Genomic DNA, 144,179 nt, shown 5'->3' with positions numbered 1-144,179 from the left:
TTATTCACTATTGTGTCAGGGAATGTTTTCCTAAATACCTGACAACTATTCTGCAAATTTTGATGCTAGTACTTAGTGAAGGCACTTAGGGTGTGCATGGAGGAGGTGGGTCATTTTGGGTGTGCATTTTGAATCTGGTGAATGGAGTCTTTCTCTGCTTTCTGATCATATGAGCTGCTTTCCACTGCCATACTCTTCCACCAAGATCTTCTGCTTCACCTCAAACCATGAGAAATGGAGCCGTCTGCCTATGGACTGAGACCTTTGAAACCATGAGCCCCAGATAAACCTTTGCTGTCTTCTCAGTAGTTCTGGTCAGGTCTTTTAGTTGCAGCTGCAAAAGAAGCTAAGACATATACTACAAGATTCAGGCATGGACAATGGACAATTTATACTAACACCAAAAATGTTCCTATGGAGATAGATATCATAGACTGTTAACATGAACTTGGATTCCAGAAGTGGTTTTTAAAAATCTGCATACCGTGAAACTTATTAAAAGTAATGTTTATATGCTGATACAAATTTGATAACAAGATTAATGGAGCTAGTCCTATATTGGAAGATGGGAGGCATGTTATTATCTTACATTAAATTCAACTCCAAATCTTCTCTATTTACTACCTGATAGTCTTTAGTTTTGTGATGGGATAAGGCATTCATAGGTTGTATTCCTCAACACTTAACAATGAATGAAAGTACTTTCCTCAACAAGGCTAGAGATGAATACAGTAATTCATTAACTTAAGTAGTTGGAGAAACTTCTCCTTTCCTCCTGAGTGTTAGATGTGGCTTCTCTTATGCTTGGTCTCTTCCTATGTTCATTCAAAACCTAAAGTGTATTCCCTTTACTTACTTCAGAATTCAAGCTAAACCTCATGGTAAACTGTTATATTGAAGTATAAATAGTTAAAGATTAGAAGGTAAAAAAAAATAAGCAAAATAATTTATTCTTATTTTTTATCTTATTATAAAGAAATTTCTAGTTCAGAATAGATTTGAAACATTAAAATGAAACTTAATTTTAAGACAAGTTTTATTCCACTTGATAAGGTGAGTTTCAAGCCTATGAGTTTGTTTCTTCAATGAAAATGCTTTAGAGTAATTATGTATTATTAATGTTACAAATGAGAGCATTTAAATATGCCAGATATCCTGCTGTTCATACATTAATTTGCTTATAAAATAAACAATTGATGCATTTGGGTGTTTTGAATAAACTTGTTGTATATAAGTATTAGATCATGCTTCCTCGAAGTGGGGCTAAACCCATTAGTTTTCATTTTCTATTGGTTTACTACACAACATGTAGTAACCGTTTATTTAAATGCAAAGGTATATTATACCTAATTAGAAGTGTAATTTTCTTTTCAAAATCCTCAGACTTGAGATTACTATAATTTCATTGAGCACCAGAAAGCACAGACTGTTATTAGATCTAGGGTAAATTTATGCTTTATATATGTATTGTATCAAATAAACTCACCACATGGAGAATATTTGCTTCATATTATTCAGTAAGACCCTAGTGAAGCTGCAGCTTTTTATCAATAACCATGTTTGTTCTTATTTAGCTATCACAAAAAGTAGAACTTACTTTTGTTCATAACAAGATATATTCTCTTCAGAGAATTTTGTGGCAGGTTCGAGAAATGTGTTGTAAAAGGAAGCGGAATATGTTCCTAATGTACAGAATAGAAGAAAAATAATTTCAAATCATGAAGAAAAGGGGTTAATTTCTAAAATACATAAGGAAATCTTTCAATTCAATAATGAAACAACTAATAACCTAATTTTAAAACATAGTGTAAATATTTGGAGAGACTTTTTTTCAAAGAAGATATAAAAATGGGAAACAGGTATATTAAAGGGTGCTCAACAGTAACAATCACCAGGTAAATACATATCAAAATTATAAGGGATAACAAACACCTAACAGCTGTGCAATGGCAATTATTAAAAAAAAAAGAAACCTAAAGATAGCAGGTGTTGGCAAAGACATGCAGAAACTGGAACCCTAAAGATAGCAGGTGTTGGCAAAGATATGCAGAAACTTGGTGGGAATGCAAAATGGTATAGATGCTAGGGAAAACAATGTTTCCCAAAAAAATTAAGAATAAAACTCCATCTATATGATTCAGCAATCCCGTTTCTAGGTATTTGCCCAAAATAATTGAAATCAAGGTCTTGAAGGGATTTATCAACCCCATATACCTTGCAGCATTATTCACAATAGCCAAGATGTAAATATAACCTAAATATACATGATGAGTGGATAAAAAGGTGGCGTGTACACACACCACACACACTACATAATATTATTTAGTCCTTATGAAAAAATAAATCCTTTAATATGTAACAATATTGATGAATCCAGAGGATATTATCCTCTGAAAAATAAGCAAGTAGTAGAGAAAAAGTACTGCATAATGCCTCTTACATGAGGCATCTAAAACAGTCAAGTCATAGAAAAGAATGAAATAGGGGTTTCTGGGAGTTAGGAGTAGAGAGAGTGGGGAATGGCTAATTGATGGATATGAAACATCAGTTATACAATGAGTAATTTCTGGAGATCTGTTTAACAATGTACCTATTAATGATAAGGCTGTACTGTACACTTAAAAATCTGTTAAGAGGGTAGGTCTCATTAATATTCGTGTAAAATAAATCTTGTTGAAAGGAAGCAAGTGAACATAGTGGGAAAAAGGAGACTATTTGCTATTGAAGAGACACGTTCTACTACTTACTAGAATTTTTGATAATTGCTTCCCCTCAAACAATAACTTTCCCTTTTGCAAAATGAAAACAATGCTTCTAACTTCACTCCAGAATAAAAGTTTGAGAGTAGGATCATTGTCCTGGTTTTAGCAGTGAAAGCCACATATCCCAGGAAACTTCTCAGTCTTAAACATATAGGGGTGGTTGTGCACTCTTATTAGCTCGAGGGAGACTGAGTGCTGCAAAAAATGCATATGAATAATGTATCATCTAAGAGGCTCTGTACTTTTCAATATGTGGATGACTAGAGGAAGGAGTAATTCCTATGGTCCACAGTTTTTGAGGAAGATTTCACAGAGACAATAATGCTGGGGCTGCATCCAGTGCTAAGTAGGAGCTGATAACTCTGATCATTAGCTGGTACTTAGTTTTATATCAACTGAACACAGGTATGTTGGAGATTCATTGACTCTTACATGTCTAGCTTTTACAGATGGATCAAATTATCTATAATAGTCATCTCTTAGTTGGTGAAAAATGATTAAAAAAGAAAAATGGAAAAATAATCTGCTATAATAGTCATATTCAACAAAATATACATTTACAGAAAATCAGCCTACAGTTATTTCCTCTGAACATCAAGTTGAATGATAGTAATAGTGGAATTCAAACTCTGCTATTACCACTAAATTTAAAAAGGTTATTTTCCACTACAGGATTTTTCATCTTAGTTAAGTTCAACATCACTATTAAACTCTTAATACATTGCCAATTTTCATGTGTAACTGAGAGACTGAGGTTCAGGTTTTAAATTCTGCATAAAGATGGAAAGAGAAGAAATGGGGAAGATGATGGCTATGTTCAGTCAATAGAACTGAAAATGTGGAGAGCTCACTGGGATGTTGAAATGTGTATTTCTCACATGTGTATTGGTACAAATCTCTTCAATAACTTTGTTTCAGTGTCCGATTTGGATTATTTCTCAGTTGACGAGGTTTTAATGAGTGACCTACTTTGGGATAGTTTTTGTTGAAAAAAAAAGTGTTTGCTGATGTCTTTTCCTTATATCCCAGATGGTTAATATCAGACTGCAGGAGGAGCCTGAGGGAGCATATGTGACCCAGAAAACTTTTAGATCAAGTCTGTTCAGAAATGATAGGCTGCCATGCCAAGTCTCCCTGCTTCAATGAACTTTGCAAATAAAATGAAAAAAAAATGAGAATCAGAAAAGAAATGCCTACCATTCCTAGGGGTGAGAGATGTATTGATAAGACTTCATTGAAGTTGTTTCCAGAAAACTTAGTATCAGGATTTTCCCTGTATTTTGAGTGAGCCTGTGTGTTTGTGCTTGTGTGCAAACACTCATGCCTATGTGCACAAGAGGGGAGAGAAAAGGTGTTGAGGTGAGGGCTGTGGGTCTAATTTGAATGTAGTTGACTTTGAGTTTTTTATTACCTGAAATATATATATATATATAGACAGAGGTATCACTGAACTTGTCAATTATTTTTAGGTTTTTGAAATTTCATGGATGTTTGATTAAAAGGAGCAACGCAAAGATCCAAACTTAGGGATTTTATCCATTTTCCTCTTTTCTATGAAGCTCCTGTCTGCCTCATAATGCACCTAAAGAAGGTAATATAAAGTCCATCAAAATAAGAAGAACATATAACATGCAAATGACTTAATTTGAAGGAATAGAAATATAAAGCTCAGGTCTCCCCCTGTGCTTTCTTTTGTGTTTTTGGTATAACTGTTGTAATAGGGTTTGCTGTGCATCATTGCCTTATTTAACCAAGGGAATAGCTTGTGTAAAGGGAGTAACTGTGGTAAAAATGATAAAAATAAAACCCCAAGATTTGTTCTTCCCCCCTGATAAAATGTAAGAAGAATACAGAGGAGAAGCTACCTGAGGAATAAGTTTGGAAGGCAGTTTAGCAATAAAACTTTAGTATTTATTGGTTTGAAGATGTGATTCAGAGAAATCATTTTGTGGGCTATAAGAGGGAAAAAAAGATAATGAGCTCTGGGTCTATTTCTCCTTCTCTTGCCATGTCTAAAATTAAATTTGCTTTAAAAACAATAAGGTCACAGTTAGTTTAAAAAAATGAGGTAGAAAATGTTAGTAAGTCTTGGTTTCCAAAGCTGTGGAGAATGTTGAAAAGCATCCCAGTTTCTCTCCACCGGGCCTCAGGAGTAAGGGTTGGAAATCTGAATGAGGTGGGACACACCATAGGTAAAATGACCTAACTGGACAAATTAGGCATTATTCCAAATCCTCCATGAAGCAGATACCAAGATGGAGTTATGAAAATGCAACAAACTAATTAGTAAACATTCATATGAGAACAAAATGAAATGGGATCAAGCAGAAACTTGGAAAGCAATTAGACGGAAGTGTAGTTTTGATTTGGAGAGGAGTAAGAAAAGGAAAAGTGTGAGGTAAGTCTGAGACAATCTATAGAAGAGAAGGTAGGATAGTTCTGTGTATCCTACTTCTAAGGAGCATATCGCACGGTCTTCAGTGGGAGTATGAGGGTGGTCCTTGAGTCAAATCAGAATCACAAGAGTCCTGCATCTGCCACCCATGGGTCTGCCTTAGTATCTCAGTGATGCTTAGTTATTGGTTAACAGGGGTCAGTAGGAAATGTGGTATCAGAGTGAAAATGATGGACTTCAGAGTGCAATTGCTAGAACCACGGCCAATTAAGCTCCCTGCAGTCAAAGAACTGAAAGATATTCTCATACCCAAAATACCATCCTGTGTATCCTAAAATGCACCTCAAACATTGAGAAGTAAAGCTAATTCAAGTTCCAAGGGAATTAAGAACTAGGGCTTGGTCTAGACTTAACTTCCTTTATTCCTTCATCTTTCTTTAAAAACATTGCTCAGGGGAATTAAAGATTGTGGGCTAGAGGAAAGCTGAGAGGTAAGCTGCATTCTTCATTGCTCCATGGCTCAGGATTCAAGTGGTAGGAGTATTGCTTCTCTACAAAGTGGATGAAAGTGGGATTTACTTATATTCAGTATTAGACAGTGAGAATGTCTTAGAAGTCATAAATTTGGGTACATTGAACAAATAAAGACTATATTAGAGCCAAGTTATTTAATGTACAAGCAGTGCTATTTTCACACAAAGGGAAGGGGAACATGGAAAGAAACCCAATAGACAGTTTTAGTATAGAAAATATTGAGATCGGAAAGCCGCCTGCCCTTAGCTGACCTATGGGCTGCACTCTGCATTGGTGCTTGAAAAGTATCCCATGTTTCCTAGCTGTTTGCAAAGAGATGAGGTGGCGCCATCTTGAGGTGGCCACACTGCAGCAGCCAAAACATGGTTACACTCTTCTGGCAAGTGCCTTCCATGTAGCCTAGGATGTTCCTAGAAGAATGGGAATGAAACAGGCATAGAAGATTTTACTCATGGTGATTCAAGTCAGAAAAGTGAAGGGGAACCAAAGTAACCAAAAGAAAATGGGAGAAAAACTAAATTTGCAGATGAAAAAGTAGAAATCATCATAGACATATCAGAAATCTAGCAGATAATTGGGGACTGTTTCGAAAACTTATGCTCCAATTAATTGAAAAACCTAGAAACAATACATTTCTAGACAAATACAATCTGCCAAAACTGAATCAAGAAGACATAGGAAACTTAAACAGATACATATCTTATACTGAGAGACAAGCAATAATAAAGACTTCCAACAAGGAAAAGACCAGAACCAGATGGATTCTCAGCTGAATTCTATCCAAACTTTAAATAAGAATGCATGAATTAGAAGGAGATGGAACACTTACAGCTTCATTCTATAAGGCCAGTATCACACTCATATCTAAAGCAGACAAGCTCACTATCCTTGATGAACTCAGATGCAAAAATACTTAATAAAACATTAGCAATTCATGTACAACAAAATAAGATTACATACCACGACCAAGTTGGTTTTATCCTAGATGCAAGAATGTTTTAATATATGCAAATGAATAAATGTAACTCATCACATTAACAGAATCAAGGACAAAAGTTACTTAGTAACTTCAATAGATGCAGAAAAGCCTTTGACAAAATTAAGCACCCATTCATAATAAAAACACAGAAGAGACTAGGGATGGGAAGAACCTACCTCAACTTCATAAAGGCTATATATGAAAAACCAAAGACAGCCTTATAGTAAATGGGGAAAAACTTGAAAGCCTTTACTTTAAAATCTGGGACAAGACAAGAAAGGGTATCTACTCTCACCACTTCTATGCTAGAAATTCTAGCAGAGCATTTATGGAAAAGAAAATAAAAGGCGTAAATAAAGGAAAGGAAGAAATCATCATTGATATGATCCTATACACAGAAGAGCCAAAAAACTCCACCAAAAGACTGCTGGACTTGACAGACCCATTTTTCAAGGTAGGAAGTCACAAATTTGACGTAAGAAATCAGTAGCTTTCCTATGTACCAACAATGAATATGCTGAGAAAGAAATAGGACAATAATTTCATTTGCAATAGGAATAATTGTGAATAATTCTATTTACAGCAATTAGGATTGTGAATGGAATTATTTTAGGAATAAATCTAACCAAGGAGGTTAGATTTCACAAGGAGGTGAAAGAGCTCTACAATGAAAGGTATAGAATAATGAAAAATGAAATTGAAGACAATGGAAAGATCACCCATATTCATGGGTAGGCAGAATGAATATTGTTAAATGGCCATACTACCAAAAGCAACTTACAGATTCAATGAAATTTCCATCAAAAAGAAGCAATGGCATTCTTCATATAACTAGGAAAAGCAGTACTAAAATTCATTTGGAAGAATAAAAGACCCAGAATAGCCAAAACAGTTCTAAGTCTCTACCCAGCCCCTGGCAAAAACAAAAAAAAAACAACAAAAAAAAATGGTAGAGTCATCACAATACCTGCATTCAAATTATGTTACAGATCTAGAGTAACAAAAAGTGCATGGTAGCATAAAAATAGACACACAGATTGATGGTACAGACAGAAGACACAGACAATCCCACACATCCACAGTCATCTAATCCTTGACAATGGTGCCAAAAATGCACATTGGTGAAAAGACGGCATCTTTATCCATTGGTAGAATGGTTATCCATTGGTAGAAGAATGAAACTGTCAACCTGCAAAAACATCAACTCAAACGGATCAAAGACCTCAGAATTACACTAGAAGCTATGCAACTCTGAGAAGAAAATGTAGTGTCAACACTCCAGGTTTAGGCACTGCAATGATTTTCTCAATAAGACCTCCAAAGCTTAGGAAATAAAGTCAAGGGTTAATAAATCAAATGATATCAAATTAAAAAGTTTCTGTTCAGCAAAGGAAATAATCAGAAATATGAAAAAATTAACCCACAGAATGAAAGAATCTTTGCTAGCTACCCTGAAAGGATTAATATCTAGAACATATAAAGAGCTCAAAAACTTTATACCAAAAATTAACCTTTCATAACTGAGCAAATAAATTGAAGACACTTCTATAAAGAAAAAATACAATTAGCAAACAAATACATGAAATAAATGTTCAAGATCATTACCAATTGGGGAAAAGTAAACCAAAATTACACTGAGATTTCATCTCAATCCAGTCAGAATGGCAATCATCAAGAATATAAATAATAATAAATGATTCAGAGATGTGGGAAAAAAGGAACACTTTTACACTATTGATGTGACAGTAAATTACTACAACTTCTATGGAAATAACTATAGAGACTTCTTAAAATGGTAGGAATGGGACTACCATATGACCTAACTATACCATTTCTCAGTATTTATTTGAAGTATTAAAAGAATCTACCTTACTATAGTGATACATGCATACCCATGTTTAAAACAGCATAATTTTCAATAGTCAAATACAGAATCAGCCGGGGTGTGCATTGATGGATGAATGAATAAATAAAATATAATACGTATATACACAATGGAGTTTTATTCAACCATAAAGAAAAATAAAATTATGGCATTGCAGAAAAATGGATGGAATTAGAAACCATCATGTTAAGTGAAATAAGTCAGAATGTTACAGTTCATATGTTTTCTCTCATATGTGGAAGCTAGAGAGAAAAAGGGAAAACAAAGTTGGGGATTGATCTTCTAAAAATCAAAGGGAGATCAGAGAAAATGGACCAAGAGATGGGAGGTAGGGACGGAGGGAGGTAGAGTGATATTGGTCAATATAAATGCTAGAGAGTGATATTGATCAATTTATATTGTTATTGTGTGCCTTTATCAATATATAACAAATAAATCCCATTAACATGCATACTTACAATACACCAATAAAAATGTGGGAAAAATTACTGACATTACAATTATACTAAAATCACTCTATCATTATGTATACTTTAAAGCACAGCATTTAGAATTAAAATTGTTTGTGACCAATGCATGTCTTTAATATTTGATTTTAGTAATCTATGTTGAATATAGTCTATTTGCTTTTAATACTAGGTTTCATTCATATAAATTTTCTTTCAAAGAAATATACCTTTAAATTCTAAAAATTTTTTCTGGATTCTTAATTATGAAGAAAATCTATCCATATGAATAAATTCTAAAGATAGCACTCAAATACAAATAGAATTCTCTGAAAACAAAAGCAAATACAAAAACCATTGATTGGGGACCACATCTGTGACAGGTTTCGTGGTAAATAATGGTAAGGCACATTTAACCTGGGGATACCATAGGAGGGGTTTTCTAGGCAATGATAGTAGATGATTGATAAAGCTGAGTCTCAACTTTGTTTATTATTCAAAACATTTTTTTTGCTGCTTTTATGTATATAAGAATATAAGAAAAGAATGGCCAGGCATGGCTAGCTGGGAAATCATGAGCCTGGCCAGGTGAATTGTTGACATTATCTAAGTAGAAGCTCAATGGGAAAATGAAGACAGCAGTCCATTTTAACAATTCTTCAACTTTGGGGGTTTATATCTTGTTCTAATTCAGACCCCAGTACCTGTCCATCCCCTCCTTAATCTACTCCCCTAATTTGCTTCCCTCTATTGAGCTGCCAGTTACACATAGTTATTTTTTAAATTAATTTCTTATGGTATGTTAATATATGTACACAGTCAGACTTGCCTAATTCTAAATCTTAGTATCAGACAATCCAGAAATAGTATAATTCTATTTATATAGAACTTCCAAGATAGATAAATGTAGAGATACAAAGAAAATAAGTGGTTAAAAGAGACTGAATGTGGGAAAGAATGAGGGAGACTGTTAAATGGGTTCACAGTTTCCTTTTCAGGGGAAAGAAAATATCTTGACATTAGATGGTATGGTGATGGTTGCACAATATCATAAATGTGCTAAAATGCCACTAGATTATGCACTTTAAAATAGCTAATGGCTAATTTTATGTGAATACCTCAATTAGAGTAGAACTGTAGAGCCCACAGTTGAGAGTGCTTTATGTGAGACCAGGCAGGGGTTCAAGTATCTGTAATTTAAAGAACACTCTTGAATTAGCTGTCTCATTTATTCTTTTCCTCAACAAATACAGGTGGATACCCTGATGTGGGTACTTGGTTATGTTCTCAGAAGTGTGGCATGAACCAAATTGATAGAATCTTTACTGTCATGCAACTTAGAGTTTTTTTCAGAGATCTATGCACTTGATTTAATGCATTCTTATCATTACCTTTTATAGAATTGTATTACATACTACATGAAAAATAGATGTAAAAGTATCACTTTAGGAGAAGGTAATCTGAGAGCAAATTTTCAATTAGAATTAAATCTTAGCCCTAGTCTTATAAAAAAAAAGTGAAATGTATTTTTCCTTTGTGAGCAAAGAATTCTCTTAATCTTTGCTTAATCTAGGAAGCCTAAAGCCAAATATCTCAAATATAATGTACTGCTTCAATTTTTTCAGTAATGAACTCATTTTCATGCATGCATTGTGAAAAATTAGCCACAGATAATTTCTCTCCTTCTTGAGCCTGCAGAATCAATGGATTATCTAAGTACCACAGTCTGAAATCTTTTGCCATAAATGTAATTATAGAAGTTCTTTCTCATATTCAAAGTTCTCAGTAATAGTGGCTGAAATTTTAACAGAATGAAATTCAATATGGATCCATTAAGCATATTTTAAGTGAAAGGTACAGCCATACATCCTACTGTAGAGATTCAAAGAAGAATAGGATTCAAGTTGTCATAGATAACTTTATAACCTCATCAAGTAGGGGAAATCTGATAACCACATCATATTTAGTAATAGGAAATGCAGGAAGCAAACATCTGAAGAATTACACAGGCCCAAAATATGAGCTGAAAAGAGGGAGGTACACTTTCAGTACATAATAATAGATTTCTCAAGAAGTGCTGTTTGGTGGCCAGTAATAGAATTTTGAGAGGAAATTTGGCACAGAGGAGAGAGACTATTACAGCAGTAGCGAACACAATGTGCAGATGCAATAATAAGAAATGTCAAGATGTGCACGGGAAACAGGGAGCAATTCAGAAGTATGGAACAGTATTTTCCAAATCTCAGCCATACCAGGTCCTAACCTTCATGATTTTGTCATATTTTACTCTGTTTTGAATATTTGCACATAAATATTTGAAATAGTGACTCCTAATTATATACAAACCTTTAACTGATGAGTAATTTCATAATTGACATTTAAAAATGAAATTCAATAATCTTTACCTGGAAAGAGAAGGAGTAAATTAAGGCAGCAGTACTACTGTATTATGTATTGTTTGCCTAAGGTGGAATCAAGAGGTAGAGTGAATCTCATTTTCTTACTGCACATTTCTTATCTCAGTCTCTATCTCAAGGTAACTATATAATGAAAACAACATATGTCTGTTAGAAAGTCACTGATTGATATGAAGATTAGTCTTCCAAAAAAGGATTAGGAAAATTTTCCAGGCAGGAAGCAAAAAAAGAAAGCAAATAAGGGGGAAAGGATGTCAACAGGTACCTGGTATCCCAAGGAACAATTTTATAAATAAGGGAGAAGTAGATCACACTAAGCATATATTTTTATGTGCATTTTTTTGCCTCAGTAAAACTCTGAATTGAAGAATAGACCGGGGACAATTGTACTCTCTTCTAGTGCCTTGAAATTATTATGTATCAAGCTTTGAACTTGAAAATGTTCGTGCTTAATCAAAACAATAACATTTTAGTTTGTTATTGTTTGCTTTAGCATCACAATTGTATTCCCTTCAGGTTCAGGAAAGTAGTTTCATGCACCTGATAAAATAGTGGATGGATATATAGTATGGAGTGAAAGAATGGTAGTAGATCTATTAAGATGCAGAGTTGAAATTTTTCAGCTCAAAGATGATATAGATTATCATGTTGAGATAGCTAACTCAGATTTTTCTACTTTAATTGTGTGCATCAACGTTTCCTTTCTCTGTGGCACATGGGAGTTTCTCTCTTTATTTACAGTTTTAATAACAGACGAAAAATTGGATTAGTAAATACTCCCTCTCATGTCCTATCCTTTTCCCTCTACTACATTTCAGTCTCCTCCCCTCTAAATACAAAAGCAATTAGGGGTTAGGAAATGTAATCAAAATGTCCTGATTCACAGGTTCACATTCCTCTTTTGAATTGCAATGTGGTTGAGATTGAGTGAATGATAGTGATGACACATGATTGATGCTCTTCCCAGAAACTCCTGTGAAGTAGCTATTGTTCAATTCTCTGTCTCCATTCTATGATTTGCTGAATTCCAGCTTGGAAACTAAGAATATGACCAGATGTTCCATTGAACAATATAATGTTCCATATGAAATATTTTCTAAATCCAGTATATTCTAAGGGTTATAGGATTGTGATGAAAATTATTTCTTTAAAAAATATGGCCCTCATAATAAACATATTCATTGCTGTTGAAAACATGATTTTTGTATGTCTGAAACTAACTCTTGTTTTAGAGTAAAATAAGAAAAATGTGTAAATGTATACATACATGTCAGTGTAAAGGGTAAGCTTCCATTCTGGCCTTTCTAAATGCCAGTAAATAATCATTGAGATCTTTAAGTATATGACAATACCCTGGCCCTTTGGTAATAGTTTCCTAATAAGTTTCCTGGTAAGGTGGATACCATTTGCTCTCCTCTATCTCTTCCATTTGGTTGGTAGAGGTATAGGTGATGTAGTCATGTGTATTGTTTGAATTCTTGTTCTAGGATTGTGATGTAGTATTTTTATCTGTTAAATTGGCAGAATAATTGAGTCTCTTTAAATATTAAGTGAAATTATGTGTGTAAGTTTGGTGTCTGATATATAGTAATGGCTTTATAAATATTAGATATAATTATTTTAAGTATTTCTCAGCAGAGGTGAATACTTTTAGAATGTTAAATATTAGGATAGATGTTCAGTAAATTTGAGGGGATTGTCCTGAAATTATTAAAGATCAGAACTGCCCTCTAAAGGACATTTTTTGGGGGGGGAAAACAAGAAAGCAGTCCTTCTGGCTTACACAGACCATTAAGTATTGAAATTTAGCACACAGCAGGTGAGAACTGGGAATTCCTTGTATTTCTGTAATGGTGACCAGTGTTGTAGACCACTGTATATTTGTCATTAGCATGGATATTTTGGGTACTGTGGAATGGAAATATTTTTGTGTAACCTCACCAGAGTTTTTTCAATCATATTCTTTTTAATGTTATTGGACTATGATTTTTCAAGGACTGAAAAACATAAAATGGGGTCTATATGTTGAGATATTCTTGGATGCTTTTAGAGAAAAGTCTTCACCCCATTTTTCATTAATAATAACATTATGATTTATCTGATTTACATTTGAAAAAACATGGACACAATCTTCTAAAGATGAGTATGGTCAAGATGGTAACATGTAAACCAGTAGTAAAATAAAATAGATATAATTCTGCTGGCTATGATTTTAATAAATATAAGTTATTCTATAAACATTTCCTTAAGGAATCTCAAGAACAATAAACTCTTATGCCTGAGTTTAGAAAGAGTTTCAAAGTATTCACAGTTTTCATTTTGTATCACTGAGGATTTTTATCAATTTTCACTCACATTATTGTATATTATAGTTACGATTGCTACCTATATTTGTCAGGGACCTATCAAGAATAAATGGAACACTCAAACTGGGTAATTTGAGCAGAGTTGCATTATTTTCATTGGATAGGGAAATAGAGAAACCAACAAGGGAAGGTAAACTAAGGGTAGGAGCAGCAGAAAACTATTACCAACCTCTCTCTGAAGAAGAAATGAGAGGTCCCAAGAACTGGAAGAGAGTTAGTGTAGGCTGAGGCTTATCTAATACGGGTCATGGCTTTCTGCTTAACCATATGAATACAGAAAACCTGTAATGACAGGCAGAGACACCTCTAGAGAATAAACTCCTCTAAACTACCCTTCTTCTGCCACTAAATCTTATACTTGAAATTCTCTTCAGTTTTTGCCTTTGGAAAATTAGAGGGAGTGGGAGTATTCCAGTGTCATTCACATGTATTTGCCTCCTAGCACAGAGCCCCGTAGCATTGAAAAGTATGTTTGATATGCTCACCAACACTTGATAGCTTCAGATGTTTTAATTTGTACTAACCTGGTGAATATAAGATGATCTCTGATAATTAAAGACACATTGAATGTATGGTTTATGTGTTTATGAAGCATTCATATTTCCTCCATAAGACTCCTACTTGTGACTTTTGTGCATTTTAATGAGTTTTTTGTATTTTATTAATTTATAGAAGTTCTTTGTATGGTTTATAATGAGCCTTAGTTGATGTTATGGTTTGGAAATACATTCTCTTAGTGTCTTGAGTTTTTTTTTTTTTTTTTTTTTGTGTGTGTGTGTATTTGGAAATGTTTTAAAGAAGAAAAATAAATTTTTATGTTTCAAGAGAGAGAATTATCATTTTATCCCCTCATGGCTATTGCACATAAGGTCTTTCTAAATCTTTACTACTTAAAGATCACAAATTTTTCATTTATTTGGAATGTTAAAGTGCCAAATAATGATTTTCATATTCAACTCTTTAATCATGGAATTGATTTTTTTTTGGTAGAATGAGATATATGATCTAATTTTTTTTCTCACATAAAAAATGGTCTCACTACTATTTGTGAAGTAGTGTCACTCATCTGCACTGCTAGTTTTCTGTAGAGTAGACTCATATCTGTGTATCACTGAGGTGTGAGTTTTCAATGCTCTTATGCTAATCTATTTGTTCTTTTCTGAATTAGTAGCATACTATATTGTCTTAATCACTACAACTTTAGCATATTGTATTAATATATGGGGAAAAATTACCCCATTTAATTTTATTTTTAGAAACATTATAGTTCTATTGGTAGATTTGTTTTCTGACTTTAAAAGTCTTTAGTGATTTTTTGATCACTATAATAATGTTATCTTTCAAATTATTCAGATTTTTCTTCCATTTCTCAATAAAGTTTTATAAATTTGTACTTAAGTAGTTTATATATTTTTGGTAGGCTTATTATGTACCTTATTTTTTGGTTATTGTATATATGAAGATTAGATTACAGAATTTAATTAACTTGTGTTAATTGATGTTATGTTCAGTAACCTTGAAACAGTCCTTTGAATTCTAAAACTTTGATTGATGATTCTCTTGGATTTTCAGTGCATGCAATTCATTATTTGCAAATAATGATTGCTGAATTTATTTCTTTTCAATTCTATCTTCCATATGTTTTTCTAAAATTATTGTACTTGTCAAATAGTAATAGTAATAATAATGGGTATCATATTTTCCTATTAGTTTTAGTGTGAATCATGATAACATTTTACTTTAACAGCAATGTTTGGTATAGGTATATACAAGTTAAAGAAGTTTGATTTTTATATTAGTCTACTAAGATTTATCTGAGTAATGCTACGCTCTACTGGCTGAATTTCTCCAAATACCCAGACCTGTATTCCTAGAAAAATATTAAGATTAAGGAATTAATAATTAATATTGTTATTAGTATTATTGAAAAATCACAAGTAAAAATTGAAGTTTACAGTTTCATTCTGAATTAGAACACTGATAAATTGTAATTTTTCCCCTTAAGGTTTCTATAATACTTTCCCATGTTAGGAAATAAGTTAAATCATATTATTTCACAAACAAAAATTCTTTGACTCCACCTCCCAATATCAAACTATTATGTAGAAGGGATGTTTTTTGCCAAATTGTTAGTCTGACTTCTTTATTTTATGCATGGAAAGGCATGTGTAAAACAATATATGACTACTTGTGTTGCATTTAATTTTTCCTAAGATCTTGAATATATTTGAAGGATCTAGTTATAGTCTCAGCAAAATCCTCTGGTTATTGACTTTTTTTGATAGTCCTGTTGCATTTTAAAATGGCTATGAGTACCAAATTATATCAAATACCTTAATACAATGTGAATATTGATTAGATGATTATGAGCATAAACTTCAAATTACAGGAAAAATCATACTGCAAGATAAGGGTCATGTCCAAGATGCAACAAGAGTCAGAGAGATGAAAGTATCTTGGAATTGGGTCATGGAGAAGAAATGGGGAGAAGGCTACGCACTTCACACCTTAGTAAAAGGCTCACTATAAAATGTAGTACCTAATAAAGAAGCCAGGGATGAAACTTGGTCTCTCGTTTGGACTGAGAGAATGATTAGCACTGTTCAAGGTGCAGATTTAATGTATAGAAGCATGGTGATTTTAAATATGATGCTAAAAGGAAACAAACATCAAATAAATAACATATTTCACTGACTTTAAGATTCATTTTTGTAATTTTTTGCATTTTTGTCAGTTTAATGCATCTCAAAGACATCTTAGATTCACAGTAACTCAAGCAGTATTTTGGTGTGGTTGTCTCTTCTGGCTTATTGAACATAGCTGTTATTTCCATTGCCATGATTATACATCTGCGATACATTAATGCTTCACATAACAAACATGTTGGGGCATTTGTAAAAGAAATAGGATTTCTGACCATTGCTTTAGGAACTGTTTCGTAATATCTTTTAAGTTCAAGAATGTGCCAGCATGAAACTTTGCAGAATTGATATCAGCATTGAGGGAACATATTTCTGAAATAACAATGGAGTACTGGTAAAAATTCTGTATTGCCAGTGCTGTAACAGCACAGAAGATAACAGTATGAAGGAAAACTCAGGCATAGGTAACTGAGTTATAAAATGCTTGAAGTATTTGGTATAAAGAATTAAGAACCCTTAGCCAATTAATTGCATTTGGGAGTTTTGATATGTGCTCAACATTGATATATAATAAAACATTTGTATAAAAAGTCTATTGTAGGTTATGTTAGTTGACTTTATTTATACTCTCCATTCCTTGGATATTCAATATTCAAATACTTGTCTGTTGCCTAAAATATATTTTAAAAGTATAACATTAAGTTGGAAATAATTGATATAGTTACTTGACAGTTTTTGTAAAGTGATAGACTAGTGAACTAATGATAAATAGATTATTTAATTAGTATCTTAAACAGGATAGAATTTTTTATTTAAAGAAGCATAGTTTATGAGTTCAAAGCTCAATGGAGAAGTTTGGCTCGGAGTCAGACAGCATATTGGTGGTAATTTTTAGTAATGATATATTTTGGAGGAAAACAAGACCTTGCGTAGAGCATGGGTAACAGACATTTAAGATGTGGGTAAAAAAATTCAATGTGAAAAAGATTGTAAAGAGTGATAATAAAAATCTTAAAAAATCAGGAAAGTTGTGGAGCCAAGGAAAAAGAGAAAACCATCAACAATATTTCTGAAAAAGATGCAGATAAAAGAAATTTAGTTGAGGTTATATCAAATACAAATAATTAGACATGAGATTAAGAAACAAAAAAAGTTTCATATTGGCTTGATCATTAACTTGGACATAAATGTCATTGAGAATGATGGTAGAGTTTGAAGTGGAAATTATGATTGTGAGTTAGGTGTGAGTACCTAGACCTGTTCTCTGGAAATTGTCACAAGTCAGCCACACACTCTACCAGAGCCACAGATCCCAACCTCAGACGGTGGAGTATATGTGATCTTTAAAAATTCATTCTACTGCTTAATCAATAATGTAATCATTGTGTGTATTGTCTGTAGAAATTAGTGTTGTTATATTCCATGTGTCTCAGGTTTTGTGATAATCACTTTATTTTTTTAATGTAGCTGTTTAGATTTTTTTTTCTTCTTTCTTGAAAGATATGTCTTGATGACAAGAAATAAAGTAACCACAATTAGAAGCATTTTCTTCATGAGTTTGAAATGTAGACAACTTAGAGTATATTCATTTTACTTCTTTTAAGTCTATACTAAAGCTTTTAAAAGTAATACTTTTAAAAGTATTACTTTAAGCTGGGTGCGGTGGTGCATGCCTGTAATCACAGCACAGGCTGAAGCAGGAGGATTGGGAGTTCAAAGCCAGCCTCAGCAAGTTAGCTAGGTCTTAAAGCAACTCAGTGAGACCCTGTCTCTAAATAACATATAAAAAAGGGCTGAGGATGTGGCTCAGTGGTTAAGCACCATTGCGTTCAATCTTTGGTACCAAAATCAATCAATCAATCAATCTTTCAATAAGGTATTACTTAAGGGTTCTTTTAATTGAATTCCTGGTTTTATAGGAACTTATCTTGGGTAAAGAGGAACAAAATTCTTTTACTCCTTTTTGTATCTATTATTTAGAGTGAATTTATTTTCAGAATTGATTTCCACTGGCACACCAGTTTCTTGGCACAGAACATACATGTATATATGAACATTAGTAAATGCATATGTAATTTCTTATTTCAATATTGACACTCTATTGAAAAAAATCTGAATGTGCAGTTATTTATTGTTTTGGTTACCTATACATATTTTTTTCTCAATTATTGTAGGTTATGTGAGTTGACTTTATTTATACTCTCCATTCCTTGCATATTCGATATTCAAATACTTGTCTGTTGCCTAAGCAATTGATTTATTCTAATTTAATATATTATAGCATGAATATCAAGATTTTTTGCCCATTTTCTGTGTACTTGTGTTATTTCAATAACTTTGTAAAAGATCTGCCAGTTTGACATTTAAATGAGAGGCAGGATAGAGGTACTTTGACTTTGGCCAATAAAGTGATGTTGATCTTTTTAGCTATATTTTAAAATTACCTAGAGAAAAGAGGGAGTCATCTCACTTGAAAATACTTGATAAGGCATACTATTTAACAATGGAATAAATGCCACTCTGTCCAAAATATCAACACATTTTACTGTGACATTTGTGAATGTTTTAGGCAAGACGCTGTCTCGGTAAATTTTTTTTAATTGTCTAAGTTCCCTTGGCAACATGTCAATCTTCCTGCTTTTTTTAAACTTAAGCAGTTTAATTTAGTAATGAATTCTCTGAGGAAAAATATGCCTCTAAACACTAAATAAATTTGTGTGTTGTAAATAACTGCGAGGTTTTCTAGTATTAATTTTTCCAGTTTTATTGATACATTATAGCTGTACATGTTGATGGGATATGTTATGTATTTGCACATGCACACAATATAACAATAGAATTTGACCAATATGACTCCACAGCACTCCCTTCCCTCAGCCACATCCTAAACCTTGAGTTTAATAGGAAAGAAATCACCTGGCAAATGACTGCATTGCCCATAATTTATCTCCCCTCCCCTTGAGTCTTTCAGGAAGATAGTATGACATACATTTTGAACCCTTCTAAAGATGATGTCTTATATTTGGGGCTTATTTGTAACAGCAGACAGGTGAGAATAAGAGATCATTTAGTCTCTCTGTCTAACCCATTATAGTAGAAAGCTGCCAGAATTGAATTCCTGTTCTCTCTTCTCAGGTTGCATTACAAGGCCTGGAATCCAGACAAAAGAGATGAGTATGGAAACATGGACTGGGCCTGGGTTTGTGGCTCAGCGGTAGACCGCTTGCCTCACATGTGGGAGACCCTGGGTTTGATCTTGAGCACCACATAAAAATAAATAAGTGAAATAAAAGTATTGTGTCCAACTACAACTAAATATACATATACATATACATATATATGTATATGTATACATATATTTAAAGAAAACATGAATTGGAGATGGTGGGACGTAACTGATAACTCTTACTCATGCAACTGGCTCATATTGCTCCAGTATTTATAGAAGTGTACAAATACTATGATGCATGTGTACAGATATGTGACATTTCTTCAATGATGCTGTCTACATAATTCTTATCTGGCTCAGTCTAAACATTTAGTCAGGTACCTTGCACATACAGCTCCGGTGATTAGAGTGCTCCTAAGGAAATACTGAATATTGGGTACTCTCTTTAGAAATGCATATTTTCATTCACATTTTAGATATTTTTATTTAAAATATTTTTTTCTGAAATAATCAACACCTTAAATTTCCAAACTTAGGCAGCATGGAGGAGACACAAAGTCCATAACAATAGATGGTTCATGTGATTATTTTGACCTTTTCCTTTCTCCTTCTCCTATAGGCAACCAGGTTAAATAGAGTGGTATGTGCCCTTCCACTCCTTCTCCATGCTCAGATAATCATGTATAAATACATAGTTTTTAATTTGCATTGCTTTACATAAATTCATCCATGTTATATACAATTCTCAGCATCCTGCTTTGTCAACTTGATATATTTATAGGTATTTTTTGTTGTTGTTCTTTATTTGTTTAGCTCCTACTGAAAGTCTCTTTGTGATAAACTTCCTTGTTATATGGAGTAGCATTTCAATTTTATGTCAGATTTCTAAGAATAGGACTCCTAAGTGGAAAGTTCTATATGTATTTTTAAATTTTAGCATGTATCATGGGACTTTTTTTTCCTCAACATATGTGACTACTCTTATTTTCATTAGAAAGATGAAACACATTTTTTACTATATTCTATCAGGAGTATTAGCACTTATCAATCTCTGGTAAAATTATATGTTATAGTTAATTTGCATTTTATTAAAAATTACTATGGCTTTGGCCTTTCCTAATCTATGCATTACCTTTCAGCATTGTTGCCTAAATTTTACTGCCTTTTATTCCTACCATTTAAAGACTTCTTTGTATTTTATAGATAAGAATCCATCTGTTACATAGATTTAAATATTTTTACCTATGATCAGTCTACTAATGTCTTTTGTTAATGGTGTCTTTTGCTATATAAATTTTCCATTTTCATGCAATCAAATGGGCCACCTCCTTTCCTTTCAGTGTCTGGGTTTCCTATTTTACTTCAGAAGGTTTCTTTGATTCTTAACACTTATGTATAATTTTAAAAGAGAGCTTATCTCTCTTTCTTATTGAGAAGCTCCACAGTAAATAAAACAGGTCAATAACACAATGATTTCTATTATTGTTTGAATATTTGTAGAGGTATTCAAAATGCCAAGAAGCATGGAAGATAAAAAGAAAAATTAAAGTCAAATCTGCAGAGAACATATAGTTACAGAAGTGGAATATATAAAATAAAACTGGAAGTGACAAGTACCCCAGGGAGAAATTGAAACATTACTGCTCTCTCGGAAGGAACTTCTGTCTCATTCCTAATTCAGTGAAGTGGTTGGTAGTGGCAGGAGCCATCAGTTGTAATTTGTTGTGAAACATTCCCTCCATTGTGAAAAAGTTAAGTTATCCTGTAAAACTGATATTGCAAATCCTTTGCATAGTTTTGATTCCATTAAAGATCATTAAGTCCATTTATTTATAACAATCTAATTGACTTCTTTTTCTCTCATACATGCACACAAGTACACAGTTGGTTCTCTTTTATCAGATTTGGCATTTACAGATTTGACCTACTGGAGATGGAAGATATTTGAAAAGATTTTGCATCTGTACTGAACATGTGTAGACTTTTCTTTGCATTGTTCCCTTTTAACAAATACATATATAGCATTTTCATTTTATTATATATAAAATAAGATGATATATATGGGAGGATATGAATAGAGTATATGCAAATATGACACCTTTTTATATAAAAGTTTGGTAGTCTGTAGATTTTACTGTGGGAAAGGAACCTTCTGAAAACATGCATCAGTGGATACAGAGGGATGACATGATGACTGTGTGTGTGTGTGTTTGACCCCTCCTAATATTATATATTTCCTTACTAATTTTCCCATTAATTACTTAAGGAGTCAAAATATAAATTTTACATTGAAAATTTCTATATAAAAAGCTCATATTAGCATTAAGAAACTATAAAATAGCATAAACATACATTTGCCATTATTCTAACCTTTGTTTCACATTTACCGTATACCAAATATACACACACATACACACATACATGCACGCACAAATACACATTGCTTTATTCATTCCTCAAGGAAGTTCTATAGTAGGTTTTGTCATCCACATTTAATACTATTCAATAAGCTTTCAAGAGTTATTTGTCCATGGACACAAAGTACACCAATGGGCAGCTAGACCTGAGATTCTGGCTCAAGTCTTTGAATTCTGTGTCCTGTGTTTTTCACCACACCAGTATATATGTGGTCATGAGTTGGCCCAACCATGGGGTATACAGTAAAGTATAGCAGATTTGGTTATTTGTTCCTTTATTACATTCTGTATTTTCCCTTTAGGAAACATTGTACTTCTGCCTTTTGTCAGTAGTGGTAGCAATGTCACAATAGGAATATTCCAAAATCAGTCCAAGAAACAAAGATGAACAAATGTATTTGGAGTAACAGATGGGTTCTATTCTTTAATAAACTGAACAGTTAGAATTTATAAGTTAAACTTCCCCCAAGTAGAAGGGTAAAAAGCATCAAGTACATGCTGTCTCTTATACTTTTTAGAAAATGATAATGACATAGATTAGGACACAGAAAGAGAAATATTTCAAGGGAGTTTTTCCTTGAAAACTTCTAGCTACCAGTGAAGGAACTCCTGTTGTGGTCTAAAGTCATGTAAAAATATTACTTTCCAAATTTTGTATAATTGAAAAAATCTTCAACTTTAATTCAGCTGAAAGCTGTGCTTATTCTGACACTGCCAAGATCCCTATTGGCAAGGAGTTGAGAAATTGAAGAAAACAGGTTATAAATGACATTTGCTAAAATGTTTCTAAAGGGATTTTACTCCCCAGTGATATTTTTGCCAGGTGTTATGCATATTTATTTTGAACAGATGTTCTGTGGCCTGCTCTTCTCAAATGTCACAGCTACTCTGGGCATCCTTCCCTAAAATCACTTTTTTTTTCTGGCTTGGGCCCCCCAACTGGGAAGTGGTAGAGATAGGGTTCAAACTCATGTTTGGAAAAATTTTGAAGTCTTTCCATTTGAGTTTAGTGAATTTTCCAGATGATCTAAATTGCCTCTCTCCTAGCTCTTGATAAAAGTCATTCTAGGTTCTCTCTCTGCTCTGTACTGAAGGGTACTGCATTATTTCCATTCATTGTAAGAATTAGGCGAGGGGAAAATATACATACATGTGTACCTACACACATACACACATATGCACTAATTTAGAAACTAGCATATAATAGCACACAATATATACTGAAATATCTACTGTCTTCAGGGAAAATATCTTGAGTGATCCATCAGTGCGTTTATAAGTTTTGAACCCCTTTAGTGTAGGGAGACTGAGTAACTAGAGGATAAGTTGATTTGGTCATTACCATCCCTCACTGTGGAGAGACAGCATCTCCAGAAGACACACTAAAAGATCCAATAGTTCTATATAAGAACTCAGGGTATCTCTGAGATTTGTTTCTAGGGATGTGAACAGTATTAGAAGAGATTGTGAAGCTGTAACTGGGTGGTGAAGTCATTTCTATAATCGTACTGGTTATTGTTAGAAGAGAGGGCTATTAGAAGTTAATTGCATCATCCCTATCACATCCTTTCACCCAGCCAGAATTTGAGAAAATTTTGTGACTTGCCTCTACGGCTCTGAAAAATATCTTAATTGCTTTTTATTGAGTCATACTCAAATAGTTTATAATAATTGAGGCTCAATAATTCAGGACCATTTGAAAAGAATGGTCCAGTGAATATTGTACTAGTCATTAAACAATTTCCTGGTGAATAAGCTTCTATAGCTTTACAAAAACTGATACTGGGAAATGATACTGCTGATATTTCAGTTAAGGAAGAGACGTTTTCATTGAAGATGCTCAACATATATAAAACATCATTAGTAGATCCTCAATAACATGATTGTATTTATACAGAATGAAAATTATTATATATATGGTAAATTATTTTGAAACTTAACCCTAAGCTATATAGCTATACAATTCAAAGGAAGTCAATTTCAGTTTTATCTATCCAGAGTCAAAAGATGCAACAAATTTGTCAGTATTATTAAATCTTACCTTGTATTCCTTTAAAACCACTCAATTCTGTATTTTGAATTTAATCAGTAAGGGATGAAGATGGCTCTGAAGTCAGGAAGTTTACTTTTTGATACACATGTCTAAGTTGGAATTGAGGCAAGGGTACCAGTTCATTCCAGTCTTGTGTAGTAGAAATTTGATCTCTTAGAAAATCCAACTTGATTTGCTAAACCAGTCCATCCTCAAAGCAGAAATATGAAATCTGAGAACCACAGGCCTCTGTTTACATGTGGATTGTGAAATCCCAAGACATGATCAAAACAGTCTGTGTATTCAGTGTCCTCACATGTCAACAAAAAAGCCTTATACTGGCTGACTACAGAAAAATCCCAAATGGTGCAGATTTCTCTATAGATGTTTCTTGGTCTGAGCAAACATTAACTCTGTCCCCTAACAACTGTCTGGCAAAAAGACAGCTGAAAAATGTCTCATTTGTAAAAAGCCTTACTAAATAGAATTGTTGTGAAGGGATAGATAAGATCAGCCATGTAAGGAACTTAGAAAGATTCTTGGGATAGAAAAAATGTTCAACACATGTCTGAGAGATTATCATGTAAGAATTTTTTATTAAGGCTTGTTCAAGCAGCTTGTGTGTTTCCAGTTCCTATGTATGCAGAATGCTAATAATTGTTACCTGAAAATGAAAAGGTATATGTATGTAGTGGTGATGGAGGAGGGTGGAGAAAGGCTAACCTGAGAGCCCAGTGAACACAATGGTGTTCTAGTATATTCCAAGTTTTGAAAATCTTTAATTTTACTTCCTCTGCTTTTTTTCCCTCTTCTTCCTCTTTTTCGATCATTCTTTGAAAATCTGTTGCAAAGTATTTTCTAAACTAGCAGAGTTAGCACCAGAAGGGCACAAGGTCATCCAAATCCTTAGTCTTGGGTAGTAATGAAATCTCTAGCAGTTACTTGATTTTAATCCTTCATAAGCAAAAGTATCTGTGTCACCATGGGAGGGGTCTGTTTGCTTCTCTTATTATTATGAAGTGCTGAGTTCAGAATGGAGCTCTAACCTCTTTCCTCATATTTCTCCATCCACCATTGGCTGTCAAATTGTTCTGAAAGTTTCTTGAATAATAAAGGTTAAGCTGAAACAATATTGAAAGCAGAGGAAATGAAACTAAAGAGAAACAGGGAGAGTGCTTAAAATTTATCTTATCACGGCAGATAAATTCTGCAAGAGGTCAGGTGGTTAAACTAACGTTTTCTTCTTTCTTCTTTGCCTGTGCAATAAAATAGAATTACATATTACATCTTTGTATAGGTTTTAGCACTTAATATATTAAAGAGCCTCTCCAGCCTGTCTCTTTGGGCAAACAGAATGTATCTACTATGTGTTTGGATAGCTCTCAGTACTGCAGAGCATAGGCCATCGGTTCTTGGCATCAGACACATAGCTCACGGATATGAATCATCTTTAAAGGAAACTATCCCTTCAAATGGATGTTTCCCATTATTTTTTTTACCCCAAAGTTCTTTCCTTTAAAAAAAATTTAGTTCTCATTCTTTTATGTAGGAAAAAAAACTAGATCTTTTAATAAAACTGAATAATAAAGGTGTTGGATATAAGTAAGGAATAGGCTTCTATGGATCTCTTAAATTCCTATTTTCATTGAAAGTGTCTAGGATTTTGCCAATGAAGACTCAGAAGGGAACCTCTTTGCTACTACAACTGGGAATCTTTATTTCACTGAAAGGTAAATGAAGTTCAAATGATACTTTGTGTTGAAATAGATCCCTTTCTTCAACCAGTTTGGAGGCCAAAACCCATACACTCCATAGATGTTTTTTGGCACTTATGGAAAATGAGGAAGTAGACATTTTCCTCCTTTATGTGAGAGGAACAGCAGCCCTCCTGTCTCCTTATTGCCACCCTTGCAGTATCAGAGCATCAATTAGATGTTCTACAAGTCAAGTAAATTGTCATTATTTTTCTTGAATAGACATGTTGTTTTTTCATTCTTGAATTATTTTTTTCCATTCCTGACAGTCATATATCCAGTTTTGTCCTTGGAAGTGGTGTTGTACCCTGAAGTAGAGGAGGCGGAGTTCCTTTGAGCACTACTAAAATATTAAAATTTTACATTGTTCTATTTTCATCACTAAAATGGCAAGTGCTTTGCAGTTTTCAATTTGAGATCAGAATATTTCCACTTCTGCATATGGATAAAAATGGCTTCTGCATTAGTATTTTTTCAATTTGAGATCAGAATTTTCCCACTTCCGCACATACATAAAAATGGCTTCTACATTAGTGTTTAAATACCCAGGAGAAAACCAGAACCACAAATGTGCAGGGTAGGAAAGGGAACTCAATTATATTTCTCCTCCCAGAGATGAAGAATGACGGGTTAAGGGGTTTGCTAGTGAGTGCCAGTGGGAATGTTATTTTTTTTGTTAGTCCTATTGTCATAAAATGCTTCATTTTCAAGCTTCTATTTACTTAATTAAAAAAATGTTTTTCCACTAAAAGATGAGTTCTGTCCTCAAACAATTTATCAGTAGGCAATCTAAGCTAAAAATGTGTCTGGAATCCTGGGACTCCCTTTGATTATATAGGCAGAAAGATTGATTAGAACTCAAGACAAGTAGAACTCAAGACAAGTATGAAAATATTGTATTACTGGAGCTCATCATTAGATAGTTATCACATTTTTCATGAGTATCAAGATGGTTCATTTTAATTCTAAGTTGACCTAGGTATTTCTCAAATTATAGTTCTTTTAGAAATGAGAAATATTCAGGGTTCTCTAAAGGGTATAAAAACTTACAATTTTACAAATAAAAAAGCTTTGTTTTTTTTCTTTTAGGTATCAGGGATTGAACCTTGGGGTGTGTAGCCCTATTTATTTTTTTATTTTGAGACAGGATCTCACTAAGTTGTTTAGGGCCTTACTAAGTTGCTGAGGCTGGTCTTGAACTTGTGATCTTCCCCCTTCAGCCTTCCTAATCATTGGGATTATACATGTACTTCTATTCCCATCCTAAAACTTTTCTTATAAAAGTTAATTTTTTTTGATGTGACTTAAGTAATTCAAGTAATCTAGCCCATCCATGATGCTAAAATTTAAGTGAATATGTGTTACTATTTAAAATCCACTTCCTAGTAATTTGTTAAAATGAAATTTTATGTTGAGAACTTTATATTCAGATTTTTTTCCTGTACTATTATCTTTATCCATGTTTTTTTCCCCTAAGCCTGGAACACATGAGGGTAAATTATATTATGAGAGATACTATTGATGTCAAAAGAGCACATGGGGGGACTAGAGATCATTTCTTGTTTGTATAAAGAAGTTCAGGGCACAAGGAAGAGCTGTTGGTGGCAATGCATGGGGTGGGGCTGGGAAAAAGTAACCCACACTGTTTTTTATGCCAAATGGGATTCTAGGCAGAGTATCCCTATAAGTGGATGAGATTTCAATGTCTCAGCTTGAGCCAGAGTGGGAATCCCTGGCTTCTTTTTGTTTTTACTCTTATTATTAAAAAATTGTTGTTTTAGATGTACATGATAATAGACTGTATTGTGACATATTATAAATACATGGAGCATAACTTATTCTAATCAGGATCCTATTCTTCAGGAGAGAACTCTTGTTGTTGATGTTGAACTCTTTTTTAGAAGTTTTTTGAAGTAACCCTTGAAGTGACTAGAAACCTGGGTTCTGAGTAGTAACCTTTATTAACCTCCACCCTAAGCTTTATGGTTCTAGCTAGTTCTATGAGAGCAACTTCAGGTACAGATGAGGTAGGGTGAGGAAGGCCCTGGAGAGTAACTAATGCACTTTAGCAGAGTGTAAAGGGAAGTGATGATTTTCTGTTTTAGTGATATTTGTTTTATGACTTTTCAGTTTTTCAGGATTTGGCTCTGGGTTTGTGCTCCTGCAAGAAGCAAGTAGCTATTGAATATCTAGTGTAGAGATGTAAAGGTAAAATTTCTAAGCTGATTCTAAGCCTCAGAGCCAGAGTTAAAGTGTAAAAGACCAGACATTGTGAAGTCTGTAACTGCAAGGCTTGGGTTGTAAAGTAAGAGACCATTGATATGTTAAATACCTCGGCTACCCCGGAGCCTTTGATCTCTGTAGCTGTTAGGACAATACCAGAGCTGCCCCAGTAATCATTCTCACTGACTCCTCTGGTGGTCTGATAACTTGGGACTTTGAGTCGCCTGGCACTAGGCACCATGGGCCCAGAATCAATTTAAATATCCCCCCCCCCTTCCCCAAAAAGTGTACTTAAGCTCTGCCTGACCTCTGCTCTGGGCTCTGGGCTGCTGTATCTTCCTGAGTGAGCCTGGAGCCTCAGCATGCTGAATCAATAAAAACCCCTTCTGCCAATTGCATGGAGCCGGTCTCTTGTGGTCTCTCCCTCCGACGTTTCGCTGGACCCTTACATTTGGTGCATTGGCCGGGAACTGCGCATCGCCGGACAGGGAGACCCCAACGGACTGCTTTAGGGGGTAAGTAAGTAAGGCGCCTCTTTTCCTTCTTCTTCTCCTTGCTTTTCTTTCGCGATCGCTCGGGGTTTGGTTTCTGGTGGCTCAATGGCGGGCGTAAGCTCCCAGAGGGCGTGAGTTCTCAGAGCCTTGGTTTGGGTTTGGGTTTGGCAGCGTGTGGCTGCCAGTGGAAAGCGTGAGTTTTCCCTGGCTGTGGTGACGACTCGGGGGGACGGAAGTGCTCCCCATCAGGTAGAGGGAGGAGCCCTCGTCAGGTGTACAGCGTGTCTTTGGAGCCACAGGCCACCCTCCAAGGGACGCCTTGGACGACTCGGGGGGGACGGAAGTGCTCCCCATCAGGTAGAGGGAGGAGCCCTCGTCAGGTGTATTCTGCTGCCAATCCGTCTGGTTTTGCCGGCAATTCTTTTTGTTGTTCTCAGGTTGAATTCACTGCCTGTCTTTAATTTTTGCTTCTGAACTTATGTTAAACGTTTTACTGTGTGTCTGTGATTGCGTCTCAGTGTGTCTTGTTTGTATTGTCTTGTCTCTGTCTCAGTTCAAGTAACTCCCAGTATGGGACAAAGCCATTCCACGCCTCTGTCCCTGACCCTTGATCATTGGACGGATGTCCGCACAAGGGCCCAGAATCTTTCCTTTACAGTGAAATGCTGGACCTGGCAGACACTCTGCGCTTCAGAATGAATCTGCCAAGTCAGAGATATTGTCTTTCAGCCGGGGCTGCATGGCCATCCAGATCAACAGCCATATATCTTATCCTGGCAGGATCTCTGCGAATTTCCTCCCACATGGGTGAAGCCCTTCCTTGTTCCAGCTCCAACCCCTTCCCCCCACCCGACTTACAGGTTTAATCCAGCCGCTGATGTTCTCACACCAGCCCACTTGGGATGACTGTCAACAGCTTCTGGGGACTGTCTTCACAACAGAGGAACGGGAGAAAATCCTCTTGGAAGCCAGAAAGAATATTCTTGGACCAGATGGGAGGCCAACTCAACTTCCCAATATCATTGAAGCTGGCTCCCTCTTGAACCGACCCAACTGAGACCCTAACACCTTTGAAGGTAGGGAGCATCTGTCCACTTATCGCCAGGCTCTTGGTGCGGGTCTCCAAACGGCCACTAGGCGGCCAACTAATTTGGCCAAGGTAAGAGAGATTATCCAGGGTATGACCTTAAGAGATTTGGCTAGAGAAACTGAGGAAGAGAGGGAACAAAAGAAAGATAAAAGGAACAAAAGGCAGACTAAAGCATTGGCTAAGGTCCTGGTCACAGCCATAGATAGGCCAGAAGTTAGAAAGCAGGGAGACAGGAAGGGATATCTGGGCCCATGCCAAAAGCTGTCCCTGGCCTCAGACCAATGTGCCTACTGTAAAGAAAAAGGACACTGGGCCAAAGAGTGCCCCAAAAAGAAGCAGCTACACCAGCCCGTCATGCTGACTCCAAAAGATGACTAAGAAAGTCGGGGCTCAGGGTAACATTTGAAATTTCTAAATCCTTCAATAAAAACTCCCATAGTCACAGCTCTGACTATGTCAGTAAAAGATAAATATCAACTCTTTACGCCCCCAGGGACTGATCAAACAAGCAAACTAAAAGATTATCTTGATGCCTGGGCAGAAACTGCTGGGTTAGGTCTGGCCATAAAACAACCTCCAGTAGTAATAAAATTAAAAGCCTCTGCCTCTCCAATGAGTGTTAAACAATATCCTCTGAGCAAAAAAGCTAGGGATAAGATAAGACCCCATATTCAGAAATACCTGGCTCTTGGGGTCCTAAGGCCCTGTCAATCAGCCTGAAATACCCGCCCTGTTACCAGTAAGAAAGCCAGGAACTGGGGACTATCGTCCTATTCAAGACCTGAGAGAGATCAACAACAGAGTACAGGACATTCACCCCACGGTGCCTAATCCATATAATTTGCTTAGCACTCTGAATCTAGAGCGAATATGGTACACTGTGCTGGACTTAAAAGATGCTTTCTTCTGCTTGCCCCTACATAAGGACAGTCAGTTATTGTTTGCTTTCGAATGGATAGACCCAGAAATCGGAACATCTGGCCAACTAACCTGGACTAGACTCCCACAGGGGTTCAAAAACTCCCCCACTCTTTTTGATGAAGCTCTCCACAAGGACCTCAACGACTTCAGAACTGCACACCCCGAAGTCACCCTACTCCAATATGTGGATGATCTGCTGCTGGCAGCCAACACCAAGGAAAACTGTGAGTCTGGGACCCAAGCACTATTGTCCGAGCTTGCTCAGCTCAGATACAGGGCTTCTGCCAAAAAGGCCCAAGTTTGTCAACAAAAAGTAATCTACCTAGGTTAATCTCTTGGGGGTGGCAAACAATGGCTTACAGAGCCCAGAAAAAGAACTATTGTGCAGATACCGCCCCCATCTGATAAGAGACAGCTCAGAGAGTTTCTTGAGACTGCCGGCTTTTGCAGGTTATGGATTCCTGGGTTGGCGTCTCTGGCTGCCCCTTTATACCGGCTAATAAAGGGGGATGTCCAATTCCAATGGACCCCTGAACACCAACAGGCTTTTGATAATATCAAAAAGGCGCTGCTATCCGCCCCAGCCTTAGCACTCCCAGATGTAAAAAAACCCTTCACTCTACGTCGAGGAAAGAGAAAGGAATAGCATGGAGAGTGCTCACTCAGACTTTGGGACCTTGGAAAAGGCCAGTAGCATACTTATCAAAGAAACTGAATCCAGTGGTCAGCGGGTGGCCCCATTGCCTAAGGGCAATAGCAAAGGCAGCCCTTCTGATAAAGGATGCTGGGGACAGAAGCTAACTATCATAGCCCCCCATGCCCTAGAGAGCATCATCCGTCAGCCTCCAGACAGGTGGCTATCAAACTCCAAAATGACCCATTAGCAGAGCCTTTTGCTCCACTTAACCCGGCTACACTGTTGCCGGAAGAATCATCAGGACCTGTCGCTGAAAGAATCATCAGGACCTGTCGCTCATGATTGTCAACACATACTGGTAAAAAAGGTTAGTGTACACCGAGACTTAAAGGATCAGCCACTGCCCTACCCTGAGGTCGTATGGTTTACGGATGAGAGCAGCTTCCTCCAAGACGGAGACTTGGCTGCACAGGAACATTCAGGCAGCTTATCATCTGGGGACACAGATACAGAACTCTGGGAAGCCTTCTCCACAAAGAAAGAAATAACCCAGATAGTGGTCAAAAAGATTCTGGAGGACATCTTTCCAAGATTTGGACTGCCTAAGGTAATGAAGTCCGATAACGGACCGGCGTTTGTGGCCCAGGTAAGTCAGGGACTGGCCAGGACCCAGGGGATTAATTGGAAGTTACATTGTGCCTATAGACCCCAGAGTTCAGGACAGGTAGAAAAGATAAATAGAACCATCAAAGAGACCTTAACGAAATTAAGCTTGGAGACCGGCATAAAAGATTGGACTATGCTCCTACCTTATACACTGTTTTGTCCTGATCAGTTCTTTTCCTTTTTCCTGATATTAAAGTTGCCTCATTTTTTCACTTCTTGGTGCATGTACCAATTTTCTCTTCATTCTAACCATGACATTAATTTGTCTCTGAACATGGTCACAAATATTATTCTTTCATCAGTTGTATATTATTCTTAGCGCCATTGTTCTTAGAAGGCTCTGTCCTGCTCTAATTTAATTGTTTCCAGTGTCTGGTATTTCTGTTCTTGGTATTTCTGTTCTCCATCATTCTGAATACTTTTTACTTTTTCTCTGTATTGTACCCATTTTTTCCTGGATTCCATATCTCCTTTTCTGGTTTCGTTGGGCACATGTTCTAGTAGCTTTCTGAAAAGGGGAGCATGGGAGGTAAACTTTTAAGACCTTGCATTTCTGAAAATTTCTTTTTTTTTTTTTAATACTTGGCTGATTCTTGGCTGCTGCTTGGTTGAGTATAGAATTTTAAATTAAAAATAATCATTTCCTTCAAATTTTGAAGGCATCTTTCTATTTGCTTTCCATTTTCAGGTAAGATGTTAGGAAGTTTTTGTCTCTTTTATGTGGTATTGTTTGTTTGCTTATCTTTTTTTCTTTAAATATTTTTTAAAGTTGTTAACAGACCTTTATTTTATTTATTTATATGCAATGCTAAGAATTGAACCCAGGGCCTCACATGTGCTAGGCAAGCACTCTACCACTGAGCCACAACCCCAGCTCTGTTTGCTAATCCTTTTAAGCTTCAAATTACACCTGGTGGTTTTTTGTTTTGTTTGTTTGTCTTGATAATGTGACTTGAATCTCTATTCATTGATCAGGCCATGGGTCTTTTCCACCTGGAACCTCATGCCCATTCATTCTAGGAAACTTCCTGATTATTGCTGTGACAATATCTTTTCTCCATGTTTTCATTTTGTTTCAGATGTTGCACCTTTTGGCTTGATAGTTTCATTTTTTTGTCTGTTCTCTTTCTCTTTGTCTTTTGACTTATTGATGCCAGTTAGGGATATTTTTCTCATACCCTTTTTATTGTGCTGATTACTTTTACTTTTTTTCCCTATTATTTGTTTCCAAGAGCTCTTTCTTATTTTCTGAATTTTTAAAAGTATCTTTTTGTATTTTTATTTCAGAGATTTGATAACTTGATAATATATCATAAGTAATTGGAGATTTTTCCCTTTGTATTCTTATTTCTTCTTTTCCTCTGTTTTTGACTTCTGTTAGAGAAGTTTTCAGATATTTGGGTGATCCTTTGTTTGTTGTTGTTAAGAGTGAGATATTAGGGCTGGGGTTGTAGCTCAGTGGTGGAGAACTTACCTAGCATGTGTGAGGCCCTGGGTTCATCCCCTGCACTACATAAAACTAAATCTAAAAAAAGGCATGTGTGTGTGTGTGTGTGTGTGTGTGTGTGTGTGTATATATATATATATATATATATATATATATATATATATATATATATATATGAGTCATTAACATTAACAATCTGATCAGTACACTCAGATGGAGTTTGTCCTCCTGAGTTTGAGCACTTTATCATCAGGCCATTCTGAGGGACTCGTAAGAGTAGTTCTTTTCCTTGGGCTTGCCATGTTTTCCTGGAGAAGAATCTTTATTTATTTATTTATTTCTACTTAGAGATTAGATACCCTGGCTGCTAATGTTTTAGGGAAAGTGATCCAGAGGTTGCAGCATTCAGATTGTCAACTTTTATTCTCCTTTTCAGTATAGGGTGTCTCTCCTTATCCACTCTCCTTCCTACCCTATCAGTTATGTCTGATGTACCTGAGCCCCGATGGTTTGACTGCTCCAGAAAGTCAATTTATCTTCAGCAACAAGTCGTGTTTGTCTTCTTTCATGGAGTGGGGAAGGTAAGAGTTAAAATCTCAATTACTTTAAAAGATTTTTCTTTTCTTTTTAGTTTCACCCATAACACTCTCTTCAGAATATACAGTGCCTGTAATTCTTTACAATTTCCACAAATAAGTGGCGGAAATTGGTTTGCATTTTGGATGGAGATATAAATGCCTTAAATTCAACTTTCTTTGGACTACTCAGTCATTTCCTTTTTCTGTTTCCAAGATGTCTTCTTTTGGATGCTGGCATAAATTTTCTTAATCCTGTTGTGTATCCATTTTTCCTTTTGCAATCATTTTAGCAGGGGTTGGGGAGGGAGTGGAGATATGAGTTTTTTTTGGTAATATTTAAATGACAGTCTTCATTTCTTCCATTGTAAATGACAATTTGAAGAAAAATATGAGTTGGTATCTCATTCTTTCAGCTACATGCAACAAGGACTTAATAAAGACTACATTTCATTTAAAAACTACAAACATTGAGAGTTAGTGACCAACCTGGTGATGTCGTATGATTCAGTTCTAGTGAAGACCCAAAGGTGAGTAAATATAGGACAGATTGGAGAAGTGTATGATATTTGATATTCTCCCAAAGAATATCAAATTAAATATATGGGGAATAAAGATACAAAAATAAGAAGGGCATGTCTTGGACGTCACCTTATCTGTGGGCATGAAGAAACAGGACATGGAAAAGCATGGCAACAGAAGACTTTCTCTCTTTTCATTGTTTTTCCTCAAAGCCTACCTTTATGCTGGCTGAAACAGAATGAAGTTAAATAAGCAAATGTCATCTTGCTTCTATTTTTTAGTACATTTTTGTTTTGAATTTATGACTTATAAACCTGCTTACTTCAAACAATATGAGGTAGTTAGATATATTAAATTATACTAAGTGGACAACGGGTTGAATATCTTCCTTTCAACCCTACAGATCACTTCTCCACCCTGTTTCATTCTGCTGTCTGGAATCAGACCTAGACAGGCTTTTGTACCATCTGTTGCTGTTTTCCAGGATCTAGCCCAAGGACGTCTGCAACAACAGGTCTGAGGAAAGGGAATGAATGCAAGGTTTTTTCTTTGATTCCCTCCTTGCATTTCTCTTCCAGTTTCCTCCCTCACCAAAGGTGACTGTCCACTGGCTCTCTTCTGCCTGCTCCCTTAATCCCTTCAGATCTGCTACTATGATCCCCTCTTGCTCTGTAATTTTGATGAGAAAAGTAGCCATGACCATATTTGAATTTTCAAGCAGGACATGTGCTGAAACTCTGAGGAGTCTGTAAACAACCCAACAGTCTTTGGGATAGATGTGCTACAGGTTGGTGAGGGGACTGACTGGTTATGTTTCTTGAGCTTTCTGTTGCCTCTGGGCACTTGACTGAGGGATCCAAGTTGCCAACATACGACTTTAATGAGTATGTTTTAATAATTCTTATGTCATACCCCATATCTATCAACTAAACTGAATAGATATGCTTCTAATTTGCTGGTTTTGGCAAGTACTAATTATTTTGCACTGTCTTATACTGATTAATGTGACAGTACACAAAGAAGAATGAGAACACTTTTTTCTTGAGAATGTGTAGGATTATGATGAAGAAGTTCATCAAATTATTTCTATATACATCACCTTGTAGGGGTTTAGAAGAGGAGTCGAATCTTCATTGCTTCATATACATTACATTGTGTACTATGAGACTCTATCATGATGAAAATGAAATAAATGTATCTGTGAATTAGTCTCTAGGCAAAGGCTTGGTAGGGATGTAAGACTATAATACAGATTAACAGAATGCTAAGATCCAAGGCAGCTTAAGTGAAATCAATGGTTCAAATGCCTCAATTTTTATGAACTCACAAATTACTTAAATCCATTTCCAAATTTAGCTTGGACATCTACAATAATTTCATATTTCTTTTCTAAATTATTCAGTACCATAGCTAAATTTCCAAAGAATTAAATTGACAAAAAATTCCATGAAAACATTTGGTAATTATTAAACACTAATAATAAATCATTTAGGAGAAAAAAGTTAGCATTAAAATTGCTGACTTTCAATCTGAAAATGGTGAGTTTAGACACTGAATTGTTTTTTATGGATAGTATTTTAAAGAAACACTTCTAGGAATATACCAAATATCTCATACATTTGTTTTTTTGCACAGTTAGCTTTCACACTGATGAAGTAGGAGACTGTCAATTTGTGTATATGAAACTCCAAGGACTAGTTAAATTAAGGCTGTTCAGTAGAAGAATACATTCAACAAGGGTTTCAAATGTAGATACCAAGTACTGCAGGTAACAGGTGTGCTTGAAATGTATGAATTGATGGGCCTGCTAGTGCAAATGCATGGTGAAAGATCATGATTACTGGACCCTTTGTTTTGTGCTGCAGGGGGAATGTAGGCTTAAATACAACTGAAACGGGAAGGAAAGATCCAGCACCGTGAAATACTGCAGAAAAAGTAACTAAGAAATACATTATTAGTAAGAGAATGGTAGGCTTTTCGTGCCTAAGGAACAAAGCACGAACTATGTCAAGACAAAAACCAATTGATGCTGGTCATGTTGGTCCAAGTTCTGCAGTGGAATGTGTCTGTTCACTAAAATCTTAAACATCAGAGCCTAGCTGGTCTATCCATCAACTCACAATCATGCATGAGAACCATGAGGGAGGAGCTGCTGCAAAGTTCAGAAGACCATGTGACAGGATTAACAACACCCTGAGAGGAGCTAGTCAGCCAAAGGGAACAGCAGGGGGAATCCCCACCACTTAACACAGAAAATGCTCAGAGCAGCTCCACCTCTGCATTTGCCACATCTGCTGCAAAATAATTAATCAGGCTGCAAAACCATAGGTGTGACTGAGGGGTGGCACCAAGATGAGCTATAATTGTAAGAGGCATATAGCTCTACGGAAATATAGAAAACTTATTTTCCAAAATATATCAGCAAATAACACACTTGTGCAATATAGTCAGCATGATCCTTAATACCTGGAGACTAGGGAAAAACAAGATTTAAAAATATTGGTTGAATAAATGAATGAATGAAATGGTAAATAAATTTGGTAAGATTTTGGTAAGAAGAGCCTGGAAGATATGAATTCCTCTAGATAAGTTTTTAATCTGATTATTTCAGGGAAAATTTCTACACTTTATTGATTAGTCCATATTACTTATTGAGAGGAGCTCTTATTCCCTTTTTCAAATTATTAAAATATATTAAGACTCAAATTCCAAGCCTTTTTGATTTTATGGATTTCAACCTTTTTTTACAGAAAAATTCTTATCAGTTATTATCATGTTACTTATATTTTCCATTTCATCTCAGTTTTTCCATCCCTTTAAGCATAGCTTATGTATTGAGTTGGATGTCTTTTCAAAGTCTTACATTAACTAAGTTTTACAGATGAACCCATCCTGAAAATACTAAAATCCAGAATCTTAAGAGTTGCAGAATAACAATAACAGTTGATCTTCTTTCTTTGCCTGGTAGTCATCGTATTATTATATTAATTATTATATTAATCAAGCAGTATATACTGAATGCCAAATGGTTGCCAATTTACATTAGGTATTACAAAAAGGACACACACACACACACACACACACACACAGTAGAAATCATAGTTCTTGCCCTTTAAGTGTTTATATTAGAAGTACTTAAAATATCATATGTTTCACATAAAGCAAAGAACAGTAAAATAACAAACAGCTAGAAATTGACTAAAAAATTATGGGAACACAAAGGAGAGATAGATTACTATGTACCAAATCCAGTTGCCAGGAGTGTTTTGTAGAATCAGCAAGGCGTGGCTGGAACTTGAAAGACAAGTAGGAGGAAGAAGACAAGCCACTCAAATGGGGAGGATCAGCAGGAACACAGGCATGGAAACTGGAAGAAAAATGATGCTTACACTTTTTTACATCCCATTTAGAAGCCAAAGAAAGGCATGACTTTCAGAGCAAGTAATAGACTGTAAGAACGGGTTATTATTACCTGAGGAGAAATGTTGCCTTGGGACATTAACAGGTGGCATTATTGTTTGGGAATTAATTTGAGTCTTGGTGTTTTATACCTGCAACAGGTGTCCTGAAGATACTTTAATTGAGTGATTAAATAAGCTGATGGAGAACAACCGAGCTGCTGATGCTCTGTTTAGAAAATGCTAAGAAAAGCTGAATGCTGATTACGTTTCCGCAGTTTGCGGAATTTGTTTTCTTTTTCTTTACCATGTTAATTTTTGCTACAAATTAACTTGCATATTTAGTCCATGCTACTCATAGTAAAATAGTAATTCAGAAAGATTTGGGTTTGCTCCTCATTTGTGTAAGTTTGAAAAATCATCTAAGCCCAATATGTAAGAAGGAAAGGAAAGCATGGTCTCCTTCAATGATTGTGAGAATGAAATGAAGCTATTTAGTTTATTTATTTACTTTTGCTTTGCTGAGGATCAAAAAGGGTCTTACCATGCTAGACAAGTACTCTACCACTAAGGAGCTGCATCATTAATCCATGAAATAAAAACATAAGCAGAACATCTAGTTAATTTTTTGGCACGTGGTTGTCTTAAATACTTTTCCTCTTTCCTGCTTTCCCTTTCTCTGTTCGAGTAATGGACAATGATACTCCCAAAGACTACATAATATATTAAACCAACTTGTGACACTTTTTGGAGTAAAAGGGACTAGTACTAAAAATTACAGTGGGGCACAGAAGAAAATTGAGACTGACCCTTACTATGTTTCTTATGAAAAGAGAAAGAAAAAGAAACCAAAAAGGATTTTTTTTCATAAATCTATATACCATTGAATAAAAAGTTGCCATCACAAAAGGTATTCTGTGAATTTCATCACACATATTTTGACATAAAAAATCTCATTGCAACATGATGTATAGCTACCACTTAAAATAGCAATGAATACAATAGTAAATGCAAACTGCCACTCCTATATATCTTTCTCAATAAGCTTCTTTCATTTTTTTCTCCTTTTAAATATTGATAAGAATTGTATGTATTTAGGTTGCGCAATGTGATATACTGATAAACATAAGATGATTACCACAATCAAGCTAAATAACATATCTAGCACCTCATACATAGATACCTTTTGATCAGCATGACCCTGTTCTCCTAGAAACCCTGACAACCACTTAATCTCTGCTTCCACAAATGCATGAAATTATGTAGTATTTGTCTTTTTGTGCCTGACTTTTTTCACTTAGCATAATGTCCTAAAATTTTGTCCCAAATGGTGAGATATACTTCTTTTTAAGACAGAAATTTTTTTTTCCTCTCTCTCTCTGATATTTTCTGTATTAGCATTTATTCACCGATGGACTTTATGATTCATTCTTGGTAGGGATGGTCCTTTGAAATTCTGTGATGTCACTTGTAATATCTCTTCTTTCACTTACATATCTTTTCCCTCTTTTTAAAGATAGTCTAGTTAAAGTTTGTTAATTTTTTTTTTGTTTCAGAAATCCAACTCTTGTTTCATAAATGTTTTCTGTTCTCTATTTATTTATGCTCTGGTTTTTATTATTTTCTTCCTTCTGCTAACTTTGGGCTTAGTTTTTTTCTGTTTCTTGTTCCCTGAAGTATAATGTTAGGTTGTTTATTTTAGATCTTTCTTTTTTTATAATGTAGGCCCATATAACTATAAAATTTCCCCAAACAATTGTTTTTGCTGAATTTCTTAAGCTCTATTAAAATTTCTTTCTATTTTGTATTGCAAGATACCTTTTTATTTCTTTTTGATATCTGATGTTTCAGGAGTGTGCTGTTTAACTTTTACACATTTGTAAATTTTCCAATTTTCCTACAGTTACTGATTTCTAGTTTTATACCATTATGGCTGGAAAAGATACTTGATATGATTTTAACCAAATCTTAAATTTGCTAAGACTTAATTTATAATATAACATATAATCTATCCTAGAGAATATGTGGGGAAGAACATCTTCCGCTGCTGTTGGAGACAATGTTCTCCATTTATCTAGTAGGTCCACTTAGTCTATAGTGTTTTTCAAGTCTGCTGAATGTCTTTTAAAAAAATATTTATTTATTTATTCTAATTAGGTATATATGACAACAGAATGCATTTTGATTCATTGTACACAATTGCAGTCCAACTTTTCTTTTCTCTGGTTGTACATGATGTAGCATTGCTACCATATGTGCAGTCATACATGTACCTAGGGTAATGACATCCATCTCATTCCACCATATTTCTTGCCCCCATGATCCTTCCCCTCCCTTTCTCCCTTTTCCCAATCACAGTTTTCCCCATCCCCACCACTCCCGCAAACATGGATTAGCATCCACTTATCAGAGAAAACATTTGCCCTTTGGTTTTTTGGGATTGGCCTACTTTGCTTAACATGATCTCCACCTCCATCCATTTACCTGCAAATGCCATAATTTTATCTTTTAATGGTGTTTATATACCTTGAAGTTTATATACCACAGTTTCTTTTTCCATTCATCTATTGAAGGACATCTAGGTTGGTTCCATAGTTTACATATTGTAAATTGAGCTGCTATAAACATTGATGTAGCTGCATTACTATAGTACGCTGATTTTAGGTCTTTTGGGTAAAGACCAAGGAGTGGGATAGCTAGGTCAAATGGTGATTCCATCCCAAGTTTTCTAAGAAATCTCCACACTGCTTTCCAGATTGTTTGCACCAATGTGCAGTGCCTTTTCCTCCACATCCTTGCTTCAAGTCTGCTGAATTTCTGTCTAAAAGATCTACAGTTGAAAGTGGGGCTTTGAAGTCCCCAAGTACCATTGTATTGAACTCTATTTCTCCTTTCACTTATGCTAATATTTACTTTGTATACATAGGTGCTTTGAAGTTGTGCATATATATTTATAATTATTCTATCTTCTTGATAGAATAATTATAAATATATTATTATATAACAATCTTATTTTCCCCATTATAGTTTGTTTTTACTTGAAGTCAATATTACTTTGTTAGTATAGTCACTGATGTACTCTTTTGATTGATGTTATTATGGAATATCTCTTTTATCCCATAACTTTCAGTCTACATCCTTAAAGGTAATGTAAGTCTTCTATAAGTAGAACATGGTTAGATCCAGTTATTTTTTATTCATTCAGTCATTCTATGTCTTTTGATTGGAGAATTTAATCCATGTATAATTAAAGTAAATGTTTTGAGCTGCTCATTGTTTCCTGATTCCTTTTGCTGCTTTCCTTTGTAATTTGGTATTTTTCTAAGTGGTATGCTTTTCTTTTTCTCTTTTGAATGTCAATTGCAGTATTTTCTTTGTGGTTACCATGAAGCTTACATAAAAATTCTTTTTTTTAGAGAGAGAGAGAATTTTTTAATATTTATTTTTCAGTTTTTGGTGGACACAACATCTTTATTTTATTTTATGTGGTGCTGAGGATCCAACCCAGCGCCCCGTGTGTGCAAGGCGAGTGCATTGCCCCTTAAGCCACATCCCCAGGCCCATAAAAATTCTTATAGTCATGAAAATATGTTTGAAGCTGATAGTAACAACTTCTATTGCACACACAAAAACTACACTTCTAAAAATAGCCAATAAATACCTGAAAAAAGACTCAACATCAGTAATCACTGTGGAAATACAATTTAAACCACAATGGAATATCCCCTCACACCTGTTGTCAAAAAGAAGGCAAAAAAGTTGGTGAGGATACAGAGAAAAGGGAGAAATGGGAATCCTTGTGCACTGTTGATAGGAATTTACAGTGGCGGGCATTTTGGAAAACAGCATAACTTCCTCAAAACTTAAAAAAAAAAAAAAAAAAAAAAAAAAAAACTTATGTCATCCAATAATCCAACCACAAGGTATATCCAAAGGAAATTAAATCAATATTTTGAAGAGGTATCTATATTCCCATGTTCAGGGCAGCATTATTAACATATTCTATGATATGGAGTCAATACGAACTTAACACCACAAAAATACATAATCCAATTAAGTATGCAAAAGAACTAAATAGACATTTCTCAAAAGAAGAAACACAAATGATCAACAAATATGTGAAAAAAATGTTAAACATCTCTAGTAATCTGGAATATGGAGTCAACCTGATGCTGGAGCAGTCATGGTACATGGGTCTGTAGGGGCTGGTCTGGAGTTTGGAGTCATGTATACTAGCCTTATATCATATAGCAACAGCTCTGGTCGAAAGCCTGGGGCCATGGGAGCAGACCAGGTAGGCCTAAAGCCTGTGTTTGTGGTTGTTGGCCTGGTACTTGAGGCCAGGGCTGCTGACCTGCACTAGAGTAGAACTGATGCCCAGGGCTATATGTCCTAGCTCTGGGCTGGTCTGGAATCTGGGGCAGAGACCTGGAGCTTGTATCCACATAGGCTGGACATAGTATGGGGATGGTACAGAACCTATGGCAATGAGAGCTGGCCAGATGGAGATTCAGTGCATGGGAGCTGGCTTGGCACAGGTGTTAGCCTGGAGCTGGATCTTAGGGCATGGGGGCTGGCCTGTTTTTGCGGCTATCCTGGAATCTAAGATAGGAGGGGCTTGCTTGGTGCTGGGGTAGGTATGGAGCCTGGGTTCACAGGTGCCAGACTAGTGACTGGGTCCTCTGTGCTGGTCTGGCACCAGGTTCACTGGGACAGTTCTGGTCCTGGAGTATGCAGAAAAGGTGGGTGCTCAGTTCACTCTCCTATCCCCACACTAAAGGTATTTCTCTCCACAATGTTCTCTGCAGATTCAGGGGAGGAGGTAACATGAGTAATGTTGAAATTGTCCTTTCTTCTCTCTTGAATGGGTCTTTTCTTATTTCTGTGTTTCACCCACATGCCATCATCTCCCACTTTAGTCCTGTGAAGGTATTGTGTGTGCATGTGTGTGCATGCACGCACCCTTGAATATGCACTCATGGATTGTTGTTCAAGTTAATATTACTCTGAAGGGATGAGACTTCATCCCTTCAGAGTGGAAATTCCTATTCTGCCATTTTGCTGACACTGTGCTATTACATTCTTCACAAATTTTCTGACTGATGCAGTCCAGCTGCTCTGGGAGATTTAGAGAGATCAGTAACGGGGACCAAGTTTCTGTATATGGATGGTCCCTGCCTTATGATAGTTTAACTTATGATTTTTTTGACTTTATGATTGTGTGAAGACAATATACATTCAGTAGAAACTATTTGCCAGGTTTTGAATTTTGATATTTTCCTGGGTTAACAATATGTGATTCTCTCCCAGTGCTGGGTAGTGGCAGTGAGTCACAGCTCCCATTCAACCATAGGGTCATCAGGCTAAGCAACGAATACCCTAGAGTGTACCATGTATCCAAGCTAGGATGTAAGTAAATAACTAAGTAAGATATATTAAATGCATTTCCAATTTATAATATTTTCTGTTTACAATGAGTTGATCAGAACGTAACCCTATTGTAAATCAAGAAGCATCTGTATTTAGATTCCAGAGTTATTAAGTCTGAGGGCTATAACTGAAGTTAACTCATGAGAAGCCTTGGCTGAGAGGGGTTTCAAGGGGTACTCTAGCATAGTGAGGTGGGGAAATGGCTGGGAAGAGTTTAACTTGTCATCAGAGATTTTTTGACATACTTTTAAGTACTTGATTTTTTTGTGTGTGTGTTTTGAGTTTCTTCACTAAAAGGAAGAAACAGAGATACAGTGAAGTTGCCATTGAAATATTGCCCTTGTTTGGAAGTTCAGATTCATCTATGTGTGCTTTAGTATTTGGTAACATTAATATTGTGTTTATAAACTTAACAACTTGAACTTGATTCTGTAATCATCAAACTGAACAGAAGCTCTCAGCCCAGGAAGCTTCTGTCCCACTGCGTTAATTAGCACATGCCTGAGTCTGACTGGACAGTCTAGGGCCTAAGGCATAGTGAGTCAGCAAAGGCTGTGCTCTAACTTTTATGGGCTTTTTTAGCCATTTTTATTCTTTGTTTTGAGTTGCTGAGTCTGGCCTCAAATTTACAGTCCTCCGGCCTTAGCTTTCTGAATCACTGGGATCACAGGTCTGTGCCCAGGCAGTTATTCCCAACCTCCATTATGAGTAAAAAGACCTCGACTGTGGAGACAGCTTATTTTCATTGGCCTTTGCCCCAACTCTAGGTCCCACTCTCTATAACCAAAGAAAGCCCTCTAATGCATATGTAATGTTAGTGTGCTAAAAACTATACATGGAATCATACCACAACTATATAATAAAATGAATATAACTAACAAAGATTCATAAGGCTTATTTTCAGTTTTCAAGAATGTTCATAGAGAATTATACCTTAGTTTTGCCTTTTCATCTTTAAGAACCAGTAAATCCAGTTTATAGACAAAACTTTTCCCTAAAAGGCAGTTTTTTTTTATTGACTAATTACGGTAAGACAGTTTCCTTCAGCTTTAGCTTTCATTACCTGTAATATGATGAAGTAATAACAAGTACTAACCAACTAATATTTCTTTTTGTTTCTTTTATAAGAGCTTGTTTTACTACAATTTGCAGAGAACACTTAAAGGAGGCATGACTACACGAGTATTCAGTGCTGCTTGTTATCTGTACTTAAAATATCAGTGAGGGAGATGTCATATGATAATAAATGCTACTGATTTGGAATATACTCACTTGAACTTTGCTTACTTTTGTTGTGAAAGAGAAAGCGAGAGACAGAGAGAAGGCAGATATACATGTGCTTTATAAAGAAAACGGCTTTTAAAAATGGCTCAGCAGTATTATGTGGGCTGACTTCTATTTCCTGGTGCCTCTGGCAAACATGGGAAAGTAGTTCTTCCATACAGACATTCTTGGAAATAAAATGTCTCTAGAGAGTGAGCTTCCTGCTTTATCATTTTAACCCACTAATCTGTACCTCATAGGACTATTGAGAGACTCGGCTAATAAAAAATGATCATAAAGCACTTGGCAAAATCACAACTATAAAAAAGGATAAATGCAAATGTGGTAAGGCTTGTCTTTCTGGTATGTACATAAAGCCTTTGTGCATGAAATGATACAGTGACTCAAATGTCAAGGAAAATATTTTTTTTTTCTTTTTTCTCTTTCACAAACTGGGAGTAGTTTTACCAGCTGGTTTGCTAGACTGAATTGTTTCTAACTCAATAATAGGGTACTAGGTTTAAAACCTTCCTTCTAATGCTGATATTAGGCCTCTCCATAAACTCATGAATATATTGCTTAAGAATTTATACCTGCTTATTTAAAGAAGTGCAACACATTTGTATTAAAAATCATAGGGGTAAATAAATGGGTCATGTAGCAATTGAAGGCTTTATTTACATCACAAAATAGGAATTAGCAGCACCTATTTGGTAGTTTTCTTGAGTTACCACAGTGAGAACAGGATAATTACCGGGCACAGTATACATATTATGCTGTATGTTCCTGATTTACAACTCCATCCAAGAGGAAAAGGAAGGGAAGACGTAAGATGCAGCTGTGTAGCAGGCAGAAAAGGCAGTCCGTCCACATTGATGCAGGAATTCTGCTCAGTCACATGCATACTATTGGGCGGATTCATGGGTCTAAAAGCTTCTCATTCCAGCCAAGCCCAGCTTCCCTGGTGTCTCAAGAAGATGACAAGACATTGTTGTAATTGTGCACAGAGAATGAAGAAAGGTGGGTGAGACAGTCCCCCCCACAGTGGAAGCAAGTAAGTTCCCACCAAACTAAGAAAACAATCAGTTTCTCCTTTCTTCCCAGAGAAGATGATAGTAGAAATTGTCTTACCAGGTAAGTCCTATGTCTTGGATTTATAATATCAGCAGAGAGATAAGTTGATGTCCATACTTACGAATCCCAGGAATACTATATATATGTATTTTTTTACTTTGATCTTGTCTTATAACTGTAAATATTTTAGAGATGTGATCTCTATTTATTATTCAAAGGAAGTTCTGCTGTGGAATTATACCTTTCCTCTGGCATTTTAGTAAGTTCTATATTTGCCAGCATGTTATATTCCTCTACCCCAGAATTAATCACATTTAAGCATACCTAATGTTTTCCTAGTTTTATTTATATGTTAGAAAAGTAGAGTTTGGCACAAAGGGATTTGTTTTGATTATGTCTCTATTCACATTAAGTTTAGGGTTGCTTATACGGGTTGCTGATTTTGTTGGACTATCTATATCACATTAGATGCTCTTCTATGTTTCCTTCCAGTAAATTCTAATGACACTGCTCTTTGGATGTGATTACTCATTCTTTTGAGAGTATTAAAAGGGTGTGAGCAAAGCCGTCACACAATGATGATGTTTTTATTTATGTAAAATATCTGGTGGCTGGAGTAGGAAACTCCTACACAGTGCCACCAGGTCACACAAACACTGCTCTGTTTCTTGAAGCCCAAGTAAGATTTCTTGGAGTCCCTGAAGAAAATTTGACTCCTCTTATTACAATCTATTGGACATACTCTGCTTCATATATTCTTTGCTGTTAACTCCAAGAACTTTTAAGTTTTCCAATGTCTGACAGACTAAGGAAAGAAGATAAGGGTGAACTAGCAGAAGCTGGTCAGAGGTAGGAGAATTTACTCTACAACTCTGGGAAAATTACCTGAACAAGGGGGAAGGGGAATATGTTTTGCTGTATTATTTTTGAGAATTTTACTATCTTTCTACTTACGTTTATAAATAAATACATATCAAAATTTCCACTTGAATTTTAAAATTATTTGGGTATATTCAGATTTGGTAATAAAGATATCAAAATTTATATAAGCCCTTTGGCTCCAAAATGTAATACAATATTTTAATGAAGATGACTTTTAAATCAACACAGGATGCTAACTTTATAAGCTGTGAGGTATGAAAGCAAGTCAGAAAGGTGTACTTTCAGGCCTAAGTCCTTTCTTTTTTTTTTTTTTTTTTTTTTAAAGAGAGGGAGAGAGGAATTTAAATCTGAATTTAAAAAGCTTCCTGGAGGATGCATAGCTACAAGCCAGATCTCATATGGGTGGTCTAAAAATTTTCAAGCTGAGAATTTAGTATGAAATGGTCCTGAACTGCTGGTGCCTCCAGGCATCTATCAGCAGTTTTCTCCAGAGAACTTATCATTTCAAAACTCACTAAATTTCCATGCATAAAGCTCTAAGGATCAGAGAAAGAGAGAGAGAGAGAGAGAGAGAATTTTCAATATTTATTTTTTTAGTTTTCGGTGGACACAACATCTTTGTTTGTATGTGGTGTTGAGGGTTGAACCCGGGCCGCATGCATGCCGGGCGAGCGCGCTACCACTTGAGCCACATCCCCAGCCCTAAATCCTTTCTTTTACCTTCTCTCTTATGTGCTGCTGAAGGAGATTTTAACTTCAGATTTAAATTCACAGTATTGCTGCTGAGGGTAAGAAACAAAACAATAGAAGAGTGTTTTCCTTAACAACATTGTCTCAGTTGATATTAAAAAAGTCAGGTGTTGATAAAATGTTTTAAAGATAATTTTCTTCAAGAAATTTGGCTTGTTAAAACCCTATATAATAAAGATTTTTCTTTATTAATTAATAAAGATGATGATAGTATTAATAAGTTAAACCAAAGAACAATAATAAGAAGCTGTGCAGAGTTAGATTCTACAAATGCCTGACTTGCGTACATACTGACTACAGTTAATGGGAGGAATATATCTAAAATCTTATTTTTAAATTAATTATTTGAAACTCAAAAGTTTAATATAAATTGGTGAGGTTCACAGCCCACTTGAGTCCAGTTAAGTTATATTGAATCTAAAGCATTATTAATGAAATTATTTTTAAAATGGTAATTCTAGAGTTTACAACTGTGTTTTTCTTTTCACACTCCAATGGGAAAGAATGTCCTCTCCTGGTACTTCTGGGTATCAGTAACTCATCATTTTAATTTAAGGCACATTTATATATGGATAAGTAACAGGAGGTTGGGGGGCCAGGGCTTACCCATGTGGTTATCACAGCACATCAGGAAACAGGGCAGTTGGCTCACTGAAGTCCCTGAACTGGATTTTTCCACACCATTAATATATAAGGATGTAAAAGTAAAGGACCATTTGGGTATGGCTTAAGGAAGGTGGAAATATTAGGTCACTAAAAAGTTGGTATTAATTTATTTTATATGACACTATAGACAAAACTATGCAATTACAATAATTTAGTCAAGACTTCCATTAATATCAACTAAAAATCAAGAATTTAATTTTTTTAAAAAAATAATTTAAAAGTTTTTTATTTACCTTTCTTTCTTTCTCTCTTTCTCTCTTTCTCTCTTTCTCTCTTTCTCGCTTTCTCGCTTTCTCGCTTTCTCGCTTTCTCGCATGCTTGCTCGCTTGCTTGCTCGCTTGCTTGCTCGCTTGCTTGCTCGCTTGCTTGCTCTCTTGCTTGCTTTCTTGCTTTCTTGCTTTCTTGCTTTCTTGCTTTCTTGCTTTCTTGCTTTCTTGCTTTCTTTCTTGCTTTCTTTCTTTCTTGCTTGCTTTCTTGCTTGCTTTCTTGCTTGCTTTCTTGCTTGCTTTCTTGCTTGCTTTCTTGCTTTCTTGCTTTCTTGCTTTCTTGCTTTCTTGCTTTCTTTCTTTCTTTCTTTCTTTCTTGCTTTCTTGCTTTCTTGCTTTCTTGCTTTCTTGCTTTCTTGCTTTCTTGCTTTCTTTCTTTCTTTCTTTCTTGCTTTCTTGCTTTCTTTCTTGCTTTCTTGCTTTCTTGCTTTCTTGCTTTCTTGCTTTCTTGCTTGCTTTCTTGCTTTCTTGCTTTCTTTCTTGCTTTCTTTCTTGCTTTCTTTCTTGCTTTCTTGCTTTCTTTCTTGCTTTCTTGCTTTCTTTCTTGCTTTCTTGCTTTCTTTCTTGCTTGCTTTCTTGCTTGCTTTCTTGCTTTCTTGCTTTCTTGCTTGCTTTCTTTCTTGCTTGCTTTCTTGCTTTCTTGCTTTCTTTCTTGCTTTCTTTCTTGCTTTCTTTCTTTCTTTCTTTCTTTCTTGCTTTCTTTCTTGCTTTCTTTCTTGCTTTCTTTCTTGCTTTCTTTCTTGCTTTCTTTCTTGCCTTCTTTCTTGCTTTCTTTCTTGCTTTCTTTCTTTCTTGCTTTCTTTCTTGCTTTCTTTCTTTCTTGCTTTCTTTCTTTCTTGCTTTCTTTCTTTCTTTCTTGCTTTCTTTCTTTCTTGCTTTCTTGCTTGCTTTCTTGCTTTCTTGCTTTCTTTCTTTCTTTCTTTCTTTCTTTCTTTCTTTCTTTCTTTCTTTCTTGCTTTCTTTCTTGCTTTCTTTCTTGCTTTCTTTCTTGCTTTCTTGCTTTCTTGCTTTCTTTCTTGCTTTCTTGCTTTCTTGCTTTCTTGCTTGCTTTCTTGCTTGCTTTCTTGCTTGCTTTCTTTCTTGCTTTCTTGCTTTCTTGCTTTCTTGCTTTCTTGCTTTCTTTCTTGCTTTCTTTCTTTCTTGCTTGCTTTCTTGCTTGCTTTCTTGCTTGCTTTCTTGCTTGCTTTCTTGCTTGCTTTCTTGCTTTCTTGCTTTCTTGCTTTCTTTCTTGCTTTCTTGCTTTCTTGCTTTCTTGCTTTCTTTCTTGCTTTCTTGCTTTCTTTCTTTCTTTCTTTCTTTCTTTCTTTCTTGCTTTCTTTCTTGCTTTCTTTCTTGCTTTCTTTCTTGCTTTCTTGCTTTCTTTCTTGCTTTCTTGCTTTCTTTCTTGCTTTCTTGCTTTCTTTCTTGCTTTCTTGCTTTCTTTCTTGCTTGCTTTCTTGCTTGCTTTCTTGCTTTCTTGCTTTCTTGCTTGCTTTCTTTCTTGCTTGCTTTCTTGCTTTCTTGCTTTCTTGCTTTCTTTCTTGCTTTCTTGCTTTCTTTCTTTCTTTCTTGCTTTCTTTCTTTCTTGCTTTCTTTCTTGCTTTCTTTCTTGCTTTCTTTCTTGCTTTCTTTCTTTCTTGCTTTCTTTCTTTCTTGCTTTCTTTCTTTCTTGCTTTCTTTCTTTCTTGCTTTCTTTCTTTCTTGCTTTCTTTCTTGCTTTCTTTCTTGCTTGCTTTCTTTCTTTCTTGCTTTCTTTCTTGCTTTCTTTCTTTCTTGCTTTCTTTCTTGCTTTCTTGCTTTCTTGCTTGCTTGCTTGCTTTCTTGCTTTCTTGCTTTCTTGCTTTCTTGCTTGCTTGCTTTCTTGCTTGCTTGCTTGCTTTCTTGCTTTCTTGCTTTCTTGCTTTCTTTCTTTCTTGCTTTCTTTCTTGCTTTCTTTCTTTCTTTCTTTCTTTCTTGCTTGCTTTCTTTCTTGCTTTCTTTCTTGCTTGCTTTCTTTCTTTCTTGCTTTCTTTCTTGCTTTCTTTCTTGCTTTCTTTCTTGCTTTCTTTCTTGCTTTCTTTCTTGCTTTCTTTCTTGCTTTCTTGCTTTCTTTCTTGCTTTCTTTCTTGCTTTCTTTCTTTCTTGCTTTCTTTCTTGCTTTCTTTCTTGCTTTCTTTCTTTCTTGCTTTCTTTCTTGCTTTCTTGCTTTCTTTCTTTCTTGCTTTCTTTCTTGCTTTCTTGCTTTCTTTCTTGCTTTCTTGCTTTCTTTCTTGCTTTCTTTCTTGCTTTCTTTCTTTCTTTCTTTCTTGCTTTCTTTCTTGCTTTCTTTCTTTCTTTCTTTCTTTCTTTCTTGCTTTCTTGCTTTCTTTCTTTCTTTCTTGCTTTCTTTCTTTCTTTCTTGCTTCCTTGCTTTCTTTCTGGAATTGAACACAGGGCTTTATACATGTTAAGCACATGCTCTTCCAGTGAGCTAGACTACCAGCCCTAAAAAATATTTTAGATGTATTCAAGAGCAGGCAGTCAGGTAAGGAAAGAGTTGGGGGTGGGGGAGTGAAAGTCAGAACTGGATGAATTTTAGCATCTGTTGTCATGGCCACATGAGGCTTGAGGCTTTTCCTAATATGGGAATCCAATAGGATACTCCTCATAAAGCAGACACCCCAGAGGGATTTAAGGAAAATCAATTATTTCAAACACCAAAACAGAGTAAAGGAGAAAAAAGCTTCCTGGAGGATGCATAGCTACAAGCCAGATCTCATATGGGAGGATGCTTAGCTACAAGCCAGATCTCATATGAGCCAGATCTCATATAGGCATCTATCAGCAGTTTTCTCCGAGAACTTATCATTTCAAAACTCACTAAATTTCCATGCATAAAGCTCTAAGGATCAGATAACTTAAAAAATCATCACATACATAAGAAAATAATGGACCATAAGTAAGAACCAGCATGAACAAAAACCGAAGAATCAGATCCATGATTCAGATATTAGAGTATTCGGAAACAGAATTTAAGTGTATATATGAAATGTAATTTAAGAAATTTAGAAGAGGCTTTAAGATATGTGTTCAGAGAAAGAAAATTTAAAAAATAAACTAACATAACTTTAGAAATAAAAGTAATATACATTAGAAACTAAAAAGATGATGTTAGCAGAACATGAGACAAAACTGAAGAATCAATGAATAGGAAGACATTTGTGAAATTATCCAGAATGCAGCCCAGAGAGATAAAGAGAAAGATACTATGAAAGAGATATGGAGTGTAGAATGAGAACATATGTGCTATCAGCAGCCTAGAAAGAAAGAAGAGAAAAAGTGGGGTTCAGAATGTTTGAGAACTGATGAAGTCACCAACTCTAGAGTCAAAAAATCCAAGGATAGCAAGAAAGATGGATTCAAAAAAATCTGTACCTAGATTTACTCTTATTGAGTAAAACTATTGTAAACTAACGACAAGGAGAAAATTCTAAATGTAGCTAGAGAGAAAAGATGGATTACATTTCAAGATTATTTTTCAAAATTCAAATTGTAACTAAAGAAGCTAGAAGATAGTGTGATTTTTTTTTTTTTAAAGAATAAGGATAAAATACGTTCCCAAACAAAAAATGAGGAGATATACCAGCACTTACATCATATAATTTAGGTAAATGTAAAGTGATTCTAGATGGGAGATCTAAGGGAAAATAGGAAAAAAGAACAAAATGAGTGGTAAAATTCTGGATTAATCTGAACAAACATTGACTGTATAAAACAACATTCACTGGGCCTAGTGGCACATGTCTGTGATCCCAGTTATTTGGGAGGCTGAGGCAGGAAGATTGCAAGTTCAAGGTCCTGTCTCAAAATTAAAGATATTATAAATACTTAATTACATACTGTAGTTTTGGATGGGCTTTTAAAGATTCTTGTGTTGTTTTGGAGAAATTGGGTCTATCAGTGAACTCTGAATTTAATCAGTTAGAATCTGCCTGTTAGATGTTATAAACTGTCAGCTAAATGCATAGAAAGTACAAAGCTTTCAAACTTGAAGGTTGATGTGTGAGTGTTGAAGCATAAAAAACCACAATCAATCCTAAAGAAGATGAAGGAGGAAAACAAATCAGGAGACACTGACAGGAAGCACAACATTAAAAGGCAGAAATAAGCTCATATTTATCAGAAATTATAATAGGTGCAAATGATTTAAAAGCTGGATCTAATTAGACTAGTTAGAAAGTAAAATTTATTAGGCAAATTTAAAACACAATGATTAAAAAGTTCAAATGTAAAAGAAAGAAAAGAGATATACTTATACCAGACAAATACTACTCAGAAGAAAACTGCTTAGCATTTAAGGCTCAAGAAATTTACCACATAATGATGAAAGGTTTCATTTACCTGGTAGATATAATAATTATAAACTGGCATGTATAACTGCAAACTATATGAAACAAAAAAATAGAAATATTTGCCAGGTCTATAAGGTGAAATAGATGAATCCACCAATGTATTAGGATATCTTAACTCACCCTTCCCATTAATTGAACCAGTCAAGCACATGGAAATTCAGTAATAGAAAATGTCAAAACACACTCACTATCCTTGATACATATTGTTAGAATACTGTACCCAAGGGCTGCAGAATATATATTCTTTATATTTTTTAATTTTTCTTGAGGGGCCAAGGATGGCACTTAGGACCTTTCATATGCTAAGCAAGCATTCTACCATTGAGCTACAATTCCAATCCCAGAATATACTTTATAAACCTACACAAAACATTTAAAATAACTCTAAAAACATTTAAAAACATTAATATTTCCTAGTTACATACTCACTTTTCCACTTCAACTTAAAAAAATATATACAGAACAATAGCTAGATAAAATCTTAATCTCAAAGCAAAATATTTGCAATAGGTCAGTACTGCCTTCTCAACTTCAACCATCTTAGCCCAACATTAAACTTAGTGAGTAAAATCTTTATCAAATGTGTTGGTGCAACTAATTCTACAGAAATAATTGGTACTATAAAATTTTCATTTATATTTAGTTTTTTTTTGTCTTTCCCATTTTGTTAGAAAAAAAAAGAATTTATAGTTTAGCAATATAGGTGACATTTTGAAAGCTCTTCTTATAAATACATCTTTTGGAAGGACTTCAATTGATTACTACTATAAATCACTTAATCATACCACCTGTCTGTGTTTCTCTCTCTATGTTTTTTTTGTATTGGTTGTTCAAAACATTACAAAGCTCTTGACATATCATATTTCATACAGTAGATTCAAGTGGGTTATGAACTCCCTTTTTTTAGTTAAGTGAATATCATCCCTTATTTTCACAGGGCTCATTTCATAGATATACAAGGTTTACTTAGCAGAAAGTAAATAGATGTGATTAAATAGACATAAACTTTCTAAGTCTGTAAATACACCAGAAAATTCAACAAATATTTTAGTACCATTATGCAAATAATACTCTGCCAAAGACACCACTGTCAGATTCAAATAATGGGAAAAGGCATAGATGTAGGGGAGGTTCTACATAGTAAATTACACACACATTTTACAACAAAGGGCTAGCACAGGGACAGGCAAAACAAGGGTGGTTAGGATTCAGCTGGTAGGAAAAAATAATTGCAGACTACATTTTACCTAGAATTTTATTTTCAACACTGTCACAAAATTTGTTTAGGCTGTAAGAAAAAGTTGGTTGAGCTACAAAGAGGTCAGGTGCTTTTACCATCCAGGAAACAGGAAATTAGACATTTCCAAGTACCAGCAGTCAAGCATTTTGGTTTTTTTTCTGCATCTTTAAATTATTTTTTTTCTGCATTTAACATTTTTTAAATGTCTCTGCCAGGTTTGTCATATTTTCATTCTAAGACATAGATGTAGCATTCAAATATTGAAGTTTTCTTTTAGCTTTAGAACAGTTTTTGGGTTTCTCTTTTTGCTAAAAACATGCCACTGAAACCTTTTGTTGTTCTATACTTAGTACTAATATAGAGAAGTGCTTACCAATCTTAGATTCTGGAGCAACAGTGCTATGCCCAGTACTTTGTGATCATCTAAGGTAACACAAATTCTCAAAAGCACACCATTCCTTTCCAATAGATTGTTGAAATCAGTTTTGAAGTATATTCTGCAATGAACCCTTTTGGAGTAGTTGTAAACTGTGATCTTAATTTTAGCCTCACCCAGTTAAAGGTCAGGTACCAATGAATTTCCAAAAATTGAACCCTAATCACAGTACCAGAGTGGTTGAAACAAAGTTATGATGCAAACTCTTATTAGGGAGGTGGTGGTGACAGCAGAAGCCCTCCAAGTGAATCCTCAGGAAGACGGTAACCCCTAAAAAAAAAAACAAAAACAAAAACAAAAAAAAACATTAATATTGTGCAGACTGTGGTCTTTGAAAATGTTAACATCAAATGTCAATAAGGAAATTCTGCTGAAATATGATTTTTGGAAGGTCTAATACCAATTTGAAAGTCTGCCCTTTGTACACTTCTCTATCAGTCATAGGGGAAGTTCTACATGAAGTGTCACTAAGATTATACCACCAGTTTCAATAATCATATTACCAAGATAAGTGAGTATTAAATTCTTCTCCAGTAGTTTTTAGTAAATTATGTATGTAAATCATGTCCATCTGATTCTCTTTTACCTTGGTAATCTCAGAATAAATAGAACTCTTCATTACAGATACCTAAAAGGTGGTTTAAAAACATTCACTTTGGTGGTTTAAAAATATTCAAAACATATACATACAAGGTAAATAGAATAAACAACACTGCATATTATGCAGGGCCATAACTGTCACTTAAAATACCAAAAATGGTTGGAGAAAACAATTGTACTTTCTCATGATGTAGGCATCTCAGGTAGGGTTTTTTTTTCTTTTTTTGCTTTGGAGAAGAATTAATTATAGTGAAAGGAGAAGTTCAAAAAATTCATAACACATGGAGCAGAAGTGGTTTTAAGTTTACAGAATTTATTTCAAGTCTTGGAGTATGCTAATGTCTTAGGTAGAAAAAACTTAATTTGGGAAAAACAAATTTATGTGGTGTAGTTGGCTTAATTATACAACTGAAATTCACAGAATAATATTTTAAAAGATCACACAAATTTATAGAACTTTAAAACTTGAACATTACTCTGTTCATGTGGTATTACTATAATTCCCACTTTATAAATGTAGGAACTGAGAAACTGAAGTTAAATGTCTTACCCCAAGTCAAGTTATGACAACACATTATGCCAAAATGAAACTTCAAAAAAAATTCAGTTATGTTTTAGCTTCATTTTTGATTAAGAGGCCATAGCTGTGTGATGTCTTGTTTTGTTGACCAAGTAATAATAACCTTGGCAAGAAAGTTTCAGATCTTTGAATTTAACCTTAGCTTTTTTGATTCTAAGTTCCCTAATTTCCAAGACCTTGTTTGACTTTTATATCTCATGATACACTATATTCATACCACATTGGATTACCTCCTGCGTGAAAATAGACTGAAGTAACACACATTTGGATGACAATCAGTGTAGCCACGTGTCCTATGTTTGCTGGGAGGCTGGGGCTCCCGGATCCCGGCTCAGGCATCCTCTGCAGGTTCCCGCCCTGGGCCCTGCGGCCCAGGTGAAGCTGCCTGACGTGTCCCCGTGCGCCCCTTCCCCCACTCCCGGCGACTTCCTGGTTTGTAGAAGGTGCAGGAGTTGCTGTGGGCGGCCTCCATCGCAGGAACTAAGAGGCCCCTGCTTTAGTGGCGGTGGGGGCGGCGGCCTGCGGAGACGGGGGCAGCGGCCACGCCACTGCTGCTGTCACAGAAAGGCTCTAGGGGTGGGGTGGGAGGCGGGGTAGCTCCGGTGGCCCCGCGACATGGGCCCACCGCGACCGCCGCTGTGAGTAGCCTCCTTGGCGGTGGGGCTGCCGGTGGAGGCGGGAGCGGCGCCACCCTCGAGTGGAGGGCAGCTGGCTTCCAGGCCGGCCGCCGGTCGGGATGGACAGCCCCGCAGCGACATGTAACCATGGAGTGCAGGACCAAGTGAGTGGGGACCCCGGGCGCGCGGGGTGGGCGTCCCTCGGAGGCCCCTCCCGCTGGAATCCTGGCCCACGCAGCTGCCTCAGCCCCGCCCGGCCGGCTCCCCCGGGATCCGAGGGGGCAGCGCACGCGGGGGCGCATCAGGCCCCAAGACCCCGCTGCCGGCGGGAAGGCGCTAGGCCACAAATCCTGCCGGCCCGAGTCGCGTCAGGTGGGGTCCATGGCCTGAGCTCCGAGCACGGGAAGGAGGGCCCCCGGAGGCCCGGCGGCGCGACCAGCTTGGAAGCGGACATGAGGCCAACTCCGCAGCTCCGCGCAGCGCCCTGCTCCTCCCGCGAGCCCGGAGCTCGTGCCCCGCCCACTCCCCGGCCGGCTTGCGCCGGGCCCTCCCGCGCCCTCCTGTGGCCGGGGCGGCGCGCGGCCGGCTTCCCGAGCTCCGAGGGCGCACCCGGGAGTGCGTGCGCGGGGATCTCGGCCCCCTCCTCCGCAGGCGGCTGGGGGCGGCATGGTGGGGCCCCCGGCTCCGAGGGGCGGTGCCAGGCGGGCTGCACTTGGCGCCAGGCTAGGGCCATCCCCACCCCCACCGCGGTGCCCGCGGGGCGGGCGGCTGGTGCACCTGCCAGGCAACGCGGAGTTCGAGGCGCCTGCGCTCTGTGACGTGTCTTGACTCCCGCCTCACTCTGTTTACATGGAGACGAAGATGGCGGTGGCGACCGCTGTACTCGTGTGGACGAGGACAATTCGCCAGTGATTGCAGCATCTGACTGGTTTTGTTCGAGTGGGGAGGCAGCTCCCGGCTGGGCCCTGCGGCCTGGGTCGTGGAGCTAGCCGTCCCACCTCGGTCTGAACCGATTTTTCCTTTATACCCCCGACCGCCTCCGTGTTCTTTCCCTGCCTACCCTGCAGAAGCCATGGAGGACGAAGAAAGAAGGAGAAAGATAGAAGCTGGTAAAGCGAAGGTAGGAGAGCCGGGGACCGCCGGGCCAGAGGTGGGAGGCGGTGGCCGGGAAAGGGTGGGAGGAGGCCTGGGGAACGAGTTTGTGGCAGCCATGTGCGCTGCCCTCGGAGGGAGGTACTGCAGGGTCTGGGTTTCCTCCCTTCCCTCCTGTCCCTTTTCCTAGGACATGTAAAGCCCGGTGCTGCTACCTAGCTGAGGAGACTTCGATGGTGACTGAATGGTGTGGCTCTTTTCTCACGACTGCCCCAATAAAACACCTCTCTCTCTCTTTTCTTTAAACCGTATTGATAATTAGGTGGTAATTAATAGCCTTTAAACTTTCAGCCCTTCACTTTTAAAGGGAGTTTTATGGGTGGTGCCGACATTGTGTTTTCCAGGGCAGGGATTTAGAGCTTTCCTTTTATTCAGTGGGGAATTTGTGCGCTGATCATCAGCTTGTCTTCTTTAGGTGGCACGCTGGCAGTCCAGGACGTGTGTGAGATTGGCCTGTGACAGCTGCCTCAGCAGTGGCCTGAGTGTGCCACAAGTGCCAGCTGTGAACTTGGCTTTAGGGACGTTTTTAAAAGCGTGTCTTTGTACGTTCCTGTTTGGAGGTCTTTGTCATGGCAGTTGGTTTTGTATCCTGTGGATTGGACATTCTGAAGACGGAAAGATTCCACAGAACAAAGCTTTAGAATTCCTGCTTTAAATAATTTGTTTTGTGTGTGTGTGTGTGTGTGTGTAGTGAAGTTCTGATTTTATGTGTGTGTGCGTGTGTATATGTATGGAAATTGTAACGCAAACATTTGAAAATTGTATTATGCATAGATATCCTTCTTGGGGCATCATGAAAAATTTAACGTAGACAAACTATAAATTGAATAGCATTTTTTTTAAATTACATATTTGAGCAGCTCTTTAGGCTTGCCTGAAAGGCCCCCTTCCTCCCTACAATGAGTTACTTTTTATAGGTGATACTCTTTTTAGAGCTAATGGATAACAATCACACTTGAAACACAATTAACTATTTTTCCTCTCTTCCTTTCTTTCTTCATTCTTCCACATAAACAAAGGAAACCAGGTCAATAATTTCAGTAATCAATGAAAGAAAGGCCTTACTGCAGAGATGCAGTAGTAGATGTTCAAGAGAAGTGTGTTAAAGGAATGTGTAGGTTAACCAGCTTTGCATTTCTAAAATATAATTGACGTTTTTATAATCTCCCCCTTTTAATGTTAAGACTTAAATGCTTGCACGTAAACAGGTAGATTTTGTTTTTTACTCTAGGATATATAAATGAAGGAACATTGGCATTTTCAGAAGCCCAAAATTGCTTACAGTTGTGCAACCCAAGGGACTAAGCAAGGGACTAAGCAAACACTCTGCATCTAAGGAATTGAAAGTAATTTTGTGTACCTTTTCAAAAGCATGGAAGTTCTGGTTAGATATCTTATTTGTTACCTAAGAATGTTTACTGCCTTCTGCCAAATGTATCTTTCTTAAATGTATGTAAAGCAGTTCTACTAAACATAGTTAATTTTGAACAGTCACATTTCATAATAATTAAATTTCTTGCTCTAAGTAGATTTGGCAAAGTAGAATTTTGATTTCTTTATGTATATATTTCTTTATCTTTCAAAAGTCTACCTATGGGGTAAAAATCTTTTTAAGTTAATTTTTATTGTAGTTTATTTTCCCCTATAAATGAACCCAGTTTCCAGTAAGAGATCCTTGAGGCCTTTAAGGCAACATATGTTTGCTGTAACATTAGCTATCTGGTATAAAATACTTTACTGAGGTCATGATTCCTCAGCCATGTAAGTGCAATGGAATATTATACAATCATTAAAAGAATTAAGGCTGAGAGGGACATGGTAAATAGAGTGAAAACAACAGAAATAGTTTAGATGTTGCAGTGGTATACACCTGTAATCCCAGCTACTCAGGAGGCTGAGGCAAGATCCTGTCTGAGGGGAAAAAAAAACGGGGGAGCTTACATTATAGCTCAAAGGTAGAGCACTACTGCCCTTTATCTCAACTACTGCAAGAACAAAACTAAACAAAGTATGTACATTATTTCATTTGTATAAACATGTGCTTTTAGAATGGGATTGAAAAACTATTATAAATATAGTTATTCTTGGGCTAGGATATAGCTCAATGGTAGAGCACAAGTTCCTAGGTTTAGTCCCCAACACCAAACAAAATTTATAAAGCAGTTCTACTAAACATAGTTAACTTTGAACAGACACATAATCAGCAAACTTAGATCAAGAGGTGGAAATAGAGAAATGGCAACAGTCTCTGCTTTCCAAAGTAGGAGAGACAGATGCTCCTGGGTAATAAGTACAGTGAGAGGTTGGATTTTGGATCTTACCCACCCCCCCACAACATTTTGTTAAAATATTTAAAATGCTACTGACTCATTTTCTAGAATATTTTATAAGGAAAACTCTCAATATCAATTAAATGCAACCTAGCATAGTGCTTTTCAAATAGCAGGTATTCAATAAGTGTTTGCTTCTCTCAAGCTGTGCATGCTGGCAAGATGAGCTGGTCAAAAGAGCTGGCTGCAACGTTAAAGTAAGGAAACAGCTAAGAATCATGCAACCCATGGACACCAGTTTCTCAGGTGGAGGGTGGGCCTGCTCTGCCACCTCAAGTGTCCTCTTCCATGCTGCAAGGCAAGAGGGCAAGACAGCGAGTGCACTTGGAACCCATCTGTTTATTAGGGAAAAGACATTTGATAGAATGTTCCACCCCAATAAGGCAGGGGATAGTGTTTCAGCAGGGGTTGCCCAATCCTGTTGGGTACTGCTCAAGCCCAGAGCTGAGGCTCTTCCTTGATGAGTGGGGGTAAAGGCCACTTGCTTGGTATAACACATGGTGTGGCGTATGTTGCCAGTCCAATATCCCCTTTACTCAAGGCTTTTGGAGGGGCTTAGCTCATGCACAGGGCAGTCCCTGACATTTGCTTCTTGAATGAATGAGCAGAATGACAGAATAAGTTCTTAATGAGTATAGTGTTACCAGCTAGGTTGGAATTTAATAAGAGTAATCCAGAATTTTCTTAATTAGAAGTCTCTTATTGCTGGTATCAGAAACCACCTAAAATGATCATTTCCCAAAATTTATTCAGAGACTTGGTTCTCCAAGTATCTCATTTATTCATAAGACTTAAGTGTTAACATTTGATAACAGTTTTACAACATACAACTTTTTAATCTTTTTCTTGGTAATTGGTCTTCTGTTTCTTTCTCTCTCGATTTCTCTAAATTTCCTTTTTCAAGACCTTTTAATAAATGATCATTTTAAAATTCTCATGTATACAGTATAGTATAATTTAAAAATTTTTTTTAGTTGTAAATGGACACAGTACCTTTATTTTATTTATTTACTTTTATGTGGTGCTGAGGATTGAAACCAGAGCCGCACATGTTGCTAGACAAGTGCTCCACCATTGAGCCACAACCCCAACCCCTACAGTATAGAAGTGTACTTTGTAAAGTATTTTATATTAACCCAAATCTGCAGTAATAGGAGAATGAATTATTTTATGTAGCCATTAAAATAATTCTACAAACACTTTTCAAGTTGGGAAAATGCCCACAGAAAATGTCAGGTTAAAAAAAAAAAGGTACGTGTAAGTATTTATATATGAAGACATCTGAAAAAACATGCACCAAGATGTCAGTTGTGGTTATCTCTGGGTAGTGGGTTATAGGTATTTTAATTTTTTTATACTTTATTTTACAAATTCTCTACAACATTATTCTTTTATGATCAGGCACAATGTTCAGGTATCATTTTTTTTTTCTTTTTTCTTTTTTTATTTGGTGGGGTTCTTTTTTTTTTTTTTTTGTCTTTTTTGGAACTGGGGGTCGAACCCAGGGCTTTGCAAATGCAAGGCAGACGCTTTGCCACTGAGCTACATCCCAGCCCCAGGTATCATTTTTAAGAAAAAGATATTACATGCAGTATGATAAACAGGTTAATGTTGTATGACTCTCATCCAGAACAAGAATATGAAATGCAAAATAACTAGGTCTCCTACATTAGTGTAGTCCTGGAACTCTAATTCTTACTCCAGTACCACTTGTATTATGTAGTCAGAATTCTATATTATTGGACATTTATGGATCGCCTTTTTGTTTTTGTCATTCTTATCCATTTTCCTTGCTGTCAGTTTTTTTGGTTTTTCCTATGAACTTGCTTGTCCAGCTTTGTATTTTCTCATTTGCCTTTTTCCCTAACTTGCTGCTTTAGATTTGTTGTAACAAAAGAACCCAGAAACTGAGGTTAATGGAATGATTTGTAAGAATGAAGGGCTAATGGAACTTAGTAGAAAGGATTTCGCAGCAATTCAGTTTTTCTGATGCTAGGTAGTTCTTTGGTTTGCTGTTGGGTCCTCAACTATCTCCTCAGTATTGATGTTGCAAGAAGCCCAATACTTGGAGATGTTAACTACATTATTAAATATTTTCAGAGCTGGGCTTGACCTCATTTACAAGTTCCTGACAGAGATGGTCCCACATAGGCTATCCTTATAGTGAATCAACCAAACTATTTCAACTCCATTTTAAATGACTTCATTTTTTCCAAGTAAAATTATTTATGATTATATAAATAAAGTAGTTAATTATTAGCGGACAAAATTAAAGGACAGTTGTGTATTTAGAATGAAATTAGTCCTATAAATCACTTTTACTATATTTTTAAAAAGTTCTTCAAATGTATTAGAATTCAGCAAAAACCAAAGTATTATACTTCTATAGCATTTTATATAATTGTCATTATTTATTGAATAATTAAAATTTTTACTACATTCAGTAACTTGGAATTATATGAGTTTTTTTTTTTTGTTGTTGTTGTTTAACAAGCATTTTTAGTTTGTAGAGTAATGCCAGTGTTGTGTACAATGTTCTGTGTAAGCTCTCTTATTAGGTTATTGATAGGATTTTTCAATTACTGTGCTGCTCTGATAGGCAAGCTAGTTATGGTATAAAATTGTTCCTTGCATTTTCAGATATTCTGCTCCACAGTGAAGAAAGCTATTCTCCCTCTCTGATTTCTTTTAAACTTTCTAGTTTTTTATACTTGTGACAGGTCTTACTTAATTTTCAAAGTTACATTTGATAACAGTTTTACAACGTACAATTTTTTAAGCTTTTTCTGGATATAGCAATTTGATGCCTCCATCAGAGACTGGTGCGTTCCTGTGATTTAAAACTAATTCATGACTTTTGGGCTTTGCTGAAATAAAAGAAATCATGGTGTTGAGAGGAAAGAATAGACATGACAGGCTTCTTGAAATGTATGTTAAAGAAATTTCTCTAAGGCAGGAAAACAGAGCATCAGTAAAATCCAATGAAGAGATAATTTTGTTTGAGAACAATTTTTATCCCACTCCTGTTCTCATCTAGTCCCTTGGATGTGTCTTTTATTTTACTTTCTCTTTTCACTTTTCAGTTTTATTGACAGAACACCACAGACATCCTTACTGAATGCTAACCCACAGCAACGAGGAAACAAAAAAGATAGAATTCATCCAAAGGACTGGACTATGACAAGAGTGGGACAAAAATTTTTCAAACAAAAACATTTCTTATTTTTGTTAAATAAAAAGGTTTGTAGAAAGAGCAAAACTATGACTATTAAACATTTAATTTAGGCTGCTGATGATTGAAATGTGAATTAATTTCTTCTAATATGACAAATAGAAAAAAGTTCTGGTAAATTGTGAAACATTAGTGATAAGGGACATTATTTTTATTTCTTAGTAAGATTTTTATAAAATTAAAATTAGGCATTCTATTTAATTGGTTAGCATCCGTTTAATTGGGAGCCAGGCATGGTGATGCATGCCTGTAATCCAGTGATTCAGGAGACTGAGGAAGGAAGATCACAAGTTCTAGGCCAGTCTCATCGATTTAGTGAGACCCTAGGCCACGTAGTGAGACCCTGTCTCAAAATAATAAATAAGAAGGGCCACGTGCAATGGTGTTTACATGTTTGGCTGTTTTCACTTAGTATAATGTTTTGAGGTTCAGCCATGGTGTAGCATGTGTCCATGCCTCATTCCCTTTTATGACTGAATAATATTCCAGTGTGTGTATATACAGCAATGTGTTCACACTTTAATCCATTGATCGGCATTTAGATTGTTTCTCTGTATTGTCTATTGTGAATAGTGCTGCTTTGAACATTTGTATACAAGCATTTGAATACCTGTTTTCATTTTTCTTGGGCGTATATTTAGGATTAAGAATTCTGGGTCTTATAGTAATTCCATTTAACATTTTGAAGAATCTCCAAATTGCTTACCATAGTGGCTTTACCATTTTACTGTACCATTTCATTTTACATACCCACTGATAATGCATGATAATTCTAGTTTCTCTGTATCTCAACAAATTTGGTTTCTTTTTTTTAAATCATAGCCATTCTAGTGGGCATAAAGGGATTTCTCACTGTGGTTTTAATTCTTGTTTTCTTGATGACTAATGACACTGAGTGTCATTTTTGTATGCTTTTTGGCCATTTGTAGATCTTCAGACCATTCAAGTCCTTTACCTATCTTGTAATTTGGTTGTTAGGAATTTGTTTTACATATTATTTACATATCAAGGGAGAGAGCATGTATGATCATGTACAAGAGAGGAACAGACAGAAATATACATTTCCAGTGGGATTATCTTCCATCTCTTTTTTTTTTTTTAAAGCTTGTTTGGCTCACCAAAATTTAAACTGGTACTTCCTTTGAATAAGCTGTTGGTGAGTTGATTACAGCGTGATGGTGAAGTTTGAGTTTTTTTGTGGTGCAGTGAGTCATTCCATTCCTTGACCAGCTGGTCAAATGGGCACCTGTTGGCCTTTTGGCTTGATCATTACCAATACATATCAGTTTGGGGGGAAAGATGACTTAGTCTTCCATAACAAAAAGCCCTGTCATTTTTCTGTGTGAACATGATAGACATGTGTATGTATTCTACCTAGTACAAAGGATTTTTATTGTCATATCGACTCTCCTTTTACTTTTTGTGGTAGTTTTCACCAAAATAGAACTTAGGATATTTAATGCCCATTTTGGTACACCTCCTAAAGCTTGGTTAATTTGTTCATGGATTTTACACTGTTCAAAAGTGCTAAATGTTAAGACTGTTCATAAATTTAGCATTGTTCCAGGAGTAGTTTTGCCTAGGTTATTTATTTAAATCTATATTCTTTTGTTCTATGTAAAATTCCTTTATCTTACACGAACAATGTAATTCTTGTTTGCAGTTGCTGTCCTCTTTTGGGTTACTGTTTGCTCTGATTTTTATGTAATCTAAATTTTTTTGTGTAATTCTAAGATTTGTGTGTGTGTGTTGATGTGTTTCCCCTTTTAGAGATCATTTTTTAGAGCCTCAAGTTATTTTGATGATTCAGAACTACTCTATATATTATACAAAGTCCTATTTAAAAATTTGACTTTATAAATTGTATTGATTGATTAGATTTTCTGACTTACAGATTTCTGAAAAACTAACAAGATCTACAGTTTCTTTCTCTAGCCACTCCCTAGCCCCTCAGCAACCCTGGGATTGAGCCCAGAGGCTCATGCATGCTAGGCCTTCTATTTCTTGATATTGCATATACTATAAAATTCCTTGTTGTTTTCTAAGGATTGTTCATTGTGGGGGTTCAGTAATTAGGTTTTATTTATTCCTCAGAAGTCTCACTTTTATTCAAGTTGGTGTTTCTTTACTAGTTGTTTTCCCCAGGGAAGATAGAAAAAGGAACCAATTATAAATGAAATACTAGTTCAAGAATCAAATTTAATGTGTGAAAAGTGTGTGAGGGAGATGTGGGGGGTTGTTGTTGCCATAGGTGTGGTAAATGATCTCAGTTAACTTCCCGCATCATTAATATTTTATTGAGTGCATGTGTATATGTTGATTCCTTGAAAGTTGAATAAATTAGTAGATGCTCTAAAGATCAAGGTATTAGAAAAGGTATAAAAACTGCATTAACAAATGTGCACTAGGAGGACATTTTTTAAATGAAATAATGGGTTTTAGCTAAAAGTCACAGAAATTCTATATTCTACTAATAGATAAATATTTTTGGTGTGAAATCTTTTATATTTGTCAAACTAATGTTTACTTTTGACTTGCATAAATTCCTTTTTAGTGAACTACATGTCTGAGTATTTCTAATGACTTTCATTTTTCTGCTTCAAACAACCAATACCAATTTTTAAAATAAAGTTTGACAGAAAAAGTTTAATTTGAGATTTATTTTTGTATATGATATTTATTTTTTGTAAATTAAAAAGATGAAATAATATTTTATATAGGCCTCAAGATTTTAATTTTTTGAAAGAAGAATCTATACTTATTTTTTTCCTAGGATATGAACTTAAATTGTTTTAATGTTCTAAGTTTTCTCTGTCTCACACACAATCATATTTTCTATGCACAGTAGTATTTATTTCAAGACGCATCTTGGTTGAAAAATCCTTTGAACATTATGGGATTATTTTTTTATACTCATAGCCAAATCCCAAACCTGATTTTTTTTAATTCAAAATCTGCCTCATTCTATTCCTATCTCACACCCTAAAAAAATCAGGCCTAACTCACCTTTTATGTGCTTTTTTTTTTGACTCTGTTAATTTTCTCAAGTTGATTCTGTACATTGTCACTGTCTTGATCTTAAAATGTCCCTTTCATTTTGTTACTCAGGTATTTTCAGTCTTAATAATCTATTTAATATTTATTTGACCTCCATGCAAGTTGGTGTAGATTCAGAGATTAAAAATACCCACAGGCCTGCCCCTAATATTTTCACATTCTAATAGAGTAGAAAATCAACCACAGTACAGTAAGTGAAGTGCAGATAATCATTTATTTACTCATTTGATAAATACATTTGTGCACTTATTGCTTGTTATTTCCTGTGCTAGACTGTAGAATGTGAAAGACATGAAATCTGCTAAATACAAGATTCATTTAGTTAGTAGTAGGCAGAAATATAAACAGATATTTATAAATTTAGGAATGTAATATAATTCTGGCTCTATGAAAAACACAAGGGAGGAATATCTGATTCCATTTGGCAGATAGAGAAGGTTTCTTGCATGGATAAACTCTGAATGAAGCCTTGAAGTTTTGAGAAAAACTTGGTGAAAAAGAGAGAGGTATGGGTAGAAACTTCAGGAAAATGAGACAGAAAGAGTAAAGCACCGAGGTGTGGAACAGTTTGACTTCTTTGGGGGAAGGTGTACAAGAGCATTGGTATTATTGGAGTATAAAGGTATAAGCAAGATAGGGCAAGAGATGAAGCTAAAGAAGGTAGGTCTGGGCTCTATCCTGAGGGTCTTGAATTTCATGTTAAGGAGATTTTTATCCTGAAGGTTGTGGGATATGTTGATGGGTTTTAAGACAAGGACTAATATGGTTACATATACATTCATTCATTTAAATTCTTGCAATTAAAAAATTATTTTTAACTGATACTTAAAAAGATTGAGTTTCAGATTGATCCATTTTGCAGCTGTATGGAGGATAGACTTGAGGGTAAAACTATTTAGAGGCTGTTGAACTACAATTGAGACAGTGAAATAGGAGTGAAAGTGTAGGGATAATCAAGAAATATAGAGAGGATAAAATCAGAATGTGATTGGTTGGTAAAGGAGAGAACATGGATAGAGGTTGGTGTTATCACTAAGAGAAAAAGAAGAACAGTTTCAGTTGTTGACTTCAGGCAAGATTAGGAAATCAGTTTGGAATATTTTGTATTAGAAGTTTCTTATGAGACATCTGAGTGGAATTTTTCAAAAATTTTGTTGAGAAAAGTATAACCTATAGTGGCTAACCCAGATTGTCTGGGATCAAGTGTGAATTTGTCAGTTATGGCTATATGTCTTTATGAAGTTATACTTAACCTCTCTGTAACTCATCTGTAAATGTTGATACTGGGGTTGATGTGAAGATTTAGCCTTTTAGTATAAAATACTTTAGAATTTTGTCAGGCTGTAAAAAGTCTTAAAGAATTATTAGCCATTCTTAAAATCATTGTCATGTTGGGATTTAGAAGATTAATGCTATATAGCAGAAAACTAGAGTAGAGAAATATGCTTGGATCAGATAATGAGGGACTGTATGTATCACTTAAAAGTAGTATGAATTTTAACCTAAATATAGCAGAAAACTTTTTTTTTAAAGTGTGTTGTATCTTAACCTCTGAAAGGGTTCTTTCCAAATAATTTATTATTTTTAGGTAGGTATGCTGCCACCAGGTGCTAGGTATGTGTTACTGTTGTACAAATGAAGCAATAAAACTATCATTTTTTTTAATGAAGTATTGATTTGATTAAGATCGCTGAATATAAACAGTCTAATTCTGGTAGGACTTCCTTGTTTCAAAACAAAAACTAAGATTAGTTAAGATGAGGTAAGAGAGGGTTGTTGTAAAAATGCAGAGATTTCAGAGGAAGGATGGAGAAGTGTAGTAGGGCCTCAGAGAATCTGAAAAGCCATGGGAAATTGATGCCATTCTTGCCACCATTTCTTATCTCATTTCCATATTTTTGTATATTAACTTCCTTTATTTACACATCAGTTTGTGTATGAACAAAAATTATAGGATGAATTTCCAAACCTATGCTATATAGTGGAATGGTTTCCCATTAAATACATTTTAAATTTTTTTTAAAAGGCAAAAAAAATATATATATAAACAATGGAAGCAAATCTCATAAAATAAACCACTATCCGGTGGTTCCCAAATTTTGCTGTACACTCGAAGCTTCTGGTAAGCTTTTTAAAAATTCTTTTTACTGTTTAGAACACACACCATGCCAAAATCAGAAAGTCTCACTATTTTAAAAAGATTTTCAAAGAGCAGAAAAGTTTAAAACCATTGATAGAGCCACTTTGCAAGATTTTGCAATACTTGAGTGATTATATATTATGACTTCTTATAAGCCAGGTACTTTACTTGGTATGCTTCTGTAAGGATTATTTAATGCCAGAAGGAAAACTGGCTGTATTGGATATAGAGAAAAGTGTCTTGGGCTGCAATTTATCTTGTAGGATGATCATGTGTACTGTTATTTAGAGGTCATTTTAGTGGTGTGGCTGTAATTACATGAGGATCAAATTATGCACTAATTTTAGAATCCTTCATACAAGATATCTCTTCTCTATAACCTTTCTGGACAGCTCTGCTACTTCCTTGTTCCCTACTTTCAAGAGAAGAATCTAATTGATTCACTCCTCTTATCAAAAGAGGGTGAAAACAGATGTCATGGATGGTAGAAGTTGTAAGTACTGGCCAGTTCCCTCAGAATGAAGTTCTACATACTTTAAAAGTACTTCAGTGTTTCACCTACAGAAGAATGCATGGTAAATATATAATATTAAAACAAGTGAAAAAAAGACCTCTACATCTGTCACTTAGATTAAAAACATTCATCTACCAATGCAATAAAATCTTTATCTAATTCCACCCCTAGCACCTGAGCTAACTATAGTTCTGAATTTATCATCACCTTGCTTTTTATACCACATATGTGTACATAAACTATACTTAGTTTTCTGTTTTTGAACTAAGCGGTGTCATTATGTGACGTCTTCAGTGATTTTCCTTTTGTTCAATATCATTAGAGCATTTTCACTCCTGCAATAGTATTCCATTATAGAAATTTATCTCAGAGTCCATTCTCATCAGTGAGCATTTAGGTCATTTCCAGTTTTGTTACTGTTTCAAATATTTCTATTGTGTTAGGTTTTGTCTGCAAGTGCCAAGGGTTTAGAGTTGGATAGAAATCATGAATCCTGTGTTCCCTTAGTCCTTGAGTACTAGAGAGTGTCTTTGAAAATGAGGTAGAAAGAGGGAGTGAAATCAAAAGCAACCTGGTGAGGCTGGGGTTGTAGCTCAGTAGTACAGCACTTGGCTAGCAGATATGAGGCACTGGGTTTAGTCCTCAGCACCATATAAAAATAATAAAATGGGAATTGAGTTTATCTACCACTAAAATATAAAAAAAATGAAAAAAGCAAAACTTGTATTTGTTAATATTATCTACATGGTTTCATTATATAAATCATCAAACAGACACCCCTGGGAACTATTGATGAACACTTGATACCCATTGACCATTAATATGGATCACTGACCTGAACAGAGGTAGCAGTTCTTTTATTTTTTTTTCTATTTTTTTTAGTTGTAGATGAACATAATATCTTTATTTATTTCCTGTGGTGCTGAGGATTAAACCCAGTGCCTCACATGTGCAAGGCAAGTGCTCTACCAGTGAGCCAACCCCAGCCCAGTTCTTGTATTTTTGAGTTGATATTGCCTGCCAAAACTATATGCTTACCAGAAGGAGTCATTTATAACCTAGACTTAAAAATTAATAAATAATAAAATAGCCTGCATGACAGTGAAATGAAGCAGAGGTAGGTGGTATCTGAATAATACTCTTTTGGATGTGATTTCTAGTAGGTATATAGTTTTATTATTCTTTAAGAAAATAGTTATTATTGAAGGTGGAATGGTGGTGGAATGGTGGTGGAATGACAGTGGCGGGAGAAGACAGCCTGAGACATAAGCATACAAAGACTGAGCATACTATCCCAAGCAGCAATTGTAAATGATATTCTTGCTAGACATTTTCTATCAAGCATCTCAAATGAAATTCTCACATTGATTTGGATTGCCCTAGAGCCAGGAGTACTGGATTCAGTTGACTTCAGGCTAAAAAGAAAACACTCTTGGTTTTCATCATAAACATAGGAACCAATGTGATAGTAAAATGAAATGAGATTCCAATATGAAACTGTAGCCACTGCTTTAGCATTTATCACTTTGTTCCTCACTCTGTCTTGGTATTCTAGTGCTAATATCATTGTATTGATTCATGGAAGAAACTAAAAAGATTGTTTAATGACCTAAATTTTTTGTTGTATATGTTTATATGTGCATATTAGATACAGAGATCTCTCTGTGTATGCACATATACTTACATGCATCTATATGTATAAAATAAGAAGATGTAAATGGAAAACATAGGCACCATAAAAAATAGTTATAGTAACACATGGAGCCATGATAATATTATCAGTGAATATTCTTTAAAGATATGTAGGGGTAGAAGGCAGTAAAGAAGAAGAAAATTACCTGTAGTCTCATAATCTACAAGTAATTATTTTTAATAATTTGTTTTAATTTTTAATAGTTTGTTTATATGCACAAATATATTTAAAAACTCCACTTGATTCATTTTATGCAGTTTTGTGCTCTTATTTTACCCAGCTTTATACTGAGAACATTTTCCCACATTAGAATTTTTTGAAAATATTTTTTGACAGCTGCATAACATTACATTGCTTTAAGTAATTATAGCCATGTGTAGCCATGGACCTGAATGTATCATTTTAGGGTTTGTTGTTGTTGTTGTTGTTTGTTTGTTTGTTTTTGGTTAAAGAAACTATGTAGGAGTTCTGAAGTTCTGAGAAATAATGCCTATTATTAATGCCTAGAGGTGCCTCTTTCACAAAAAATCAGTTTTTTAAAAATTCAGCAATTATTCAGAGCTAATATGCAGTCATTGTTCTAGACTTGGAGTGTATAATGATTGATTTTTATTAAAAATCCCCTCCTTTATGGAACTTTCTAGTAATTTGTTCTGAATGATACTTAATAACATGAGAATAAAATAATGTTTTGGTAATTTTATGTACTTAGATGTGATTCGTTCTGAACACTGAATCATTCCACTTTTTCTGTATCCTATACCATTTTTCAGTTGGGATTATTTAGTAATAGCTATATACTTTTTGTTGGCTTGTATTTTCAAGCAACAGTTTACAAATTTTCATAAGTAAAATGCTGGTTTCCTTAGAATTGCAGGTAAAGAAAGGAGAAAGGAAAGGAAATAATTGAAAAATTTTCTCAAAAAACCCCAAGACCTGGAGGAAATTTTAAATGATCCTTCTAATGTATCTCTTCATTATACAGTTGAAGAAACTGAATTCTCCTGATGTTAAGTGGCTTGTCCACTGTCACATAGCTAGTACTATATGACAGCTCAGCACTATATTATATGTGGTCCATATTGTTTTGAAATTCAAGAAATATTTGGGTTGTCTGTATACCCAGGCCATGAAGTACACAAAATTAAGATGATTCCTTAAGCTACAGAATCTGTTTTCTTTTTAAACATGAAGGTGATCAAATTGAATGAGATTATAGGCTATAAATAGGTTTGGTTGCTCAATGATTTAAAGTCTTATGGTCTTTTCCATTCTTGATTTCCTTAGTTTTATTTAGCACTATTTTTTTCTTACAGGTTTTTTTTTTTTTTTTTGAACGGGGGGTGTGTCTTGCTGATTCTGAGGCTGACCCCAAACTCCTACATTCAGGAGGTCCTTCTGCCTCATCCTCTCAAATAGCTGGGACTACAGGCATTCTACTAGGCCTGGTTTGTACCTTTTTGTTATTTTGGAAAATATGATTCAGAGCATCCTAAAATGTTGCTTTTATCTTTGCTCTCATTTCCCCTTCTTCAGCTGGTTTTTAGGTTAGTCGTTATAATCTTTTTGTTTCCATGGTTAGGCCACCAAAGTTTTTCTGTGATAGTTTATATAGCTTCTTGTTTATCATCCATAAAGAAATATTAAAAAGGCTTAATGACATCCCTGCAAGGAACAAATAGTCACCATAATTAGAATTATTTGGGATTTCTTCTATTTTCTACAGGAAAAACATAAAAATCACTTTTTATAGTTATTTTTAAATACTATAGAAATTACCAGATTACATATTTTTGTAACATTCTCTTTGTGGTATGTGCATTCTCACATTTGTTTTTCCTGTCATCAAAAAACACTTGTCAGTTTGGCAATTTCATTTGTTCATGCTTTAAAATTAATGTTCTAGGATTGTGAAATACAATGAAAAAGGACCTAAGAATACATAGAAAGCAAATTAGTATAATGAAAGGTTGGATTTGGAGTCAGATACTCTAGTTCTGTTTTGTTTTGCCACTGATTATAATATTGATCAGGTAACATTGATTTTTTAAAATATTTTTTATTTCTACATAATACATTTATTTTGTTTATTTACTTTTATGTGGTGCTGAGGGCCTCGCATGTGCTAGGTGAGCCCTCTACCGCTGAACCACAACCCCAGCCCCTAACAAATTGATTTTTATATATCAGCTTCTACATTTTTGTCTCAGTAAGATATTTTCTGACCTCTCCCTACAGTCCCACAAATATAATTTCCATTGTATGCTGTCTTTAATGCATATACTTTCTCTTCAAAGCACTTTTTATAACTTGGATGTACGTATTTCTTTATTTGTTTAATATTATCTTTCTTACTGGATTACAATTCATGAGAGTTCATATGTGTTATTTATCACTACATGCCCTGTCATAGCTCATGATAGGCAGTCAATAAGTATTTGTTAAATAACTGAACTATATACTTACAACCTGACATAAATCCAATTTTTTATGCTTTCCAGGCATAAAACTACAACACATCTCTTTCGGAAGTCCTTTTTAAAGAAAATCAGGACAGTACAGTTTCCTATAACACAATACACCTCTTCTCTCTCTTCTCGCTGTCCATATATGTATATATGAACGATTTCCAGGCTTAAGAAATTGTGCTCTAACCCTTATTTCTCACTCCATTTAATAATAGAGTTTGGTATTATACTCTGAAGTTCTACCTTTGGGGCCATGTGTTTCATTTATGTCTAGCACAGTGCCTGGCATGTAGTAAATAGTCAATGTACACACAAAAACCTAAACAGACTTCAATTAGTCATTTATTTTTGAAGGAACATTATAAAAACTTGGCATGTTTTTATATATAACATTTTGAAAATGTATTGTTTTATTGAGAATGATCATTTATAAAATTATAAATATTGAGTTTAAGGAACTCAATATATTTATATTCAGTTGTTTATTCATATTCTGGTCAAGATAAGACATTTACTTGTGATCTGGTCTACTTTTGAAAGACAAATATGTGAACATAATATCTTTCCAGTAAATCTTGCAACTATTTCTGTGACTACATATGTTAACACTTTTATAATTGGCTTCCAAATGACAAACACAGATGGCTGTAGTCTGAATTTTCAGCATGTTTTAGAATAAATGTTTTCTCAGTAATTTAAAGTGCATCATTTCAGTATCAGATGGTTATCTAATTGATTCAGATTTTTTTGCTTATCTGCTAGCTTGCCATTTTTCAAATTTAAAATAAAACTAAATAGTTATAAATAATTGAATACATGATACAATCTTATTCCTCTCACATTTTTATAAAACAGTAGTCTTACCAGAAAGCTATTATGGATATTATTTTTTATGAGAAACTTTTTGTTCTGTTTTGGTTTTCTTGGTGGAGGAGGGAGGTTATAGTGTGAAGGATTTTTTTTTATGTTCTTATTCATTTATTAGCCATTTTTGTAGTTGGTCTATTTAATAGTTACAGTAATTCCAATCATATATTTCCTCTTTTTAAGGAACAAAGAAATTCACTTAGTCTCATTCTTTTATCTTTCACCTCTTAAGAGTGATTCAAGTAATTTGAAAATTGTTCATTTTAATTTTGAAACCATCGAACATTTTAATAAAGTAGAATTAGGTATGCCTTTTATATGATCTTGCTTAGTGTGGTGACTTTTCAATAAAAGATAAATTATCCTTTTAAAAAATTCAACATAGGGGCTGGGGATGTGGCTCAAGTGGTAGCGCGCTCGCCTGGCATGTATGCGGCCCGGGTTCAATCCTCAACACCACATACAAACAAAGATGTTGTGTCTGCTGATAACTAAAAAATAAATATTAAAATTCTCTCTCTCCATATCTATCTATCTCTCTCTCTCTCTCTCTCTCTTTTTGCCGCAGTCCGGCTGCAGCAAACTAGCCGGGGGATGACGAACAACTTGTGTACGTTGATACAGCAGGAATGGGAGCCGTTTATTGTAGGACAGGAGCAGTATTTATACATTCCACACAGCTTATCTAATTAACATAAACTAGATACAGCAGTCAACCAATCAGGAATCTCCACATTTAATGGCTCACTGGCGTTATTTCACAAACCACTCCCTCTGGCAAAATGCCAGGCACCCATCCAGACTCGTTTACAGACTCTAACATCTTTTTAAAAAAATAGATAAAAAGTTCAACATATATTTATTTAATATTGCTCTAGGCTTTTAATATATAGAAGTAGGGAGGAAAAAAAATCCTTGCCCTCATGGGGTTTACCTTCTGGTTAGTTTTTCTGAAAAAATAATATGACTCATATAATGAGTAGTATAGGCCTAGAACAGTATCTTTAATTATGTTGTAGAAGTGATTCATTCTAAATACTATAATGGAACTATTTCTACTTTTTATTCCATATCTGTGTGCTTCTTTTTTGCATTTAGTAACAGATATTAGTATTTTGGAGGGTTTTTTTTTTGTTATTTTGTTGTTGTTGTTGTTGTTTAAATCAAACTTTCCATTCTTTATTTATCTATCTTTCATTTTGTACTGATGGTTGAACCTGGGCCCTCTGTGCTTGCTAGGCAAGCACTCTACCACTGAGCCACATCCCCAGATCTAAGTCATTCTTTCTATAATGCAAAGTTAATAATTTTTTCCTTTGTTATATATTTGATATTTGAATAAATATTAGATATAAATTATTGATATAATCTAACACTTGGAATTTTAAGCAAAATCTTCATCTTTGCCTTGATAAATTTTGCTGACTAAATATATTCTGATGCAGAAACATGATATTTCAAGAAGTTTCTGAAATTGAGTATAAATATTATAAATGTTATTATTAGTATTTATTTTTTGGCATTGCATTCTCTCAAAGGGATGTTTTTAAATAATGCTCCTGGATTTCTGATTCTATTTATAGATAAAGTATTTGCCAATATTCTAGTTAGTTTATTTTTAAGAATGATCTGCTATGCTCCAAGTAGTTCAAGTACATTTCAGCAGCTTAATAATGTGAAAATAGAGGCAACTGGTCTTGCACCTGTTCCTCAACACACTGGGTAGTTACTAAATAACTGGGAAAAATGTTAAATGTCATATATTTTTATTCTTTGTAAGTATAATCATGAGCTATTTCTGACTTATGAATTAAATATCTTTATTAAGGGAATAGAACTTGTTTATATGCTTTTCTTCATCTACAGCAGATAATTTAAGTATAAAATGTTATTTATAAATAATGTATTTGCCACATATTTTGATAGTAACATTAGCAAGATTGCTTTAATACTTTAGATAATAAGAAATTTATTTGCTGTCTTTGTAATTGGTCTGGTTAAGAGTTATGGTAATTCTAGGCATATATTTCCTCTTTCTAAAGCAGAAAGGAACTTACATGAGGTCTTTTTTCTCCTCTTAAGAGTGTTCAGGAGCTCAAATTAAATTTAAGTCTTTGTCAGTAGTTGCTTTATATAAAAATCAGAATACTTACTGTATTTAAAAAAATACAGTAATAGCTTAGCAATATATCCTTTGCCTAGCACATACAAAGCTGTGGGTTTGATCCTCAGTACTACATAAAAATAAATAAAATAAAGGTATTGTGTCCATCAAAAAAAATTCGTAAGAATAAATAAATAAAATGTAAGTGAGCAATAGGAAAAATACCTGTAATCTGAACTCCAAATGTAAACAAAAGTTGTTAAGGTTGTAGTTTTCCAGAATTTACCTATGCCTATGAATATAATGATGTTTAAATTCATACTGGATATAATCATTGAAAGCTATGAGCCTGAGACTTGCCTTATCTTTTAAAAAATGAAGTGTAATTTTCCTTTCATCAAAAGAAATAGATATGCTACAATACTACTTTATACCTGCTATTATATCACAAAGTCTTTAATAGCAATTGCTTGCATTGGCATTTTTAATATAAGTTCACCATAATTAGTTCTAGTGTTACCTGGTATATAATGTGTACTTCTGATTTTAGGTGGTAAGAAAATATTTTAGGTCTTAAAAAACTTTGGATAGTATAGTAAGAAAGTTTTTACCTTTTTCAGTTTTCTTTCTGCTTATGATAATGAAAATCTGTTTGATGCTTGTCTCTCTTTAACAGTCTTTTATTTTGTCCATTTTTTTCATAGCCTTCAGCAACCTCTTACTAAAATTTCAATAATAGATTTATCATTTCTTTTATTTTCAATTTATCTCTTAAAAGAAATAACAAGTGATATTAACTTTCAATTTATGCCAGAGATTACATCTCCTTTTAAAATAAATTTAAAGAAAATACACTGTTTAAAATATGTTAAGAAAATGATAACATGTCGGCAACTAGGATTTGGTACAAATTCTGATGATGACAGACAAATGATAAAGGGTAGAAAACACTGCTGTTTAAAATTTTAAGTTACTTGTAAGGTTTTTCCCACTATAAATATGGTTGCATTGAGCATTTGTATAGCTAATAGGCTAATTATCTTTTTTGTATAAAAGATAATTATAAACAATATCTTTTGTATAAAGTAGTAGACCAGAACAAGTGTGTTTGGAGCTCCTTGTTTTTGTGTGTATTTTCATATAATCTTAAATCCAGAGATTATACTGTGAATGAGAGTCCCTCTATTCCCCTATTCTAGTTATAGAATAGTTTTTCCCCTAACTCAGCTAATTTCCTCTTCTTTAGACTTGACATGTTCATTTCGTACCCCTCAATATTTAATAAGTTCATTCACAAGTACCTAGTTTTACAACCTTTACAACCCGAATATTCAATCCAATAGTTATTCTGAAACTGTGAAGTCATCTATATTATTATCATCGTTTTAATTTGGTGATAGTTTGATCTTTTAAATAAAGTGATCCCAAAGAAAAATTATCATTGATATTAATGATACTTTTTTCCTGTAGCTTGCCCAGTTTCGACAAAGAAGAGCTCGATTGGATGGACAAAACCCTCATAAGAAGCCAAAAAAGAAGAAAACCTCAAGCAGTAAAAATGATGTTCATGGCTTGAATATTGATCAATCAAAGAGTGAGGAGATGTTCACAAATAGTTCTCAGGGTGTTGGATCAGCCGTGATGCCTGAATCCACAATAATGAGAACTCTAAACAATGAAGAAATGCTTAAGCATGAGGAGGTCTTTTCTATTGATGTAAGTATTCATCCAGATTTTAAAACATTCTACCTCTAACTAGAAAGTAGTGGCAGTGAAAAGTCATTAACATCCACCTGAGGGAAGCTTGACAAAGTCATTGACTTTTTAGCATCAAGAACTGATGATTCTTATAAAGAACTTGAACTTTTCTGATGGCATGTTAAGGATTTACTTTTATTTAAAAGAGTTACATGAATTAGAGGAATGGTGTCTTTGATGCTTTTGGCTTACAGATGACATCTACTATATATGTAAAAGTTCTTGGTACTTTTGTATTTATAACAATGCCTTGTTATAAACTTTACATGCATTATTATAAGTCATTATAATTCATAATGAAATGAAATTTTTAAAGATTTGGATAATTTTTACTAGTTTTTTAATAGTATTTTTTTGAATTTTCTATCGTTACTAACAGCAACGTCTTAGTAAAGCAGGATTTTTTTTTTTTTTTGTAAAGTATGATATTTAGCAGGGGAAAAATGTCATAATTGTAATCATGTTTTACTTTTGTTGTAGCCGGAAAGTGAGATTTCAACCACAGCAGAAGATTATACTTCGGAGGTAAGACTAACATATCCCAATTAAAAATGTCATAGATAAAATTGATATTTTTTTGAAATTATTGATTTTTTGTACTTTATTTCTTATAAATTTATATGCTTCTGTATATATTTAATATAATTTAAGGTAACATAATATAATATAAATGGATTGAAAAACTGAAAATAATATTTTACTGCTGTATCTTTTTCCAGTGGTTAGCTAAATTCTTAACTGTTTGAATTGCTTAATTCTTAATTATATAGCAGCCCTATCTTGGTTTTTAGGAAAGTGAGTCTGCATTTCTAGGATCCATGACCATTTTAAGATAGCCATTTAACACAGTAAAAATTTTATAATTAGTATGATTTTTATAGTAATGCTTTTTACAAATGTTTGAATACTAGTGTGTGTATATATATGTATGTGTGTATATATATGTATGTGTGTATATATATATATATATATATATATATATATACACACATATATACACATTTATATATATAAATGTTTATTGGAATTAATGTTGCTGTAGTGTTGTGCGTGTGCATGGGCATTGAACTCAGGGCCTTGTACTTGCTAGGAAAGCACTTTGTCACCAAGCTACATTCCCAGCCCTTTTTCAGTTTTATTTTAAGATAGATTCTCACTAAGTTGCCCAGGCTATCTTTGAACTTGTGATCCTCCTGTCTCAGCTTCCTGAGAAGATAGGATTAACGGTGTGCATCACCATGCCTGACAATGATGATTTTTATTTTAGGTGATAAACTATACAATAGGCATTGGTCTCTTAAGAAATACCTGCCTTCTTTATATGTTTGCAATAAGTATCACTTTGTTATCTTATTCTTTTTAGATATGATTGTCATTTCTTTGCTCCCAAGTTTAGAGTACATGGAAAATTATTCTTTACTCTGAATGTTTAAGCAACTTAGTATATTTCATAAGTCTGAATTTATTGTAGGCTTCTAATAGAAAAACTATGTCCTTTTTTTAAGAGAGAGAGAGAGAGAGAGAGAGAGAGAGAGAGAGAGAGAATGAGAATGAATATGAATCTTTTTTGTAGATGGACACAACACGATGCCTTTATTTTATTATTATTTTTTAATGTGGTGCTGAGAATCAAACCCAGGTCCTGCCCATGCTAGGTAAGCACTCTACCGCTGAGCCACAATCCCAGCTCAAAAAACTATGTTCTTAAATTAACATATTAGTTTTTATTTTTGTTGTTTGAGTGTGGGTGTGTGTTTGTTACTGGGGATTGAACCCAGGGTCGCTCTACCACTGAGCTACATTCCCAGCTGTTTTTATTTGAAACTTACTTGCTAAGTTGCTCAGGCTAGCCTTGTACTTGCAAACCAGAATTATCTCAACTTTTTCCATGGTGTGGTTCTCTGAGGACCTGCCTCTGAACATCTCCCAAGAAAATGCTTCAGCAGAGAAAAATCTTGAAAGTCATTCACAAAGACATTGTTAAAATTTGCCTTGAGCTTTTTTCTGAGCTGGCACAAAATAAAGAAAACTACAGGGAAAAAAATTTCAGAGGCATTCTCTTAAACTCTCTAAAACCTAGAAGCTCTGAGGACTCCCAATAACTACTGATGCCTTTCTGAGCTGCTTGACTATCATACCTCCCAGTCTGGAGGTGAGATCACTTTTCTGTCAAAAATGTCTGTTGCCTGAAGGAGACTCAGGTCTCATCACTGATGAGAGCAAAGATCAGATAGCAACTCTGCTTTTGTGGAGTGGAGAAACAGGGCTTTCAGTTTGTATATTGATGAGTATTATATGCTGTAGCTTGGGGAATTTGGTGGGAAGGCCTGCAACTAACTAAAGATGAGGATGAGAAGAATGAAATGGAGGAGAGTGAGGTGAAGTTTGAGAACTCTTCTGCAAACTTATGAAAAAAATCTTAGATAAGAAGTTGAGAATCTTAGTTATGAAGGTTGTGACAGTCCTCCAGTAGGCTGTCTTCAACCTGCTGCATTGTGACTAGCACTCAGGGCTAAACAGCGAACTCAGAGCAGATCATAACAGTCCAGGCACTTCAAGACAACTCTACAATGGGCAACATGATGGCCAGAAAGTACTTGGAGATAGATCCTAACCAACTCATTGTGGGGCAATATAAATATGTTTAAACTGAATTAGAGGAGAACTAACAATGGGCAACATGATGGCCAGAAAGTACTTGGAGATAGATCCTAACCAACTCATTGTGGGGCATTATAAATATGTTTAAACTGAATTAGAGGAGAACTAACTGAATATTTGCTATAGAGGTATTAGATATAACTATTATACTGGATAAATAATTTATGTAATACTGATAACATGGTATTTGACATGATCTTTGATGATATTTACAAATATTCATTTTATTACACTGTTACTTCAAAATAGAAATTTTAGTGTGTACTGAAATTAGAATGTGTCATTTCTGAGTCATGAAAAACTAATTGAAATTTAGAAGTATTATAATTTGAAAATTATCACAAGTGACTTTATATCTAGAAGTAGTATTCTACATTCTTGTGGTTTTTCACCAATTACAATAATGTGTTAACAAAACTTGTTTTTTTGCCTTCCCTTTAGCTTTATTTCTCAGAGATTATTCTTAGAATAAAAGTAGAGGAATCAAACTGATTTTTTAAAAGTCTCTTAGTTAGGACCCTCTCCCCCTTTTATTTGGCAGTTGTGGGTATTGGGCCTTGCACATGCTAGACAGATGCTCTACAACTGGGCTACATCTTCAGTCCTAGGATTTTTACTTTTTAATGTGTCATGGCTCATACAGACTTAATCCTAACTCTAGACATTCTGACTAGTCTGTCCTACATATTTCAATGTTAACAATTTCATTCTCCTGGGTTCTATTAACATAGAATTGTGAAGGCTTAAGATATGGGCAGGAATGTGGGCAGGAATGAAGTTGGTTTTTGTATTCTTAGTGGTAAAAAGGCAATTAAATGATTAATTGATAAGAAATTAATTTCCCACTCCTTAAACCCTATATACATATTCTATCATCCTCCTTTCTCTTACTACAAAATATCTGTTCTACAGACAAGTGGTGATATGTTAAAGAAAGCCCCCACATCTGTCTGGATATGCATGACTAGCAATAGTACTATCCCCAGAGGAAAGTTTTTAGGGGAGTGTTCTTTACCTCTTTATTTCCCTTGGCTTGCTTACTAGCCTTTAATAAAATTTATACCAGTAAATGGTTTTATTTGAAAATAAATAAGGCTTAATTTTAAAAATATATTTAGCTAATTTTAAGGAAGCATTTTGTAAAAGAAGATCTAGTAACTTGAAGCTTTTAGTTTTCTTTCTGAAGACTAAATAGGAACTGCACTTAGAACTTCAGTTAACTTAAATGAAAGTGTCTTTTGCATTGTAAGAACTTAGATGTTTGAGGAATGATTGGCATTTGATATGCCTCTTAGATACTTCAGTTAAATATAATTACCATATTTGTTTTGCTATTAAGGCATTTTCCCTAGATGTAAAAGATACACAGTTAGTAGAAATATTATTGTTAGGTAAATAAAATTTGGTCTATCATAATATATCAGGAAATTGTTTTTATACAGGTAAATGATTGCTGTAATGTGGTGAAAACAGGAAAGCCTACCAATTTATTAATGGTACAGTATATAAAACTACTCATGATACTAATATTTTTTATTATTTAAAACCATTTGACTTACTAACCAAGCTTTCTCCTGTATGTAATTCTTTCTGTATGTGATTTCTAAAAGTTACTAGATCTTCTTTACTGCTTAACAAAACAAAGTTACCTCATTTTTATTATAACATGGAATTGGAACAAAATTTGCAGATATGCTGTTTAGGGGTAATGTCACATTAATAGCAAACCAGATTACCATAGAAGTGAACTTCAAAGTGAAGAGTGATGTTTTAAAGTGGATTTTGCTATGGAATTCAATATTTGAATTCCTCTCTCAGGAATGTTGCTAGTACTGAATTATTAAAAATATTGGATTAATTTAGGAAGAAGAATTTGGTGTCATTGATTCTTATTCTGAACAAGGCGCACACTATAGTGAGACTCACCTAGAGTTGATAGAAAACGATTTAGTTGGAAAACCTGTAAGAATTCCACTGATGTGTTTTGAATCTCATATTTTTTAAAAAGTTGCTTGTAACAATGATAACCAGTTTTATGTAAAATATAAGCCTAGAATGTAATTATTTTCACTGATTTCCTTTAGTTACAAGAATTTGAAGCAGCAGTTAAACAAAGAGATAGTATTATCACACAGCTCACCGCCAATTTACAACAGGCAAGAAGGGAAAGGGACGAAACGGTGACAAAATTTTTAGAGTTGACGGAGCAAAGTCAAAAATTGCAGATTCAATTCCAACAAGTAAGTATTACAAGTAGAACAAGACTTACTCGATTTTTATAATGAATTTTTAAATTTTTTCACTTTCTAGGACAAATCTGTTATAAAGCCATTTGTTTATTCGTACTGGAAAAACTAGTGAATAAGTGTTATGTTAATCAAGAATTTAATTTATACTTCTTGGGTAGTTTCTTGCTGTTGTTTTCTTTGTACTTCTTCCCTGTCTCTATTTAAAAATTCTACAAAGTCTTATCAGGTGTATTTTTGCAGAAATTTAACCTGCAGTTACACCCTACTTTTTCCAACCCTGGTATGGTTTTATGTTAATTAGGTTCTCAATTATAACTAGACTGACAACTGGATATATTCCATTTATCTTTAGTTGGAACTATAATCTAATTGCGTTAAACAAAAGGGAGGAATTTAAGGTAAGAATACAGGCTTGTTTATAGAACTTAAGGGCAGAAATACAATCAGAACTCTGAGAGAAATTGGAACTAGAGTTTGAAAAGTCATCAAGAATCCAGGAAGAACTTTCAGTCCGCATTTTTCTCTGCCTGTCTGCCTGTCTTATTTCTCCTATCTTCTCAGCTTTATAATGTGAAAGGTAAATTCTTTGGCTCATTACCCAAAGTGCACATGACCTATCAGCATGTTGACAGCATGGAAACTTGTTGACTGAGATAGTAAGCCGATGAAGTGAGCATAGTTTCCAGAGAACCCCTGTGGGCTGAGGGTACAATAAAGTGTCACTTCAAAATTTAATATTTTGAGATTTCTTTCTATTTTCAAGTTACAGGCTATTGAAACTCTACGAAACAGCACTCGCAGTAACACAGCTGCAGATTTACTGCAAGCCAAACAACAGATTCTCACTCATCAACAACAGCTTGAAGAACAAGACCATCTATTAGAAGATTATCAAAAAAAGAAAGAAGACTTCAAAATGCAAATTAATTTCTTACAGGAGAAAATTAAAGTATATGAAATGGTATGTGTGTCTTAAGGAAGTCAACCTACTTGTAGCAGCTTTGTAATTAACGTTAAAGTTTTTAATGGAGGTGTTTATCTTTTTTTATGCATATGCACCCAAAATTTCATAATTGAGACAAACTCTTTGAGTATATAAAATAATATATTTCAAAAACATTGAGAATTTCGTAGTAATAGTTTTAAAGATGATACTACTCATTACTCTGCTCCTTAAAAGTGATCTGCCTATGTTAAACTAAAGTCTCAGGAGAATCTATTTTTATGACTAGGATTTTTATCCTTTTTCCTCCAACTAAATGTATTTCTTCTTATTTTAGCCATGATTATAAAATTCTGAAAAAGAAAATTTGTAAATTTAAACTAGAAAAAATTGTGGTTGATTCTTTTTATTCACTTGAGTTATATTCCAGTTTGGGGGAATTATTTAGTCAATAAGTGCTCCTGGTAGGAAATGTATCACATGGATTGTAATCTTTAATCTTAAAAGCAATTCATGCTAGTAGATTCCATTTTTTTGTTTGTTTTTTTGAGAAGTTGAAGTTCAGATGTGATTTGCCTGAAGCTTCCCCATTAACAGGTGCCAGAGTTGAAATTCTGAGCTCCTTGCACTACACTGCACTCTGATCCTTGCCATCTCTGTCCTCTTTTTTGCTCTGTGAGAGCTGAAACAAGGCAGTGTGATCACCGTGTTTGAATGTAGCTGAACATCATTTTACAGTAACTCAAATTTCTTTCCATCACTCTGTGTGTGTCTTCAAATGTCTATGAAAGCACCATTGGTATGGATTTGTGGGTTTCAAATAAATTTGAGCAAGTAGGCAAATACAGAATCTGGGAACAATGAAGATGGAGAATACATATAATACAGCATATTTTATAAACCAGAAGATTCTACAGGAAGTTGAGAAATTACCAAGACAAGAATATTGTTTGGATAACAAAAGCCTTAACTAGCACTTATTAAGTACTTACTCTATAACAGGCAGTATTCAAAGCCTCTTACACATATTAATGCATTGAATCATCACTATAACCCCATGAGATAAGGGTACCTTTATCATTTACAAATGATGGTACCAAGACAATGCAAGATGAAGGAAATAATCCAGGTGCAGAAGTGATGTATTGATAGAGCCATATTTCAAAGCTCAGTTATCTGACTCCAGAGACTCCTCTTTGAAAAATAGGAAATGTACAAATTAAAATTATGAGAAGGGCATGCTTTTCAATTAAGGTAATTTAAAGATTATGCAAGTGTTTACAGAATACCTATTCTGTAGTAACCCTTGCAAAAGATATATGACGGATCTTAAGATGTCCCCTTTCTTCACTGAACCCATGGAGAGGTGCGGCATGTACACAAGTTACCACAAAATAAAAAGTAAGTGCAGGTAACAAGTGTTATGAATGTTTTGACGAGGTCTGAATTATGAGGAAAAGATTCAGGGTAGACATCAGCAGGGAAGTAATATTTGAGATAGATCTATAAATTGGAATAATGTGTTATTTATATTTTGTTTACCCATAAATTGGTATAATATATGGAACAGCTATTCAATACCTGTTTGGTAATCAAGAGAATTGTTTATGAATTCATGACAAATAGAGATAGGCAGGATATTCTTTGTGGGGTATGGAGTGGGCATAAAGACCCAGGCTGAAATGTTGAAAATGTATAGGGAGCAAAAAGTAATTTACTTAGAAAGCAATAGGCTTTGGAATTGTCTTTCTGGAGGGTAAGAGTAGAAAGACAATCGAGGCCTAAGTTGAAAGTGCCTGGATCTAGGATTTTATTATTTCTTATTGTCACTAGGCAGTATAATTTCAGATAATCTAAAATTTATGTAATTCATTTTAGTAATGAAAATAAACTGTTTACTTGAATATTAGCAATAATACTTTTATTGTTCTTATTATTATATTTTAATTTCTCAGTTTTCAAAAAATTTAATCCCTTTGAGAAGTAGTTCTGTCAGAGCACCTGAAGTAACTATATTGATAGTCAAAGGCTCATTATCCTAATCCTCCAAACCTCCTGTGTTATAGTAGTCACAAACAGGAAGTATATTATTCCCCACTCTTTCAGGTGTAGTTCTAAAAATAGAGGTTTCCTTGACTGAAGGGCTCTCAGTTTTGTAACATAGAACAAGTGATTTAAAACCATGTAATTTGAAAAAAGCTAAACAAAGAAAACTGTGAATTTGTGGTGTTTAATAGTTGAATGAAGAATTATGGTTATCATATTAGGTGTTGGACAGTGTTGAATTAAGTTATTTTCTTTTATGAGGAGTGTTCCTTTCATCTTATAGAAAATCAGGAAATAAAATTATAACAGATTTTTATATCAATGTTAACATTTTTCAAAACTAGTTATTAACAGTTTAGCTAAAATTGACCATCATGAACTGATTTTACTTTTTTAAAAATTTTTTTAGTTGTAGATGAACAAGATATCTTTATGTATTCATTTATTTTTATGTGGTGCTGAGAATTGAACCCAGTGCCTCATGTGTGTGAGGCAAACACTCTACCTCTGAGACCCAGCCCCAGTCCTGATTTTACATTTTATATAGGTTCCAAATGATTTATAAATTTCTTTCTAGTATATGAATATATTTGTATAAAGCTCAGTAAAAATAAAATACCTTAATTATTTTATTTTAACCTCAAACACGTTCTGGGAGGTAGAGGAAATTTATCTTTATTGTACAGATAGAAATACCAGGATTAATAGATTACACTAATTTACTAATGTTGCATTCTAGTGTAGAAATTAAGAAGGCTCAGCACTTGGTAATAACATATGATGTAATTGGAAAAGGAATATGTGACACTCAGACAACAGCTCATAGTCTCACTCAAGAGGCTGCACAAGATAACCTTGGTTTATGTAGTGCAAAATTTGGCCTTTATTTGTTAGGCTCAGAAGTCATATTTTTTTTTTCTTGAGCTATATCAGAGGTGAATTAGTTCAAGAGGTTAATGTTTAAGTCTAAATATAAGACTGTGAATTTACAATGAGAAATAATTATCACAAACTTCAGATTTTAAGCTCATTGGATTTTATATTCTTTCTATGGACAGATGAATTTTAAAAGCCAGGTAATAATTTAAAAAGTTGTTTATTAAGTATTAGATGAAAGGGTGTTGGAGGAATCAGATGTTCAGTGGCATGAGGTTGAGATAACCTGTTACATCCATCTCAGAGTAGTAATGTTCATGTCTGTAGACTAAACTTCTTAAATGCTCCTTGCTGTAACTCCCAACATTGTTTTCTGCATTCAGTATGGTTTTTCGAGAGGGATCAGACTTCTAAAAGGTTGATGGTGCGTTGGTCTTCTTCCAAGAACTATACTCAATTGATCAATGCCTACATTTTCTTAGTACATTTATTCAAGGCGCCTAAAAGTCCTGTTTGGCAAGGACTCGTGTCTCCTTAAGATAACTTTACTTCCTTACCTATATTTTCATCAGTTATATGGATTTCACTTATTTCCTTGGCTTTGGGACTATAGCTCTTAACTGTTTAATGAATATGCGTTAATATGTCTTGTCTTAGCCTAATCTCCAGTTCCAAAGATAGGAACTGGGGAAAATTATCTGATGGTCTTTTATCTTTCTGTGTGAACTGTGGGTCTAAGCCCAAGTTGGTATGCTGTAAATATACAGTAGTGGTCTTAGGTGTCACTTATTGTTCAGTCACTTAAGCATTGCATATCCCTAAATTTCTGACTCACTTAAAACCCCAGGAATAAAGTTAAGGAAGACTTTAAGGAATCCACTTTAGTTCTTGTTGTTGTTCTCATTTTATAGCACTTGTCCATGAAATACCTTCAAATCACTAGAATCCAGGGGAGGACCGGTATTTATTTATTTATTTTGTTTCTTATGGGAATCCAGGGGAGGACTGGTTTTTATATTTTTGTGTCTTCTGAGAGTGTCTAGATAGTATGTAGTACTATAACTAGCCATCAGAAATACTTATATTTAGAATATTGACCAGTTAATAAGAAAAATGAAAATGTGATAGTTTATATAGATATTTTAGTCAGACTGGTTTTTGTTTTGTTTTGCTTTTTTGGTGGTGCTAGAAATCAAACCCAACGCCTCACACATGCTAGGCAAATTAGATTGCATTTTTAAATTTAAATATTTAATCACAGCACAGTGTAAGAGAAATTTCTTCCCAAGAAGGGTAAAACTGTTATATTGTTTGCTCATATGTACTGAGTCCTAGGTCTCCTTGTACTGGGAAAAATGGGGGGGGGGCAGGCCCAACAGTTGCTTTTTATAGAATTTTATAAAAAGGAGACACCCATAAGAAGTTGCCAGAAGCTAAAAATGTCATTCTTATATTTTCATTTTCTTTTCTTTCTAAAGGAACAAGATGAAGTAGAAAAGTCAAATAAAAAAGAATTACAAGAAAAGGAGGCGATCATCCAGGCATTAAATATAAGAATAACAGAAGAAGAAAAAAAGAATCTTGAGCTAAAGGATCAAGTTACAGCCACTGAAAAATTAATGAGAGAATTACAAGAACAAATTGCAAGTATGAAATTAGAGCTGGCTAATTCTAAGCAAAAAGAAAGACAATGTTCTGAAGAAATAAAACAATTAATGGGTACAGTTGAAGACCTTCAGAAAACACATCATTACACAGATAGCCAGTTTGAATCTGATGTGGTACAGAAAATGGTGGAACAAGAAATGCAGAAAAGATTAGAACAACTCCGAGCAGAGATGGATGAAATGTATGGGCAACAGATAGTACAGATGAAACAAGAGTTAATAAAGCAACACATGTCACAGATAGAGGAACTTAAAGCACAACATAAGGAAGAAATTGAGAGTGTTTTAAAATCACATTTAAATATTACAATTAATGAAGATCAAATAAAGTTAATGAACGTGGCAATAAATGAACTGAATATGAAATTACAAGATACTAATGCGCAAAAGGAAAAACTCCAAGAAGAACTAGGAATAGTTTCAGGAGAAAAATCTACTCTGCAGAGACAACTTGATGACCTTTTTGAAGAATTGAACTTTTTAAGGGACCAAATTCAGAGAGCTAGAATGATAATAGCTGAACAAGAAAGTCAACTGAATGAAGCACGTAAGTCCCTAAGTACAGTGGAAACTTTAAAAGCTGAGATTGTTCTGGCATCTGAATCTAGGAAAGAACTAGAGTTAAAACATGAAGCAAAAGTTACAAATTACAAGATAAAACTTGAAATGTTGGAAAAAGAAAAAAATGCTGTATTAGACAGAATGGCTGAATCACAAGAAGCTGAATTAGAGAGGCTGAGAACACAGCTCCTATTTAGTCATGAAGAAGAACTTTCGAAACTAAAAGATGATTTAGAATTTGAACATCGAATAAATATTGAAAAACTTGAAGATAGCTTAGGCATTCACTATAAACAGCAGATAGATGGCTTACAAAATTTAATGAGTCAAAAGATGGAAACAATGCAATTTGAAAAAGATAATTTGATAACTAAGCAGAATCAGTTGGTTTTGGAAATTTCAAAACTAAAAGATTTACAGAAGTCCATCATGGATTCAAAATCAGAAGAAATGACCCTTCAGATGCATGAACTCCAAGAGGAAATCGAAATATTAAGACAAGAAAAAAAAGAAAAAGGTACGCTTGAACAAGAAGTTCAGGAATTACAACTTAAAATTGAATTATTGGAGAAACAAATAAAGGAAAAAGAGGATGACCTTAAAGAAAAGTTTTCACAACTTGAAGCAGAAAATAACATTCTTCAAAATGAGAAAAAAGCTTTTGAGGACATGTTGAAAATTTATGTTCCTGTTGAACAAGAAGAAAAATTGATTTTCATTGACTCCAGCAAGTCCATATCCAAAGATTGCAGCTGGCAAAAAGAAATGGAAATGCTTACAAAAGAGAATGAGGCCCTCAAGCAACAGTGTATTCAGCTAAATGAAGAAATTGAAAATCAAAGAAGTACATTTTCATTTGCTGAAAAAAATTTTGAAGCTAACTATCAAGAGTTACAGGAGGAGTATACTTGCCTTCTCAAGGTAAAAGATGATTTAGAAGACAGTAAAAACAAACAAGAATTAGAGTATAAAAGTAAACTTAAAGCACTTAATGAAGAGCTTCATTTACAAAGAATAAATCCAGCTACAATCAAAGTGAAAAGTGCCATGCTTGATACTGACAAAGCTTTTGTCGCAGAGGCATTAGAAATCTGTGAAGTTGTTGAGAAAGATACAACAGAACTTATGGAAAAACTTGAGGTAACCAAGCGAGAAAAGCTAGAATTGTCAGAGAAACTGTCTGATCTCTTTGAACAATTAAAACAGACACATGGTGAAGTTAATTTTCTCAGTGAAGAAGTCAAATCTTTAAAGCAAGAAAAAGAGAAAATTCTATTGAGATGTCAAGAGCTAGAACTCCTAATTAACCATCATAGAGCAGAAAATATAAACATGTGTGATGTTCATTTAAGTCCTTTACAAGATGGAATGGTAACTATTATAAACAAGGATTCTCAAGGATCATTATCTAATGTAGGTGAAGATTTTGGAGAAGAATCAAAAACAGTAGTGGAAGAGAAAATTTCTTTTGAAAATGTGTCTATTAGAAGAGAAAGCAAGCAAGAACAGTTATTTTCACCATCAGTAACAAATGAGTCCTCACCTGGGACAGATCAATCAAGTGAAAATGATAAACTCCATCAGGAACTTTATGTACTTAAATCAGAACAGGTATGTTTACTTATTTACATATGGTATAGCACAGTGAAAATGTACATTTCATGCTAAAAAGAGTTTTCACCTTCTTAAAACAAATTTATAAAAGAAAATGAAAGTGAATTATGTAATTCTCATTTGGATCTATCATTTATCATTTAATTTTTCTATTTTTTTCTTAAACTGTTTTTCTTTTAGCTAATCTATTATGTATTCTGCTCAGAAATTAAAGCAATATTTTCTTTGTAAAGACAATAGTTTAAATAATATTGTTTAGAATCTCAACTTTACAAAAGTTATTGATTTTATAACTTAGTATTTTGTAGCAATTTCAAAGACTTTTAGAGTTTTTATTTCATACTGGTCTTTTTCAAGGTTCCACAATTGTAAACAAACTCTTTTGAGTGTTTTAGAACCTTATGCAGTTGTTCAATAGTTATAAATTCTTTTTCCTTTGTGCAAGAAAAACACTTAAGCCCTAGAGTTTTTTGAGTCTTATACCTGAGGAGGAAAAAAATAGTATTAATTCTCTGTACAGCTAAAGAAATAAAACACATAAAATAATAGGTTATTTCCTTTTATGTCAGCTATTCATATTAGAAATAACAGAAAAGTCTGATGTGTATCTTCAGTATGATAATGCTAAATAAACTTTTTATAATTAAAAACATCTTTTAGCTGTAGATGGACATTTTACCTTTATTTTATTTTTTTATAATATGGTGCTGAGGATTTAACCCAGTGCTTCACACATGCTAGTCAAGCTCTCTACCACTGAGCCACAACTGTAGCCTGCTAAATAAACTTATGTGTTTCTAAAACTCAGGTAATAAATATCTTTTGCAGATATAAGAGTTTAGTGTTGAAAGAGAGAAGAAGTTAAGGAGTATATATTTCAGTGAGGAAGACAGGTAATAAATGAGAAAATAAGACAGAAATATTGTTAACAGTCTATGAAGAAATAAAACACGGTATCGTGATAAAATAAAACAGGGAAGCTCACAAAAAAAAATTGAGAATGATGGGTGGGGGTGGGTGGTGGTCTGGAGATTGGAGGAATTAACACTTGAACTGAGATTCAAATGAGAGGGAAGAGGCTGCATTATGGAAATTAGAGCAGTTGTACCATGAGTAAATTTGAGGAACTGAATTGAAGGCCTATGTAGTTGAGTTTGGAAAGAGTTTGAAGAAGGAAGAAACTCAATCATAGGGAGCCTTACAGACTTTGTAAGTTTAGATTTTTATCCCTAAGTACAATAGGAAGTCATCGGAAAGTTTTCTGTTTTTATTTCTAATGACATGTTCATGTTGATGATCTTATAAAATGTGGTCATACTTTACGTTTTTAATAACTTGAATAGACCCAAGAAATTCAAATTGCTTAACTACTATTGCTATGTTAAATATTGCAAATTGTTTTTAAAACTATAAATGGTGGTAATTACTCCTAAAAAATGTCAGACATAATTTAAATTTTATTAAAAAGCATTATTCGAAGAAGACCTGAATTTGAAGCACATTTGTCAAATTGGTGAAATTTTCTTAATAGGAATTTTGTTTCTGTATTGAAGATACTTGCAATGGTATTTAGATACTCTCTCCTTGAAATTAACTAAACAAAGTGAAGAAAAGCAAGTCTGTAAATTGCTCCCATTTATCATTATTAAAATAAACCCCATCATTGATACAGAGGGGGGAGTAAGGTATTTATGCAGGTGGAGGGAAGCTCACAGAAGAAATTGAGCGGTGACTTACATAGTGATACTGTTTACTTGTCTGAAATACTGCAGAGGCAACAAAATACTCCTACTCTCAGTATTAAACTTAGTAATTAGAGCAGATATATCTCACTGAAACCAAAATAAATGTGGCTGTTAAAAATTTTTAACTGGCCAGCTGCAGTGGCAAACGCCTATAATCCCAGCTGAGGGAGGCTGAGGCAGGAAGCTAGTGAGTTCAAAGCCATCCTCAGCAACAGTGCGGCAGTAAGCAACTCAGTGAGACCCTCTCTCTAAATAAAATACAAAATAAGGATGAGATGTGGTTCAGTGGTTGAGTGCCCTGAGTTCAATCCCCAGTACCAAAAAAGAAAAAGAAAAAAATAATTTTTTAACTGAAAAGAAAGAAATGAATAGTTTTGGAGTATAATTCCATATTATCAAAGAGTCTTTTCAACATTGGGGTGCAAGAAATAAGGAGTGGCAGGAACATTATAGATATTGGCTAGTTATTGATGCTGAGAGAAGCCATAAATTCAAGTGTGTGTGTTTAAAATTGGAGGTAATTATTGGTATTGGAAGAGATACTGAGCTTAGAAACATCTACTGGAACTTAGAAACCTCAAGAGAAACCATAATATCAGTTCTGTGAGTGAAGAGACACTACTATATAGGCTATATAGACAGCTACTATATCCCTAGTACCTAGAATAATGTTTTGCACATGATCAGCAGTTAATAATGTTTTACAAATGGATGAATGAGGGGTGAATAGGGGAAATAAACAAAGCCGCTTTATCAAGAATCAGCTGTGAATCAGGATAGGCCTTCATGTTAGAATGAAAATCAGAATAGCTTTTGTCGCTTGCTATTTAGCATCGTTCTATAAGCCCTAACCATTCCAAAGATAAAAAGATACATGGCATAAATAGAAGTAGATAATTCACAGGTGTAATTAAGAAATTGAGAAAAATAATCTAAGCAAAGAAACCAAAAAACCTAATGTAAAATAAATGTCAAAATTAGCCAAAAATGTGTAAGACCAATATAAATAAAATTAGAATACAATCAATTTAATAAATGAGATATTGAAATGAGTTAAGTATTAAACAGCATAGAAAAGTGTCAAGAATATCTACATTCAAAGGAAGTAGAAGAAAGGAAATAAAGAGCAAAAATAAGAGAACTTGTAATAAACAAGTGGGAAAATTTTTCAAGAACTTTGGAGGTTTATTATTTGAAAAGATTATTTACAGGTATTAGATCTCCGAAAATATGACCAAGGGGGGAAAAACACATAAGCAAAATCAAGAATGAAATAAGGACATAAGTACAGGTACCACAAGAAATTTTAAAAGTCATAAAAAATGCTACAAATAATCTCTGCCAATAGATTTGAAAATATAAGCAAACTCTAGATGGTGTTCTGGAAGAATATAAACTACCAGAACTAATGCAAATAGAAATGAATAAGTTCAAATAACCATTAAATAGAAATGAATAAGTCAGTAATCATTAAAGAGTTGAAGTAGTGGTCAGAAGTTTTCCCTTTTGCCTCATCTCAAACCAAAATGCTAGACTTAAGACCATTTTACAAGTAATTGTTATTAACTCTCCAAGAACAAAAGTGTAATTGTCCACTAAAGTAGGATTAAAGAGAGAATGGAAAAACAAAGGAAAGAAGAAAACTGAAGAAAGAAAAACCACCCAGTTCACCTTAGAAGGCCAATATTAATATGAAGTCCTGATAGGAATTGTAAAGAAAATAAAATTGTAGAGTAATCTAACTTGTAAGTGTAGTTGCAGAAATTCCAAATAAAATATTAGCAAGTTATACCAAGAGTGGACAAATAGTTAAACATTTGAAAAAAAAATCTGTGACTGTAATCTCTACATTTTTATGTAGCAAGACAAAATCCATGATTATTTTAGTGCATCTCAGAAAAAAATACATAAAAAAATTGACAACCCATTTATAAGTTAAAAAAAAAGCTTTAGGAAATCAGGAATAGCACGGAAATTTTATAGTCATGATGCTGATTTTCATCAAAATGTTGACAGATTATATTTCTGATGGTGAAGTTTAGAAGCATTTCCATTAGAATCAAGTATAGGACTAGGATACATACCAATTGTCAACATTACTATCGCAACATGGTTTTGTAGTTCTTAGTGAATGCTTCTCCAGTTCTTGCAATATGACAAGAATAGGAAATGAGAAAAAATATGAGCAGATCAGGCAAAACTTTAAATCCAAGATAATAAGATGTTTTGAGTTTTTGTTAAGAAAGTTATAAAATATTGAAGACACAAAGACCTGACTGTGTGCTAATACATATCATATCCATAATGGAAAGATACAAAGAAAAATATCAGTTCTCTCCTAATTAATAGTTCTAGTCAAAATTACAATAAGGTTTCTTAATGAATGTGGAATACTGATTCTAAAATTGATATAGAAGAGTAAATAGCCAAGAATACTCAAGACAATCTTAAAAAGTATGTATTTGTTATCAAAACTTATTACAAAATCATTATAAACAATATGGTTTAATGCCAGGATGGTTAAGAAGATCAGTAGAATATAATGAAAAGCCCAGAACAGATCTGTATCTTGTAAAAATTTAGCAAGAAGGCCCTACAAGTCAATGAATCACTTAGTGAATCTCTACTACATTCCAGGCACTGTTCAAGTCATTCATAATTTAACAGTGAATGAAAATGGTCAAGGAAGAATAAAGTTTACTTTTTAGGGTTTAAATGAACATTAGAAAATACAGACAAATATTTCTGGTGGTCTTAAGTGCTATGAATAAAATTACAGTATGATAAGAAGATCTCCCTAAGTGTAGGGCTTTTTTTGCATAGGGTAGGTCAAGGAAGACTACTTTGGTGAGATGATATTTGAGCAGAGACAGAGGAAATCAAAAAATAAACCAAATTAGCAGAAGCTTAGAGTATTCAAAATTGTTTGGGAGGAAAAAAACAAAATTGTTTTGAGCACAATTGACTTTTGATACTAGAGGTTAGAAGTTAGGGAATTAGATCATTGTCACTTTAGGGAAAAAAATCAGGTTGGTTAAAAATGTACACATAAGAAGAAAATAGAATCTTAAGATAGGGAAAACTTTTAATAAAGACAAAGCATGGGAAAACATTTAAAATTTTTATTGTATCTTTTAAAAACAATGATGTAAAACAGATTTGAGGACTGGGACTAGATATTTGCCATGAATGTAAGTTGCAAACAAAAGCTATCAAGAATATAGAAAGAACAATTAATGTAACAAGAGGTCCAAAAACAAAATAATAATGGGCAAAAGATGTGAAAGACATGTGCCTGAATAGCAAATCAAAGTATCTAATAAACATGAAAATATTCTTTCAACCTTACTATTCAGTGTAAAAATAAAATAACATTTTATACCCATTTAGGTTGGTGAAGTTAGTCTGATATAAAGAATGGTGAGGATGTGAGTATATAAGTACTCAACCTTCTGGTAGCATTGTAAATTAGTACTGTTATATAAAAATAATTTGATCAAATCTAGCACAGTTAAAAATGCACTATCTGTGACCTAGCAGTTATATTTCTAAGTAGTTCTCAAAGTGGGGTTCCTGACCAGAAGCCCAGCATTACTTGGTAACGGGTTAGAATTCAAAGCTCTTTGACCTCTCCTGAATCAGAAACTGTGGGGATTGGGTTAGGTTCCTAAAGTAACCTGTTTTAATAAGCATTCCAAGTGATTCTGATGCATGTTACATTTGAGAACCACTAATTAGAAAGAAATTAGCACATTTATCCAAAATTAGGAATAAACCAATTTATCTCCTGAAAGGAAATGGACAAATTTTGGTATAGTCATAATACCACAGTTAAAATGAATTAACCTGTTGCCTTCATGCTGTTTATTTTTTTGTTTGTTTGTGGTACTGGATTTTAAACCCCCCATTACCTACATGGAATAATACCACAGACATATTGAATGAGAAAATAAATTTGTAAAATTAATATCATTTGTGTAAGTCCATAAAAATACAAAATATACAGTGCATTGAGAATGCAAAATGTATTGTAATGAGAAGTGATAATGTAAGAATTGGACTGGATTTGTACCAAACTATGATTATGGTTGCCTGTGAGAAAGGAGTGATGAGAACATAGAAGTTTATGGGGAGTACAGGGAATGAAAAATACAGAGAAAATGTTATAGTACTTGTTAATTTGGGTTTCGAGTTTATTGCTTGCATTTTTCCATATTTAAAATAATATTTTAAATCTAGGCATGGTGGTGCATGCCTGTAATTCCAGCTATTTGGGAGGCTAAGGCAGAGGAGGGTTCTAAGTTCAAGACCAACCTTGGCAACTTGTTGAGACCTTGCCTTAAAAAGGGCTGGGGTTGGGATTGTGGGTCAGTGGCAGAGTGTTTGTCTCACATATGTGAAGCACTGGGTTCAATCCTCAGTACCACATAAAAATGAAAATATTGAAAAAAAGGGGCTGGAAATGTAGCTCACAGGTAGAGAGCAACCCTGGGTTCAATTCCCAGTGCCATGAAAATAAAATATTATTTGAAAATAAAAAGAAAGATAAGGAAGAGCCAAGACAACATGAGAGAAATTGGTATGAAAATTTGTTCTCCTGGTCTCCTTGGCTAACTACTCTTACACAGCTGTAGCCTATCCATTGCTGTTAGTCCTCTTAGGGTTTTTAATTGGACCCTGCATCTTTAACTGTTTATTTAATAAGATATATAAAACAAAAAATACATTCTGTAAAACTGATGGTCCTCCATACTCACTACAGTAGCTGTAAACCAATGATGATTAATTAATGATTTGATTAGTTCCATAAAACCAGTGGGGAATGTTATAGGCCAGGCTATATAAGCAATGACCAAACAGACTTCATTTTACCCTGAGACTCCATATTACGTAAGAAGAGCTTCTCCCATAGGAAAGTCCCATCACTGTACCACATTACTAATTGCCTAGCATAGCCTACTTGCAATACAGAATAGCAATTCTTGCACAATGTAAAATTGTTCTCTTTGGTTCCCACTTTCCTTGGGCAGTGTACCTTTGTGGGGAATAATTGATTAGATGTTAGTAGCCATTCTTTAATGTGTATTCAACTAGGGTCACTTTGATCCATTTCTCTTTTGATTATGATTATGAAAAAATCCCAGGAGAAATGAATGAAATGAAAATTTGATGAAGACATTGCATTGTTTCGCTAATGGCTTTATTCAGCTTCTGTACTACTTCTTGCTTGCTTGCTTGCTGGTTGCCAAGTCAATCTGGATGTGGTTTTCGCCTTTAAATATCCTAAAATGTTGAGGCTCTAGGCTGTTTCCTGCAGAGACAACTTGTTCCTGTAGGGAGCATTCCCAGACAGTCAGAATAAAGACTCTCCAATATGGAGAAATCATAAGCTATACCAAATATCAGAATTTGCTCTAAAATTGAGGTAATGATACTACTCTCCTTGAAAAAAGAAGTAGCTAAGTATAATTGAATGAAGAATGAAGAAAAAATGTCATTGGTTCTCTTATGAAGTTTTAAACTATAAATTATTTCTCCTCTTGTTTTAGTATATGCAAAAAGCAAATTATTTTATAGTAAATTATTTTAAATTTTTCTAATATATATTCACTTTCAGAATGATTTAAGGCTACAGATGATAGCTCAGTGCATATGCCTTTCAGTGGTTTATTCAGCTGACGTGGATCAGGTTCATGAATATATGGAAAATGAAAAAGATAAAGCTCTTTGCAATCTTAAAGTGGAGCTTATTTCTACTCAAGAGGAAAAGATCAAGGAGCTTCAGAAAATATACCAGTTAGAACTACAGAATGTAAAAACACAAACAGGTAAATAGTTTCTGACTTATAATTACCATGAAGCATCACTTAGAGTCCACCATTTCATAATTCTGTTCTTAGAACTCACAGGGGAAGGTGACTTGTGTATCTAAGCCCTAGTCTTATTTGTTCATATAAACATTGGATATTCATTCAAGTGCTAGAGAAAACTAAAATTACTGAGTCATTTTCCCATAGGAAATTATAATCCATTGGGAAAGCATATATAAAATACACTGAAAATTTCTGAAATGTAAAGAATGGAGGGAGAAAAAAGAGTTTTGTCTTTCCTGTGGAGATGAGTAGGATGAGGGTATGGGTAGGAGTAACTGGGTTGGAAATTTGGGGAAGGCTATGGAGTCTTAAGCATTGAGCTCTATCTAAGATTGCATCCTTTTGGGAGAACTGGGAGTTCAGGTTGTGTTAGCTAGATAAAACTGAGAGATTGGAAGGAGCTTGATCAGGAAATGTTTTATGTACTCTGATGAAACATGTTTATGTTTTATGCTATTGGTGATAAGACCTACAGCAGGATTTTAAATAGTGGGAGTAACAATAAGATTTTTATTTTAAGTTGATACCATTAGGATCAGTTGGAAGGGATGAAATTATTGATGGGACGACCAGCCAGATTGAATTGAGTATGATAGAAAGTTAAGTTCAACACTTAGAGTTTGGTTCTAGTTTGTCGTTAATGTTAGCAGAAATTAAGAATGATACCCAAGTTTCTAGCTTAAGAAACTAGAGGATGGTTCTAGTCATAGAAAGGAACCAATTTGTGAAAAAAATAATAATTCAGTTTTAAATATATTGAGTTAAGAATAGAATACTTATTGACTTTGAAAAAATATATAGGAGTTAGTTGAAAATAGAAGTCTGAAACCTGGGAGAAAAATTTAATTATGAGGTAAAGATTTATAATCAGCATGAATGTCAAGGACAAGAGGTCAAGGACAAGAATGAGTTATCAGGGGAAACTAGAGAGTGAGTTAAAAGACCAAGATGGCATAATGGGAAGTAACAATGTTAAGGGACCATACAATGAACCATAAACAATTAGTCACAGTTAATGTTTTTCTTTCATGATTATTTGGCCAGTTAACTAGACTTCTTGTGTTCAAGGTATCTCTAGGCCTTCACTTTTGCTTTTAGGAATGAGTTTTATTATTGTAATTGCTTTGGTGAACAGAATAGAATTTCAAGCATATCAGATAATACCATGCTTTTTCACTTCAGGGGTTCTTTGAATATAGTAATATTTTAAGTTTATATTTTTTTAAATTGATATCTTCTTGAGGTAGTCTGTCCACTATTTCCCAAATTGCATGTTAACTAATGGCTCATTTAATTGGCAAAAAAGTTAGTTTAGTGATTAATTATCAGCATTTTTAAGAAATAAAAATAAAAGAGGAAAGTGAAAGGTGTTAACTACTCTCCTGTGGTCCCTTTTCAACACTTCTTTTGTTTCATGTTTCTGAATTGTTTTAAAGATATAAAATTGTTGAATTTAGAGATACTATACCATAAGGATAGGAGAAATGATCTTGAATCACACTGTTTTCTTGTTTTCATCAGTCAGAATTAGTCAAATTAAAACCTGAGTTTCACTCAAAACATTTTTCAAAGAATAAATATTTTTATACATTGAAATAAAATGATTGTTATTTCACTGAGAAGTTTGTATTGAAATGTGTATTGTCTTCTCTTCCTGTTATCTTCTCTGAAAGATACCAAAAAAATTAAACAACTTGAAGAACAAATTCAAGAATTAGAAAACTTCATATGCTTTTTGCGCAAACAATTGAAAGAAACTGAAGAAAATCATAGGGCAGAAATTTATTCTCTGCAGGAGAAGCTTCAAGCCATTAGTGAGACCACGGTGGACCCAAGGTATCTATTTACTTAAAACTTCATTCAGCAGTATTTGTAGCTTAGTAACAATGATAGTATCATCTGGAATGGTTATTTTAAGAATAAAATATAACTTTAACAAAGAGATAGGATGTAACATTTTTTAAGAAATAAGAGCAGGAGATAATTCTGTATTTGAAATGTGTGAAATAAATGTTGGTATAAACCAAAGACATTTTATTATAGGAATTTTACTTATACTTTTATAAAGATGTTATTATTAATCTATTTTCTGAATTAAAATATGTCAGGTAGTAGACATTTACTTGTTTATTCTATGCCTAGGCTTTGATATGTTGATGTGGTGAGTACTTAAATAGTCTAAGTATGATCATTCCACAATGACTTGAATATACTCCATTTGATTGTCTAATGCTCAAATTCATCATGTCCCAAATAGAACCCTGATCTATGAGGAGAGAAGAAATGATCTTCAATTACCACTATGTATGTTTTCTTGGATCAGGATCTTCTAAAATTTGCTCCTTCTGTAGCCATCTTCATCCATCGTGACTCCTTTCTGTCATAACTCTCTGCCATTCTATGAAAAAATCTTGTTTTTTTTTTAACCTTCAAAGTACATCACAACTGTGCCACTCCTTACTGCTCCACTGGTCCCTGCCATTGTTTTGTGTTTCACCTGGATTACTCAACTTCTGTTTACAGTCTATTCTCTATATAGTCAACACAAGTGCCAGAACCTTTTCTTTTATAATTTCAGTTACATCATGTTACTCTAATCCTCTTCTGCTCTTTACAGTCTCACTAGTCCTGAGGACCATGACATCTTTGACTTTTTCCTACTGACTTTCTTATCACTTACTGTTCTCAAACCATATAATCCCATGGGGTTGGGGTTGGAGCTCAGCGGTAAAGCGCTTGCCTGGCTTGTGTGAGGTCCTGGGTTTAATTCTCAGCACCACATATAAATAAATAAAGTAAAGGTCCATTGACAACTAAAAACAATTTTAAAAGATTAAAAAAAAAACCTCATACATCCCCACTGTGATCCTCAATTATATCACATATCAGTACGCTTCTGCTTTAGGGATTGATTGGCTTTTTCTTCTACCTAGAATGATTATTCTGCAGGTATTTTTATGCCCATACCCTCATCTCCTTTGGTTCTTTACTTAGATGTCATGTTCTTACATAAATTAAAATCGTCCCCAAAGAGTCTGTGTCTTACTTTTCTACTTCATTTTTTCTTAAAATTATTTGTTTTATATGTACAAATACATTATAATCATTGTGTGCATGTATATGTGTATATAAATAATTTATGTGTGTAATTTATGTATCCAAATATATATAAATTTAGAGGAAATACTGTTTCATTTTGTTTGTTTTCAATTAAGGAATTTAAGCCTTTTTAAAAAAATTTTTATTAGTTGTTATTTTATTTATTTATTTATTTACATGCAGTGCTAAGAATTGAACCCAGTGCCTCATACACACTAGGCAAGTACTTTACCACTGAGCCACAACCCCAGCCTAGGAATTTAAGCTTATCGTTGTCTATTTAAGTCACTGATGTATTCTAAATCCACATGATTTCTAAATACTAATCTTGCCTTATTGTTATAAGATTAGACATTTTAAGAAAACATTGTTACAAAGTAGTGAATGCTTATATAACAATACAGAATTCGGACATACATACCAAAAGATATGTGGGTAGATAAAATTAAACTGATTGTAAGTTAAAATTAAACTAACTGTAAGTTAAGAACCTTCTCTTTCCTGTTGCCACTCTTCATTTCCAATATAAGCAATCATTGTTACTTTTGATATGTATTCTTTCAGACATTTTCCTATTTATATAGACATATATGTTAAAACAGGCTTTTAATGCAAGTGAGAATTTACAAGCTTTTTTAACTCAGTAATATATCTTAGGTATATCTTTATATATATACATACATACATGCACACACACATATATTTATTTATTTATATATATATATATAATTTTTTTTTGTATCAGGGATTGAATTCAGGGGCTCTTTACCATCAAGCCACATCCTCATCCCTCTTCTTTTTTTTTCAGAACTACTGTTTTTATTTTAAATAACTCATGTTCAGATCTACCACATACCAGTTGGGTAATGTTAGACAAATCAATTTTAATGAACTATTATTTCTATATATGTAGTTTCAATAACTAATTATTATTTTTTAGTTCTAACAATTTTTTTTTCTTCTAACTAGTTATCTAAGACAGTAGGATGCATTTTGACATATCATACATAAATGAAGTATAACTTCTCATTCTTTGGTTGTGCATGATGTAGAATATGTGATGTAATCATATATGTACCTGGGGTAATAATTTCTGATTCATTCTACTATCCTTTCTTCCCTCATAACCCTCCCCTCCCCTCATTGCCCTTTGTCTAATCCAAAATATGTTTATTCTTCCCTACCCCCGCCAACCCATTGTGAATTAGTATCTGCATATCAGACAAAATATTCAGTCTTTGGTTCTTTGGGATTGGCTTATTTAGCTTAGCATGATATTCTCCAGGTCCATCCATTTGCCACCAAATGCCATAATTTCATTCTTCTTTAAGGCTGAGTAATACTTCATTGGGAAGATATATATCACACTTTCTTTATCCATTCATCTGTTGAAGGACACCTGGGTTGGTTCCGTAGTTTAGCTATTGTGAATTTAGCTGCTATAAACATGATGTGGCTGCATCACTGTATTATGCTGATTTAAAGCCCTTTGAGTATAAACCTAGGAGTGGGATAACTGGGTCAAATGGTGGTTCCATTCCAGATTTTCTTATGAATCTCCATGCTGCTTTCTATAGTAGTTGCATCAATTTGCAGTCCCACCAGCAATGTATGAGTGTACCTTTACCCCCACATGCTTGCCAACATTTATTGTTGCATATTTTTTCTTTTTCTTTTTTTGTGGTGCTTAGTAATGAACTAGGGCCTTGGTCATGTGACGCAAGCAGTCTACCAAGTGAGCTATGTCCCTAGGCCTGTTGCTCGTATTCTTGATAGTTGCCATTCTAACTGGAGTGAGATAGAATCTCATTGGAGTTTTGATTTGCATTTCTCTAATTGCTAGAGATGTTGAATGTATTTTCACATATTTGTTGATCAATTGTATGTCTTCTGTGAAGTGTCTGTTCAGTTCCTTAGCCCATTTATTGATTGGTTTGTTTTTCTGGTGTTTTTATTGTTTTTTAATTTTTTTTTAGTTGTTGATGAAACTTTATTTTTTAAATTTATTTATATGTGGTGCTGAGAATCAAACCCTAGGTCCCTCACACATGCCAGGCAAGCACTCTACCACTGAGCCACAACCCCAGCCCCTGTTGTTAAGTTTCTTGAGTTTTTTATATATCCTGGGGATTAATGCTCTGAGGTATGTGTGGTAAAGGTTTTCTCCCATTCGGTAGGCACTCTTCATGTTATTGATTGTTTGATGTGAAGAACCATTTTAGTTTGAATCTTTTTATTGATTCTTGCTTATAGTTCTTGTGCTCTAGAAATCTTGTTAAGGAGGTCAGTTCCTAAGCTGAGGTGGTAGAGTTTGGACCTACTTTTTCTTCTGTTAAATGCATGGTCACTGTTCTAGTGCCTAAATCCTTGATCCACTTTGAGTTGAGTTTTGTGCAAGATTAGAGATAGAGGTTTAATTTCATTTTGCTTCATGTGGATTTTCAGTTTTCCCAGCACCATTTGTTGAATAGGCTATCTTTTCTCCAGTGAGTATTTTTGTCACCTTTGTCTAGTATGAGATAACTGTATTTATATGGGTTTGTCTCTATGTCTTCTATTCTGTATCATTGGTCTATATGTCTGTTTTGGTGCCAGTGTCATCCCATTGTTTTTTGTTGTTGCTGTTATGGCTCTGTAGTATAATTTAAGTTCTGGTATTATGATGCCTCTTGCTTCACTTTTCTTCCTAAGGATTGCTTTGGCTATTCTGGGTCTCTTTTTTCCAAACGAATTTCATGATTCCTTTTTCTAGTTTTACAAAGAATGTCATTGGAATTTTAATAGGAATTGCATTAAATCTATATAATGCTTTTGGTAGTATGGCCATTTTGACAATGTTAATTCTACCTATCCAAGAATATGGGAGATATTTCCATCTTCTAAGGTCTTCAATTTTTTTCTTTAGTTTTCTGTAGTTTTCACTGTAGAGGTCTTTCACCTCTTTTGTTATATTGATTCCAAATATTCTATTTTATTTTTTTACACTATTGTGAATGGGGTAGTTTTCCTAATTTCTTTTTCAGTGACTTTATCACTGATATATAGGAATGAATTCGATGTATAGTTGTTAATTTTATATCCTACTACTTTGCTGAATTTCATTCATTAATTCTAGAAGTTTTCTGGTGGATTTTTTAGGTCTTCTAAATATAGAATCATATTGTCGGCAAATAGTAATAATTTGAGTTCTTTTTCTATTCGTATCCCTTTAATTTCTTTCTTCTGTCTACTTGCCCTGGCTAGTTTCCAGGATTATATCAAATAAAAGTGGTAAAAAAAAGGGTATTCTTGTCTTACTACAGTTCGTAGATGGAATGCCTTCAGTTTTTCTCCATTTAGAATGATTTTGGTCTTGGGTTTAGCATGTATAGCTTTTACAGTGTTGAGATTTGTTTCTACTATCCCTAGTTTTTCTAGTGTTTTAAACATTAAAGGGTGCTTTATTTTGTCAAATGCTTTTTGTGCTCCAATTGAAATGATCATATGATTCTCCTTGAAGTCTATTGATGTGATGAATTACATTTATTTATTTCTGTATTTGAACCAACCTTGAATCCCACTTGAATATGATGCACTATTGTTTTAGTCAGCTTTTTTATTTCTGTTACTAAAAGATCTGACCAGAACAATTTTAAGAGAGGAAAAGGACTCATGGTGTTATTTGAGGGCTCATCGTGTTTAGATGTCTTAGTCCATAGAAGGCCAGCTCCATCCCTTGGGCTTTGAGGTAAGGCAGAACATCTGGAAGAAGAGTGTGACAGAGGGAAGGAGTTCACATAGTGATCAGAAAACAGAATCAGAGACTTCACTCTCCAGATACAAAATATATACCCCATATAGAGACTCCACTCTCCATATAAAAAATGTATACTCCATAGCCATCCCCCCAATTCCCATCTCCTCCAGCCATACCCTGCCACTTCTTTTAATTCATATCGGGGATTAATTCACTGATTAGGTTAGTCATTTCTCTTCTGAATCTTCTTGCATTGTCTTATGTGAACTTTTGGGGGATACTTCACAACCAAACCATAACAACTATATATTTAATGTTTTTATATGTGAGTTGCCAGAATTGTATACAGAAGTTTTGCATCTATGTTCATTAGGGATATTGGTCTGAAGTTATCTTTCCTTGATGTGTCTTTGATTTTGATATCAGGTGATACTAGCTTCATAGAATGAGTTTGGAAGAGTTCCCTCCTTTTCTGTTTCATGAAATAGTTTGAGGCTTATTGGTATTAATTCATCAAAGGTCTTGTAGTACTGGGTAAGAATCTTTTTCATCCTGGGTGTTACTTAAATGGTTGGCTTTTGATGCCTTCTTCTATTTTATTGCTTGAAATTGATCTGTTTAAATTGTGTATGTCCTCCTAATTCCTTTTGGGTAGCTCATTTGTCTCTAGAAATTTGTTGATGTCTTTAAATTTTTCATTTTTATTGGAGTATAAATTTTCAAAATAACTTCTGATTCTCTACTGTATTTCAACAGTATCTGTTGTAATATTTTTTGTGATTATGAATTTTAGTGATTTGAGTTTTCTGTCTTCATTAGCACGATTGAGTTTATCAATTTTATTTATTTTTTCAAAGACACAAATTTTTGTTTTGTTAATTTTTTAATTGTTCCGATTATTTCAATTTCATTTATTTCAGCTCTGATTTTAATTATTTCCTGTCTTCTACTGCTTTTGGTGTTGATTTGTTTTTCTTTTTCTAGGGCTTTGAGGTCTTATGTTAGGTCATTTACTCATTGACTTTCCATTCTTTCATGAATTTAGCTTAATAGTGTCCCAGAGATTTTGACAAGTTTTATTAGTTCTCATTTATCTCTGGTAAGTATTTTAAAAATTTCATCCCTGATTTCTTCTTATGTCCATTGGTTAGTCTCTAGGTGTTGGAGTTTTTTATTTTTTATTGTATCAATTATTTCTAATTTCATTCCATTATGATCTGATAGAATGCAGGGTATAATCTCTTTTTTATTTCATAGTTGTTGCTTTGTGGCATATTTTAGAGAAGAGTCTGTATGCTGCTGAGAAGAGCATGTATTCGTTGATGGGTATAATACTCTTTATATGTCTGTTAAGTATAAATTATTGACTATATTATTAAGTTCTATAGTTTTTTTGTTTAGTTTTTGTTTGACGATCTATCCAGTAGTGAGAAAGGTTTGTTAAAGTCACTCAGTATTATTGTATTATGGTCTATGTAATTCTTGAAATTGAGGCAGGGTTTGTTTGATATATGTAGATGCTCCAATGTTTGGGGCATAAATATTTAACGTATTATGTCTTGTTGATGTATAATTCCCTTAAGCAGTATGAAATGTCTTCTTTGTCCCTTCTGATTAACTTTTGGCTTGAAGTACACTTTATCTGACATGGGGATAGAAACCCCTGTTTGTTTACTCAGTCCATGTGAGTGGTATGTTTTTTCCCGTCCTTTCATTTTCACTGTGTGGATGTCTTTGCTTATGAGGTGAGTCTCTTGGAGACAACAGATTTTTGGGTTTTGTTTTTTTAATCCAATCTGCCAATCTATGTCTTTTGGGTTTATTAGTTTAGACCATTAACATTATTTTTGAGATATGATTTGTGTTCCCAGTCATTTTAGGTTATTTCTACTTTTTACTTTGAATTAATTTCTCCTTTGATTGATTATTCCTTTTGTATGGCTCCTCCCTTTGTTGATTTTTTTTGACTTTTTTTTCCATCTTCATGGAATATTTTGTTGATAATGTTTTATAGCACAGATTTTCTAGTTATGAATTCTTTAACCTTTTTTTATTACGGAAGGTTTTTATTTCATCTTTAAATCTGAAGTTTTATTTTTGTTAGATATAAAATTCTTGGTTGGCATCCATCTTCTTCAGAACTAGGTATATATTATTCCAGGACCTCCTGGCTTTGAGGGTCTGGGTTGAAAAATCACCTGAGATCCTAATTAGTTTCCCTCTATATATAATCTGATATTTTTTCTCTCATAGCCTTTAAAATTCAATCCTTATTTTATATATTTGACCTTTTTTTAATGATGTGTCTTGATGTGGGTCTGTTGTGATCTTGTACATTTGAGGTCCTCTTGTATTTGATTTTCCATTTCATTCTTCAGATTTTGGAAATTTTTTCATATTATTTCATTGAAAAACTGGGCATTCCTTTGGTTTGTATCTCTATGCCTTCACCTATCCCGATAAATCTTATTTTGGTCTTTTCTTGTTATTTCATCATTCTTGGAAGTTCTGTTCATGGTTTCTTACCATCTTCCCTGTGTAGTCAACTTTATTTTCAAAATTATATATTTTGTCTTCATTGCCTGAGGTTCTATCTTCCAAATGGTCTAGTCTATTGATAGTAATTTTCATTGAATTTTTAATTGGTTTATTGATTGTTTCATTTTGAGGATTTCTGGGGTTGTTGTTGTTGTTGTTGTAATTTTCTGAGAATCTCTGCCTCTGCAATGATCTTTTACCTCCTCAAATTTATCTCTGATTTTATTCCCTATATCATTCTTTATGTACCAGGTCAGTCTAATATGTACTTTCTAAATTCCTTTTCTACATTTCTTTTACTGTGTTGTCTATGGGTTTAATTATTGGATCATCTTGGTTTGTTTGGGCCACTTTGTTCCATTGTTTTCTCATGTTGTTCTTATGTCTGTCCTTCTAGCAGTGTGGATTTCAAGCAGTACAGTGTCTACCCTATAGATTAATAGTGTCCCTGAAGATTTCTAGTACCTCGCCTTTAAGGAAGAGACAAATAATAACTGCACCCAATACAAATAATATACAGCCTTAAACCAAATAGCTCCTATTAAGGCATCCACAGTTTTATTCCATTAAACTGAAATGATGTGTTCAATTATTGTCTACAATATAAACATTAAGTTTGCAAAAAAGTTTACAGTTTCCATTGGTGGACAAAGAGAGAACAAAAGTCATGTAGGGTGTGATGTTTATGAGAAGGATCAGAAAAGATAGAAGTTAAAAAATTATAGGAAGAATGAAGGGAGGACTTAATAGAGGTTGGGTGTTAGCAAGAGAAAAGTGAGAAAGAGAATACAAGGAAACAGATAAATGAGAGGGGAATATATATATATATATATAATTTTTTAAAAGAAAATAATAACAAAACTGTAATGTACTATTCAGATATCCCAGTCCTCAATAAAATGATCCATGAAAAATACTTGGTTTCAAAAATGGTAGACATGTGAGAGAAGAAAAAAAAGGAATCTGGATGAAAAATTGAACACTTTTTTCCATTGCAGTTCAAGTTTCTCAGCTTCTCTTCTGAGCAGTTAGGTATGTTGTCTGGAATTTGATGCTAGCTCTACCCTCAGGGTAGTTAGGGTTGCTAGGGTGAGAGTGTTAGTCCTGGAAGCGGAACTACTAGAGCCAAGGTGTAGGCTTAGGTACGTTCCAATCTCTTCACTGCGTGCCTATTGGTCTGAAGATTTTAAGTCATCACACCTCCAAGGCTCAGCAATTGTCTGTCCACATTGGAAGACTGTACCTCGGGAATCTCCTTTAGGTTCTACACATGTGATGTAGGAATCTGTTCTTAGCCCACAACTTTGCCTGCAGACCCCATGAACCCTGGTCATCATTTGGTCTCCAAACTTGATCTCTTTCTTTGCCTGTCCTTTCAAATTCACAGTCAGGCACTTTTCTTCCAGCCAGTACTGCAAGCAGCTGATTGGATGGGGAGGGGAAAGCCAGGTGGGTTTCCTTGATCAGTATTCTCCTGTGTAAATGTCCCTCCATGCTTGATTTTCTCCAGTCACTTTGGAACACTCTCTATCACACAGCATGGGTTTGCCTTGCACATTTTTGGGGCCAGACTTCGATCTGCCAATAATTGACTCACCTAACTGCAGGCCCCCCAGCCACTGCTTCACAAGGGTTCTTTCTGCTGTCCTCCATGCATGCCGCCAAGAAAGCTGGTGGCTTCCCTCCTGTACACACATGCTGTGCAGCACAGCTTACTGATTTTTTTTTTGTTGTTGTTGTTTTTTGAGCAGTATCTCTGAGCTCTTAAGCTCTCCATACCGCAAAACACCTCTGTTTTCCTAGGAATGGGGGTTCCTTTATTGCTTTACTACATTCACATAGGGATTATTCTGGTTTGTACTTCCAGCTATTTTACAGCTCTGGAGCTGGGGATCTTTCCCCCTTATTTTATTATACAAGATCTCTTGAGTCCATGATCTGTTTTGAGTATCCAGTATTAAATTCCAGTTAAGTCCTTCCTAGTTCTGGACCATTCACCAATCTTGTTGAAAAAAGTGACCTTTTTGCTTTTCTTGGTTCACTCCACAGATCTGTCAGGGAAGCAAATACTTTATTCAGCCATCTTCCTGCATTTCCAACCATTTTTTTTTTTTGAAAGAGAGTCTCACTAAATTGCTAAGGCTCATCCTGAATTTTTGATCCTCCTGCCTCAACCTCCCAAATTTCTGGAGTTGCAAGCACACACCACTGTACCTGGCTCTTTTAATATATTTAATCCAATATAATCTATTCTATATTATTATATGTTTTGTGTCTGTGTAATTTAGATATCCATGTAATATGAATAATATGTATCATATATCTTAGGTATATAAGTAGTGTGTAGTATCAGTGTATATAGTATGTTATGTACACTGTTGCTATATAAGCATATCTAAGATGTTATTTTTAAAAGAATTATTAAAAATTTTTTTTACATAATAAATTTTTTATCATACATTTATACTGCAATAATATTCATTGTTACTTTGAATTGGAAAACTTAGTCAAAAATGTTTTAAGTTACAATACTTGTAACCCTGGGGGAACTATCATTTTTGTATCCCCACTGCCTCAGTACACGTTATACATGGTAGAAACTTTGGATAAAACACACAACACTAATTTTTTTTTTATACTTTTTTATTTATATTTAGCTTCTCTGTTGATTCAGTGGTAATTAAAGAATCTGATGTACAGAAATCAGTAGTACATCCTGGAAGTTGTCTAAAAAAGAATATTGATCATGCAATAGAGGTATGTTATTTTTAATCTTCATTTTTAAACAGTTATGTACACTGATACTTTTTCTTACTATCAATTTTATGTCTTCAGTTTTGTAATTATGTAGTAAATATTTGGCTAAGATTAAGCATAAATCATGAGGATAATACCTTATGTAAAAGATCCAGAATGTCTATAGAAATATTTTTCATAGCATAGGAAAAACACAGAGAAAGTTAAATTTGAGAATTTTCCTCCCCTGTTAGAGTTTAAATTTTTTCTTTGTAACATTTCTTTATGAACTGTGTAACAAATCAGCTTCAGTACCATGGCCAACATAGTCTTTTCTTCCCATTATGGAAGTGGAGGGTATCTTCAGAATGGTGTATAGGATTCCCTAAAATCCAAGGTGCTAGGGCTGGAATAATGGATCAGGCCACCTTCCAACAGAAATAATGATAGAAAAACGCTTTTTTACCGTGCTTGCCACTGAACCACTCTCTGCCTGTCCTCGACATTGTATTATTCAAAACTTTTTTCAACCCCCAGCTGCATCATCATCTTCACTAAATAATTCTAAATTCTAGTAAAAATTAAAATCACTGACTATTGCCCATTCTCATTCTGGATATTAAGAAGAGATATGAGCCACACTCATCCCTTATTAAATGTCTGTTGGATGAAATTCAAATAATTGGTAAATAAACAAATACTTTCATGTTGACTGTATATCTACATTTCTAAAAGAAGATTTATTTTTTTAATTGATAAAAATAATTTGTATGTGGAAAATTGTGTTCTTTTAATAAATACCAAGAAGAAAATTTGCTCATGATTTCATTATCAAACATAGCCACTTGTTAACATTTTACCTATGTCTTATTAATTATATTTAAGTATCTTTAACCCACCCTAGAATTTATGCTAATAATTACAGATATGTAAATATATTTCTCTCTTTGCATCTTTAAGTTTATACTAAGTGTAATTATTTTGTAGGATTATTAGATTAAATGTTTTTAGTTAAAAGATAACTGAAATTTATTTTTATTTGAAAGTGTCCAAAAATAGTGATATTTTTGGAATATTGACTACATCCTTAAAATTAATGGTATAAAATCAGTGTAAATTGTCATATTTCACCCTTAAATTTAGTTTTCTAAGGAATGTGGAATGAAACAAGAAACAAACATGGTTAAATTTTTGGAAAAACAATACCAAGAAAGATTAGAAGAAGAAATAGCTAAGGTAAGTTTATAGTTTATCTGCAAGGTTTTCTTGGTTTATAGATTTTCTTGATCTTTGAACTGTCAAAAAAAGCATGGATTTTATTGATGGTATGTACTTTGTTTTTATTTGTAAGTTTCATATATAGTCCATCAAACAGTTGTGTAACAGCATCAACTATAATTGCTGCTTCATAGAATGTTTTGCGGTGCTTTTCATTGAAAAGAACGTTTTTTCTTGATATAGAATAGTAATTACAATTTTTCAGAATGCCACAAGTTTTTATATATGTGTTACATTGTAAATAGTTACCTTGTGAAGGAGTTTGGCATTCTAAAAATGAGGGAAAAGTTATGAAGAGAAAAAGTAGTTGTATTACCCTGATAAATTATTGTAATGTTAGATAATAACTACAGATACTGATGGAGGATTGTCACAGAACATTATCACTCATGGCCAAGTGAATTTTCTTGGAAGGAAGAAATATAAAGACTTTTATTTATTTTTTTTTATTTTTGTACTGAGCATTTATTGATGTTATAGTTAGAAAAGTTTTGCTTGTTTTATTTTAAAAGGCAGGCAGTAAAACACTTTGATGTTAAATTTATTGAAAAATAGCCTATCTCTGTATCATTTTATCAGAGGATTTATTTTTGTTTTTAAAACTATGAGGCCAGGCTTTTTTCTAATTCATATAATTTTGAGTAATGACCCACTTTTTAAATCCAGCTGGTATTTATAAATCTAATCCTTTTTTGTTTGTTTGATTGATTTCTTTAGGTCATTGTGTCAATGAGCATTGCATTTGCTCAACAAACTGAACTATCTAGACTATCAAAGGGAAAAGAAAATACTATGTCATCAAAACAAGCACTTACTTTCTGTCAGCAAAATGAAAAACATTATTTTAATGAAATGAAATTATCTCAGGATCAAATTAATCTTCAGACCTCTGATGCATTGGACATGAAATTTAAAGAAGAATTTAAGCCACTTAGTAAAGAGTTAGGAGAAGATGGAGAAGTTCTATTACCAAACAGTGATCATCTTGATGATATAACAGAATCAGAGGTCCACCAACTAACTATTTCAGAAGAAATGTTCTCCAAAGACAAAACATTTATAGTTAGCGAATCTGTAAGTATGCTTCTTTGAATATAAAAAAGAAAAACTTATAATAATATCTTCAGTTTAAAACAGTAGCAATAATGCTGATTAATAGAGAATGAAAGTATGAAGTCCAGTCTTGACTTTAATGTATTTTATTAATTATAAGGTATTTGATTAAGTGAAACAATATTGGTGTGAAGTATAAAATAAATCAGGTCATAGTATTCTTGGTTGTCTTATGGACATAGTACATGTTAAGTTCTCATTGTAAATTATACCTGTGTTAGTTTTATTTAAACTAATTGAAGATTAATTATATTGTAACTAGGTAATACCTGTGGCCAAATGATTTGCTCAATTAAATGTAAGAACATAAAAGGAAATTGCTACGAATTCAAGAAGACAATTCAAAGTATCTTATTATCTCTATACTAATTCTTTTTTCTTGTTAGTTGAGGATCTGTTACCCCAATGAATTGCAGCCTTTATTAGAAAACAATAAATTCTATTTCTTTTAAAATTATCTGAATTTCAAATTTATTTTATGTGTTCACGATAGATATATCTTGTTCAGAGGAGTATTCAAATAAAACTGTCAGCTTTTTATGTAATGCAAAACTTGTGAAATGTTTATGAAAACTAATTTAGCTATAGCTGTTCAAGGCAGAATGATTTTAATTAGTATCTTAAGGGATTGAAGTATTCATAGAACCTATTGACTTGTCATGAGTGTGAGAAACTCATAAATGTAAAGCATTTATTTCCAAATAAAATTTATTATAATTTTTCTTTGAATAAGCAGTTTTCTATAATACGGTGATGACCAATGAATAAAAATTAAATAGGCAAAATTCCTTATATTTTGTGAACTTAATTTTTAAAAATATTTTTCTAGTTGTATATGGACATAATACCTTTATTTTATTTGTTTATTTTTATGTGGTTCCCAGGATTGAACCCAGTGCCTCATGCATGCTAGGCAAGCGCTCTACTACTGAGGCACAACCCTGGCCCTATAAACTTTGCGTGTGTGTGTGTGTATATTTGTTGTTGTTGTTTATATTATTTCCCCATTATAAAATATCAAGAGATATAAAGGAGTTATAACTTTATTAAGAGAAGGGGCTAGAGATGTAGCTTGGTGGTAGAGCACTTGCCCAGCATGTGTGAGGCCCTGGGATCAATCTCTAGTATGGGCGGAAAAAAAAGTGGATGGGGTGGGGGTTGGAGGGGGTGGATAAAGAATCTTGAGTATTTTGTTTTTCTCTGTTAGAATTAGATTTTAGCTAAACTATCTTGTAAGTAGCTGTTTCCTTTTGGAAAATAACATGTATGGTGGTAATAAATTAACTTCATGTTGTTTTGGAATTATAAATAAGAAAAATACTTTTTTAAAACAAGTGATTTATGGGCTGGGGTTGTGGCTCAGTGGTAGAGTGCTTGCCTTGCATGGGTGAGACACTAGGTTTGATCCTCAGCACCACATAAAATAAATGAAAAAAGGTATTATGTTCATCTACAACTAAAAAATAATTTTTTTAAAAAAAGTGATTTATGCTTTTGTTTAATAATAAAACTAAAACTCAGATGCTTTATGTTGTTAATAGAATTGTTTTCATATTCAGTTAAAGTATCAGTGCTGACTAATTACCACAAAATATGTTATGATTGAGTTTTTTGCTTGTGTTTTTTCCTATCAAAGATTCATGGTAAGATGTTGACATCAAGCATGGATGCTTCTAAACAAATGATGTCAAACGAAGAACAGTTGGAAGATATGAGGCAAGAACTTGTACGACAGTATGAAGAACATCAACAGGCCACAGAACTGTTGAGGCAGGCACACATGTGGCACATGGAGCAGCTACAAGAAGAGATTAAGAGACTTAATAGACAGTTAGCCCAGGTATGGAACTTTAGAGTCTCTTTTCTCCTCAATTGAAATAATGGTATTTTTTATGTGGCTTTTTTTTTAAGTCAAAATTATTTTTCCTAGATACAAATAAATTACAAATACTTAACATCAGGAAGTTCCTGGGATCAACTTTAGACCTTGTTAGGCACACCTAACTCAACTGATATAATGTGCATTATCATTTTATTTAACTGCCTTTCAGGCACTGGAAATGTGACTACAATATAAATTTTAAAATTCTATTGACCATACATAGCTAAAGCACTTTGAGAGTTTTGGAAATATTATACTGAGGTACTTGAGTATACAGTTGCTGTCATTCACTTTTTCAATGTTCATTTGTAGTTCTGTGAGTCTACCAATTACCATCTCCAAGGTTTATCTTTAGCTATCTTTAATCCATCTTTTTAATCATGAATGGAAATCTTCTGAAGTAATCTGTTTCTAGAACTCTCTCAGAGGACACATCTCTTGTTGATTAGAGAAATTCAAATTTATATAACATTCTTTTCTAAATTTAAATATCTCATGGTATTTGGGAGCTATATTCTTATCAACTGCTATATAAAATATACTCACAAAATTATTTCAGAAAAGCAAGAAATATTTGCATGAAAGTTCTTATGAAAACAAATTTATTGAATTTAATTTTGAAAACTAAAACGTGTATTTTTAAAATATAAAATAATAGGGAAATTGATATTTGAGAATAAAATATATCATTTGAAAAATCAGTTTTGTGGGGCTGGGGATGTGGCTCAGGCGGTAGCGCGCTCGCCTGGCATGCGTGGGGCCCGGGTTCGATCCTCAGCACCACATACAAAGATGTTGGGTCCGCCGAGAACTAAAAAATAAATATTAAAAAAAAATTCTCTCTCTTTCTCTCTCTCTCTCTCTCTCTCTCTCTCTCTCTCTCTCTCTCTCTCTCTCTCCTTTAAGAAAAATCAGTTTTGCTTTTCTTCATTGCATTTTGTGAATTTATTCTTCTAAAATTTCAATGCAAAAATTGACAGAGAAAATATTACTCGAACTATACAAATTCCCGAATATTTAAGTTTAAATAACTTTTTTTCTAAAGTTGCGAATTTTGCATTGAACTTCATATGTGCCTTTTAATCCGTAATAATGAAATATGAATCATAAGGTAGAACCAAGGTCTCTTGGTCCCAAGGGGTTAAAAGAAATCTGCTTTTTACCTCTATCGCAATCAATATTCTTCCATGACCTCTTTTCTTATTTAGAGATCCTCATTAAATAACAAAAACCTGGTTTCAGAAAGAGAAAGGGTGCTTTTAGAAGAGTTGGAAGCACTAAAGCAGCTGTCTTTTGCTGGAAGAGAGAAGCTGTGTTGTGAGCTGCACAGCAGCAGTACGCAAACACAGGTAGTATTGACTTTGGTGCATTTAGGAACAGTAGATCAACAATGCAGTAGGATTTGTTTGTCTTTATTGTTGATAGGTGACGTATTTTTATAGTTACTGAGCTTAACATATTGGTGATCACTTAGATGTAAGGTAGGTGGAGTCAAAATGCCTTGCTTTCTGTTTAAGATAATTTGAATCTGGCATTGCTGTAGGAGAAACTGTTCTACCAAGGAGCAACCTTTATTGACAACCCTTATTGCCACACTATATAGAGTATATTAGTTTGAAGCCATTAAAACATTTTTCATCTCTACACTTGAATGTTTTATCCTTTTCTTGATACTGCTGATCTCTTGATAAATTGTAGTTAAATATTATTTCAAGCACTTTCTGGTTCACATCATACCAGTACAGAAGAATGATATGCTGTTTTTAAGATGACAGGTTTTCTTTCTGTCTTGTCCTCTCTGCCGTTGCACAAACTTAAACAGAATGAAAATGAAAACCAAAGGGAAATTGAGGAACAGACATTGAAAGAAAAGGAAATGGACATAAAACCTGAAGATGTACCTCCTGATAGTCTGTCCAGTGAAAGCTATACAAAATGTGTATTTTTTCAGTGCAAAGTCAATTAAAATGGTTGTTCAAATGTAATAAACTTTATTCATCCTGATTTTTATCTTGTATATGTGTATTTTCTTAAAATGTCAATCAGTTACAAACTTGCATTGTCTCAAAGAAACTTTTTAAACCAGAAAATTAAGTATTTTATGATCCTCTTTTGAGTAGTTACTGATTCACCGGCCAAGGGAAGATTACATGATAAGGAGTCTAAATTTAGGAGACAGTCATATGTGCCCAGCCATTCTTGCTGGAGGTAAATTATTTGAATTGGCAGCAATTTTCTGGGGAATGCAATAAACAGGGTCAACTTCCTGAGAGCTCTGATGTTCTTACTGCAGCTGTCAAAGTTGGGGCCACTCCGCCCTCTTCCTTAACCAAGGTCTCAACCCCCTCGATTGAGGCAGGCCACCGAGGAGTATGGTTCTCTATTTCTTTGTCTAAGTCTTGTAGTCCTGATGTATCCAGTGCAGAAACCCCTCCCTAACCCATAGGAATTCATGTGTTTTGACTTTTCAGTTGCAGCAGGAAGTCAAAGACTGGAGTGCATCACACACTGAGCTCAGTGAACAAATCAAATCATTTGAGAAGTTCCAGAAAGATTTACTTGTAGCTCTTAATCACAAAGATGATACTATTAATGTAAGTTTATACTCCAAATACATGTTTCATCTCATGAATTCTCCTGAAATCTTCTGAATTAAAATCGAGAGTCTTCCAACCTTTTGCTTCTTTTCTAGGCTTTGACTAATTATATCACACAGTTGAATCGGTTACAATGTGAATCTGAATCTGAGGATCAAAATAGAGAAGATGAGTCAGATGAATTAACCAACGGAGAGGTAGCAGGTAAGATCAGTCTCAGGGAGGTTGAATCCTTTTTTTGCTTTCTTGTCTTTAATTAAGTATTTATACAGATGCCACTTTTCAGCTGGCTGATTTTCTTCTTAAGCTTCAGGGTTGTAGACACATATCACTGGATCTATAGATATGTCTTTTGCATTGGCAGAGGTGGGTTGCTGGGGTATAATGTAGCAATAGGCATGTGAAGAACACTGACTTTTTCTATTCCATTGAAAACTAGTAAGTACACTGCAGCTACAATAGTCACATCCTATACAATACTTAGAGTATTGAACATTGTACAGTAAGAGAAATTTATTTCTTAACTTATGCAGATGATAGTTGATTTTGATACTCATCATCTCTATGGCTCTGTGGTTTTAAGGTCCACAGTCAGTCTTAAGAGTCCGGAGGTAGTTGGAACCATAAACTAAGGCTGTGAGAACAGAGGCTAGAGACTATCAGAAATCTAGAGAGAGGGAGTGTAACAGTGTTTACTGATGAGGAAAATATTTCCACATGTTTTCTCCCAAGTTGGATATTGCTTACATAGCAAGTATTTCAAACCACACCTGGTAGTAGATTCAGGGAGAAAATAGAGGATTGAATCTTTCTAAATAAGACACTTACTTGCCCAGGTGAAGATAGATCTGAGAGAGAAGAAAAGATTTTATCTTACAAGAATAGCATAGATAACATTTTAGTTGTGCAAACTAGAAATTCATCTTTTTTTTTTGTTTTGTTTTTAAGACAGACACAGTACTTTTATTTATTTTTATGCTGAGGATCAAACTCAGTGCCTCACACATGCTAGGTGAGCACTCTACCACTGAGCCACAACCCCAGCCTGAAATTCACCTCTCTCTCTCTTTTTTTTTTTAAATCTAAGCTTGCAATTCTCTTAAAAGTCATTAGTCTAATCAGTTTAGTTATTTAATTGATTTTTTTTCTTCTGGTGTTTGAACACAATCATTATTTAGTTTGGGGAAGTTAGGAGAATATAGAGTTAAAAGTAAGGAAAGAAAAAGCTAAAGTCTTTTGTTTTTTAGGTGATCGGAATGAGAAGATCAAAGATCAAATTAAGCAGATGATGGATGTCTCTCGGGTATAGTTCTTTGTTAGAGTCCCATAGTGCCTGTGAATTCTTCCTGTGCCTCACTTTTAAGAATACCTCTCTTTTCTGCAATTTTTAGACACAAACTACAATATCAGTAGTTGAAGAGGATCTAAAACTTTTACAACTTAAGCTAAGAGCCTCGATGTCCACAAAATGTAATCTAGAAGGTGGGTTCTACTTGAGAAGAAATTGCCATGTTGGAAAGACTTAAAATTTTATTGCAAAGATAAAGAATGGCTTCTTGCTTTCATGCTTCTTACTTTTCTTGGCACTACTCCCTCAAACAAGTTCTTAAGTCCTTGTACACATATAGAGATAAGCTGTTTTATCCTTTACAGACCAAATAAATAAATTAGAAGGTGACTGCAATTCACTACAGTCTTCTAAAGTTGGACTAGAAGAGGAATGCAAAACTCTAACGCAGAAAATGGAGATTTTAAATGAACTCTACCAGAAAAATGAGATGGCACTACAAAAGTAAGATTTTCATTGTTTGTTATTGTTATCACTGTGTGAACTAACAGATAATTTTATCTTTTCTTAAGATTATTTACAATTTCTTCTAGTTGTAATAAGTAGAGATTTGTCTTTTTTCCTTTGTGTTTTGTTTCCTATAAGTTGCATTTTTCTTTCCATCGTCAGTCTTAAGAGTCCTCAGGTAGTTGGAACCATAAACTAAGGCTGTGAGGACATCATAATCAATTGTCAAATTCATATGAAGGCAGGAAGTGGTAAAAAGGTATTAACAGTCACTGTGGAAATACCTCTCAAAGTTCAAGACCCTTTCTATGATCCCCCTATTTATTTTAATTACCTTTCATTCTGATCAGTTATGTAATTCTAATGTTTTGAACTTGTATCTCTAACTCTGGACCTTTAAAAATACTGAGTGATTTGGAATTGCATGTTTTAGTAGAATAAAAACTTCAAAAAGGAATAATATTTACTTATTGATGGTACAAGTTTTGGACTTGAATATCTCAGATGTTCACACAAAATTGAACTGTGGCAAGGACCTTAGGAGTTATGATTACAGAAGTACTTGTTTGGAGTATATATTTATATATTAATCTTCTTAGTGTGGAGCTAGTTATTTTTTGAAAGTTCATTTGAAGTTTTTAATCCACAAAAATACTTGAATTCTCTAAAAATAGGTTGTGTCAGATTTTATTTGTTTGCACCTGATTTTACTCTTCGGCATATATATATATCTTGTAAAGCAAAGACAGACCTTCTTACAGACCTAACTATTTTTAGGTATTTTGACTTCTGTTGCCTAATTAATGCATTACATATTGAAACCTTTCCATTAACTTTTCTAAAATTCTGTGATCTCCAAGTGACCTTTTTAGAATCTCAAATTTTTGTTCAGGCCAGATCTAAATTCCTGGCCTGTTTCAAAGAAACATTTCTCATTTTATCACTTTTTTTTTAAAAGAACACTTGTTTTCTCTGTCCCTACTAGTAATCTGAATGACCTAAAAGGCAATTAATTTTCTTTGTAATGCAATTAAATTGTAGCACTATTTTTCTCAACTCCTCCAAAATTCATTCAGTCATCATCTGTGGTTTGTACTCTTTTTACTCATCCTCAGGTACTATGTCAGTTCATGCCTCTGTCATCTTTTCTGTTTCTAACCTAGATCATCTGTCTTCATTCTCCATTTTTTTATATTTGTATATAACTTATTTCAAATTCTTAGTAGTTTTCTCTATAGCCGCTTGAGTGGACTTTCTAAAATATAAGTCTGTCCATGTCAATATGTGCCTGTGGTTTATGAAGAATTTGCTTTCTATTTGATGACCTGTTCTTTTTTTCTTCCTTGTATCTTTTTAATAGTTTATATATTTTTAATTATTTTCCTCATCCCCTGTATAAGCTTGATGTAATCATAAATTATAATGGAATTATAATTATATAATTATAATTTTATTCATCTTCTCATAATTTAAAGGCCATGGTATATATTCTGGATTTAATAAAAACCTGACATAGATTAATAGGTTTATTATTATTTTTTATGGGCTTTAAGTAGCTCCTGAATCAGATAGCTGTTGTGGCATTATATGTTAGTACTTCATATACTGTGAACTCCACAAGACATTCATTCAATTTATACACATATTTAAAGTTTCTGTAGTTCTGCATTCTACACTGTTGGTTTCTTATTTGAAATTATTTTCATTCTATTTGAACATTGTCCTTTAATGATAGATTTGATTAGTGTATCAGAGGTAGTACAAGGATAAACAGAGAATAGTATTTTATCCACTAAATATTGCTACCTTTATAATCCGTATTAGGCTGACATGAACTTCATGATTAGAGTTAAAACCAGTTTCCATTTTTAAAGGATCTTTCTTTTGGCTACTGAATTTTGACTGTTACTTAGTTTTAGCAATTTAAAAATATCCAATTAATTACCATCTGTTTTAAATTTTTTCTTTAAGGAGTCCATTATCATTGTTGTTTGGTCTTATCCCTCCCCTAGTTTCTGTAGTCCTTTCTCTTGTTTTTTTAACAGTTGTATTGGGAAGTGCCTAGGTGTAGTTTTCCCCACCCCACCCACTTTTCCTCTTGCAGTTATGTTGCTTGGGACCATTAAACACTTCTTGAATTTTCGAGTCTTTTTCTAAATGTTGATTTTACCTCATTCTCTCTTCTGATTATAATAATGCATATTAGAATTTGATTTCCCCTGCCTCCTACATTCTGGATTTACTTCTTCTGGATATTTTCTTCTGACCTGTCTTAAAAGTGCTAGGATTTATTTTACTTCCCAAATCTGCTGCTAAAATCATTCATTGAGTTTAGGATTTTAAAAAATTCAGGGTTTAAAATATTATTTTAGTTGTAGATGGACACAATATTTTATTTTTTATAGGATTTTTTAAGAGAGAGAGAAAGAAAATTTTAATATTTATTTTTTAGTTTTTGGCAGACACAACATCTTTGTTTGCATGGGGTGCTGAGGATTGAACCCGGGACGCACGCATGCCAGGTGACAACGCTACCGCTTGAGCCACATCCCCAGCCCGACACAATATTTTATTTATTTTATGTGGTGTTGAGGACTGATCCCAGTGCCCCACACGTGTGGGGCCCATGCTTCACCACTGAGCCACAACCCCAGTCCTATTTCAGTACTACAGCTCAAACCCAGGACCTTGAGCCATGTGCTCTACTATTGAGCTACCTCTCCAGACTCCTTGCTCTTTCTCATAAGGGACTAGGGTCCTACTGCTTTCCAAGCTATCTTTAATCTCATAATTCTGCCTCTGCCTCCTGAGTATCTTCCACTGTAGGAAGGTCACCACACCCAACTATTTCTTGGTTTTATAGTTTCTAATCCTTTGACAAAATTCATAATCTTTTTTTTCCTCTTTAGTGGTGCTGGGGTTTGAACCCAGAGCCTTGTGCATGCAAGGCAGCACTCTACCAACTAAACTATATTCCCAGCCCTGAAATTCATAATCTTGACTTTACTTTTTTGACTATATAAAGCACAGTGATTTTAAAACATGTGCAGATAACCCCATTAGCTGGTTTCCTTTTCTGTGGGATTTTTTCTCACAGAATTTTGTCTTATGGAGTGCCTGGTCAGTTTTGATTGGCCAATATTGTTGTGATAATTATAGATGAAATTTGAGGACTAAGACGAAGTTATCTTCTTATAGAAAAGTGTTGAGGTTACTTGAGTAAGATTGTCACTTTAAACTTAGTCAACAATTAAGATAATTCAAAAATGACTTGTCTTTTCAATGTTTCAGTATTGTTCCTTTTGGATTTTTTGCCTATTCATCACTTAAGTGTGCAGTACTTTCTAATCTAAACTCAAAGACTAGGGCTTTTATTAAGGGTCCCTTTATTGGTAGCCTCTTTTTTCCTCTAAGCCCAGGAATTTAATGAAGGCTTGGTTCAGACTCATATCTTTGTGATATCTTTAATAGGAGAAAAGTACCTTAAAGTGCCAGCCTTACTTGTAATTCTGAGATTCCTTTTTCTAATGGATCTTGGCCACATACATATATCTTCACTGACTTTTTAGCTTGGATCCCTTCAAACACAATTTTATATTCTTATAAAGATGTTTTGATTGTTCTTAGTGCTCTCAGACTAACTCTTTGATAATTGGAAACAAAATTCTCTCTTTTCTTCAAGATTCAGTTTTCTCCATATTCCTTCTTACGCCAGTGGGGAAAATTATTATATTCCTTTAGGCATCATTTATACCTGAAACAGTGAGCTCTTTTATTCTTTAGCATCTTACAAGGTAACTAGTATATTATAGCCACTCATAAAATACTTGCTGAAGAATTAAATGAGAAGCTATATAAGAATATATAATCCCCTTTTTCTATTTGGTATCAGTAATCCTTTTTTACTGTAGTTCTTCTGATTTATGGAAATTAACTTTCAAGTTAATTATCTTTCGAATTGGAACTATGGCTAAAGTAGTACAAGGATAGCAGAAAATAGTATTTTTTAAATCATTAAATGTAGCTACCTTTTTGTCAGTAGATGAACATCTTGAGTTTCATGATCAGAGTTAAAACTTGTCAGTAGATAATACTCTGATAGTGGGTCAGTTTGGCTTCTTTTTCTGGTTGATAGACATTATCAAAACTCAGATTTGTCTTTTTGCTTAATTTACAATTCTGAAGTGTGAAAAATGTTCTGTGGTTAATTGCATAGCTAAAAGACATATTCTAGAAGATTTTTTCTTTGACTGACTATATGTTTATTATGGTACCAGTCTTGGATTGAGAAAAGAGTTCCTCCATGACAAAGATATACTTAGTGTCCTACCCATGGCAGAAACGAGAAAAGAATTATCCCCTGCTTTATCCTAATATGTTTAATTATGTTAGGTTGATCAGTCCTGATCTTCCACATTGAAGTAAAGTGAGTTTTTATTATCTTACACACAGGAGACTTGCCCTTGGGGCACATGTTGTTTTCACATTTATTTTATTTACTGGTAAGTAGAGAATTAAGAGGAGAAGTTAGAAAATGTAAGTGATTTGCCAGAGTTTGATTTATGAAATTGCAGGTTTGAATTCCCATTTTATGTGCCTAAGCATTTTATAGAATTGTTGGAAGTGATATTCACAAAGAGAAACTTTTGATTTGATAACTGGCTTTATTTTAGGAAACTGAGTCAAGAAGAATGTGAGAGACTAGAAAAAGAGCAGCAGCTGTCAGCTGCAGATGAAAAGGTGGTTTCCGCTGTACAGGAAGTTAAAAATTACAAGTGAGTTCAGTTTCTAAAGGAGGGTGTCAATGTCTAATGAATTAGTGTTAACTTTCTTTTTAATCTTTTTTTACATAATGTAGATAGAAGAAAATAGCATGGAAGTATAATAACGAGAGGATATGAACACATTCAATTCACACAGGAGAAAAAATAAATTTCAACTTAACAAATAAAAAATGTTAACAAAAATTTACTTGTACCCAATGGGCAAGACCATAGGGAACTTGGTAAATGCAAACAGTTCTGGGGGTTTTGTATGTTGTAGTAATTCTTAAGAAATCAGTTTGCTGTGTGTTATATCAAGACCGACAAAAGTGTGGCATTTGATAGACCTTGGAAATCTTCTATGGATATAATTTGAAAAAGAGAAAAAAAAGTTTTAAGGAGGAAGATATTTCTAGCAGAATTACTTGAGAACACACTGATGAGCAGTTAAGGAAATTATAATTTATCAATTCAGAATCTCTAGCAATTAAATGATAAAGAAGTTATTAGTATTAGGTTTTTATTTTATTTATTTATTTATTTATTTATTTATTTATTTATTTATTTATTTATTTATTTATTTATTTTTGATGCTTTACTACTAAGCTACATCCTTAGACCTTTTTTTTTACTTTGAGACAGGGTCTCAGTTGCATAGGTTCCCACTTAATTGCTGAGACTGACCTCGAACTTGTGATCCTCCAGCCTCAGCTTCCCAATCTGGCATGGGATTACTGGCATGTGGCATTGCACCTGGTCTGTAGTATTAGTTTTGATCACACTGGATTCATATAACTATAGAAATGTTTTTCTTATGTATGATAAAAGTCTTTAAAAGTATAGCTGATGGAATAAAGAGAAAATGGTCAGAATGTTTCAAATTTTATTCAATTGTTGTAATTCTTAGGCGGAGAATTGAAGAGATAGAAGAAGAATTACAGAAAACCGAGCGCTCATTTAAAAACCAGGTAGTAATTAATACTGTCCTGTAGTTGCAGAATTCTTTGATATCTAATACAGACAATTATAGGCTATTATAATGAGTCCCTAAAAACATTTTTTTAATGTGTTGTCTTTTTCAGATTGCTATGCATGAGAAGAAAGCTCATGATAATTGGGTAAGATTTTTTCCCCCTTTTCTTTATTTTTTGCATAGCCTACCGTAACTGAATTTGAATATTTTCTCTTTAATAGCTCAAAGCTCGTTCTGCAGAAAGAGCTATAGCTGAAGAGAAAAGGGAAGTTGCTAATTTGAGACAGAAGTATGTGATTTTTGTGTCTTACTGTATGTTTTATAGTGTTTTAAGGTTATGCTAGATATTATTTAGGATTGCTGTTTCATAATTCAGCCCATTCTTTCTCAATATTCAAGACTACTGGAAATGACCCAAAAGATGGCAATGCAGCAAGATGAACCTGTGATTGTAAAACCAATGCCGGGGAGACCAAATTTACAAAATCCTCCTCGGAGAGGTAGGGGGCACTTTGTAAAAGGAGCTATTTTATTTCTTGGTGCAGAATGTATGTAAATTACTTTTTATTTCTGTGTGTAATGGTTATGAAATAATCTGAATGATTTGCTAAAGCGGGAGGTGTGGGGGTTGGTGTCAGGGAGAAGGCTGCCTTAAAGTAGTAACACGGCATTGTTGTCTTTAGGTCCACTGAGCCATAATGGCTCTTTTGGTCTATCCCCCGTGAGTGGTGGAGAATGTTCCCCTCCATTGACAGCAGAGCCAGCTGGGAGACCTCCTTCTGCTACTCTTAATCAAAGAGATATGCCTAGAAATGGATTTGGTGAGCATTCGCATGTTGCTTTATAGTAAACTGCTTCAAGGTTTTGGTTTTTTTTTTCCTTTTGAATATTCTAATGAAAACATAGAATTTGGGCCTGCACAATGTATAGAAGATAATTTCTTACTTTATCTTAGTGAATGTTTTCTGTAAAATCTGTTCTAGAATAGAAAACATTTTTTTTTTTTCCTGGAGGTCCTTGTATTGTTTTTTTCTTTTAAATTTTACACTGTGAAGTGTAAACCTTTATCTTTAAATTAAATCTCTATGGTGTTCCTTTCCCAAATATTAAAAAAGTAGCCTTAAACTTTATGTAGCATACATATTTCCAATATGAAATACTGAGTCTTATTTCCAATTCTAAATAGGACTGTAGTCTTGGTAAGATTAGAAGTCAGGTTATATAGACTAAAGAAAAGCCAACCTACACATACTTCAAGTCTATAGCTTAAAGTTTAGGACCAGTACGTATTAATTTGCTGTTCTATCAACCCAAGGCAGTTCTTTATTTTACTTAAGTCTCTTCATAAATTGTGATTTTCGTATTGGGCAACCCATTTTTTATAAAAAATATTTTTAATTGTAGATGGTGTGGTGCTGAGAATCAAACCCAGTGCCTCACACATGCTAGGCAAACACTCTACAACTGAGCTACGACCCTAACCCCTGGGCAACCCATTTTTAATGTTGCTTTCTAGTTATTGTTGAACCCTGACCTGTCCACCAGTGGTTTATTTCTTCTGAAAAATACATACAAGGGCTCTGATCTTTCTTTCCCAAGGGTCAATGGATGGACCTTTACCTCGTACTCAATGGTCTTCTGAGGCATCTGGGAAACCCGTTGCCTCTGGTAAAGAGACCAAGTAATTTCAAAGAATCTGTAATTGTGGATGCAGGATTTTTATTCTTTTCATGTTAGCATAAGTCTGAATCCATTCTTTGATCTCTAACAGACCCAGGATGTGGTCCAGCTCACATGAACAGCAGCTCCAGAAGTTCTTCTCCAGCTAAGGTGACAGATGAGGGCAAGGTAAGTTCTGTAGTTACTGTGAATCACGTGGTCGTGCAGGAACATGTAGCTTTCTTACAGTACTTGCTCTTTGCTTTATCCTTCTTTGTGTTCTATTTGTACTATCCCATTTGTTTTTTAAAAAGCAAACTGTTCCCCAAGAACCTGAGACCCACTCAGTTTCTACCATTACTTCTTTGACTGAGCATCCAGTTGGAGTAAGTACTTAGAGGTTGAGAACTGAATTGGGTTTTATTCTGTGCATTTCTGGGAAGGATATTCAGAGCATGACACTGATCTTGTTTGCTTTAAACTGCATGCAATTTTGAGCTTACTTTTCTCCTTAACTTGGAAATGTGGCTTAAGTGTGTACAACTATAATGAACTACAGAATGTGAAAAGTTATCACTCTAACTTTATATGGTGTTTTGTGTTGAATGTTCTAAGGCAAAGTAAATTCATTATAAATTATATAATTCATCATTTTTATTTTTGTTTGGAAGAATACTATTTAAGAATTCCTCCATTTGAGCAAACCCTATTTTGAGTTATTTGAATTAGATTGGTATCAGATTTTCTGAAAGTGAAATACTGTTTCAGTGCAACAATGATAATCTGAAATGACCTCTTGAGCCAGTCCCAAGCAATGGTCTCATTTGTTCACATAAGTGCATTCTCTTGTAACTGTGTTGCTATTATATCTGGTAGGTCTTCTGCAGCTCTATAATAAAATAAATTTTTAATTGTTTAGTTTCAAACCCACTACTCATAGGAAATGATAAATCAATATCTCAAATGGTTTACAGTAAATGAAAGTAAATATTAAAGCCTTGTCTTCCTAATTTGTGTATATAGCATTGTGTTGGAAAATACTTCTCAAGTTCCAGTGTATACATATTCCAGGAGCATACATCTCTGGAGCAATCTAAGGGCAGCTTAGATAAGACCCCCAAACCCCTTTGTAGTAGAAGATTTAAAAGAGAGCAAAGACCTGTTGTTAGAGAGGAGTATAGGTGGGAAAGCATGGCTTGGAGGCAAACCTGGGATTGAGATCCTTTAATATGCAGTGTGGCCGTCAACAAATTATGATAATCCATTTGCTTTTGTTCCCTCTTATTTAAAACAAGACAGTTTACTTAAAGATCTCAGAGGTTGAATAATATATGAAAGACGTACTGAAGATACTCTGAATTGTAGCTATTATTACATGGGTAGAGAATGGATTTTTCATTGTATTCTGTTCATTCTTAATATGGAAGTAATGAGCTACTGTGATGAAAGGGAAGTGATGGGGAGGGGGGGACTCCCTTTGAAATAGGTTGTAGTGAATACAGCAAGACATACTGGTCAGAAATCACCTCTGTTAATAACCTCTGCCAGTCCTTTTGCCTTTCCCTTTCCTGTGCAGATATAATCAGTAACAAACTTCTCCCTCTTGTGGAATCCTTATAACTTCTGTAAGCTGTCAGTGGGAATACACAGGAGGGGTGGGTAGAGTTTTGTTGCACTGATGGTGTTCTCTGGACAGGTGCCTGTTTTGGGTTTTAGCTTTTATCGGTGTTGGTACTTTGTCTTAATACATAGGAATTTTAAAACTTTTAACTGCTTTCAAATCTTAAATTGCAGGTTAATATGGCTATGAAAGAGCCCCCTCCTTTCTCAGGGGTACCCTTCATGGGCCCCCCTATGGGACCCCCGATGGGACGGCCTCCACCACCTCCCTTTTGGTATGGACCGCCATTTCAGCTCGGTGGGCCTTTTGGGCCTCGGCCAATTCCTCCACCATTTGGTATGATGATCTGAACAGTAGTGATTGACTTATAAATCACATTCATCTTTCATTTCTATTGCTTGCTAAAACAGTTGGTTGCTATCTCAGGTCTTAACAATGAAAGGATACAGCTGAGTACATTTTAACTTTTCCTCCAGTTTTCTGGGACATATGGGACACTACATAATCTTATACTGAGATAGGCAATAGCTATCTCATTGACAAGGATAAGGGGCTATTATAGAGAAAAGCCAGAAATATTACTTCTGCAGATGTTTGTTGAAAATATGTTGATATGCACTGCAATAGATGGAAAGGTGGATGAGACACATGCCATAACTTAAAATTTTGTCACAGATATGAAAATCCTATAGCATAAAGTTTGTAATCACCCATAATGGAAGCATAAGCAGTAGGTTATAGAATATAGAAAAGGAAAAGTCAAATCCTCCTTACCTTGAGAAAAGTCAGAGGGAAGTGTTAAAGAGGAGGATTTAACAGTGACCTAATAAATGTTGCTGATTTAATTAGGTGGCTGTGGAAGGCCTTTTCCAGGAGGGCATGCACCTTGATTTTGATGGCATGTGTAAAGTCCATGCTGAAATACTTCATGAATTTTTAATGGATACAGTAATAAATAGTGGGATTTCCTTTTATCAAAATTTCTTTGATGTAGCAAAGTTCTTATTTCATAATCTATTATCTTGTCATGGTAATATAGTACTTCCAAATATAAATGGAGCTCTTGTGAGATAGAAATAATTCTGCAATTATATAGTAGGGAAAGAAAAAAGATAAGCCTGGAGCTAGGTAGAGCCATGTTTAAATCCTTAATATGTTGCTTCATGGCTGGTTGGCCAGGCTATAACCTAAACTTGTTCCATTTCAGTTTGCCTCATCTGGCAAGTCAGGGTGTTCACCAGTTGATGTTCTAGGCTTGGGAGAAATTAAAGACTATATTAACATACTTGAAATCACCCAAGTTCAGAAATTTCTGGGTATTTACATAACTTCCTTATTATTTTCCAGGTCCTGATATGCATCCACCAATAGGCTTCAGAGAATATGCACCAGGTGTTCCACCTGGACAATGGGATTTGCCTTTTGACGCTCGTGATTTTTTTCCAGGACCTGCACCATTTAGACCTTTAGGCTCATTTGACCCAAGAGAGTACTTCATTCCTGGTGCCCCATTACCACCTCCAACTCATGGTCCCCAAGACTATGGGCCACCACCTGCTGCAAAAGACTTAATGTCTTCAGGCTTTAAAGATGAGCCTCCAACTACACCCGATTCTCAGAGTAGTGAGGGCTGTTCACAGGCCTTAAAACAGGGCCCATAAAATTAACCTCTGACACTTAGTCAGAAAGTGGACTATGAACTATTCATTGTGTTGAAGGATTATTGGCTTCAAAATATAAAAGTTTTTTTAATTGGTTTATGTTTTTAGAATGAAGCTGCCTTGGCACAGTATACATTTGGAGCCAAAATATTTTCCCCCTAAATATCCCCCACTTAAACTAGAGTATCCTTCCAACTTTAAAATGTGCAATAAAGAATACCTTTGTTTTAGTTAATGTAGCATATACAATTGCTAAATGATTTAGAATGTCATAATTATGGACATTTCCTGTGGAAATGCTTTAAGAACATGTATTTCCATTATCCTCTTTTTAGTGTATTCCAGTTGATAACAGAGAAATGGTGTTTTATAAGCTTGATTTTCTCTTTAAATATCTGGTCGCAGAGACTGTTACGCTAAAAATGTTTACTCAAAGATCATAAACTTCATTTTCCTTCTTGCTGAAGTTCTTTGTTGTAATAGTTCATAAAAAATTGTTTATTAATATTTCCCAAGTGTCTGTTGATTCATTGGATTGTCATGAGACTTTGTGCCATTGGGGAAGCATGTAAACTCACTCTCAGAACTGAAGATGGTGACTTGGCAGCATATTTCCTGTTGCTCACTGTTAAGGAGGCTGGACCTTGGTCAACTGTGGACTTATACAGAGGAATTTATTTTACTTGTGAGAAGTCTTGTGGCTCTATTTTTGTAGCACATTCATGTACTTTTTTCTAACCACTGTCCATGTGAGAATAGTTTTCTGAGAATGAGTTTACATTAGTAGCAAGAGTTGTTTGACCTGAAGTTCTACTGCTTTTGCCATTATTGCATTATAACAGTAAAATATAGGGTGGTATGTTGTGTCTATAAAAAATAAGGAAATTTCTTTTAAAAAATGTACCTTGCCACTGATTTTCAAGAAATATGATTAAAAAAATTAGAAAAGTATAATCCTCTGAGAAAGAATGAATGAAACTCTAAGGCTTATAATGTCTTTAATCAGCAACTATGGGCTGAATTAAATTCTTTTTTTTTTTTTTACAGATACTCAAATATATTTTATTTAAAAATCAATTAAAGCAAGTCCTGAATCTGTAACTACTGTCTTTAAAACAATGTTTCTAAGAACTAGCTCTCCCGAGCTGTAATTTTAATTACAGCAATTTTAACAGTACATTTTAAGAGGTTTAAGATTTAAATAAAATTATAAAAGCCTGGTACTTTTGTTTACTGCTAGACCATATTCTTCCATTCTTTAAAGTTCTAGAAAGTAATAGGATTGTTGAAACCTAGAACATATCATTGTTCTTTTTATGTCCCTTAAGTATTCTCAAAATAGGGGCAAAAGCTTCAGTGTGAAACAAAATCTCTGTGAAACAACATCTCTAAACTACTGAAGATGACTCAGAATCAAAAAGAATTTGAGTCCGTTAGGAAGAATTCAATCTACATAGCCTCCATTTAATATCAGAAGCAGCAGCTGTGTGTAAGAGGAAAACCATATAATAGCTTATGCCATTTTTAACCTTGTAAAATAAAATTTAAGTCACAAACACCAATTTTGAATGTATCTTTCAACCTCTATAGGACACAAGGCAATGCTGAAGTTACTAAAACTTCTAATTTTAAAATAGCATTTAAATAAAGGTGATGTCAGCTAGGAAGATAGATTTTCAAGGAAAGGCAAATTTATTTTTTTATTCAAAGCAACAGTAGTTTTCCCTCTCAAGCCTTTTTTGTATTTATTCTATTGGTAAGCTATTATGTGTTCTATGTAGTTTATCTGAGCAGTTCTGAACCCACCCATAGTTGCCTCTCCTTACATCCATCTGATTGTACCACTTCTGTAGCAAAGCCCAAGGTAGCTGCCCATATACCAGTTGTGAGAGAATACTGTCTCTTGATTCAATTATACTTTTGTATCTCAAAAGTTTTAGAAGTCCTCTCCAGCAAATTGTGTTTGAGTTTAGTTACTAAAATCATTTCATTTGTGAAGCAGTAGTGTTTCAACCTGAAAGTATTACTGCTATAGTTGTAATTATTGTCCAGTGACTCATCCCCTCCCACACTAGAAAGTAAATTTAAACAACTAATTTGTGAGATACAGATTGTTTTGTGTTAATTGCTTCAAGATAAAACCACCTTTTTTGGCAGGGGAGGTTTGGTCATTCAGGTCTGAATTAAAGCTAAGCTGATGACAATGTTCAATTTAAGTTTGTTTAATGCTGATGAAAGACATTCATACAAAGCATCCTCTTTTTTTTTCACATAACCCTGTTCTTTGGTGGCAGCTGGGGTTGTGGCTCAGAGGTAGAGTACTTGCCTAGCGCAGGCAAGGCCCTGGGTTTAATCCTCAGCATCACATAGATAAATAGAGGTTTAAAAAAAGCATTCTTATGTGAAGGATGCTAAATGTTTCTTTATATAAATTATCACTTTGAGGGGCTGGGGTTGCATGTGAGGCACTGGGTTTGATCCTCAGCACCACATATAAATATAAAGGTACTGTGTCCATCTACAACCAAAAAAAAAGTTTTTTTTTTAAATTATCACTTTGATATACGTGTTTTATAGTCTATGAAAAAACAGAAAGAACAATGTATCAGTTTTGCTACATTTTAATAGTAGATTTTAAGGGAGCAACTTCAAACATCAGTAACATCAAACAAAAAGGTACTGAGTACTCCACAGGGTACAGAGTGCTGCCAAGCACCTTGTAAAGTTTACATGACATGGAGAAGATGAGGCCCTTCTCTTGAGAAGTTTACAGTCTGGAAATTTTGACTACTCAGAGTTTCAGTTGAGTGAACATTTTATTAAGGCAAATTCTTCATTTCCTAGAACTACTGTAGACTGAACTATTTTTGCACTTGTGAAATTAACCCAATCCAGATGAAAGAAAAGACTAAATTTGGTTGAGAATTCTTTCAGGCTCATATAGTTTTATTAACATTCATCTAGTAAACAAAATTGACCTAACAGACAACTGAAAAATTAAAGACTAAATCTCTTGAAGTGCAAGGGCTAAAATAACTGTTATTCGGTTTAAAAAGCAAACAGATAGTATGATTAGGGTTTACACTAGTTTAAAAATAGGCCAAGTATTGCATTCCCTTCATGCATTGTTCTTTTAAAATAGTGAATATTAAAATACATGGGTTCTACATGTAACCCACAAAAAAGCTCCTCACAAATTTTTATGTTCTGTGTATCAAATATCCACCTTGTGTACTATGAAAGTTTTATTTATGTCTCATCATTAAGTTAAAAGTAATGTAAATGGTGAAATTATAATAGGCTAATGACCTGCATATTTTCATATGAATGTCAATATATCTAAATAGGATATAAATGGCAGTTGTATCTACCTATATTAAAAAAATAGAATATCTTTCCAGATTTTGCATACTCATCACTTTATAAAGACAAGGTATGCAGGTTTTAAGGTTTCACAATCAGTTGTCAGAAAAACAGCAGTTGTTCCTGCAGTATCTCATTAGCATCTGACTCATATATTTTTAGATGACATGATTTAAACCCACCCAAAAATTTGTAATTATTCTGAGAGACATGGTTTTAATGTTAACCCTAGAATCATTAATGTTAACCCTAGAAACAATAGCAATGTGATGTAGAACAACTAATCAACATGACTAAAAATATGCTCACTTTCAGAAAAACAATCTGGTCATCTGGAAAAAAATCATAGCTACAATCTGGGGGGCACTCCCATATAAGATATTGATCTGGTCAAGGCACACTATTTCTAAGTAGAACTATCAGATGAGGGTGAATTTAGGCCAGCTCTAAGGAACAGCCTATAAGACAGACCATAACTGATCCAATTTCCTTTCAAAGCAATCTGGTACTATCCTACCCACTTCAATTCAAAAGTTTGAAGTTAATTCAAATCAAAAGACCATATTGGAGCAAAAGTGAGCAAACGTGTAAACTCTAGCACATTCTTATTGCTGTATTTTAAAGTTTGAAGATGAGCATACCTACCACAACAGTATTGTTCAAGGAAGCAGGGTAGGAACAGTGGTAAATTAGGAAAAAGACTATTAATTGCACAATTAATAGAAAAGTAAAAACATGTTTCGAAATCTACAATAAACCTTGTATCCAAAGGAGTCATAACAATGAGGTGCTGGACTTTAGTTCTGTGGTACAGCTTTGCAAATGACTCACTGGCCTATAGGTACGGCTCACTTCCTGCCTCCTGAAGGATGAATATGCTACCCAGAGCTATGGTGGTTTCTACTGAGTGGTAAAATTCACAGAAATTCCACATTACTCATGTCAGAATCATTCCTTGTGCAAAGTTTGATGTAGATGAAGATAAAGTGGTTTCTTGGTCAATAACTGCAATTTCTTTCTTTTAAAGTCAGTGGGTTTCTTGTATCTGTAACCACAATAGAAAGATGATTGTTTAAAATACTTTGATGATTGATTTACTCCAATGTTACATTCTAGATAAGAGGGACTAAGAAGAAACATGAACCAGTAACCATTAGAACAGTATGAATCCTATATGTATATCACTTACAGTTCTATTACAATTGGCCAAGGTTTAATCTCATCCATCTCCATGAAAGCAAAACACTTGGTGTAGGTAACCCTTTTTTTAGGCTTGTAGTGTTTGAATTCAAAGAAGATAGCTGCACCTAAGGAATTAAAACAAACCACATAAGCCAGAGACCACACATTTCTTATGTGTCACCAGAAGCCTATGATTTTACAAAGTAACATGTCAAACAGTCTGATGACACAACTGTTGATAACTCACTGTGGCTGTCACTCAAAGCTCTTCTACCTTGTCTGAGTGACATTTCTCCATATCATTTTAATTCTACAAAGTACAACAAAATTGTATAGCAAGAATGTAAGTTATGTACACAGGTAGAATCATAAACTACCAAAGAATATAAAATATTAAATACCACAAGAAAAACAGAAGTTACTTAAGTATCAGCAGTACCTATAGCAATGGTTTCAATAAGCACCTCTATTAGATAGAATAGAAATTTAAGAGTTCCTTTGATATTTTATTTCTCTCCCTCCTGAAACCACCATGCCCAGATTGTCCTTTCCATATTCTTACAAACTAACTGCCAGTTATAGTATGTTTTTACCCAATGCATCTTATTGAAAGAAATAATAATAATTCTTTAACTGTTAGAAAGTAATCATTAGGTTCCTAAAAGGACTTAAGGTAATTATTAGAGAACCTGCTTCCTTAACTCTGTATTATGAGAAAAGCTTCCCTGTCAAATAATATTTAACCACATTATTACACAACTAGATAATGCAACTGCTAATTCTCATATTTAAAAAAAATTGTTGATTTCACTTTCTTTAAATCAATATTCATAACTATGTGACATAAGATCTTGTGTTAAGTACACTATCAACACAAACCCAGATAAGTACTGTCCTTAAGAAGTCCTTAAGAAGTCAGTAACTGATAATTACAAACCTTTGGTTAATTTTTCAGTATGCTTCTGGAGCTCAATGTCCACATTAAAATGAACATATGTATCTTCTTTTCTTGAAGCCACAGGAGTATCTGGCACAAGAGTTAAATCTATGCCATTCAGATCTGGAGAAACAAAATAAGTTTCTGCTTATGAGCATTCACATATACAGATGGAAAATCTAGAAACTGCAAATGTTACAGTTCCTAAAGAGGCATGGAAAGAGCTGAGAGGAGATTCTCAGGCTAAGAGATTCCTATTTGGTGTGAGCAAGTATGTGAGAGTTGTTTAAGTTCATGGGGCATGTGGAGAGAAATGAATATTGACTGGATAGGAGACCTCATGAAGGGGACAAGGAAGCCTTTACATGGCCAAGTGGACAAAATTTGATCTTCATAGTGAAGTGGTAAAAAGAACAAACATGTTTTCCTTAGGGAATAGCCCACTATATTTTTCTATGCAAAAAAAAAAAAAAATCTGGAGTATATAATTTGCCACAATGGAGCTCTGCCACCAATTTCTAACTTTGATCAAGTATATGGCTTATTTAGAAAAGTCTTTAAACCTAACCTTATCATAATTTCCCTGTTAAGAACCCAAAATGGTTGAGAACAGCCAACAAAAACCCTTTTGTTAATGAATAATTTTTTATATATATTTTCTAAATTCTGGTTATACTGTTTACAACATACCCTGAATTTACAGCAACCAGATGGTACGTTATATGTAGTTTTAATTTTCTGGGTTTTAAAATCTCAGTTTAATCAAATTCAACATGGACTCATTTAATAACTCCTCAGTGTTTATGTGTTATTCATTTATGAGTCTCAAAAAGCTCAAAAACAATTTAGTACATTTAATTATTAAAAAATATTTACATAAAAATATTTCAGTTTAACATATGCAAAGGTAACTTAATATTTACAACATCATTAAATATTTTTGTGTTTTAAGTATACTTTCTGAATGAGTATGCAGTTTTACAAATGGTCTATCAAACAAAGTAAATATTTTCCAGTACACTATATATTTGATAACTGGTAACATCGGAATTTAAAAGTGTACCAGTATTAATGCTGTGGATTATGTTCTTTAAATAAATCTTTTTCTTTGTGGTCATATTTTTCTTTTAATTAGCACTAATGAACCCATGGATCTGACTTTATTTCTGCAATTGATAAAAGTTCCTCCATTTAATTTCAGCCCCGATCTGTTCCTTTGGTGCAAAACTACAGATTAAAATAAGCCATTTGTACTAACTATAGTTATTTCTGTAAAATGGTATAATTTATTCCTTAATCACATCATCATCCCAAGGGATTGCTTTCAGGGCATGGATGTTATGGACGCACCCTACTTCCCTGTCCCCTGATTTTCATCTGCCTCTGTAGGACTCAACTATGTAGATACCTCAGTAGCACAGGAAGAAGAGGGGCTGAAGCAGGAGAGATGGGAAAACAGGACATGGGGCTTTGTGTAGAAAACTACACACCCATGGAAGGTGAGGAGTGCTGTTGTTAATCTACATCCTGAAGGCTGTAGCTGCTGTTAAGGACAATGTGTATGTTTAGTCCGCACATTAGCTGGAATCTGAAGAGCAAAAATCTATACAAACTCTAAAGCAAGTAGGAAATATATTTTGTAAGTCTTTCAGAACTATGTTCTGTTATGATCTCTTCTAGGATTTTGCCTCATTATAGAATGCATTAAAGTAAGTTGTCACATATACAAGACCATCCCCTGTCAAAAACTTTGTCCCATATTGCCGCAGTCTCTGGCTGGGCACAAATCACGAGTCTCCACACAGCTTGTAGTTTCAAACAGTAATTCTTTATTCCCGAACTCACACTGGCTGTCTACAAACACGTTCTGGGGAAATCCACGTTCTCTGCCCAAATCCACTTCTCCCAAAATCCACTTCTCTGCCCAAATCCAACACTCTGCCCAAATCCACTCCGCATGGATTTCTGTCTCCCAAATATACTGTCTGGCCCTAAGAACTCAAGAGGAACTCAACAGCAGGATAAGCCCTATTCTAAAGGGGGAACACCCTAATCTCCTATTATGCTAAACTGCCCTGGTCCTTGAGCAAGGTCACCTTTCAGAAGTCCTTCCACTAGACAGCATGGGAGTAAGCTGGCAAGGAATTTGTCATACCTACTTGGCTGATGGCTCCCAGCACCATATAAGAAAAAACATAATGCAATTTTCCAGTTATTTACCCTTTACACTAACTGTAATGTAGGGATCGATGCACTGTCCAGTGTCTTTTAGATCAATTTTCTCAATCCTGATAGTGAGTAATGTCATTCCCGGTTCTGATGGCAACCTTGGTAATAAAGTACCTGGCAACAGAGAAACCTCAATAAAAGTTAGCTCCACCAATAATTCAGAGTAAATACTTTGACAAACAGAAGATATAGCCTACCTCTTAAGAACTAGCTAGGCATTATGTATTTTTATTTCCAAAATTCGTGAACATCTGATTTATACTTTTTTAGAAAAATATTTAATTTTACACATAATATATCTGCATTTCCCAACCATACAATCACCTTTACGCAGAAATAATAATTTCTATAACAATAGTGTATAGTATGTATAATAAAAGTTTGTTAAAAACATCTCTTGAGGAAGCCCAATTATACATAATAGTATAATATGCTCACATAATATTTATATTCCATATGTACTTCTATATTATACTCAGCATCTTAATATGAAGTGGTAGAACAAAGACAAGAAAAGCTTTTAAAATACTTGTTATTCTGTTCTAAAGTCTGAGACATTTAATATCAGAGTTGATCAATACATTCTTTCCTTTAGGTTACTCCTAATAAAGAATAATTTACAATTTGATATTTATGTTTTAATTTAACTATATAGTCTAACTTCTATTCTTCATTCTATTTTGTATGATTTATTCTCAGAAATTAGTACTATACAGACTGCCATATAAAAGTGCCATTTGTATAACTGAACATTTTCCCCAAAACCAACTAAAATTTTTAAAACTAAAAACCCACCCAGAACAACATGACAACATTCACCCACCAAGAACATATGAAGGAAGAAATCAACTGTTCAGTGTGTTCCCTTTTTTGAAACTACCAGTAGAGAACAGATGCAAATAAGCTGATTTTAATCAAGTATGTATACAGAACCTCAAAATACACTTAACAAAAGATTTTGGTTGATGTTTTTCAAGTTTCTATTCATCAATGTGTTATGCTACTTTTAATGATGAGTTATTTGAAATACATGAAGCAATTAACACACTATATTTGAAAATACACATTTGATTGATGGCAAATGTGGCTTGAGGAAATTTTGGGAGGTGATGGGAATGTTCTGAACTTGTATACTGATGACAGATGCAAAACTCTATAGAGGTGTCAAAAATCAATGAATTTTATTCTTACAGAAGGGAAATGTTATGATATACAAATTATACCTCAACAATGCTGTTAAAAATGTATTACTTTCTAATTTAAACAAATATGAAGACAATACAGACAAATGCAAGAATGGGAAGGCCTGGAGGCTGCATTCCACTGTTGCATTAACAAACCTAAATGGGCTCAGGCTGATATCATTAAATATATAATCATATTATGGGTTTTCCACTTTCACAGGCTGATATGTAAAGATTTTCATACAATTAACAGCCTTCATATGTGGGTTTTAAGGCTCTCAGTGACAAAAACACACATTTTGTGTGGATGATACAAATTTTCAGCTTTTTCTCATTGCTAAGTATACATCAATGCCATGGATGCAAGCTAATAATGAATCACTCAATTTCTCTGATGCCAGGATACTTTTATCCAGGTAAATATATTTGTAGTATTTTCTTTCTTCCCACTAAAATACATTTGTTTCATAAAAGGATTAACCACTCAGTAGAAAATGGAACACATAAAATCAATATATTTCCATGCTTACCAAATCAACATGATGTATAACAGCAGGTGATTCTGAAATCCATTAAAACAATCTGGTTTCTAAAATATATGTGTAAATTCAATTGAAGTCTATAGGCATTTTGCTTTATGACTATATGTCAGGGAGATATTGTTAAGTACACAGATATAAAATTTAAGATGATTTCTCTATCAAGACAAAGCCTGGTGACATCAGAGAAGAAACTGAGAATAGTTCAAAGAGAGAGAACCAAAGTGAATTTTCGTTTTTCCTCCCCAAATACAATTTTGTGTGAATTTTAAAATAATTTCTAGATTATAACCTAGATAAATATTATCAAATATGATAATTATTCTACTTGATATTGAGGGCATATCTGTAAACAGGTTTATTTCCTGGCATGGTATGGTTTCATTGAATAAATAGATAAAAAGACATATATAGCAATATTTATAAACAGTAGTGATTATAAATTCCCTAAAAATAGTTATTGTAAATGCAGGGTCAGAAAAAAACACCTAAGCATCCCAGTTTGAAAGCAGAACACATGAAGATTTGATGTCCTTCAGTATAGTTTTTTTTAAAATATTTTTTAAGTTGTACATGGATATTGAAAGACCCACCGATTCCCTGTCCAAGAAAGACGCACGAGGCACTGGCTGCAAACGCAAGAGGTTTATTCAGACACAGACGCCTGCGGGTGCTCAGCAAAACCTCAGCCGGAGCTTTGGTGAACTGGCACACCGGGCTTTGGGGTACAGGTCTTTTATAGGATAATGGGGCAGGTTTCGTGCGCGCGGGAAGTGACAGGTTTCTTATTGGTTATTTTGAACCCAACATATAGATTACCTAAAGGGCAAAGTTGTTTTTCACTTTATGTTCCTGGATAAACCTCATGACAGTTACATATTAACACTCTGGTTTTTCTGTTCCTGCTTATCATTATCAGTTCCTGTTTGTTCAGGCATGCCTTGGGATCTGCTTTTCTGTTCTTCCTCAACCATCCTGTCCCCTCACAATAGACTACCCTTAACTGATTAACAAATAGACCTCTCTTTACGTGGGTTAGCAACACGCCCTGATGGTTTCACAATGGGGCCTGGGGTTTCTGGGCTGGGGTCTTTCAATATAATAACTTTATTTTGTTTATTTATTTTTATGTGGTGCTGAGGATTGAACCCAGTGCCTCACACATGCTAGGCAAGTGCTCTACCACTGAGCCCCAACTCTGGCTGGCTCCTCAGTATCATCTTAGTATCTCTAACCAGCACTATTTTGAGCTAGATCAGATCATTTTTGCTTTAGGCAAAGTAAAGAAATGGAGTACTGGCAGCAATAGTTATTTTTTATCTTCTGTCCTGAATTGCAACCCTAAATAGCATAATTGTTTCAGACAAAAAATTGAACTTCACTATTAAACTGGATCTAACACCTCTTAAGAGAGTGGTTATATAGCCCATGTTGCTTCTTTAGCATCTGTCTTTGAGCAAGGTTTCTATGATACAGAAACAATGGCACCCAACCAAGGGAACACATAGGAATGTAAAAAATAGTTTGCGCTTGGATTTGGAAGCTGTCCATCATGTTGTCCAACTGAATCCACATAGAAGCAGAAACATATACCAAAGTGCTGAGTGAGTTACAAAATGGTAACTTTTGATGAGCTTGATGAAAATAAAACTACATAAAAAATTATCCCTAAGAATTCCTGTAATTAAATTTTCTCTATCTCAACTTTCGGACAATGGCCACTACTTGAGTCTGGCTCCTGAATGTGCATTTGTGAGTTTTTCTAGAGAAAAGTACATGCTGGTTATCAGATTCGCTGAAGGGTTAAAATCTTAGTAATTATAAACTTCTCCCTTAGGGTATGACATTCACACTTTGGGGGCAGGAGTAAGATAGAAAGGGATATATCTTCATTTGAAGCAGGTTATTATATTGAAAAGAATTTGGAATTTGGTTTAAATCACTTTTCTCCCAACAGATATGTAATGTTTGCAGTAAGTAATATATCTGAATCTGTTTGGTCACTTATAAAATCTCAAAATAATAAACACTTAAGATAAGGTATTCCTCATCTCAATATTAGATTAATTCTTTCACATATTGTAGGATATTTTTGTTAATGCTATAATACTTTTAACAGGTAACAAAATAAAATATGTTTACACTTTTTAACATGCCATGAATATTGAAAGCCCTATTTGTGTGGTTCATAAAAGAAAATCATAATGTGTATGTGACAATAATTATATTCACATATTCTACCAGACCACAGAGTCAGGTTGTTTAATATATAAAATAGCATTTTCTTAAACACCTTAAAATTTTTTAGGTCAGCTAAGGATGAATTATGAAAAAAATTAAAATCTAACGACTTTTTTTAAACTATACATGGAAATAAATAATACTTTTATATAATCAACCTTGAATTTTAACCCAGACATTTCAGTTTTTAAAACCTTTTTCTTATATTTACAACTATGTAGCATATTTGAGTTTGTTCATTATCGTTTTGTATTTCTAAAATGCCAGAAATTAATTTTCAATTTCTTCATTTTCCTAATCATACATGTGGACAACCATAGTAGCAAAATATACACAATTTTATATATTTTTATAAAAACATATGAAATTTCCACACCAAATTTTATAAGATTCATTTGTATTCAGTTTTTAAAATGAAACACTATTTCTAGGAAAACAAGATTTATGATGATTTTTTTTTAAAAATATACAAATTATCCTTCCTATCTCTCCTGAAACAAACATTATTATTACTGTGTGTATATATATGAATGCATGAATAATGTGATTCTGCAACCTGTATACTCAGAAAAATGAGATATTGTATCCCATGTGATTCAAATGTATGATATGTCAAGTCATTGTACTGTCATGTGTAACTAATTAAAACAAACAAAAAAAGAAAGAAAAAAATACAAATCATAAACTAAAAATAAAACATTTCAACAAAGGGCTAATACTTATGTAGTGAAAAAAGTTAAGTTGCTTGTCAACAGAAACAATAATTGTTGAACCAAAGAGACAGATCAAAGACATTGACAGAAATGAATTTGAGCTCCAGTTGGGAAAGAGATGATAAGGAGACATCTTGTAATTTAGTTCAAGTTTTTTTTTGTTTTTTTTTTTTTTAAAGACTAATTACATTCCAGTGCTACAAGGAGAATTGCATGTGAGTCAGTTATTTTATCACTGAACTTTTAGGAAACAATGAGACAGGAAATGAGGCTGCAACCCTGGAATTTAGAGAAGGAATCTCAGCATTCAAAACAGAGAGAGAGAGAGAGAGAGAGAGACAGACACATAGGGAGACTGAGACAGAGACATAGACAGAGAGGTCCTTTAAACAACAAACTGCTTTTGATGTTGATCTAAATGAAACTATATTCTATAAGTTAATTTTCAGAAATGCTCTAAAGGAAAGGGGAAGACAAAAAATCACCCAATGGGCTTGCCATAAATTGCGTGACATTAAACAATTCCTTTCCCCAACTCAACATGAAAGTACAAAAGTAAAGTAATACAAAAATGTGGGCAAATTTATATGTTCATTCTGTTTGGCCCTTTCCATGAGTTTGAATAACTGCATTTACATATGCAATGCAAAAATACTCCCCCTTTTCCATTCATAATGGACACTCAGAATCCTTCTGTTTTTCTCTCCAATTCCATTTCATTTCCTTGCAGCTGCTGGATTTCTCCTCAGATTTTAGACCTGCTCTTAAAATTAATATCTTAATTTTCTATGGCTTTGACTCCTGCCACTTCATTAGGACTTTGTTCTGGGTTCAGCTTTTTAATCACTCCAGGTTTCCATGAGAACCTGCAACCTGTCAGTAGCAAACTAGTTGATGGCCCTAACTGACCTATGCCTGGATTCATCAACAAATAAAACTGTTCCCTGCATCTGAGGATTGCATTTGATAGTTTTACGTCAGCTAACTTTGTAGGTAGTAGTCAGCTAGAGAAATGTCTGTTAGATCCTGAGAAGGCAAAATGGATTAAAAATGGGTATATGAATGAAGGGTGTAGAGTATTGAGTACTGGCTCCAGGTCGGTGTATACTTTCCTAGGAAGCTGGCTTAAGTCTGCCCTCTCCTACTGTGTGTGCGTATGTGTATGTGTATGTGTGTGTGTGTGTGTGTGTGTGTGTGTGTGTGTGTGTGTGTGCGCGCGCGCGGTTAGGGACTGAACCCAGGCCTGGTGCATGCTAGGTAAGTACCCTACTACTGAGTTATATGCTCAACACATTCGCTTCCATGTAGAGGAGGAAAAGTTTGTTTGGTGCTCACAGTTTCAGAAGTCTTGGTCCACAGATGGCTAACTTCATTGCTATGGGACTCAGGTGAGGCAGAACATCATAGCAGAAAGGTGAGGAGGATAAAAGCAGCTCAGGATATGGCAGAAAGGAAGCAGAGAGAGAGCTCTGCCCACCAGGAAGAAAACATAAACTCCAAAGGCATGCCCCCAGTAACCCATTTCCTCAAGCCACATCCTACCTGCCTATGGTTAACCACACAGTTAATCTCTCTGAGTGAATTAATACACTGATTAGATTAAACCCTCAGAACCCAATCATTTCACCTCTAAACTTTCTTCCATTTCTTTAAACGTAAGCTTTTGGGGTTTATCTTATATTTAAACTACAATGCCCAGCAACTTTGTTTTGTTTTTTAGCACCTATTCTAGGTGGGGTGATTATTAAATAGGCAGAAGACAAATTTAGGAACCTGGAACACATGGATAGTTGGGTAAAATTCCAAAAGATGGCTTAACAAGCTGGTGACCACAGACAGATTCTGACATGAATCATTAAATATATAGAGAGAGAATATTTCAAAATGTGTATGTATGAAGGTTAGCATGTTTTGTATAAAATGATTTTAACTTTTCTTGAATGCTTCTTGTAAGTAAATAACACAAAAAGATTTCCAAAAAGTGAATGAAATCTTTGTATTACTTAGTAACATGCAGAATACTTGATGATACCATGTCAGTCTGCCAGTAAGTCTGCCAGTGGTCTGACTTTGACCACACCAAAGTCAGAGAAAAGAATAATAATGTGTTAAACTATTGTATTTTTTCAGGTGCCTTTTTACTTATTTTTTTTTTGTAGCAACCTCTATAAGATATTTGTTGCTAGAACCAGTTTACTGATGAGAAAACTAGAAGTTATAGAAGTTAAGTAAGACTATAGGTTCTAAAGCCTGGACTTACAACATTGTCATGTCCTTATGTGTTATTAAATGGACAAGTTCAGCCTATACAAATGGATCTTACCAGGTACTCAAACTGAAATGAATATGAGGAAGAAATAACTTGGGACAAGAAACTAATGTGTTAAGACTAAGCTTTAAAAGATTTATGTTAGATAAGTTCTTTATAATAGGATGTGTTAAAAGATAGGGAATTACCAGTCTCTGCAGGTTTAAGAATAGGCTGAATCAACATTTGTCAAATGTACTTTACACATGAGTCAGTTAATTTGAGTAGGCAGCTTCTAAGGTATTTTTAAATTTAAAAGAAAATCTTTGATTTTAGAATATTTATGATTGAACAGGTTCCAGAACTGAATCAGAAAGCATAATTTGAGAAAAGAAGATAAGCAATATTCCAGACAGAATCTACTGAACACTCTGAATTGGAAGTTGATAGATACTCTAAAATAAGTTTCAAAGAACCAGAAGACTTTGAAATAGTCCTTTTCGTATAAAATTTCTCTGGCTCCAGTAACTTGCAAGTACATCTTAATCCAGTATAATCTTTTAATGATTTTATTCTAATTGCTGAATTTGAACCCACAGCAGTCTTATTATTGTATAT

At 34.3% G+C, this 144,179-nt stretch overlaps 1 protein-coding gene across 1 annotated transcript; it reads left to right on the top strand.

The window, feature by feature from the left end:
- The first annotated feature begins 76,365 nt into the window (after window positions 1-76,365).
- On the top strand, window positions 76,366-127,404 carry LOC143388834 (A-kinase anchor protein 9-like). The gene is given in 27 exon segments (XM_077108320.1): window positions 76,366-76,371; window positions 76,952-77,197; window positions 77,720-77,764; window positions 81,343-81,396; window positions 81,764-81,937; window positions 81,985-82,140; window positions 82,913-83,110; window positions 87,493-89,853; window positions 97,219-97,429; window positions 99,148-99,310; window positions 109,505-109,604; window positions 110,727-110,819; window positions 111,579-111,935; window positions 113,611-113,814; window positions 115,065-115,205; window positions 116,328-116,450; window positions 116,549-116,657; window positions 117,701-117,756; window positions 117,845-117,935; window positions 118,107-118,245; window positions 122,922-123,023; window positions 123,919-123,979; window positions 124,094-124,129; window positions 124,206-124,273; window positions 124,384-124,484; window positions 125,756-125,832; window positions 127,396-127,404. Coding segments are annotated over 27 exon segments (5,481 nt in total).
- The last annotated feature ends 16,775 nt before the right edge of the window (window positions 127,405-144,179 follow it).

Source organism: Callospermophilus lateralis, unplaced genomic scaffold, assembly GCF_048772815.1.
Source record: "Callospermophilus lateralis isolate mCalLat2 unplaced genomic scaffold, mCalLat2.hap1 Scaffold_45, whole genome shotgun sequence".
In the NCBI taxonomy this organism is placed as follows: Eukaryota; Metazoa; Chordata; class Mammalia; order Rodentia; family Sciuridae; genus Callospermophilus; species Callospermophilus lateralis.
This window is presented reverse-complemented; position numbering and strand designations above follow the sequence as displayed.